The sequence below is a fragment of the Melanerpes formicivorus genome, unplaced genomic scaffold (genome assembly GCF_026170545.1).
Source record: "Melanerpes formicivorus ecotype bairdi unplaced genomic scaffold, bMelFor1.0.p_v2 SCAF_226, whole genome shotgun sequence".
Taxonomy (NCBI): domain Eukaryota; kingdom Metazoa; phylum Chordata; class Aves; order Piciformes; family Picidae; genus Melanerpes; species Melanerpes formicivorus.
In genome coordinates, this window is record NW_027142578.1 from 205203 (window position 1) to 337164 (window position 131962).

Below are 131962 nucleotides of genomic sequence, written 5' to 3' on the forward strand. Positions count from 1 at the left end.
TATAATGGGGTCAGCTGAATTTTGCCAGACCAACACAGTTAGAAGCAAACAAAGCTGTACTTACAAGCAAAATGGATGGAATGCAGTATACAGTATTTACAATAATATACAGATATTTACAATTATCAAACAACATGAAAATGTCCCTGGTCAAGAGACCTGGGAAGCCATTCCACTGCCCCCCCAACCCCTGTCCCAAGAGAGAAAGGAGTGGAGAGAGAAGCAGTGGGTTAGACTTAGCCAAAACCAGACAACAAGCAGGTTATCTCTCCCAAGTGAAGCAAAACAGCCAAGACCAGAAAAGAGAAAAAGGGAAGAATTGTTATGGTATAGCTCCTCTTATTCCAGGTATTTACCCAATTAATTTATTTAGAATAACCTTTTGTTTTCCTTTTTACACCCAATAGTAATTTATTTATATTTTTCTACTTTTCTGCTCAAAATCTGTAACTAAATTTTAAAGGCATAGCCTAAAACCATCACAAGAGGCCTGCCTAAATAACATGGGACCTAGCACTGCCTAGGAGGGCAAACTTGTTCTCTTTGGACCATGTATCCTTCTGAGGGAAATAACAAAGGAAATATTGCAAAAGCTTGTGAAGATTTGCTATGGAGCCATTTGGAGTGGGCTACTGGTTAGACTTGGGGAATATGAACTGGAACAAAAATCTCAGTGAAACAATACAAGAAGGGGAAAAACCAAACAAACAAAACCAACCAAACAAACAAAAAAAACCAACCCACAACCCAACCCTTATCCAAAGGCAATTTTACAGGGGTGATTGCTCTGACACAAGCAGCAAGCAGCAAGGGAGATACCAGCCTGGGGACAAATTTACATGAAGCCACCAGCAGGGCATGCATAGGAAGAGGAAGACAAAATCTAAAAATTTAAGTGAACTCTTCAGCAGAACTATAGACAATATTGCAGCTGATGGCAATAAGTGTTTATCACACAGAAAAGCAGCATGTGCTTCTTCAGGATGAACAGTGATCCATATACCAAGGCAGTACAGGAATCTAAATTATTCAGAATAACAGAAAAGCCAAAGGAAGAGGATACAAGTCTATTACAGGGTAAGAGTATGTTGATTCTACAGCTTCCTCAAGAAAACATTGTCACCAAAGAAGCAAAAGGCAAAAAATAGTTTAAGAAAAATATTAGGGTATTTTTTGGTAACATAGCAACAAATTGCTTTTTTCCCAGTTATTACATATACCTCCAGTAACAAAAGGCTCAGTGGTACATATTTATGGTTCTCCAGTTACCCTAAGATGAAAGTAATGGAAACACATATCTTGCATTTAGTACAAGGTGGCTTATAATAGGTCCTCCCAGCACCTGTTACCAGTATAAGGAGAAATTTATCTCAGATTTTGTTTAAAGGTACTAGAAAGAACAAAATTTCTGAAAAGGCTAGTTAGGCATGGATGAATCTGTGAGAAGGACTGAAAATGCCCTACACCACCTGAAAACAAAAAGTGACACTGAGGAAAATCTGAAACTCATCATATATGCCAAAATCAAACTAAATCAGCAAAAGCCCAGAAAGCAACAATTCCTGAAAAGCAAAACAGGTACCTATGTTGGCTGGGGGGGCAGAAATATATATATATGTGTGTGTGTGTGTGTGTGTGTATACATCTCTCTCTCTCTCTCTCTCTCTCTCTCTATATATATATATATATATATATATATATACATATATATAATGCTATTTTTCTTCTTCTCTGAGCTAATCTGATCTAATGTGAAGTGCTCCTGCCCATGGCAGGGGGATTAGAACTAGATGATCCTTGAGGTCCCTTCCAACTCTGGTAATTCTATGATTCCATAATTCTAACCCAAAAAGAAGATGTAACAGATGAGTGTATGTGTCAAAAGCACTAAGTCGGTTGTAAGGCAGCTGACACAACCATAACTGTCAGCAATATTATTTGGTTAAAGTAGTTTGGAGTTAAGTAGAGACTTAGATGTAATCTTGCCAATGGAACAGTTCCCACCCTAATACTTTGGTAGGAAATGGTACCAGGTTAATAAAGAGCTTATCAAAAAGCACCCAGAGTCAGAGCCTGATCCATATTTAGAACAACCGATTTCCAGAGCAGCACCAGTGATGCATGGTGCTGTCACCTGAGGACATTTTTTCCTACATAAAACTGAAATCATGACTAGCTACACTATTAAACACTGGGGACTTGCAGAAACAGAGGGTGAGTTAGCAAAGCAAAGTCCTCAGTTAAACTCAATGTTCTCAAGTCCATCTTCTCCCAGAATAAGAGTGGGAGCTGATCCTGAACTTCATGGGGATTTTGAGCTTCCCAGAAACTGCAGATATGTGGGGGGTTTACACTAATGACTATGTAAGTAATGCCTTCATTTTATTCCATATATCATACACAGGATGTTAGCGGTTGGAAGGGAGCTCTGGAGATCATTGAGTCCAACTCCCAAACCTCTCCAAGCCCACTGCAGACCATCAGCATTTGCTGGTTGTCATCCCTGATCTGATTTACTCTGTCAACTAGTATTACAGCACTGCTCTTTAAGACAATTATTTTCTTTTATATGACACAAATGGGGCCAGTGACACATTTAAGGCAAACCCACAGTGTATGCTGCTTCAGGGTCCTTGCAGGTATTGCATTGATGTGAATTTGGAATATGAAACTCACAAGGGACTCAAAATGATTGATTAAAATACAGCAGGTCTTGTGATTTTTTAAGTGGAATTTCAGAAGGCTTTTTTAATTGTCATATGAATAAACAGTTAATCGTAACGTTGAGCAAATAGTGTGATTTTGTCTAGATGTAGTTGGGTTTATTCTTCAAAATATCTAACTGTAAACATATATTTTTCAAACTATGCAAACACACAAACAGTTAAAGGAAAATTGTCTTGATATCAGAGGTCAAAGGCTTTCACAGCCTCTACCAGACAATATTGAAATTGTCAGCTGAACATAAAGAACTGCAGAGGACCATTTGATTGTCACATTCTCATGGGTCACCAAGCTGCTCACATCAAGGCTCCTCTTTGGTAAGAGCTGGGCATCGATGAGTGCCCTGAGTCATGCTAACTGCTTAAACGCCGACTGTTTCTAGGTTCAGGTGGTGTAAAACTGTACCCAGCAAGGGACAAGTTGATTTTCCCACTTGGCTCTGTTCACACACTGCACCAAGAGGCAATCTCCAAAGGCTTTTGAGTAAGTAGCCGTGTCCATCTAGGCTCCCCTTTGGTATGCATCCTCTTCTGCTCCCTTAAGCCTGAAGGTTGATGCTCCAGTAAGCCAGTGAGAAGGTAGCTATGAAATATGTTTGTACCCTCCTCTGCCCAGTACCGGACAGGAATCAATCAGAGCTGACGAGACTTGAGAAGAACACTGTATGATTTAGCAGGCAAATTTCAGGTTAAAATAAAACTAAACTTTCCATAGTGCGACTTTCCCTTGCTGCTGTATTCTTTATGTGGAGTAACAATTTGACTCAACTAATCTGTGTGATTCTACCACTGGCAAGACGCACCACGCTACAAGCGCTGAGCAAACCCTGGCCACGCACACGAGCGCTGCGCGTACCCGCAGCCTGCATTCGCTGACGCGGGTGCTGGTGGGTGGGTCACTCCTCTTACGTCGTAGGAGTCTCGAGGAGCGAGGGTGGGACAAAGGCGGCCGCCACGAGCCCGTCGCGCGCCGAGGCGCCGCTGGGTGTCGCTGTTGCTGGAAGGCGCCATGGGCACGAGAGTAGGGGGTGGGGGCGGCAGCCGCACAAAGGGCGAGGTGTTATAGTGTGCGGCCGCCGCCATCTTGTCTCGCCGGGCAGTCGGGGGAGGGAGGTGGGAGTTAAATCCTGCGGAGCTTTTACGCACGCAGAGTGGAGGGGACACCAGCGGTGCCTCTCCTCCGGTTGCGTTCTGTCAATTTCCTGTGGAGTCGGCAGCTCCCTCGCCGAGGGGCGGCCGGCCCTCTTCGCCGTCGATCCTTGTAGAAGGAGGAGGCAGGAGGCAGCGGCGGTGACAGGGGCTGGGCTGATGTGATAAGCAGCGTGTGTCACAAAGGAACGCAGCCTGCTGTCTGCGCTCGGGGGAGGCTTCGCGAGCAGCTGGGATAATTTGATGGAAAATTGAATTTGGGGGCAAAGAGAAAATCAAATCAGGGACAGAAAAGTGATAAGAATGCTGAACAAGGGCTTGTCCTGGAAATAGCAGATGACTGATTTTGCCGCTGTCGAAATGGCAGAGCATAATGAGCTGCCCGACACTCGGAAGAGGGAGGACGTGAGGAGGTGTGCCAGGTGTAAATGCTCAGCAGGTGCTTTTGGATTTATAAGTCTCTCAAACCGGGAATCAAAGGGGAGTGAAAGTTGAGGAAATTCCCAGTTCTGGTCCCAACAAGTGCTGGTATTCATTATGTAACAAAACCTTCGTCTACTTTATCCCTGAATTTGGGCCCTGAGGACGGTTTTAGGTAAATACTGCTCACATTTAATGGTACTCGATGATCCCGAGGGGAAGGCGGTTTCCCATCTCTGGTAGAGCCCTGATGACATTCACTCAGCAGTGACTTCACAGAAAGGGCAGCAAGGACAGTGCCAGCAGCAATTCGGGACAGGGCTGACACGGTACTGCGTGTCACGAGCGGCAGTCCGTCTTGAGAAACATTTCGGCATTCTCCTGAAAGGTGCCTTTCTGGCTGGGGCTGCGTTAGCAACAGGGCACGTTTAGATGGATCCCTATGGCAACAATTCACGTGTGCAGGGGTATTCTGAACACTTAAAGCTGAAGAAAAATGGAAATTGGGAGAGGAGAAGCTTACAGGAATGATTTGTCATGACAACTGCGCACAAAGGTGAAAGATGCGTAATGCCTCAGACAAGTAAAGGGCCCAGTGCTACTCTGATGTAAGTTGTTCGTTTAGACTCAATGCAAACCAGTACAGAATTTTAACTGTTACAGGAAAACGTTTTGCCTGCCAACCAGCAGTTGTGGCAACTGTTCTAGGTGCAGTTATTCTAAATAAAATCACAGATGTTGAATTCTCCCTCTGTTTTGCTTCTGGTAGCAGAATACAGCTTGCTACAGCTGATTTTCTGGTGCTTTCAAGCAGGTTTTGAGGGTCATATAAGTTGTTTGTTTAACCCAAAATAAGGACAGAAGAAGGAAGCCTTTTGCACAAATGGTGAAGATCCTCAATGTAATCCCTTTAATGTAGCAGAAAGGAGTAATAAAAGTCCCAGTTCTGCAGCTAAAAGATTCCTTTGATGTAGAGAATGTGGAACAAGCTGTGTAGAAATCTTCCCAACTCCATTGCCTAGTATGCATGCTGAGGAGCAGTGGTTCTAGATGGAGATGCTGTGGTGTCCAAGCAGCATCTTGCCCCAAGAATGACCCGTGGATGAGAGATGAGCTTGTGCAATGTAGGTAATTCTCTGCATGGCTGCAGTAACATAGCAAACTTACTGGAGGCTTCAGGGTAACTAGGGCTCTGTGCACCAGGGAATTTTTAAAGCCCCTTTATGCCTAACCTTACAATCTCGTTCCAATAATTTCATATACATTAAGGATGACAGAGATCTTGGAATCACTCATATTCCTGAAGCAATTGCAGTTCATTCTTTCAGTATCAGGAAACCTTCAAATGAGGTAGATTGCTTGTTTATTTTTCCACTTTACTGAATTTGTGTTCAGTGCAGCTATTCTGGGCTATTTATAATTGTTTTCTTTCCTGTTTCTCATCTACTAGTTCTGCACTTCAAGTGAATGGGAATGCATTCTATGTGTTGTTTTGAAAAAAAAAGATTTTTCCAGAATTTAGAGTCTGACACAGACTTTTCTAATTCCATAGGTGTAATCCAGCCTACAAGAATGCAGCTGCCCAGCCTCCCAGCCTCTCTTATCCTCGGAGCCACCTTACCCAAGTCTTCATTGAGCCAAGACCACATGGGCAAAGGGGAGATGATGAACTCATGGAGAGGTTCACAAGCGGCAGGTGGCAAGAGGTCCCAGATGTCCTACTGTGGGTTAGGGCTCAAACAGGCTGGGCCATTCCCTCCCTCACATTACTGGGGATTCAGATTATTCAGGAACTGACTAGTCCTGGTTATGTGACATTACCCCAACAAGAAAACAAAAGGATATGTGCAAAAGCATGTTTTCCACTCACACAAGGATCCCAGCTTCATACAGGATGTGCACTTTTTTTTTGTGTCTTCTCCAACAGTAGAATGTTCCACAGAAATAACTAGCTCCATGTGGGTTTCCATGGCACCATCTTCCTCTTGAGCACGAACGCTTGCCCTGAACTGGTTGGCTCTTGACTGTAAAAAGTGTATACAGGAGTCTGTGAGATAGGAAGGGTTCCTTTTATAAACAATAATATTTTAGAGATAGCTATTTTAATACCACAGATAATACTACATAAAGAATCATTTACATTCCTGCTGCACAATATTTGCCTTATTTCCAGAATCTGCAAGATGGCAGAATGCACAGAGCATCAAACCAATTTTTGTGATTTTACAAAATATGTTGGTTTGTGCTAGTGATAGGTGGGGCATGAAGAAAACATAGGTCCATCAGACTCTGCTTTCTGGTATATTTAGAAACAACCAAATGACAGAAAAATACAGTATGTAGTTAAGGTCCCTTATTAACACATTGTCTGAGTGCAGAATAAGGAAATAGGCCAGATTCTGCAATGAATAAATGAATATTTAACAAATCTGAATGAAGATAAATTGAGGGAATTCCATTATAAAGACAAACAAATACATCTTTATTCTTCATAACACGGGCAGTAGCTCCACACTGCACATGACAAGGTATGCTTTATGTAGTAGGGTGGATACATATTGCTACCTATGTGGAATACAGTTGAATTAAGAAAATACATTCTTAAATGGAGAAAGACAGCATGTCTGAGGTTACTCACATTTTAGATTATTATTACTGAAGACATTTTTTACATCATTAGTTTTTAATATAGATGCCATTTGCTTCCGCTTTACAATTTATTCTGGCTTGGAGACTGAAGATACCACACATGGAATACAAGTTTTGTTAGAACTAAGTAGGTATTTTATGGAATTTTACACATATGTCTCCTAGAAAAACAGATTTCTACATTTCTTTATTAAACAGCCCATATGTTCCAGTCTTTTTCCATGTAAAAAAGAGAAATATAAGGAAGTCAATAGACTAATATTTTTTAAATACATTTATTTGAGCAAATAAGTTTTCTGTCTACACTGACAGTTATCAAGAGAAGATAAAGATTATTGAAGGTTTGTAACAGCGCTGTAATTGATTTAATTTCTTCTCATTTCTTTTTCCAAGGGGGAGGTGTGCACTGCTTCAGAGGAGGCATTACATAAAACTGCCATATAGCGTTTGTCCACTAGGTGGTCCTTAAAGACATAGGTAAGAGCTTTGGTTCATGTTTTAAGTCTTCATCTTGAAGTACACACAAATGCAAATAACTGGTTTAGTATCATAATTAGCCACTGTGGTTAAAGTGATTGTAAACATTTTCCTCGCTCCGCTCATTTTCATTATGTATTCCTCAAAGATAAATAATCTGGATAATATTTAATAAAAGATTCTACTATGTGTGTAAGCACCCAGACTTCTTAATAAGCAAGTCATTCAAGTGCTTGAGCAGGCTCACAGAAGCCAATCTTATATATGTGATGAAAACACCATTTGCAACTCATGCACTCCATTTATAGAATCATAAAATCAGTTTGGTTGGAAAAGACCTTTAAGATTATCAAGTCCAACTGTTACCTAACTCGGCCAAGTGCTAAACTATGTCCCTTAGCACTGCATCTACAAATCAGGGATGGTATTCAACCACCTGGGCAGCCTGTTCCAGTGTTTGAGAACCCTTTCAGTGAAGAAGTTTCTTCTGATAGGCAACCCAAACCTCCCCCAGCAGAACCTGAGGCTATTTCATCTTGTTCTATTACTTGTTACTAGGGAGGACAGACCAACACCCCCTTCCCTATGACCTCCATCACATAGTTGCAGAGAGTGATAAGGTCTCTCTTCAGCTTCTTTTCTCCCGGAACGCTAAACACTTGGAAGTAATGCATTTCGTTGCCACTGTAATGATGTTGTCAAAAGTAAAATCATTTTTTTTTAATGTAAAATTTATAAAAAAACATAGTAAAAAATATCGTTGGCATAGATGTAAACAACAAAACCTAGCACTGACTGGAAAATATTTGGATTCCAAGTGCAAGACTCATTTTACTCTGTGACAGTTTTGAGATTAAATCTGGAACTCTACCATATGCCTCATTCTGCCTGCGGATGGTGAAACACCATAAAAAACCCAGCTGGTGTGGAACCATTATGAAGTGTTTGCAGCAACTGACTTTTCTGGACAACTAGATCATGCAGAGCCACTTAGTCTTATGTTTGTCATTTCTGAACTTGAAGCTTCCTTGCTTGAAGCATCACCATTACAGATTGCATGTGCAGCTGAAGAAAAATCCTTTCCATGAATGTTTTGCAACAGAAGACATTCTAATAACATCCACTATCAAAAACCCAAAGATGTATCAATGTCAATAAATCTTTTACTCACACTTTTGAGCTTTAAGATTCAAAGAAAAACAAATATAGCATAGCAGTTTATACTCACTGAACAGCCAATGATTCTGAGAACCAGGTAAAACTACTGGTTTGCTCTCACATGTGCCAAATGATCGTGGCATTAAATCTTTCTCATTATGCAGCAGAAACATTTTGCAATAATTTAGAAACTAAATGTAGGAAATTAAACTTTTCAAACATTTTTTAAAGTTATATTCTATGATGAGAGGAAATTATGAGTCCATGAAATAGACCTGCAGCCATTATGGGTCTTTTTTTATGTTGCTTTAGCTTTATAGTGTGGTAATGGTAAATTTCTAAATACATTGTGCTAATTTCCATATTCATTTTTGACCCAATTTTCATTTCAAGTGTGTAAAGTATGATTCTATTAGTCTCCATTGAGTCATAGAAAATGTAGCATGAATTGAGTCTTTTTATTAATGCAAGGAAAAATAAGAATGAAGTTATAGAATGTAATGAGGTTTAGAAATTAGTTTCCTTCACTTTACAGCAGTTCTGCTGCAAATTATGACAAGATTGGCAATTCTAAGATGTGTATTGCTTGTAATACAAACCATGCCAAATGTAATCAAAACCTGCAGAAAGACAAGAGACTCAAATTCCTCTTTCATTATGAGCAGGGCTTCTCTCTATAAACTAGTGAATTTACTTAGGTATTAGGTGAAAGAAATTGGCACTATAATAGAGAAATTAATATATTAATCACAGAGTAAGAGGAGGGGGAGAATAGGTTATTTATTCATGTTGCTTCTTCTCATATCAGATGAGCTAAAAATTTCAGTCTTCTTACAATATTTTCCCAAAATGCTTCACATACTGAGAAAGTTAAATCACTGATTGCTCCAGTGACATTTTGATAGTCCAAAGCAGCTATTTGATAGGCCATAGACATTTAATACAAGTATTTTGGAAACCAAGTGTGCTTTGTGATCTTTACCTATGAGTAAAGTCATGGTTGGAAGAATTACTTACATTGGTGCAGAGTTGAGACTGAAATTTTCATTGGAGTTAGAGAAGACACTAATTTTTCCATCCAATTCATGACAAATGACTGTTTAAAATGAGTATGTAACAACTGAGCTGGAGCTTGGAAAGATAAATCCAACAAAACCCGTCTCAATTTTTTGGTATTCTGGTAAAACATATTCAAAGCAAAACTGTCAAAGTAAAGACAAACCAAAAAAAGACACCAGCCCCAGGAGAAAATATTAACATGCTTTACATTTTCTATCCTACAACAGTGGCAATACCTATTTGTTCAAATCTTTATGTAGTACAAACAAACACAGCTTTTAATACAACAGTCTTTTCACATTAAGCTTCTGGACAGAGAATTATCCTCCTACTCTGGCTTCCAATTTCCTCTTCCTGTCCCATATATAAAACAGCTGGGTGCAGTTGTCTGATGAGACCAGCTGCCTTGGTCTCCCCAGCTATTTTACCCCTTCCTGCCTGTTGCATGATCTCTGCTCAATTTAGGGAAAATGGAGGGAGAGAGTGATTTTTAGTCTCTTTTTTTTCCTGGCTATTTTTATCTCAATGTTTGTAAGCCTCTCAAGAAGTCAAATGAGCATTGTATTTGCTGTGACAGAAAAAACTGAAAAGAAAATGCATTAAGGAAGGTACAGCAACTCAAGAGATGCTTAGAGGAAAGCCCCAGAAAAGCTAGGAGAAGGATCTTTGTAACTTGCTTTCATTTAGTGTAAGGCAAAGCTACTTTGGTTAACATGAAGAAAGAAGGAATTCTAGCCAAACTGTTAAAGGATGAGAGCTATGGGGAGTTTCAGCTTTGAAAATTAGATGTGGTTTGAATGTGAAGGCTGGAGAGGTCAAGGCAAAGAGAATCTTCTCAGATCTATAACACAAAGAGGCTAGTAATCATGGAGGGTGGCTCACTGTGATTGAAGTCAAGAGCTGAGGGGAAGTCTTTAAAAAGGAGGAAGAGCATACTAAAATTGCGCTGTGCTTTAGCTTGTGGCCACAGACTTGTCAGGTTTCAGTCATGCTAATAAAGATTCCTGCCATGAACGTGGAGAGTCAACAAACAGAACTTTAACCTTGAAAAGAAGTGGAAGTATCATAGAATCACAGAATGGTTTGGGTTTGAAGGAATCTTAAAGATCATCCAGTTTCAACCTCCCTGCCATGGGCAAGGTTATCTTCTACTATACCAAGTTGCTTGAGACCCTGTTCAGCCTGGCTTTGAACACTTCCAGGGTAGGAACCTCCCCAGCTTCTCTGGGCAACTTGTTTCAGTGTCTCACCACTCTCATAGAGAAGAATTTCTTCCTAATGTCCAATCCAAATCTAGTCTCTTCTGGCTTCAGGCCATCGCTCCTTGCCTTTGTTAAAAGTTCCTCTCCATCTGTTCTGAAGGTTACCTTCAAATACTGGAAAGCTGCTATAAGGTCTCCCTCCCTGGAGCCTTCTCCAGGCTAAGCAACCCCAACTTTTTTAGCCTGTCTAGTTAGGAGATGTGTTCCATCCCTCTGATCATTGTTGTGGCTCTCCTGTGGAGCTGCTCTAACATTTCCATGTCCTTTTTGTGTTGGACACTCCAGAGCTGGATGCAGTACTCCGAATGAGGCCTCACAAGAGCAGAGTAGAAGGGCAGAATCTTGACCTGCTGGACACACTTCTTTTGATGCAGCCCAGGATTTGGTTGGCTTTCTGGGCTGCAAGCACAACACATACGCTGGTTCATGCTGAGCTTCTCATCAACCAGCACCCCCAAGTCCTTCTCATCAGGATGGCTCTCTATCCATTCCCCACCCAAGCTGTATTTGTGCTTGGAATTGCCCCAACTCATACAGGGCCTTGTACTTGGCTTTGTTGAACTTCACAAGGTTAGCACTGGCCCACCTCTAAGCTTGTCAAGGCATCTATTGGTGGCGTCCCTTCCCTCCAGCATGTGTAGTGCACCACACAGTTTGGTGTCACTGGCAAACTTGTTCAGGATGCACTTTATCATACTGTCCATCGTCATCAACAAGATGTTAAACAGCACCAGTCCTAGTATTGACTTCTGAGGTACAGCACTCATCACTTGTCTCCACTTACATTAAGGGGTAACATAATTCAGATGTGGTACAGAACAGAAGTCCCACAGAAAATTGGGGGAAAGAATGGGAGAGTCCTTCTAAAGGATCAGTTGAAGCAATAAAGGCAATCAAGATAGGATGATGTCATTTGAAATTAGGGGCATGAGGAAGTTTGAACATACGTACATGAGAGTGTTGAAAATAATGATACATGTGGAATGAAAATGGAGTAAGTGTCTGTGAGATTTGTCTAGGAAACAATCACTTGAAATTTTAATGACAGCATCTTTATTGAAATGTGAGGAGGAAAGCCAGTTGGAGAGGATCTTAGCTGGAAGTAATACTTGTGGGGGGGGGAAGGTAATGAAAACATAGAGTGAGCTTAGTGATGGGAGAAGTCAGTGTTGTGCTTCTTTGTGGCTATTCAGTGTTTCAGTTTTTGGTGTTTTGGTTGGGGGGTGGGTTGGTTGGTTTGTTTGTGTGCTTTAGGACAAATATTGTTCTGTATTTCCATTTTAAGAGAAAAAAATCAAAGAAGAGTGCAGCAGGAGCCTGAGAGGGGAGTTCAAGAGGTATTCATAGGCTGGATGGAGGAAAACATGAGAAACTTGAGCATCTGCAGGGGAGACTATATGGAAGAGCCTTTGGGGTAAGTACTGAAGGAAAAAGTAAACTAGTAAGAAGTCATCTTCTGTCGAACTTCTTTTGAGAGATTTTCACAGTCTAGAGCAGTGAAAAGAGAAGTAGAGAAAGGCAAAGATGGTCTGACTTGACATCACTAGAGATTTCAGTCCAGAGACTTACTTGTGCTGGGAGAGGTATTGTACTGGGGAGCAACCAAAGGAGGTAAGAATAGGTTTCTGGTGGGGAAAGTTATTCTGATCACAGGCTTTTGCCAGAAACATTCTTGAACACAAGAGCAAGGGTGGAGGAAGAAGATGTTTGAGGGACTTGGCGAAGTGGACAAAAATGATGAGGCACCAAAGAGTTAGGAGAGAGGGAAGTGGAGAGCAGCATGCAGTGAGAATCAGCAGCAGTGGAAGGGTGCAGATCAGAAATGTGAATTAATAAATAAGAAAAATACATCCAAATATAACAAAGCAACCAAGCACCATCTGTCTGGAAAAACAATCAGAAGGGTAGTTTTGTGACTGACAGTGCAACCCATTGCATTAGGGTGTGTGGGGAGAGTACGTATCTGGAGAACACTGTTTATACAACTGTTCTTCACCTTTTTGTCCCTGTGTTTTACAGTATTACAGTATTTCTTAACAGCATATTTCCTAGCAAACATGGATTCCCATTTTATGAACCCTCCCTCATTTTAGTAAGAGAAACATGATTTGGAAGGCGTTTTTAGCAGAAAAGCTAGTTCCGTCAAACACATCTGTAAGCATTCAGCTCTGCTTTACACAGGGGTGTTTCATCTGTGAATGCTGCATCTAGGAGTCAAATGCAGAAACGAGGGAGGATATTCTCAGCACCTATTTATAGAAGAATGTATAAAATACTATAAACTCTGCCACATGCAGCCACATGAGCCCATGAGAACAGCAGAAGCAAAACAAACAGCTTAAAACACAGCATACGTAATTGAACATGAAAGCCCCATCAGGAAACATGACATTGAGTCCTGTGTCATTTCACATTTCATGCGACACAAACGTGACACCTTATCCCTTAGGTTGCTAGGCATTAATCAAACATACCGCCACACTCCGAAAGATAATGCTGTCAAAGGAGAGAAGCCTTTTGTATATGCACTTTGTATTCTTTAAGAACTCCAGACCAAAGTAATGAATGGCATGTTAGACCATTTTTCACATGAGGAGCCAGTGTGTCATACAAGATTTCTTATTCCATAGCACACTGTCTTTCCATGTTACGCTGCTTGTTTCTCAGTACCTGAATATCTGATATTATGTGGTTTTCTTTTGAAGGTTACTTTGGGGCACAAGAATGGCTTTGCTGAGCTGCACTGACGCTAGCATTTTGTACTACAGAAACAGCTCCAACAGCTGTATAAGCATTATAGGTCTCATTTCCTTTCCATTCCTTCTGACTTTACCCCACACTTTCCCTAGAACTTTGACAATTCCTGACAGCTCGTAGTGGAGCTGAGGAAAATCCTGGGTTTCCTGCGTCAGAACACTCCAAGGGATTCAACCAAGTGTCAAATTCAGATTGAAAAGTGGCTATTCTGTTGACCTATTCTGGTGGCTGTGATGTGTAAAGAGCATAGATAGGTCAAAGGCAAGACATTTTGTTATGATTTTAGTTCTCAAATACTTAAGATATGATGAAGCATGTTTCTGCAAACACCTTTTCCTTCCTTACCACCCCTCTCCTTCCTCAGTCCCCACCCTCCTTTTTTTTAAGGCAACCAGATTTAAGGCTGGAAACTTACCGATGTCTATGTGATGACATCTCTGCTATCAAAGTTTTATATAAAGCACATTGTGGTCCACAATCTCGGTTTCGCGTATCCACATTAAGATCAATCATGCAAAGCTATTGCAAAACAATATAGAATAGTTGATGAGGATGTGGCCCAGAGCCTTGCCTGACCTTTTGTATTGCAAACACAGAGAACTGCTGAAGTTTTTTGCTTGCTTTAGCATGGTGAGCTTAAGTACAGGTTTGTCCAATCAGTTTGTATGCAAACAGCATGGGTTCAGACTATAAATACAGCTGAAGCTGGAATGCCTCTGGATCCTCCCTACTTAGATGTTTTTCATATGATATGGTTTCTTCAGAGGGGAACTCCCCAAAAAGAGATATATGGCCTGACACTTAGCAGAGTGGCAGGCAAGCCTGCGGAGTCTGCTAAAACATTTGTGGGAATCTGGAAGCACTTTAGAGGCTGATAGATAAGAAGTTAGAAACATCTGAAGTATTGAGGAGGAAAACAAGATTTATGGTGACTACGAAGAGCAGGAAATCAAAACTGTTAAGAAATCAGCTTCAGGTCATCATGAAGTTCTGATCCCTAGTTTCATGTTAAGGAACAGAATACTACTAGAAAATCCTGCCTGTGGTAATAAATCAAATTAATAATTAGCCACTGTATACTGCTTTTCATCTATAGATCATAGTGATAAGAAGAACACAGTGATTTATTGCAACTAAATAGTTGACTGTTATACATTTCTTTTTGTGGGACTGTAAATTCTACCTGTTGACATAAGCTCAATCTAAGCTGCTTTCTGGACTGGATTGCTTTATCCTTTAGAATTAACTCCTTGCAGACATTTTCAAGATTTGGGGTTTTTTTGCAAGTTTATAATGGAAAGGAGAAATCCCAGAGGAGAGAAGGAAAGAAACCAGCAAAGGACTTTGGCACTAATTGTAACTATGGCTACATTTATTGTTATACAAATTAATTAGGGCCATATTTTGTGAGTCTTAATTGAGGAAAACTTCCAAAACTTCCAACTTTTTTTTAGTACACTGTGAAAATGTAAGATTGTGTTGCAAGGGGTACCTACTGTACATCTTTTTAACAGAAGTAATAAAATTCTGAAGTGCAGAAACAAAATGCTAATAAGAATTTTTGTATTACATAAAGGCTTTGTAATTTGCCCTATATTTAACCAAAGATTTTGGCCTTGACTCTGAAAATTTATTAATAATTTGGTAATCTTTTGTTTGCATGAGATTCATGAGGAGCAAATTTGAAAATTAAATTTTTTACAGTTGTTCAAAACTGGTTGCCCAAATTACTGGCCAATGTTGCAAAACAGTTTATAAATATATATATATCTCTCAAAACCTAATGCATGCATCCAAGTTACTACAAAGAATTACTACAAGCACAAAGAAGACATTTAAGATTAGAACAATGTCTTTATTGTATTTTAAAAGAAATCCAAAGGGTATCCTCTGGGATAAGCTAATTTTGTTGGAACATTAGTAGGAATGCATGTCCCTAAATGTGACTGGAAGCCACACTTGGAAGCAGGCCAGAACTTGCCTGCTTAGACTTGCCTGATGGCTTGTTGTGATCACTTAAAATATAGTGGTGACCCAGAGCTGTTGAATCTTTTTGGAGAATCGTGGAAAAAGGAAGCAGATGGAAGTATGAATTCAAATCTTTGACTTTTTCTAAGTCATTGGTATCTTTGCCAGACCTTTTTCAAGTCTAATGAGAGTTACATGAAGAAGCGTATGTGCTTTTTAAGTTACATATGACATGGATACTCACAGGGGACAATGCTTGTGTTTATTGAAGAAAAGCCAACTAGATTTAATTTTTTTTGCCTGAAGTTTTGATTCGTATGTAAACTTCAAAGCCCTGACTCATCTTTAGTGTGATAAAGTTGTATTAATATACTTTACAGTTATTATTCAAATGCACTTTTCCTTTTTAAGGAAGAGTAAGCTGGAAGAGATGAGGATGGCAGGGATCAGCAGTGCAGGAGGAGGTACTGTTTTGCTGGGTTTTTTTGGTTTGTTTGATGGGTTTTTTTACAGAGAGGGTGAAGGGGAACTTCTAAAAATAGTAAAATATGATTGCCCAGCACTGGCTTTTGTTACCATCACCCACTTGAGTTCTGCTTTCAAGATTTATTATATCACTCTTAAATCTCTTGGAGTCATTACAGTCTTGCCTTTCATCTAGTCTGTATATAAATAATTGATCATCATAAGGATTGAAAACTGTGGAAATGAAGACAGCTTAACACAGATATTCTTTATGACATCAATTACAGGGGGAATCATTTAATGAGAGCAGAGAATATTTCAAATGGTACAATAATGCTAGCTCCTAAAATTACTTTGTATTTCAAATGAAATGTGTACACTGATGGGTTCTTTTGCTAGTTTATGGAGAAAGTATATTATGGTTCGATAAAAAAGATGGTTAATTATCTGCACAAGGGCTTGCTTCACCCCTCCCCTACTTTTCCACTAGTGTAACTCTGTTGAAGTCAGCTATGTACAAATGGTGTAACATGGCAGTGAATCAGGCTCATGTTTTGTAATTTATTGCCAGCATTTGCAGGCCTGAGCGTTCAGACATGTTCTCTGCTGAGATTTAAACTCCCTGAGCGCACGTTCTGTTGGCAGCGGACACGTGCACTGGGCCAGGGGTGTTGTAGGGTTAAACGCTGAGTAATACTACAGTAGCTGAGCACATTTATTTTATTAAAACCTGGTAACATGCTAAAATACTGTAAAGAGCATCATTAAGCGTGTTGAAAGGAAGTCGAAGTTCAAATGAAGGTTTTTTAATGGTTTTGGGGTGGGGTTATGATACTTAATGTAGTGCTGACTGGTGAATTTATATATTTGGCATGACTGGAGAGGACACTTCCTCTCCCTTTTGTTAGCTGTCATACTGATATTTTGCATTGTTGAAATGCTCATCTGTGTGCAGGCAGTAGGTGGTTTGGACCAATATTCAATCTAAAGGGAAATGTAGTAGCATTCATGCCATTCTAGGAAGTGTGCCATAGTGTCTGGAGGCCATGTCTTCTCTGTGCCTCTAGCTACTACGGGCACACCAGAACCGTAATGCCATTCCTTCTAGATCTGTCCATGGGAAGAATGTTGTGTCAAAAAAAATCAAGTACACTTCAATCTGCGTGAGCAAGTGATAGCAACTTTATTGTAATGAGTACTGAAAATAATTAAGTGTAATGTGTTAAGAGTTTGGGTTTATATGAGCCACTGATAGAACCAGACAACATCAAACAGAAGTACTTCATGTAATTGTTTTATGGTGGACATTCCCAGGAAATTATAGGAACTGAGTTGCAAAAGGAGAGTTAAATTATGAGCTTCAGTTCCTGTGCATTTTCAGTTGCTGAAGAAGGTCCCAATTAGCGTGACCGAGAAAGGCATTATTAGCTCTGGGTGTGTTTCATGTATTTTTCAGAAGTTCTAGTTTGAATTGAGATATGTAGCTGTTCCATTGCTATCTAATGTAAACTCTTTAGCAACAGGGTAGGTGTTAGGATGGTTTGTAACTGCAGTGTGTGAAGAACAGGAATGAGAGGGATTGCAAAAAAACCTGCTCCTGGTAATAGCTAAACATTAGCATTTACCATGCTGAGGATGCAGTTGAGCAAAATACTGAAGTCTGTGCTTTGAAATCAGAAGGTCTTCAAACTGAAGTATTTCAGTACTCATTTTCCACAGACATTGTGTGAATGATTCATGTATAGATTGTGATGGCTGCTCTTTCTGTCCTTTGACTCTTGACCAAATTATCACAATAGTTTCTTTAATTTTATTTATTCCTTATAGGGCAGACCTGTGCAGTACAGCCTAGGTGATACTGCTTGGGCAGGAGGGGTTCAACTTGATGGTCTCTAGAGGTGTCTTCCAACCCCTAACAGTCTGTGATTCTGTGATTACTTATGCCATCCTCTTAGTAGTATTAGTAAATACAAAAGAGTTGGTTTGCATGCAGAGCTGTGCAGGCATATGCAAACAATGCTTGGATGCCTTTGGATGTGTCCATCTGTGTTATGTAAGGAGTTTGAAGGAGGTGCTTGATTTTAGTGTGAAGTATTTTGTCTTGATAAAATAATTTTATGCTATTCTCTTAGTCAGACAAAGTATTTATCTTCTCCCTCACAAGTAAGCTGACACCAGAGAAAGAATTTCATCAAAACTCTGCTTCCAGATAGGGATTTTAAAGGCCATGAAAGATCACTGCCTTTCCCAATTTAAAATGATGAATGTATTGACATCACCAAGAGGAAGCAAAAATGACCAACTACAAAGTAGGTTCAGAATAGAAGATTACAGTGCTTACTATGTACTTAATTCTTTTACAAAATATTGTTTATTCTGGGTTGGGTTTTAGATTTCTTCTCCCTCAACTTCTTTCTTTCGTATCTTAGTGGTGATGACATCTAGCAACAGATGGAAGAATATATGCATTGCATATGAACCCTGATAGTTATGCTTGTGTGAAATCTTACATCTTGAAGAACATCATTAGACTGTTTTTTGCAAAAGCTCTTTGTGACCTTGTTACAGATAGTGAATCATTGTAGGTGAACAGAAAAAAACCCAACAGAAATAACAGTGAAACCTACGTACATCCAGGCATAGCAAATGAGCTGACATATATTTTCAAAATACTAAGTTAGAAGTGAGGCTGGGCATCTAGGGCTTCAACAAAAAAGAGAGGATAGTTAAGCTTAGAAGTTCAGAGACACACTGGACAGCAAAATAGGTTGCTTGAACTGACTGTGAAGAAAATTATGCAGCTATTTTGAATTTCATCTACTTGCACATTTTCCAGGCTAGGCTTGCACAAATCACAGTCTGAATAAATTTCCAAATTTTGGCACCAGTTAGTTGCATTTTTGTGGTTCTTAATTGCAATTTTACATAAAGAAGCTTAAATGCATGTGATTAATGATAGGGTTTCATTTCCAAGAGTTTGTGATTGCTTTAAGTTATTGGGGAACAACAAAGTGTAACATAATATCTTGTTGATTAAGACAGTAGTGTATTTTCAGTTTTTCTTCATTTGAAAGACATTCAGGTATGAAGAACAGATGTGCATATGTTAGCCTGGTGTGTAGTGTGCCCAGAGGGAGAAGTGTAGGTCAGGGATGATTTTTAAAACCTTCTTTTTAAGGTGTGGGATGTAGTACCTTTAGGGGTTATCTTTCTGAAATGTCTAGATGACATTTCTAAATTGCTGCTGAGAAAACAAGCCCTTCTGTCTCCATAATAGCAAAAGGAAGATGTGCCTAAGAAGTAACTGTAAGATCAGATCCCACTGCTGACAGATGTAGTATTTCAGTATATTCAGGGGTGAGACCAGCAGCCCAGCTGAAGTACATGTACACTAATGCACGAAGCATGGGTAACAAACAAGAGGAGCTGGAAGCCTTCTTACAGCAGGAAAGTTATGATGTAGTTGCCATTACAGAAACGTGGTGGGATGACTCACATGACTGGAGCACTGTAATTGACGGCTACAGGCTCTTCAGGAGAAACAGGCAAGGAAGAAGGGGTGGAGAAGTGGCCCTGTACACCAAGGAGGCTCTAGACACCATGGAACTAGAGATCAAGGATGATCAGGTTGGGTGCCTGTGGGTGAAAATTAGAGAGAAGACCAACAAGGCAGACATCCTGGTTGGAGTCTGTTATAGACCACTCAACCAGGATGAAGAGGTTGATGAATTATTCTATAGACAGCTAGAGGCTGTCTCAAGATGGCCAGACCGTGTTCTTACATGCAATTTTAACCTGCCTGGTATCTGCTGGGAACTTGACACAGCAGAGAGGAGGCAGTCTAGAAGGTTCTTAGAGTATATGGAGGACAGCTTCTTATCCCAGTTGCTGCGTGAGCCTACCAGGGATAAGGCTTTGCTTGACCTCCTTTTTACCAATAGAGAAGGGCTGGTGGGAGATGTGGTGGTTGGAGGCTGTCTGGGGTCCAGTGACCATATGATAATTGAGTTTTCAATATGCAGTCAAGCTAAGAGGGGCAGCAACAAAACCTCCACTCTGGACTTCTGGAGGGCAGACTTCAGGTTACTCAAGGAACTAACTCAGAAGGTACCTTGGGAAACAGCCCTTAAAAACAAAGGGGTCCAGGAGAGCTGGACCTACTTCAAGAAAGAAATCTTGAAGGTGCAGGAGCAGTCTGTGCCAATATGCTGGAAGATGAGCCGCCGGGGCAGATGGCCGGCCTGGCTGGGCACTGAACTTCTGAGTGAATTAAGGGAAAAAAAGAGGTTGTATCATCTTTGGAAGGAAGGTGAGGTAACCCATGGAATGTTTAAGAATGTTGCTAGGTCATGTAGGAAAAAAATTAAAGGCAAAAGCCAATTTAGAGCTTAGACTGGCCACTGCTGTGAAGGACAAGAAAAAAATACTTCTATAAATATATTAATAGCAAGAGGAGGGGCAAGGACAACCTCCACTCCTTGGTGGACACAGAGGGGAACATAGTAACAAAAGATGAGGAAAACGCAGAGGTACTTAACACCTTCTTTGCCTCAAATGTTAATAGGTTGTCTTTTGGACAGGGTTCAGGAAGGGCAGGTCCTGCCTGACCAACCTGATTTCCTTCTATATCCAGGTGGCCACCTGGTGGATGTGGGGAAGGCTGTGGATGTAATCTATCTGGCCCAGCTGTCAGCTTGTGGCTTGGACAGGAGCACCCTGCACTGAGTTAGGAACTGGCTGGAGGGCTGTGCCCAGGGAGTGGTGGTGAATGGTGCCACATCCAGCTGGCAGCCAGTCACTAGTGGTGTGCCCCAGGGATCAGTGCTGGGCCCCATGCTCTTTAATATCTTTATCGATGATCTGGATGAGAGGATTGAGTCCATCATCAGTAAGTTTGCAGATGACACCAAGCTGGGGACAGGTGTTGATCTATTAGAGGGTTGGGGAGCTCTGCAGAGGGACCTTGACAGGCTGGACAGATGGGCAGAGTCCAACGGCATGAGATTTAACACATCCAAGTGCCGGGTTCTACACATTGGCCACAACAACCCCATGCAGTGCTGCAGGCTGGGGTCAGAGTGGCTGGAGAGTGGCCAGAGAGAAAGGGACCTAGGGGTACTGGTTGATAGTAGGCTGAACATGAACCAGCAGTGTGCCCAGGTGGCCAAGAAGGCCAATGGCATCCTGGCCTGTATCAGGAGCAGTGTGGCCAGCAGGAGCAGGGAAGTCATTGTGCCCCTGTACTCAGTGCTGGCTAGGCCACACCTTGAGTCCAGTGTCCAGTTCTGGGCTCCTCAGTTTAGGAAAGATGTTGACTTGCTGGAACGAGTCCAGAGAAGGGCAACAAAGCTGGTGAGGGGTTTGGAGCACAAGCCCTATGAGGAGAAGAGGCTGAGGGAGCTGGGGTTGCTTATCCTGGAGAAGAGGAGACTCGGGGTGACATTATTGCTGTCTACAACTCCCTGAAGGGAGGTTGTAGCCAGGTGGGGGTTGGTCTCTTCTCCCAGGCAACCATCACCAGAACAAGAGGACACAGTCTCAAACTGTGCCAGGGGACGTTTAGGCTGGATGTGAGGAATATGTTCTTCACAGAAAGAGAGACTGCCCATTGGAATGGGCTGCCCAGGGAGGTGGTGGAGTCATCATCACTGGAAGTGTTTAAGAAGGGGCTTTATGGGATGCTTGGTGCCGTGATTTAGTTGATTAGATAGTGTTGGATGATAGGTTGGACTCAATGATCTCGAAGGTCTCTTCCAACCTGGTTAATTCTATTCTATTCTATTCTATTCTATTCTATTCTATTCTATTCTATTCTATTCTATTCGTTTGCTGTTTTGGAAAATGTTCGGATTTGGTTTTCCATTGCAAATCATTAACAGTGTCCTCTGGGAAAACAAGTATAACACAGTTACTGGCTTCTGTAATTAGAGATATAAAGGTGAGGAAGCTGTAGCACGCTCAGCTGATTATGAATAGTGGTGGACATTCATGTTCTAAGGACACATACAAGAAGAAATTTGAAGGGAGGAAGCAGAATTTGTTTATGCAAATTCAAGGAGACGTTACATCTGGCAACACTAAGTACTGAACTTTTTCAGACATTCACATAAGGAGCTATATCTAATTGTAATGCAGCCTTTTAATGTTTATTTCTAGCCCTAGTTCTGTATGCACTTCATAAAACATAGCATCATTTTATCAATTGCTGTGGTGTATGTGAGCCCAAATCACAGACTGGGACACCGGTTTGGTGTCCACTGCATTATGTTCATGCATTCAAAATTTGCCCCATCTTAAAATAAGTGTTAGCTGACACTCCCAAGGTGGGTTTCATGTCGTCAGCTCCAGCTGCTTGCAGTTTATTGCCCTGGAACACATGCCTTGATCTTTCCATTAATGCTAAAGGGAGATTGGACAGCCAGCTTAGATGGGACTCCTCTGCTAGACAGCTGAAATTAGATGAACTTCACCTTTCTCAGGTATAAGAAGGCCAAACTCTCGTTGTTAGTTCATGCTCAGCCTTTTTTCTGAGTGTCTAGTTTGTTTTAGACCCTCCCTACCTTCAAGAACTGATCATTTTCCTCTCCCCACTCAAAACTTTAATGATTATTTGATTGGCTTACTGTACATATTCCTGCCTCCTAGAACCCATGGGTTTTCAGGCAGGAAGGTATCTTCTAACAAAAATCTGCACTGGTCAATGTTTTCCTCACCAGCAATTCCTCAACTTCTCCTTTTCTCTGAAGGAGGATGGCTTGAAGCCACAAATTTCAATGTGATGTGATTGTATTTGCTCAATAGGTTCTTCTTTGCTACAGCCTCAAAATTTTACCTCACTCATCTGTATCTAACAAAACAAAACAAAACAAAACAAAACAAAACAAAACAAAAGGCAAGAGAGTATTCTGGGTGTAGCCCACTTCACAGGAATGTTTTAGGCTAAATCTATTAATGTTTGTAAGGCACATGGAATGCCTGTGCAAAGTATAAACTTTGGCACTATTGTAATGTTTATTTAGAGCTTCAGAAGTTGAGCAGTGTAATTCTATCAACAGCTTTTGCATTTAGAAGATAGGATCCATCACTGAATTCCAGTATGAAGTTAATTCAGCACAATATTTTAAAGTTTGATTGAACTCCTAAGCCTATGGAGCTAAGAACTTTCCCTTCAGCCATCTCTTGCAGCCCAGATTGTCTAGATAGCTACATAAAAATGTAACTAATAGTCCTGTAAAGAGGAAAGCTTGAAGTACCTCCATGGCAGAACTTTCAGAATTGCTATGTTTATTGTGTTCCTTTCCCATTAAAATCATAGAAAAAAAACTGTTCTTGACTTTAAGGGGAGCAAGGTTAAGCTACATACAATGTTTTTAAAACTCCAAACTAGTAATTTAATCTTTGGATTTAACCATAATGGCCTTTGCAGTCTTTTTTCCACAACTGCACTCAAAATAAACGATGTGTTAGTCCTTTATAAATGGCCCTTAGTAAAAGCACGTATTATGCTTCCTTTGAGAAGTCATATATTTCTTGTGGTGGGTTTCTGATTCAGCTGTCTCCCCAGCACGCTGTTTGAACAGTTTCTCCCTTCTAGGAGTTTGCATAAACCCTGCAACTTGCTGTGTTTCAGTACAGCAGCATACGCTCATCTGTGCATAACGAAATGAGAGGATAACCTCAGACTTATTAGCATGGTTGTCTTCAGATTGAAGAATACATCCTGTAGGTTCATTTCTTAGAAACAGCTTCCTGATTTCTCGTTATTAAATCATGTAGTGTTTTTTTAAATAAAAGACTCCCAGGCTGTCAGTCACAACTCTAAAGTCTTTCACAGAACATAAATTCACATTCCAATAGTTATAAATAGAAAACACTATTGCAGTGGTTGTAAAACTCTCCCTCTGATGATTGTATGCTGTACTGCACCAACAAATCAGAAAAAGAGACAATTGGGATAGTGCTGTCAACATCTTTTTGCTTAGAATTTTCATCAAGCCAGTAAGTGAGCTTGGGCTGATGATTTGTAGTATCTGTTATCACCTTTCATCAAACTCTGAGGAGAAAGGAAATACAGGATATTCCAGATGGGAGTCTGGTACATGTGTACTGAGGAATCTGTGTTTCCTCTGATTGTTAGTGAAGGACAGTGGGGGTGCTGCTGCTAGTTGCCTTTTTTGTGTGTGTGCACTAATGACCATAACCAAGTGATTTCTATTTGATGTGCTATAATTTACTGTTCTTTTGGGATAGAGTATTCATCCTTTTAGTAATACTTGCCACTGTTGTATGTTATGCAACGCTATAAAAGCTGCAGAAGTTTCTCTCCAGAAGAGTAAATTTCCTGCCTTTGACTGTGATCCAATGTTCCCCAGCTTTTTTCTTTATGTTTTTACATGCTATTAGAAGTCTCACTAGGACACTAACTTCTGCAAACTCCTGGTTAATCAATACTAATATAATTTTCTAGATGTGTTTCCCAATTAAATTTCTTCCCTCTTTATTAAAAATCAAAAGTATTTGATACCAAGAATTAAATCTGGGACATGCCAAGGTTTTGGGGTTTTTTTATAATTGTTGTTGTGGAATGGTCTATATCACTTTTGTGTTTGGATATCCATTCATGAATCATTCAAACTTTTCTCATGCACCAGCCACTGAAGAACATCAAAGCCTGAGTTGCAAGAGCAGTGGCAGTCTGTTGGAAACAGTAAGAATGGCACAGCCTGTTGTGGGATGAACTGTTTACCTTAGAAATTAAAAAGGCAATGCAACACAAGCTGGAGGCAGAAGCTGCCCAAAAGTTCACTTTAAAATGCTTGACTCCAGGAGACCAATGATTAGTACAGCCCGTTTCTGTCTGCAGCAGAGTCAGCAGGAGGGGTTGTTTAGAGATAGCATGCAGACTGGGCCATTTCCATGGTCTGTTATCTATCATACTCTCTCGGCATCACAGCTGGTGTATTAGGGATGTTAGAGGCAGTATACCTGAATAGTCTTTAGTGTTCATGGACTCATTTCCCATGAATTTGGCTCATTCACACTTGAAACTATTGATACTGTCTGCCTCAGCAGCCTCCTTTGGCAGAGTTCGAGGTTCAGTACTCACAGTGGAATTAGTCTGAATTAAATCATTCTCTTACTTGTTTCATAGAGCTAATTTTAGTTTTAGTTTACTAATTTTAGCAAAATTTAGTTTACTGAGCATCTGTAGTGACAATATTACCATCCTTTTTATGCCTTTGTCATGAACTGGTCCCACTAATCAGAAGATAGCTTCGTGCTTTTGATGTGTTTAAAGAATGTTTTACTGTGCTTGAACATGATTTGTAAGTCACTTTTCAAATTCTTTTTTAGCCCCCTTTATTTTCTCTTACATTTTAGCTGCTTTACTTTATAGGATTTTTCTTTCCTCACTTCAGAAACCTTTCTGTTTGTCTTTTTTTTAAAATGCTGATCTGCTTTGAAAGTTTTCTTCGCTCTCCTATTGAGCCATCCATACAGAGTGGGTTTGGACTGCTTTGTTTTCTTCTGTGTTGCACGCGTTACCTAAGCTTCTAGTATAATGTATGTCATGGTTATCAGGCTTTCTGTAGACTTCTTGGCTTTTGAACCTTTCTTTTTTTTTTTTTTTTTTTTTTGAGGGAAGAAAGGTTGTTTTTTACTTTCTTTATATTTGCTGATAAACATATTTTTTCCATGAAAGGGAGTAGCCACAAACTAGATTTGTTTTCCCTTCTCTCTTTTTTCTAAACTGTAGTGCAATATGATCATTAATGCAAAACACTTCTCCCATTAATAGTTGTTGTCCTGTGCACCAGTTGAGACCAACTCCAGCATGGTTTTTTTAAATAGCAAGCATTTGCATGGGGGGGAGGGGGAAGAGAGAGAGATATTTCTGTATCTTAATAAAGCATTAACTTAGTCTGGTGAGGTTAATTGTAGTCTCATTGAATTTGTACCTGACCTAAATTTGCAACTCCTCTAATTTCATGATGATTTTCCTGAGCCAGTGATTCTGGCATGGCCTAATAAGAGGGTTGGTGGCACAGCTATACTGTTATTATTAATGTCCATGCTTTTCACCTGTAAGGATTCTGTTGTGCTTCTTTCCCCCCATAATATTTTTATGCTGTGCCATTGTGTAATGTCCTTCACACATAGCACCTCTGTGTGTCACCTGTGTGTCTTATTCCATCATTCCTATCAAGTAGGTAATACCACATTTCATCAGTTTTCCTCCTTCCCTCACACTCCCAAGAAGTGTATTGTATCAGGGTTGTCATTTGGTGCAAGCATTTTAGCTCCCTCTCTAATTTCTTAGCTTTCTAGCGTTAATGTAGAAGTACTTCTAAGTATTTGCTTTCCACCACTACTTACTGTTGTTACTTGTGAAATTCATCTAGCATGGTAGGCAGTCTAATTTATCCTTCCTTCTTCACTGAAAATGTGCTGCTTGCTTTCCTTCTGACTCTTTCAGAAATGTATTGTGCTTTAGTTATGACCACCTCATAGCCTGCCTTAGTCTGAACTGAGTGCTTCTGCCCCTATTTGCCTGTCCCTGGCTTCTAGGTTTAATGCTTCCCAATTGCTATTTTAGTTTCCTATGGTAATGTGCTGGGTTTTATGATGAAGAGGCAGCCCATCCATCCTGTACATATTTCTCCAGTTGCAAATGACTGCCTGGTTCCTAGCATCATCTGCTCATGCCCTGACACTCTGGATCTTTTCCAGGCCTTGTGCATACCATTTTAGAGGATATTACTGTGGAAGCCCTACCCAGCTCCTTTGCAGCAGACTGATTTTAACCTTCACAACAATTATTTTATGTCACAGTACCTAAGTGGACAGTGACTGTAGGCTTTTCCCCCACAACCTGGGTATTTTGTAACAATTCCTACCTTTTCAGCTGGCAGATACCAGCATGAGGTCTTCTTGGAGATCAGACCCCCCAAATCTGTGCATTCGAAAAATAATCTTCTATTTACTTCTATCTATGTTTTCCTATCTTTGACAATTCCCTTCTAGTGAAGAAGCATCCTGAGCATGAGAGGACACAGTGACAGCGACTTAGGCTATGCATTAAGAAGACAATATTAAATCTTTGTAATAGTTTCATAACTAAAATTAAGGTTAATTTTGCAATCATTAATTTTGTAAACATCCTGTATAAGCTTCTCAGTTCAGATAATACTGCAACACTACCAGGTAAAAATAGTTTATGTTTGCACTTAGAAGAAAGGCTTGTGCTGAGACTATCAGATGCTAGCCTTGGGCAATGCATTCCGATTAGCCCAGACTCCTGGCTGACAGTGTTTTGCAAGGCAGTCATTGACTTGGGGCCATTAAGTTAGTTACTAGCCAGCCTGGCTAGGGCAACCAGCAGCAGCAACAGCAGATTTGAAGGAAAGACATACTCAAGGGATCTCTCCAGGAAAGCAGAGACTCACCACTGTCAATGGATACGAAGGAGGAACATGTTTTTTTAAAAGATGTTTCAAAGAGCAAATAAAAAGGAAATTGTCCTTAGTTTCAATATGGAAGGAGCGATTTGGGGAAAATCTTGGCAAGTATGTTCAAGGCAGATGAAGGGGAAAAAAAGTCAGATTAAAAAGACATTCCACTTTGAGAGGGGGAAAAAAAGTGAGACAAGCTCACTTGGGAAGAAAAGGTCTTCTCATTGACTACCACAGGAATTTTTTTTTTAACTTTGAAAACTTATGTCATTAACCATGCTGGAAACAGAAAACTCAAAATCTCTGAAGAGGTTTGAAAACAATGGAAATGTTTTACATTTTCATTAAAGAGGAGAGTCTCCACAGACAAAAGGGATCACAGAACATAAACACCTTTGGTGCTTCAATAAACCAACCTGAGTTTTGCCTGACAGCTGAAAGATACTCCCTGTGGGTCCTTTATGTTCCTGTCTGCAGAGCTGATTGAGTAAATATGCAGCAATGGGGAACATTCTTATACCCTGTGTCTAGCACTTGCTGCCTGATATTTTTAACTTCAGGCAGATAGAGTTTGATAATGTTGCTTGCAGAGCTCGGCAGTATTCATCAAATACGGAAATTACTTTGATAAATTCACCTTGCTGCATCTTCAGTTTTTAGCACCAGTTGTGTTACATTTTAAGTTTGAAGAACTCATGTAGACTTCTGGGAGGGTGTTAAATCACCACTGGGGCTCTGGGTAAGAAGTTTGATAATCTGTTCCTGGAGACAGAGTTAAAACACTTTAACTATAGAACTGAACTATAGGCTATGAGAATTAGATAAGGCAGCAGAAGATTATAATTCAGAAACTTTTCTGCTTTGAAAAAGGAAACACTTTTTCAATCTGAATAGACACTATTTTTATGGGTACTAGATCTATTTCAAGCCATGTGAGGAATTTTCCTGACAGGGCCAGCAGACTGGTGGACAGCTTGGTGGGTGGCAGGGGCAGAGAAGTGGTCTCTGAGCTCTAGGGACAGTCTGAACAGGACCTTTCCTTTCTTCCCCCTGCAGGTTGTTTTGAGTGTGAGATTATAAAGATTTCTCTATGATAGAAGTGGGTCTGTAAATTGTCCCCTGCTTTCTCTAACTCAGCACTGAAGACCATTTTCAACATTAACAATGTTATTAGATCCATGAACATCATGATTAATTTTTATTTTTTTTAAGTAAAAATTCAATCTCGCCAATCTGTGCAATAGCAGTTTTCACACAGCTGAAGTTGTGTTTGCCACAGGGATGTTTTGGGATTATGTTTGAGTGAAGAAATGGACAATGATGCCCGAAACCAAGGGAAAACTGATTGTAGTATCACATGCTATAAAGACTTGAAGTTTTGAACTCTGTAGTAATGCTTTACACATTTCCTGTGTGGGTTGATGCTTATGCTAACACCTTTCACTTTTTGTGAATATTTTCATGGATTTACAGCAATTACTCAGCTATTTACGAGGAACAAAATGTGACCCCCATCAATCATAACTAATCAAATTTTGCACGTTCAGTCATAAAATTTTCAATCACTGTTTTCACTACTTTCTTCTTTATACATATTTTCTGAGTTAGTCATGATTCATAAATTAGTATTTACAGCTACCACGTGAGAGCTTTTTCTTTTTTTTTAATAAGACATTTAGTTTAACTTCTACGTAGCCTGAAGAGATGACCCACTCTAAAGTAGAGCTGCTGTCTTTCTGGGAAATTAATGTTCATGCAAATTACAGGATTTGCAGCTCCTGGAGATGATTGTCCCTTATCTACAGGAGAGGAAAAAGTAGGAAGGCAGAGGGTGCTTGCACTGTGGTTCGTTGGCTCTGCTTTGCATGGCTGAAGGAAATGCAGAGCCTTCAGCATACTCAAACTTAGTCATCTTAAATTGCTGTCATGTAGCAGTGTGGTGCAGTTTTTTAACTTTTTTAAGTCTTTTGGTAGAGGACAACAGAATACTTGCTTCTGATGCTTTTCTCTGTAGCAAATGTTAAGATGGAGTAGAAATTTCATGCAAGTAGTGAATTAGTCGCTACTGGATGATAGCTGGCTCCACTGGTAGTTTGAGACCTGCACGGCACTGAACAAAAGAGACATGCTGTGCTCTGATGTATGCTTGAAGAAAGGCCATTAAGAGCTGCAATGTCAACAGTGACCCCATGCACCTGCAATAAACGTAATCTTTGTAATTAGTAGCAAGCTGTCTCAAGGGGGTAAAGATATACTAAGATTAATTTTCACTATGGTGTGCCCAAAGATTTTGTGTAACATAAGGCAACCAGTTAACATTATCAGGAGAGACTATCAAGTTAAGGCATGTCTGGCTTGATAACAGAACCTGAGATCCTAGTGGCAGAAAATGTCTTTCCATACATTTATCTGAAGCTTGCCACAACCTGTGAGTGCACAAGAATATACCAGTAGAAATACACTTCCATTGTATGCATCTCTTTGCTTCTCTGCTTCATTATGCATCAGACTTAGTGTTGTAAAGAATATTGACAGGGTAAAGTAATGTCAAATTACATGTGTGTGTGTACATGTATATATATTTTACTCATAAGTACTTCAGTGCCAGAAAGGTAGTCAGTGAACACAAGCCTATAAAAAATGTTCGTGCATTGAAGAACTCTTCTGCCTGTCTGTTTCAAGCCTTGCTTCTGCCAGTGAAAGGCAGGTGGCTCTGAGTTCAGATAAAGAAGTCTCAGCTGAGGTTAACTGACATTGGAGCACACTTTAGGCAAAAAGACATTTCAAAAGGTATCATAAAGCACGTCTAGACTGGAATTCATAGTTGAAAGGAAAAACTATTATCCTTTGGGTTGAAAAGTTACCCATGGCTTTAGGCATTAGTGATTTTTGATAAATGACCTGGTCTTGCCTCTCCCCAGTGTGGGAAGCAATTGGTTTCCACTGTAAACCCAGACTGTAGACAATTTGCTTTATTGTATTTGTAGCAAAGGTAGCGTAGCCCTAATTGCAACAAAGAGGAAGGTTTTTTAAAGTGTCTTCTTTGCATTTATTTGTAGAAATAATCTGAAATAGTAGAATAATAGACTTGAAACTTTAAATGCATTTATTAACATATAGGATCTTTTTTCTCCTATTTAATGATGTAGTTGTGTTTCCATGGAATACACATTAACGTGATTTTTGGCATGTTATAAATGTGATACTGCTATCGTGTATTAACTGTTTTGGTCAAGAGCCACCTTAACTGCCCCATCAATTACACTTCTAAATGCCTGTCAAATTAAAAAAAATGCAGCTCTGGGCCCCTTAGGGTTTTCCCTTCTTTTAGGCAAAGATCTTTTTGTTTTCACTCACTACTTTTGATCTCGTTATCATTCTGGAAATTTTCTTGCTTGTATTTGGGGTTTTTGAGACTTGAGGTTTTGTTTTTTTAATGAGAGGAGTATCTTTGGGAAGCAGAAGGAGCATTGTGAAATCCAAAAGTCCCTTGAATACTGAAAAAGTTGGAACATTTAGAATTTCTTATGAATGGGTTACTATTGTGAAGGCAACATTTAATGTGTTAGGTAGAGTAGCAAAGTTGCAAAAGTAATTGCTATTATATCTTACTCCATATGTTAAAAAAATGCTTGCCATACTGTGCAGTCCGTCTGCTAGCAAATGTTGCCATTTCAGCCATGGCTAGGTGTACAGTTGCATATAATTTCCCCTTAGTATATTTTTTGTGCAGAGCTTTTTCTGAGTGGTTAAGACAAAATATCTATGCCACTTCAGAACACACAGGTATTTAATTCTATATGTTCAGTAGACCAAACATTATTGAAATGAATGCAGTGGAACACAGCTGGAGTTAAATGAGCTATTGTTCTCACAGGGTAGGCTAGATTAAAAAAAACACAAAAAGAAAAAAAAATCCTGTTTTTTAATGGCTTCAACTACAAGCCCATCTCAAGACAAGCAGCTGGCAAACATATGACATTTCTCCCACCCCACAGATCTTATGAAAATGAAGTTCACATTCATCCAGCCATGTCTTTCTAAGGGTGCCTGCTGGCACATCATTCCTAAAGGAAGCAGTCCATCTGGGAAGGTTGTTAGGAGGGTGGCAAGCCACCAGTCCTAGTGCAGGCAGTGTGCAGTGACTGGGAGCAAGGCACTCCCAGGAGAAGCTGAAAGCATGTCCCGAGCTTCCAGTGGACATGTACACAAACAGGAACCTGAAGATTCTCTGCAGCATTGCTAAATGTCCTCTCAGATAATCTAGAAGTAGAATGGAAGAGCTCAATGCTTCCTTTTCTACTTGTACTGCAGTACTTTGATACTGTATGAGAACTGTATGAGGACTGTATGAGAACCTTATGTAGCCCTGAAAGCCTCTGAGTGACATTATTTGGCTTACACATATTTTACTATGTTTGACTATTGGTGAGAGTCAGATGAAAATTAATTCCAGATTACCATAAAGGAACTTCAAACATAATAAGTGTTGTTAGATCATTGACCATATTAACATAAAAATTTAAAAGGCTATATATACATTAGTGTTCAGAGGAAACTTTAAAAAAGGGGAAAAAAAAGTGTAGCATTATTTGTCTAAATATACTGCTGAACCTTGGGAAAGGATTTGTGCCACATTTCTTGCGACGCTAACATCACGGAGGATATAAACCAGTCATTGGCACTCTCTCAAGAAACACATCCCTGTAATTCATTATAACAATACCACTGTGATATTTGTTCATAATATTTATGAAAGCTACACTATGAAAACAGTATGCACTGACTGCCAGTGGTGATGTATCATTCTTTGAAAGAGAATATACATGACAACATGTTTTAAATGAACTCTAAAAATATACTGGCAAGTTAAAACAGTTCGGCTGGTCTTGCACTTTCATGCCAGGGGGGTCTTCCCAGGATATGCTTCTGGATGACCTTTTTGAGGGCATATGCCAAATAATAATGCATTTATTATGGGCCCAGCCAGTCATCAATAGCAATGATGAATGTTGTGTAGTGTACATAGTCACGACAGCTCAATGTAATACCCTGCTCCATATCCAGTTTCTGTCTTTTCTATGAAAAACAGAGATGCCTGTGTCGTGTCAACCCAATAAACCAAACTTTTATCCACAAAGTGTTCCCGGTGGCATAAAGCTTTATCTGACCTGACAAGCGGGTACAGAAACCAGGAGCCCTGGTTGGAGGCTTCTGCTCTGCTTCCCCAATTTTATCTGTGCCCAACAGAGTCCAGGGGAGCAGTCTGGCTGTTGTATGTCTAGGAAGTTTTATAAGCCCTCACGGCTTCCAGTAGCGTGCTGGGATTCACTACAGTTCTGACGTCAGTGTAAATCTGGCTTTCTGGGCACTGAATAAAGAAGCACACTTCTTTTATGGCTGAATGGTCCTGGTGACATGCAGTTTTTCCATCTTTCCCATTAACACTGTGGGGAACATAACTAGCATGAATGTTCTGACATTTGTTGCGACTAGGCATGATCTCAGTCTAGTTCCTGGTGAGAGAGGGAAGTCACCAGTTCTGGATAAGCTCAAACACAAGAGTATGCTGCATCCTGAGACTGCTGAATTTGGGCTGAGGCTGAGCACTGGTGGCAGGCAGAGCACCAGTTAGTTTCCCACTTCACTAGGAGGTGAGAGATTTCACAGTGGGTTTGGAAAGTAGTTTACTAGGAAGGCATGTAGAACCCCCCAGCCTCTGTCTTTACCCTGTTTCTCCAGGAAGCCCTCCCTCTCTGTCTGCACTAGTTCATTTCTCCCCAGTTGCTTGATTACTTGCTGTGCCAGGAGTGAGGAGGAAGAGATGAAAAGAAAAAGGGAAGGCAATTGCCTCCTACCACCATGCACAAATGCTCCAAACAAAAGTCAAGCTTGTCTGGCAAAAAAGTGGACAAACCTAAAATGACTTTTCAAGCCCAGTTTCCTGGATTCACTATCATTTGCATGAATGCTTAGATTTAGGAACAATAAATACCATCACTGCAGGAAGCCCCAGATCTGAATTGTGTGTACTCAAAGCTATTTATGAATCATCCATTTTTACTTAGGCACTTCCATCTAAGGTAGTTGGTTCAGTTTAATAATGAAATAGCATTTCCAGAAGTCCTCTGCCAGATCAGCTTATTTTTCTGGGGGAAGAGAAAAAAAAAAAGGGGGTGTGGGGGTAGATTTTGCCAGTTTTCTGAAATACTTTTTTAACTGAAATGATTTGAAGGAGATAACATAGATGCCACATTACATTTAATATGCTGTAGTCAAGGGCTACAGGGGAGTGAAAAAGGAAGAGCAACTAAGAGGCTGTGGATAACAGGAAGGAGAGGCTTAAAACTGTAGCAGAGATGCATATGTAGTGCTTTGTGCAAAAGAATATATTCTACCTTGTACCTTCAGCTTCTTCTCTATCACACTCCTGCTCTCCAGCTCTCTTTTTTTTTTTAGTGCCTATAATTGTATATTATTTACATGTCATCCATTTAATCTCATAGGCTTTGGGGATCTGAAAGTGTAATAATCTTCCACTTTTATTACAGTTTAATTAAATCTCATGTTCATACATTTAAATTGGCATTGTTCATTGATGTGAACATTTCCTGTTCTCTTTCAGTACTGAGTGCTTTATTTATTTGGAAACAATACCAGGTGTTAAGAATCAATGTTGAGATATATGCATTTTAATTATATTAAGGGTGACTGACTCATGCTGGGATTGTTCCAAAGGTTACATCAGTGATGCTACCTGATAATTTAGACAAGTAATCGAGAGCACAAATAACTGTCACAGATTCACAGATTGCATTGGGTTGGAAGGGGCCCTTAAAGGTCATGTTGACCAAACCCCCTGCAGTCAGCAGGGACACCTCCAGCTAGATCAGGCTGCCCTGATCTAGTTGGCTGCACTGAGTCTGATCTTGAATGTCTCTAGGAACTGGGCCTCAACTACATCCCTGGGCAACCTGTTCCAGTATTTTACCACTCACGTTGTAAAGAACTTCTTCCTACGTCCAACTTAAATCTACCCTGCTCCACTTGGAAACCATTGCCCCTCGTCCTATCACTATAAGCCCTTCTAAACAGTCCTTCCCCAGCCTTCCTGTAGGCCCCATTCAGATACTGAAATGTAGCTATAAGGTCTCACCGGAGCCTTCTCTTCCCCAGGCTGAATAGCCCTAATTCTTCACCGTGTCTTCATAGGAATAGAATAGAATAGAATTAACCAGGTTGGAAAAGACCTTCGAGATCATTGAGTCCAACCTATCATCCAACACTATCTAATCAACTAAATCACGGCACCAAGCATCCCATCAAGTCTCTTCTTAAACACTTCCAGTGATGGTGACTCCACCACCTCCCTGGGCAGCCCATTCCAATGGCCAGTCTCTCTTTCTGTGAAGAACATATTCCTCACATCCAGCCTAAACGTCCCCTGGCACAGTTTGAGACTGTGTCCTGTTGTTCTGGTGATGGTTGCCTGGGAGAAGAGACCAACCCCCACCTGGCTACAACCTCCCTTCAAGTAGTTGTAGACAGCAATAACGTCACCCTTGAGTCTCCTCTTCTCCAGGATAAGCAACCCCAGCTCCCTCAGCCTCTCCTCATAGGGCTTGTGCTCCAAACCCCTCACCAGCTTTGTTGCCCTTCTCTGGACACATTCCAGCAAGTCAACATCTTTCCTCAACTGGGGAGCCCAGAACTGGACACAGGACTCAAGGTGTGGCCTAACCAGTGCTGAGTACAGGGGCACAATGACTTCCCTGCTCCTGCTGGCCACACTGTTCCTGATACAGGCCAGGATGCCATTGGCCTTCTTGGCTACCTGGGCACACTGCTGGCTCATGTTCAGCCTACTATCAACCAGTACCCCTAGGTCCCTTTCTGCCTGGCCACTCTCCAGCCACTCTGACCCCAGCCTGTAGCTCTACATGGGGTTGTTGTGGCCAATGTGTAGAACCCGGCACTTGGATGTGTTAAATCTCATGTCGTTGGACTCTGCCCATCCAGTCAGCCTGTCAAGGTCCCTCTGCAGAGCTCCCCAACCCTCTAATAGATCAACACCTGCCCCCATCTTGGTGTCATCTGCAAATTTACTAGTGATGGACTCAATCCCCTTGTCCACATCATCAATAAAGTTTTCAAATAAGGTGGGGCCCAACACTGATCACTGGGGTGAGGTGCTCCAGCCCTCTGATCATCTTTGTGGCTGTCCTCTGGACCCACGCCAGCAGGTCCTTGCCCCTCTTGCATTGGCGGTCCCAGAGCTGGATGCAGTACTCCAGGTGAGCTCTCACCAGAGCAGAGTGGCAGAATCACCTCTCTCAATCTGGCCATGCTTCTTTTGATGCATCCCAGGATGCAGTTTGCCTTCTCTCCACATATATAATGAAGTTTCACCTGCAACACTAGAATCAAGGCCAAGGTGAAGTTGGCCAGGAGCCAAGGCACCTATTTTATTAAATTATATCACTTCAAATGAGGGAAGTAAGACACTCAAGACTCATATTAGCAGTAAGGAATTGTTGGTCAATCTTTCTGGTTGAAATTGTTAACATCCTTGGAAGACAAATTAAAAATGGAAACCAGTGCACATTTGGTAGCAATTTGGTTCCCATTTGAGCTTTAATCAAGAAGACATAGTAATCAGTATATCAACATCAGTGATGACGCAAATCAGGATAATTAATAGAAAATATGGTGTTTAGATTTAAGTGTTAAAAATCAAAGAAGGATTTCAAAGAAGAGTATAGTTTAAAAAGAAAAGGCTGAATATCTTCATCTGGCCTAACTAGGGGTTTGTTAATATTTGCCTAAAAGTCAGGTTAAAATTCACATGCTGGATGATTTGTATTTAGAAAACATGTAAAGTAGCAAACCAGGTGCGTAAAACTGTGAAAATATTTGTCAAGCACACTATAAACACCCTCCAGGTGATCTCATGAGATAATCCATATACTTATGAACAAAAATTCAAAAGAACAGCCAACAAAATTTCAGCGTCATCCAGTCTGAAATCTAATTCCAGTCCCGGCTCTAAGCTCTAGACCAATCCTCATCTGTTCCTGGGCATTGTTTTCCCAATCCAGTTCTAATATTGCTCTCAGTGATACAAACATTTTACTTCTTGCAAAGCAGAGGAACAAGGATATTTTTAATGCAAATTTTGTATAAGTAGCTGAGGCTGAGGAAAGTGCCTTCATGTTAGCTGTCTTCAGTAAAAGAAAACTACCGATGTTGCCGTTTATCCTGAGTATCAGTAAATATTTAGAGTAATACTTGTGGGTGTTCGTTTTTTTAAGGTGGGGGAGGGGGAGTTGTCCTCATGCAGGATGGTACTGTCAAGAGCAGCCATACTTCTGATCCACTGCAACATCTAGCCATGTGGAGTAACAAGTTTCCTAGGGAATCTGTTATGAGCCGTATTATTCTAGATAGGTTTTTGACCTGTGGGAATTGATCACTTCACTTTTCATTTCTGTGTCAGAAGGAAATGTACTCTGTGAATGGGGAGAGTTGTGTCATTTCTGAGCTTCACATTTTCCAATGACTTTGACCAGTCACAAACTGTGTAGATGAATAAAAAGCAAGTTATGTGTGGTTTTTCATCTCCATCCATGATTTTATGAAGGTTCTTTCTTTTCTAATCCCTACAATAATTTTTAATATTTCTTCTTTAAACATTCTCCATTCTTAAATGACAATTTCTATTTCCATGACCTCTTCTGTATTAAGTGCAAAGAGGAAGAAGTGATTTCCAGCCAAATGAGAATGCTTTGTCTCAAGCTGAATTCTAACAAATGCCTACAGTTTATAATTGATACTTCCAAGATGGTCTCAAGGAATTTAAAACAATCTAGAATTTAATAGCGATCAACAGAAACGAGACAAAGTGAAACTATTACGCAGAACATATTGAAAAGCAGGGTTTAAATTGGTGCTGCATATTATTCATTTTGACAGCTGCAAATTCACATTAAAGATAGCAGAGACCAAAAGACAGCAACTAGTAGAGGAAATGCTAATTTATTACTTACAGAGAAACTACTCCAAAGCTGGGCTGTTCAGTTAAAATTATTAAATACTCTGCATTTCCAAAGTACCTTTGATCCACAGGAGCCCCAAAGCACTTTCTGAATTATAAGTACAGTCTTAATTTCCTGTCATACCAGGTGATAGACAAGTGTCTCTGGAGTGGAAGTGTTACGGACATCATTCAATAGCAACCTCACGCAGAGACAAAATGAACAATTTTTCAAAGTAAAATGGCATGGAAAGGTTGCATTACTGAAGTATATGTCCTCATCAGGCTATGCTATTTGTATTACAAGTATGGGAAATGAAGACATACAAAATCTATTCCTAATTGCACTCCTGCTTTATGTATGATTTGAGACAAGTCATTTCATTTCTTATGCTTCTCTATAGAAAGGGAATAATGCTGTCTTATTTCAGTGGTAGCAAAAGAACAACGTAGCTAATTCCTTCTTACAGGAATTGTATCTCAGCATTTGGGAAGGCTGAAGTAATACACCTCTGAGTAAAATTGTTTTAAATCATTCCAGTAAAAATACATGTAATCTATGTAAATACAAATTACTATATAATTTAGGAACTTACAAGGTTGGGGTTTAGATGTGCAATAATTTTGGTTTCCAATACAAGAACAGAGTTATTCCCAGCAATTGCCAGTTTAGGGAGGTTCATGTGCATGGGAAGACTAAACAGAGGTATTATTAATTGATCAAAGTAGCAAGTATTTCTAAACCATTATTGCTGGTGATATCTTTCTTTAATGAAAAACTATTGGATACAAGCAGAGTGCCCCGTAACAACTAAAGAAAGGATTATCAATTTTCTAAAACTCTTCAACAAGTCATAGCTGAAAGGCTTGGTGAGGCAGAAAAGGATCACTCGATACTATGCTTCTAATATTGTGTTTCATGAGTATGTCATTTGATTCCTCAGGTACAATGAGCATGAAAAGTTTTAAGGCTTTCTCTTTGTAGTGCACTGAACAATCTCTTAAGAGACATCTTACATGGCTAATATTGTTGCTGCAGATTCAGCCTGATGACTGTTTCACATAGAAGGTGTCAAAATGTTGTCTAGAGATCAGTGAAAGGGGAGTGTCTTGGAAACCTATGGGGTTCATCATTTCCCCCAGGAATACTTATGGATACCATTACTGTCACTGATGCCCATCTTTGCTAATGCTCAATATTGGGGATTTTGAATTGGTACCTTCAGTTAATGACAATGTTACAGGTGTAGTGAATGTAAGTATTCAAATATTATGCTCTGCTGAGCAAGTCATAGGGCATCCTTAAAACATGCACAGTCAGACGTCAGGGCAGTTTACAGGGATAGTCCTGCATGGCTATAAAGCTGAAACAAAATTCCTCAGGATCAAGAGATATGACTGCCGGAGTTGGCTCAAGTATATTGCTAAGAATAGGCCAAACCACTTCAAAATTAATGAGCTCCATGAGTTTAAGACTACTAAGATTTATAGACTAATGGATAACCATCACAAGGAGAAAATACAGTATGAAAACAAACACTAAGGAAATTTAGAGCCCTTGTGTCTCTCCTGGCTTACGGTGATGTAAATCAGAGTTAGTTGCACTGAAGTCATTTGACTTACAATAATATAAGTAGGGAGAGAATGGGTAATTTATGCTCACTTTGCAGTACCGCACAGATAGAATTAAGTGTTCTTTTTGCAAATGAGAAATGGCCCTTATCTGAGCCATTTTGCAAGAAATTGAAGATGGCAACCAGATGCTTCATTCAATGCAGGAGGGGAAAAAACAAACTTTGGGAGACTTCTACAGTATTTCTCAAGAGCGTGTGCTGCGTATTTTCCAGCTCCGTGTCTGTGAAATGTATATATACACTGTGGACTATATTAATTTTCAAATAAATGTAAAATATACACAAAAAATTCTGATAGCTTCCTATAAACACTCTAAAATAGAATGTTTTCTATAGTCATCTGAGAATGCAATAAATCTACAGCACAGCCATTCACTAACTGTATTTTAGAAACTTCTGCTGAGTGAATCTCAAAAGGAGGCCAACTATTCACACTGGGTGAAGCTGCCATGTCTGAAGTCTTATTCTGGGAACTTGGAGAAAGAGATGCATCAGTGCAGAGAGGGGACTTTGTTTTTTCTATATATCAAAAATTCCAAAACTGGATTTTTCTTTTCTCTGCCAATGATGAGCACACTAAAAATACTCTCTCCCTTGAAATGCCTATGCACAGTCAATCCTCAGGATATATGTGAAACCAAGGAATTCATCTTAGAAAGAAGTATTATCTTACAGCTTGAAAAGGTGTGTTCTGTTGCATGATCAATGCCCATTATTCAGGTAACTGAGACTCTACTGCTGAGCATGCTTTATTCTTTGTCCTTAAGACATCTGAGTGTTTTGTAAACCCAACATCCATCTGAGTTCAGGAACATGATGAAGGTGATTGTCAGGGCCCCTCAATTCCTACCTCTCAGTATTGGAGATTTAGGTCATAGATGCATGATGAACTTAGTACCTTGGGTATCTATCTGTTGTGCTTTTGTTGGCCTGAGTCACATATTGTCTCCTTGTTAGCACAGCTCTTCTGGGTAGGCCTGTAACAACTTGCACTTTCACCTTTCAGGTGAGAACATCCAAGCATGACTCAGCCAGTAGTTTGGATTAGTTGCAGTTTCCGTCAGAAAAATTCTTTGTGATCCATTCTCACAGCTACCACCACTGAAATTATGCAAACACATAGCTAGGCAAAGGCAGCCCAGGGTACAGGAAGGTTTTATAGTGTATGTGTGCAGAGAAAAATTAAAGAGCTGGCAAAGACCGGACAACAGGAGACAGCATAATGCCTGCTTTACATTAGGTTTTGCTGTGTCTGTGTCTACTCAGTGAAAGTGGAGAAGGCAGGAAGAGGTCTCATTAAGCAAAGGTGTAGTTCTGCACTGGTACTTACCATCATCTTTCAGCAGTTGGGAGCTAAACCTTTTTCTTCATTCCATCCAGGGACCCTTCTCTTCCCCTTGCCCCACAGTCCTGGCAAACCTATCTCCACCATGACCATAGCTGCTATGGTGAAAGACTTCTCTGAGCTTTTCTGCTATGGAGGAGTGAAAGAGCTGCAGACAAAGCACATCATGAGCAGGCTGCCTTTTACTGCTTCATATCTCAGAGATGAAGACATATATAGCTTTCCTGAGTAGGGAGGAAGGAAATGACCTCTGATAAAGTTGCTGGAGGACTGGAGGTGGGGTCGTTTAGAGAGCAGCTCTCTCCCACCAGTCCTGAGATAGCACACTGCTTGCTCTGGGTAGGGCCTCCACCGCAAACACACACGCCTTCACTGCTGCATCACATGGTGAAGAGGATTCAATGGTACCAGGAAAAGATAAGTAAGAGCAAGGTATTATGCCCCTTTTTCTCTGTTTAGAGCAAAGTGATTTTGGGAGTAGAATGGAGGTGTCTAACCTGAAATTCAGTGGTTCTCAAAAGGAATTATGTCTTGGTATTCAAGCCTGTAGTTACCAAATTGTAGAATCATGGAATGCTAGGGGTTGGAAATGACCTCAAGAGATCACAGTATCACCAAGGTTGGAAGAGACCTCAAAGATTATCGAGACCAACCTGTCACCACAGACCTCATGACTAGACCATGGCACCAAGTGCCATGTCCAATCCCCTCTTGAACACCTCCAGGGACGGTGACTCCACCACCTCCCTGGGCAGCCCATTCCAATGACAAATGACTCGCTCAGTGAAGAACTTTCTCCTCACCTCGAGCCTAAACTTCCCCTGGCGCAGCTTGAGACTGTGTCCTCTTGTTCTGGTCCCAGTTGCTAGAGAGAAGAGACCAAGCCCTTCTTGGCTACAACCACTTTTCAGGTAGTTGTAAGAGGGCAATGAGGTCACCCCTGAGCCTCCTCTTCTCCAGGCTAAACAATCCCATCTCCCTCAGCCTCTCTTCATAGGGCTTGTGCTCAAGGCCTCTCAGCAGCCTTGTTGCCCTTCTCTGGACATGTTCAAGTGTCTTCTTAAACTGAGGGGCCCAGAACTGGACACAGTACTCAAGGTGCTCATCTAGTCCAAATCCCCCTGGCAGAGCAGTATTAGTTAAGTATTAGTTAATACTCAAGTATGAAACTAAGTAAAGTCTATCTAAAAAGTATGCATATTAAAAAAAAAATTAAAAAAAATTAAAAAGTGTTCAGGATATAAATACACTTCAAACAATGTTAAGAAGCTGACTTAAAATCAGGAAATCATAAGATAAATTGAATTTGTATCATTCTTCTTTTATCTGTTTGGGATCTTTTATAGATTTGGGACCAAAAGAAGCAACTTTAACCCAAACTTTTCTTGTTAGATGTTCTAAAATGCCGGAATATTGATATTTCTTTAAGTTACTGTTAAGTATGTGACAAACTATTAATCCACTAGTGAAGATCCTGATATTCTCAAAGATGTTCCCTAATGTCCTTCAGATACTGATTTATTATTATTGTAACATGGCCAAATACTATATTACTCTTTATCTAAATTAACATTGGGGGGGGGGGGGGGCATATATTTAGGAAGGAAATGTGTGTTTATTGATTGTATGAATGAAATTACTTTAATTAAGGAAATAGGCCTATTGCCAAAAAAGGCATACATGACTATTAGCACAGGCTGCCTCCTACAACAGCCCAGAAAGGCATCATCAAAAGCAGATGCCTGAATTAGTTACTATGTACATCCTGGCCAGACAGATGCTTCAGACACTTGGCCTTTTGTAGGATAGTTTCTCTTTCCTTTGAAAGCCGGCCGGGGCACGGTAACACTTTAAAGTTCTCAACCAACCATCATTTACGAGTTTTCAGCTTTAAATCAAAAAATACTTCAGTGGAGCTTGCTGCTCTTGTCAGGAGTTTCCTATGTCAGCTTTCAACACTCTCATTTAGGTTAGTGCTCAGAGCAGAGAATATGAGACACTTAAGAAATGTTAGATGTTTCATCTTTTTGCCTGAAAACACAGGCAAGGGGGAAAAAATAAAAGAAAAGTGATGATCATCATAACTACTGAAAAGGAAACATCAGGCTGTCATGCTCTGTTTTATTTCACAGCAGCATTCTAGTATTCTAACTTGCTTTTACCCTCAGAATGAGTTAGAAGTCCAATGTGGATTTCTAGAGCTGTTCCTACCTTTATAGTGAAGAGGAAATCCCCCACAATAGGTTGCAATCTACAATTGAGTAACTTTGTGTAAGAATGCAAGTTCATGTATTTTCTGAATCCTAGCTTAGTAGTTAATGAAGTGCTATACTCACTGAATCTTCATCTGGTACATGAGAACAAAAATTCCTCCAAATGCAGGCAGTATGGAATGTCTTTGCTCTATTCAAACTGAACATGCTTTAAAAAAACAGCCTCTGAACATGACCCTTTGAGCTGAGAGTCTTTAAAACCTGGAGGTGGGACTTAAAAAGAAGAATCCCACTACAGCAAGTAGTATTACAAAATGAGCCATGGAAGCACTGGTTATTGATCAAGGGATGTCCTGGCAGCAGGAATTGTCAGGAAGATCTGTCTGGTATTGCCTGATGTGACAGTTAAGTTCCAGAAAGTCTTGTGATGTTGCTGGGGCTATGGCAGGATCAAAACAGTAATTCCCTGCATCTCAAGAACCAGAACCAAGCTTAGCTGTGATGACAGTGATATGGGCTGTAGCGTGCTCATCCCTACCTTTTTTGTTTGGTTGGTTTTTGTTTGGTTGGTTGGTTGGTTTATGGTTTTGTTTTCTTGGTGGTGTTGGGTTGTGGGTTTGGGGGCTTCTGTTGTTGTTGTTGCTATACTGGGAGCTTTTTGTCTTGGGAAGATGTTGGCAGTTGACTCATGAGGGAAGGAGCCTATTCAGACAAGCCAGCATTCTGACAGCCCTTGAAAGTGCATCTGCCTGTGTAACAGGGAATAAGTATAAAGGTATATGCAAACAATATATGTATCAGGAAACAAGTGAAAGACTTCAGCTCTGCCCTTCAGTGATGATGAGTGGCGGGCATACTTCATCTCATGCTGCCTCGTAGCTCCCAGCTGAGCCTAACCCTGTGATGGTAAGAACCACCCTGCAGAGGAGCCTGGCTAACCTAGGCATCTGAGATGTCTGAGGTGACTGCAACAGCCATATTTAATTCAGCCTTCCTGGTTAAGGTTACTTCTTAACTTTCAGTGTGAGGAAGTACAACTACAGATTTACCCACCTTGTGTTGCCTGTACAGTACAGACATCTCCATACCTGCAGAAGAAATTTCAGGGTAAAGGGCCTAGCTGCATGCCATAGGAAATGGAAGAACATGTCATCTAGTGTTCCACATGGAAAGCAGAAGAGTATTTCTTCTGACCTTTTTAAAAAACAGAAATAGTGTAGTCCTGATTCTGTCAAGGGAGAGTGTGGCTAGCCAAAGAAAATACTGAGATTTCAGAACCTAAAACTTTGTGCCACTTATTTGTAGAAATATTTTAAGTCATACTCTGGAAGTATTGGCTGTAACAGCTGTCTCCTAAGCCCTGCACTGTGGGGTTCTTTGTGTAATGGTGTGAAAAGGCACTGCTGAAGTGTTGATCTCCTCTGCACTTGCAAGCACCCTATGTCTGAAGCCATGAGGTTTTGGTAAGCTCTGTACATACTGGCATAATGGTTTCAGCAGTACTTTGGAATTACCTCCATAATTGTCACTGTCTTACTTTTGTAGTCTCACTATGTAAATGCCAGTAAAACCTTCCAGCTATCTTATCCAATCATATATACATATTACAGCTGTAAATATTGCGATTGGCATCCTAGCACATAATGTCTGTTCACACACTGAGACACATGCACAGATATGGCCTTCCTGTTGAAAAATACCCAAATACTGTAAGAACCCTGGCAAATCCAGTAACCAGTAGCCAGTATTTATTGAGGATTTGGCATATGTTTGCTAAACATATGCATAAGCCTTGAAGAAAGACTGCGTGAGGGGTTCTCAAATGAAGACATACAACCAGCAGCTGGTTTGGGTTAAATCATTTTAGAGGTTTAAAACCGTACTGGGGATTTGGAGGCTGTAGTACACCAAGCCACCAGTAGGGGGAACCCTTTTTGCAGTAAACCTTCAAGCTTTTACTGCTTTGATGGAAAGCGTGGTCATAAAGCTAATGTGATGTTTTGGTTCCAAAAATATTGTGTTTAATCAGAAGGCGAACAGAGATAAGCAGTTTAAAATGAAATCTGAAATACAATTTCAAATCTACATTTTATTATTATTTCTCAATGAGGTTGAAAAGGAAATGTGAATGAACCTGCATAATGTTGGCATTAATTCTTACAGCAATGGTGAAGGAAAGGAGGAAAGTTGATTTTGACAACTGACTTTAAGATAATGTGAATCAAACCACCTCAGAACAGTGCTACCACTAGGCATTGTTTTAACAGGAACAGCAAATGGTTGATACATTGCTCAAAATGATGTCATCATAAGTAAAATGTCATCTGTGCCTGAGTTGTCTTGCTCCAAAAATGTAATTTTGAAACTTAGGCACTAGCATTCTAAATATTCTCAAAAGTTATAGCTTCCAATAAGCATAAAGATTAATCTCAATACTGTAAATGCTGTAGAAAAACTCCTGAAACTACTTTAATTAATCTGTATTGCCATACAATAGATAGGAGAAAATTGGTATGTATGTGGATCTCTGTTCACACAATATCTAAGACCACATGTAATCTTCAACAGTCATATTAGGTGCTTTTTATATTGCCTAGGCAGAGACACACGTGTTTTTGGGGTGAGTAGAAATTCAATATTTACTTGGCTAAATAACCTAACCAGAGATTTTTCTTACATCAAATAAGCAATTCTGGAACTGATGTGATGGATTGGTTTGAGGGAAATCCTCTCCCTGTCCAGTGCATGCATTTCCATTACATTTAATCTGTAAAAATTATAATATCCAATCAGATTGACTTTTTTCACTGCTGTGTACCTAGTAACTAACTTTGTGAAACCACTGAATACCCAGATTCAATGCTACTCAATAAAATAAATACCACTGGTAAATTTAAGCCAAAGTTTCTGCCATGTTTTGTCAAGTGACCTTCCCTCTAGACTCCTAATTAGCCTAGTGCAATATTAATTAATAATCTATCACACAGTTGGAAATTTCCTCTACCTACAATCACAGCTCCAGTTCCTTCTAAACCTTCATTTCTTTAACAAACAAGAGGAGGAACACCATTCTACTACTTTCACCCTGTGTTGTTTAGTCTCTCCTTTGGTTTGTCTGCAAATATTTGGAAAAGTCTCTCTTGGATACTTCTGAAAATTCACATGTTTTATATGGTAATGTGGTTCCATTACAGAGAAGTGTGCTGCTGCTCCTAATTGGAGCTAGTGTAGCAAGCTTCATGTTTTATTTATATGCACAATGCATATGTGAAGTGCCTCGAAGTATCTGTACTCTGTTAGGAGCTGGAACTGTAACTTTCAGATAGGGCCCCCATGGGCAATCCCACTCTAATCCACAGATCAGCTGGTTATGCTGCATGGGACTAGCTCTGCAGCCCTGCCCAAGTGGCCAGGAGCTCATCAGAGGCACAGTCCTCCCAAAAGGCAAATTGCTCAGAATGTAGTTAGTGCCCAGATTCACACAGACATTTCTGAAGGAACCTGTGATTTTTATCACAATAAGAAATAGTGTTGTTTACTCTGTTCTAATAGAGCAACAGGTACTCCCTAGGTCAGATAAAGTAGCCTAAATGCTTTAATTGAATTTTTACTCTGATCATGAATGACTTCCTAAAAACATCTTTCTTTCATGGGAATCTCTTTGTAACACCAAATGACCACTTCTGTATAAAAAGGATTCCTCTAAAACTTAGATTCAGGCCAATACCTGCTTTGTAATTATGAGGTCTCAACACAAGTGAAAAGACAGACCTCTACAGGACCCTACAGGTGATTTATATGAGAGAGAAGAGATTAAAATAAGATTAAAAAAAAATACATTCCTGCTGCATTTGGATGTAGTGTGTAGTGCCTGCCATTCAACTAATCTTATCTGTGTAGCCCCCTTTTGTGGGAAAGAGCTGAGGTTTTGTAATTTGTTCTTGTTGCAATTCATTCCTGTTGCCATTCATACCACTCAAAACTCATACAATCATTCTGTTTTCTAGGTGAGACGTTGCCAGTGTTGTCTAATGTTGTGATGTTGCCAGTGTTATCCCCAAAAGAAATTACATTTGCCTGAGACAATATGAATCTGTAGGGTTTTGGTGACATGCTTGCATTGATTTTGTTTATGCCACTTCTCTGTTTCCTGAATGAGAAACCAGTATATAGTACAAAGCACCAAGCAAACCTTCCTTAGGGTATGCTTTCCAATTCTTAATTATTTAAATACGAGGGATGAAAGTGCACACTTTAAACAGTGTACAAAATCTTCACATATAAATTTAATTTGCCTTAATATTTTCTCTTCAAGGACAATCTTTTCAAAGTAAAAGAGCAGACATTCTGATTTGCAGTAAGTCTGACCAACCTGGTAAGATGACTGATTGTGTGAATATGGGGAGAGTACTGGATATTGTTTACCTTGACTTTAGTAAGGCCTATCTCAAAGTCTCCATAGTATCCTTGTAGATAAACCTGTAGATTTGCCCTAGATAAGTGTATGTTAATGCAAGAGAAAAAAATGGATGGCCCAACAGGCTCAAAGGATTGTGTTCAGAGGTGCAAAACCCAGCTAGCACATGGTTCCTTATGGCATCACTCAGAGATTGACACTGAGGCCAGAACATTCAACATCTTTATCAATGGATGGAGAGCATCATCTGCAGGTTTATGCACAATGCAGTCAGTATGCTAGAGGGCAGGGATGCTAATCTGAAGCAATGGGCTGACAGGGTGAGATCAGCTCATGGTTTTTAGGGAAAGCAAGTGCAGTGTCTTGCAAAATAATCCCATGTAACCATACAGAGGGGACAGTAGAAGCAGCACTGCAGAAAAAAAATATGAAGGTATCGGGAGGCAAAAAGCTGAAAAGGAGACAGCAGTATATTTCTTTGACAAGTAAGGCCAATGGTACACTGAGCTGTAATAGCAAGATTTGAGCCATGCAGACAAGGGTAATAATTATTCCCACTACATCTGAGGTATTGTCCCCTGGCACAAAATGCATGTTGGTGTACTGGAAAAAGCTCAGCAGAGGCTACCAAGATGGCCTAACATACAAGAGGAGGCTGAGGGAAGTGGATTTATTCAAGTATTGGGAAAAGAAGGTGCAGAGGTTTTATTGCTGCCTAGGATGATCAGAGGCTGTAGAGAAGACAGGCTCTTCTCAGAGGTGCACAGTGATGTGACAAAAGAGAGCAAATGTAAGTTGTGACATGGGGTCACAACCACCATGAGGGTGGTTAAACACTGGAGCAGAGGCCCAGAGACATAAAAGTGTCCATCTTCGGAAAGAGTCAAAACTTAACCATATAGGGCCCTGAGCAGCTCCATCTCATTGGACTTATTTTGAACAGAAGCCTAGGTCAGATGATGTTCCAGAGGTCCCCTCCAGCCTAACTGTTCTATTATTCTGTGATATTGCAACAAATTCCTTACTAAGTATTGACAGAACCAGTCAATATTACTCTGTTAGAGCCATTTACAAGGTGTTTTGTCAAAGATCTATCTGTCTCCATGCTACAGATTAATGATGTTTTCATTACTAGACTATGTCTTATAAAGGAAGTAGCTATCTCTTAAATACAGTGCTTTTTTTAAAATGAGGATGGAGAAAAATAGAGGCCAGGAGCAGGCTTTAGCTGTTATATTAATTTTGCTAGAGACAGTGAGGATGAATTTGGCTTAAAATGCTTTTCCAGACAAAGCAGAACAGGCTTCCACAGTGAGAACAATCCCATCAACATTGCAAACATAATCAAAATTCAAGTCTTGATCTTAAAATATCTATTTGATGAAGTCTGAGTGCTGTACTTTGACATGATATTTTGTATGAGCTTTACATTGTGTCAGAGAGCTCTTCCTTTGGGCATTTGTACTTTATCCCTGTAATTATGGTGTTGATACATTAGAACACTTGCACATTTACATGTGGCAAAAGATTCTGTTTACTAGTGGCTACCTATTTTGTGACATTAATTTCCAATTAATGCAGTGCTGCATTTTCGTCTGCAGAAGGTGATTTACTTCCCAAGACTGTAGGTTTCAACCAGGAAAGAGAAAGGTATCTATTACAAATGTAAGTTAGTCATTCATTCCCCTCTGTGTCTTGGGGTAACATGCTGCTTTTGGAGCAAAGAAGGAGTATAATTTTACTACTATGATGCTGAGGAAACTCTGTTGTCTCTTTCACTGAGCTGAAGACAGATGACCATGTGTATCAGACTGCTGAGCAGGAAATTCCCACTAGTATTTATGGAACATAATAGGAACATAATAGGATTTGATAAAAAGTCTGTTGCAGAAAGGATATTTACAGTTTCATGCTCCTCTTTATGCTCTTAACATTAATGTAAACTTTGCAGTCTTCACAGGCAATAAAATCAAGATATCTTGGTGCAAAAATAAATGTAACATTTCTGTAATATGGCTGTCCAAGATAATTGGCCTTAAAAGTTACCATATTCTCTGCTAAAAAATAAATAGGGCATTGTTTTTTTCACAAAGGGGAAGCATACACCTTCACAATTCATCTAGGCTTTTATACTGTGTTAGAAACAGCTGTTTAGAGCACAACATCTCTGCAAGATTTTCCATGCAAAAATTGAGGCTTTTTGTTTCATGCAAATGTAGGAAAGTCATACAAGAGACTTGGGCTAGGCAAAAATACCTGCTTATACTGGCAGTAGCTATATTGGAGAGAATGCAAGACCTGTGCTAGATCCCCCTGGTTCTCATAGACTTGCCAGGTAGGAGAGAGTGTTTTCCATTTAGAAATATATGGAAATACCTAAAGGCACATGCGCTTGTTCCATTCTATACTGGTCCAGAAGCACCACAACAGGTTGCTCATTCCAGGGCTCAATTCTCATGTGAAATAGGACTTCTCTTGGCCATAATGGTTACATGCTGATCTCCAGAAAGCCTTGCCAAGAAACCTCTTTAGGTTATTCACTGGGATTGGCCTAATAACAGATTCTGATGGTGTTGCTGTTTAGATTTCCTGCAGACTACAGGAGGACAGAGAATTCCACAGAGAATAATACATAAACTGAATACATATCATAATTCATTGTATGGAAATTTCCAAGCACCTCCTATTCAGAATTGTCATGGAGTATACTGTGTGACTTCTGCAACAGCAAGAGCTACAGACTAATCTGGTACTGGCCTGAAGGCATTTCCCCTGCTCTTTATTAAGGCTGCTGTGTTGAGTTTTGTGTACATCTAGTAGAATGGAGATCTAAATGAAAGCATTTTGTTACCTCCTTTGATTCATTTTCTTTTTCAGGATCATTTTCCTGATGTGTCGCTGCTATAAGGGTTCAGTAGGCTGGTTACTTGAATGGGGTAATAGGAAGACTGTGTGTGGTTGTGAATGACAATTCAGTATCATACTGAATGGGGTTGAAACAATGTAGAGGCTGGTGTAGATGAGTGTATGAACTGCCAACAGACTGTGGGATGTATGGAGTGTATGGCCCTTGAGCTACAGTACAGGGGTTTCATGCCAGTGAAACATCCAACCAGAATTCTCCATGGTGGGATACAAGACATTGATTCTCAGGAATGTGCTGCATACCAAGTCTGTTCACCATAATGTAACCTCTTTAAAAAAAGGAAAGAAGTTTCAGAAATATAGCCATGCCAGTGATCCCCAGCACCAGAGTGAAAACATCCTACTAGAAGAGCACTATAATACAGAAGGGTAACCACAAGCTCCACTGTCACTGTCGACACTGTCCCGCACCACATCCTGGTCTCCAAACTGGTGACACATGGGTTTGATTGGTGGACCACTAGATGGATAAGGAACTGGCTTGATGGCCGCACCCAAAGAGTGGCTGTCAATGGCTCCATGTCCCAGTGGAGGCCAGTGACAAGTGGAGTCCCTCAGGGATCAGTCCTGGGACCTATCTTATTCAACATCTTTGTGGGGGACATGGACAGTGGCATTGAGTGCACCCTCAGCAAGTTTGCTGATGACACCAAGCTGTGTGGTGCAGCAGACACGCTGGAGGGAAGGGAGGCCATCCAGAGGGACCTTGACAGGCTGGAGAGGTGGGCACAGGCCAACCTCATGAAGTTCAATAAGAGCAAGTGCAGGGTCCTGCATCTGGGTCGAGGCAATCCCAGGCACAAATACAGGCTAGGCAGTGACTGGCTGGAGGATAGCCCTGAGGAGAGAGACTTGGGGGTGCTGGTGGACAAAAAGCTCAACATGAGCTCTCAGTGTGCACTTGCAGCCCGCAAAGCCAATCAGATCCTGGGCTGCATCAGGAGAAGTGTGGCTAGCAGGTCGAGGGAGGTGATCCTCCCCCTCTACTCAGCCCTGGTGAGACCCCACCTGGAGTACTGTGTCCAGTTCTGGAGCCCCTATTACAAGAGGGATGTGGAGGTGCTGGAACGTGTCCAGAGAAGGGCCACAAGGATGATCAGAGGGCTGGAGCACCTCTCCTATGAGGACAGACTGAAGGAGTTGGGGCTGTACAGTCTGCAGAAGAGAAGGCTCCGAGGTGACCTAATTGTCGCCTTCCAGTATCTGAAGGGGGCCTACAGGAAGGCAGGGGAAGGACTTCTCAGGATATCAGGTAGTGATAGGACTAGGGGGAATGGAATGAAGCTGGAGGTGGGGAGATTCAGGCTGGATGTGAGGAGGAGGTTCTTCACCATGAGAGTGGTGAAACCCTGGAATGGGTTGTCCAGGGAGGTGGTCGAGGCCCCGTCCCTGGGGGTGTTTAAGAGCAGGCTGGATGAGGCTCTGTCCAGCCTGATCTAGTGTGGGGTGTCCCTGCCCATGGCAGGGGGGTTGGAACTAGATGATCCTTGTGGTCCCTTCCAACCCTGAATGAAACTATGAAACTATAAGTTAAAAGCACTCCCTTCTCTGTTTTCTTTGGATTATTGGGTCAGTAATATGCAAAGGTTATGTCAAACTTCTAGTAAGTAATGCCCACAGGGAAGTCATGGGAGGTTTTATGGTTTCCCTAGTGCCAAATGCTAATTACAAGACTGTAGATGTAGTGTTTCTTTCATCTTCATGATATGCCTACATTTGCCTACTGTGTTCATGGACAAAGGAATTGGCCACTAGGCAATCACCAGATCTGAAAGCAGTTTGCATTTTGTGGAGCTGAAATGTTGATCAGGCCTTGAAGTTCCTTCCAGGAGTCCTCTCCAGAGGAAGTCATAGAATGGTTTAGGTTGGAAGGGACCTTAGAGATCATCTAGTTCCAACTCCTTTGCCATGGGCTGGAACACCTCCGACTAGACAAGGTTGCTCAAGCCCCATCCAGCCTGGCTTTGAACACATCCAGGGTTGACACCTCCCCAACTTCTCTGGGCAACCTGTTCCAGTGTCTCACTACCCTCATGGTGAAGAATTTCTTCCTAATATCTAGTCTAAAGCTAGCTTTGTTCAATTTTAAGCCATTAGCCCTCCTCCTACCACTATGTGCCTTTGTAAAAAGCCTCTCTCCAGCTTTTCTGTAGGCCCTCTTCAAATACTTAAAGACCTACTATAAAGCCTTCTCTTCTGCAGAGTAAGCAACCCCAACTCTTTTAGCCTGTCTAGATAGAAGAGGTGCTCCCAGTCCTCTGATCATCCTTGTGGCCCTCCTCTGGACCTGCTCTAACAGTTCCATGTCCTTCTTGTGTTGGGGGCTCCAGACCTGGATGCAGTACTCCAAATAGGGCCTCACAAGAGCAGAGTAAAAGGGCAGAATCACCTCTCTTGATCTGCGGGCCACACTTCTTTTGATGCAGCCCAGGATTTGGTTGGCTCTCTGGGCTGCAAGCACAATACATATGCTGGTTCATGCTGAGCTTCTCATCAACCAGTACCCCCAAGTCCTTCTCAGAACTTCTCTGTCTCCATTCTTCACCCAGCCTGTTTTTGTGATTGAGACTGCCTGACACAGGTGCAGGACCTAAAATGTTTTTCCAGACAAATCATGAATTCGTTCCCTGCTCTCAACAAGAATCAGGGAGACCTGCCTGTAGAGCCTCAGCAGCACACAGACATTTCAACCACACCTGTCACCCTGCAGCACTCCCTGCCTTTGGCACACAGCCCTTCTCAGGGTGAAGACTCAGCACAGTAACTGACAGATGGAGCTGCACATCTGCCTTCCTGTTGCTCGCTATGCATCCATGCATCATCACTCTGCCTGCTTCCTCACTGCACCCTTTGTCCTGTTTTCCTGCTCCCTACACTTTGGTGGCTGTCCCACCTCTCCCCTGCTCTGGAGCTCTGAAATACCAGCAAGGGGCAGGGACACTAGTTGGTTTTATTTCTGCTGCTGGACTGACAGGGAAACAAAATGGAGAGGTGTAATGTAACAGGGAGAGCACAGAAGGTGTAGGGGGAGGACTAATATCAAGAGTGGAGGGATGAGTTAAAATCAGCAGAAGAAAGGGAAGGAAGAAGCTGTGAGAGGTGAGACCAGAACAGTAGTAGTGGGAAGAAATCAGAACATGAATATAAACTCCTTTGCTAATTGCAAGGGAGGTAGAGGGTGAAATCCAACAGGAAATGGTGTAAGTGGTTTTGTGTGATTTCTTGTGAAATAGGAAGAGGAGAACTGACCTGCTCAAAACAAAGCAGGGAAAAATTACAGGTATGGCAGTTTCAGAGAGTTCAATTTGCCTTATAGATCTGTTGGCAATGACTATTTCATATCTAGCAACATCAGCACTATAAAGTCTGAGAGTTCAAAAATCACAAGTCTAGCCCTCCCTAGACAATGCAATTTCCTTTAAAGTAATATCTTTAGGACTATCTTCATATATTTCAGTGCTTTACATACTTGAATCCTGCTTAATGTAAAAAAAAAAAATCTGTGTTCTTCAAGAAATCACCACAGTTTGGGAATGAAAGCTTTAGAAATTCACCACAAATGGTAACAAAACCATATGCGTTTGTATTTCGTTAGACTGTGACTAACACTGACCATATTAGATGAGATGTTAACTCCTGTGGTCTAGGAGCATTTTATCATCTGCATATTTGATGGGACACTGGAGTGGGTCTATTTACTATTTAATCTGATGCTGTACATTGCTACAAGGGTAACTGACAGTGCCAGAGGACTTGGCAGCCCCTCTTCCTGAGAAGTGGCAGTGAGTGTAATGAAAATGTATGTTTTTATATATTTAATAGTTAATATTTCCTGACAGTGGTATCTTCAAACACCACCATAACTTGTTTACAAAATGTATTCACAGGTTCAGTTATTCGGTTGTGGGTTTTACACTGCATATATAAAGATAGTTAAATGATTTAAGCACAGATCTAACCTTTCCAATACAGCAATTCAAATTGGAAATACAGGTGCTGTGATCTGTGGTTTTCCCACAGATGGGATTCCATGGCAAATTAGCCGGGGTACTCACAACTTGCTCCTCTGTCTGGTGTTTTCCCAGATGCTGTGGCTGTAATTCAAGGAGTCCTTGGCTCAGAGAGGGCTGGGGGCCTCTCTCTGGTCATGCCCAGTCACTGGGCTGTAGCCTCTTCTGGGATTCAGTTCCCTTGGAGCTTTTCCCCTTTCAGCCTTGGTCTATGTGCAAGGCCTGGGTGAAATTGTTGGTCTGCTAGGGCAGGTTCTTCAGCTGCTACTCGGGCAGCATTTGGCTCTTCTTGCTGTCTGGGTGAGAACAAGACAAGTTTCCTGACTTCTTGGCTGGTTTAAATACTGTCCCAAAACAATTAATGCCCTTTGTTAACACAAAACCTTGACAACTGGACCTATGGGATGGGGCATATCCAAACATGGCCAGGGGCACACACAGCTCACAGCTGTGTTGCAAAGTTAATTACATGTGGTACATGTTTATCTGGACCCCAGGAAGTGTCCAAGTTTGCACATTCAGGAGTGCTTACAATGTTGATCGCATGTGCTATACATTTACCTTGACCATCTGGACCCCAGGAAGTGTCCAGCTTAGCACATTTGCTGGAGCTTAGCCCATTGTCTGGGCTAGAGAATGTCTGGGGGTTTGACCCTTCAGGACAGTGAGCCAAAACTGAGGAGGAGTGCTTTAGAAGTAAGACTATAAGTAAGGGGAAGTGATACAATCACAGGATAATCATATTCTAAATGGATAGCAATCTGAGTGTTATGGGAGCAGTACCTATACAGTGTTTTGATGTTAACATGGTCACACTGCCAAGACATTAATCTGCAATTACATTTTTATTTCATGACATCTCTTAATAACAGTGACTGTTCAGCTCTCCAAAGTTAAGTACCCTTGCATTACAATATTCCATTATCATCAGTATTAGGATCTCCTTATCCTGGAGATGTTCCTAGAATATCAAGCTGAACAAGTGAAATAACACGTAAACCATAAAGTTAAGGATGGCCTTTGATAGCAATCACCAGCTTTTACTTACTGGCAAAACTTCAGCTGAACATGGTTTTATTGGGAGCTGTGTATGTAGAGAGTGATGGTTCTAGATAGAAATGTTACTGCATATTTGGGAGACCATACAAAAAATCCTTAGTTCAGAATGGCCTTTCTACTATAGATGCAAAAAAACTTCATTAGCATAAAATGCTCTACTGAAAGAGCTCTTGTTTTTAACACTTGGACTAGATCATTTGTCATGATAAATCTCTTTTCTGAACATGATGGAGACTGACTGGAGACACAAACATAAATAATGGCTGGAGGGAAAGACATTTAGAAACTTCTCTGCAGCCTCTGCTCCATGTGAGAGTATAATTTTTCTGCAATACACACCTAGCAGTGTGGACACAGCGGAAACCCTACCCAAACAATACCCTACATGCACACTTCCTCAAGAGAGGAGCATGAAGCAAAGATGATGGATGTTAGTCTTGTCAGTTAATGTGCTACTCAGTGGAGTTTAGATGCTATGGGAATGAAGGCAGCTCTAGAGCTTCTAAAGACTCTGAAAGAGCAATTCTATCACTGCCAAAGCATGTAACACCTGCTCACACAGGGGTTCTGACATCAGAAAGAAATTTTCAGCAAGAACATAAAAAAAGTTTCACGTTAGGGGAGTTCAGATATGATGATTAAAAGATCATTATAAAAGCACATTAAAAAGAAAATCACAATAAAAATTGACATCATGATAAAAGTTAGATACAAAATAGCCCCATTAATCTTCCTCAAATGAAGAAAGAAACAACCCAGCTGACATCAAACACATTATTAGAATAATGAGGTGTTTAAGAGCAGGCTGGATGAGGCTCTGTCCAGCCTGATCTAGTGTAGGGTGTCCCTGCCCATGGCAGGGGGGTTGGAACTAGATGATCCGTGTGGTCTCTTCCAACCCTGAATGAAACTATGAAACTATAAGCCATGTTTAATTAGTTAATGGAGGCCAACTTACAGTGAGTTTGTTGGTCCATCCCTTATTTGCTGGTATTTATGGACTTGAGCCTGCAAGCTGATTTTTTATGAGTAATGCCTGGTAGCAGAACATATGATGGAAAAGTAAGACCAGTCAGTCCCATTTACTGTAGTATCCAGTGAGGATACCTCGGCATTGTTAGGATGGAGTCCTTCTCTAATGCTCCTTGTAGAGTCTCTGTTGCAAACAGAGATAGATTTTGAATCAGTCAGGCAAGAAAGAGGTAGAGAGAACTGAATGTAAAATTTTCACATGCCAGAAAAAATATCTGACCTATGAACTGTGAGGTTTGTGGGGGGTGCTGAAAACAAAAGGACACATACAAGAGAAATACCTAGGTGTCTTTTTAAAAAAGACATCATGAGCCTGCTATCCTTAGTGTTTTCAAGTGTTCTGAGGTAGATGGCTGATGCTGCCAATCCCATCTGGAGGTGGCTGATTCTCGTTTCCTCTTCCAGACATCCAAGTCTTACATATGTGTTCAAGGTACCAAGTCAGAGTCCATGAAAGCCCCTCACTCCTCAGTGTTGTGTACTCTTTTGCTTCTAGCCCTAGTCCTCTGGGAGTTTAAATATCCTCATTGTCAGTGCAAAACTCCTATGTCCATTTCAAATATGTAGGAAGATGACCATTTCATTTAATGCTTCTGAGATTTATAGAGAGCCTTAAATGCACTTTGTGGCTGATACTGGACTCTTACACTGTTATTATTTCTCTGGTGAAAGATCACACTTCCAGCTCTCCATCAATGCAACCGGTGTGTGTTTTCAGATATTAGTCAGATCAACCTCCTGCAAGAACCATACTAGTGAGAATCTGCCTGTAACAATCAGCAAAGTTATGACTGTATCAAGAAGATGTGTCCAAGTCTTACTGGTAGTCAGGGCTAACCGCTTACTTTCACAGTTTGACAAATTGTGCGAGTCTTTTTAGTGTACCTCTGTCCATTCATGCAATTGTCATCATCAACCATCATACAGGTAGCCTATATCACACGTTTTAGAAAATTGTGTAGCAACAAACACCATTAATAAAACCTACAAAATAAGCAAAAATGCATTTTTGTCCCAGAAGAGTATGTATGGTGTGGCACTGAATCCCTTCTGGTAAAGGGATGAGACCGTAACTCTGCAGAAGATGAACTCCATGTTTAACAAGATCTGTTTTCTTTTGTTTTTTCAAAGCAGCCACACAATCATTTGTATTTTCTGTTGTTCTAATTCTTTTCTTATTAGATGTTCAACTCTAAGAGTTCATTGTGATGAAAACCTAGTGTGTATGAAGTACCAGAGAGAGGATGCTCTGGAGTTGAACTAAAATTCTTAGATATCCACATCATCTCAATTTATGTATCTGGAGTAGTTTGAAAAAATGTCCACTCTAAAGACTGCTTGTGTTCGCTAAGTAATGCTCTCACTCTACCTTAATGTGGACTGCTCCAACAAAAGCAGCACCTTTCTGTGCTGCCTTCTCTTTGGTTCCCTGTCCCAGCTGGTGCGGCACACTTTGTGCTGAGTTGTGAATAATATTTCCTTCTCCTCTCTACACATATTCTTACTGAGGTAAAGAAGTCCCTTTGAGTAAATAATAAGTCATGACAAAATCTGTCTTTATGTGGAGGTGGCAGTAGTTTCCCCTTTCAGTGAACTTTTTTTAAGGTAACTGAACAAACCTCTCCAGGCCCATCCACTCCACTAGCCACCTCACATTCTTCATCCCCATTTTCATCTTTGTTTCTTCAGATAAACCCTCTAATCTTACATGATTCCCCGGGGCAAACTTTGAAGGTCAACTAATTTAGCAGAGTGAAGTTTAATTTACTGAAGGAGGGGATTATTAATTTGTTCGGTTCCTCTTGTTGATTTTCCAGGTTTCCTATATGCAAGTCACAGATGCATGTGTGAAGGGACAGGGAATATTAGTTTCAAATATCTGAAACATAGTTTTTGAAATGCAGATGTTGAAATGTAACACTCATTTTGACACTGAGTGGTTTTTTTTCTTTTTTACATTCTGTGTGTTTCTGCTAGTGTCAGTTTGCTGATCCCAGACACCATTGCTGGCTCAAGCAGATCACAGTCATTAGCAATGACATTTATTCATGATAAATCAGACAGTGGTTTAAAAAGGGAGGAATTTATACCAAATTAACTCCACAAAGCATTATCTTTTCTGGAAAATATTTTTGTGGATTTAGTGCGGTGAATTTAAATCCTGATAATAATTGAGAAGCAGCCAGTAAAGACCAGCTATTCCTTATGAAGTTGTATCTGATATAATCATTGTACTTCTGAATGTGTGATACTTATCAAAGCTATAGACAAAAGAGCGTTCCTAAAGAGCAGCCTCAGCTTTGCCCCGCATATGCCTAAGGGCTCATTATGGCAAAGCTCGTTGCTGGGACAGGGCCTTTGGTGCATTGCAGTTAATTTGGGTTAGAAAGAGGAGCTGATGTGTGGAGATAAGTGTTCTCTAAGTTTTGTGTATTGTTTGATCTCCAGAACTATGAGATCATTTTTTCCCAGTGCATTCTTCAACATAGAGACACAGTCTTTGCAGATACTCACTTAGGGCTTCATATGGTGTGGCCCCCATGCTACCAGTCTGTATTTCAAAGCAGGCAGCTCTTACCAGCAGCTGCAGCAATAAGTCACTGTTCAGCATGCAGATGCTGTGGAAGTCAGGTGTCGTTTTAAAAGTTCCTAGTAGTGATGCTGCTGATTTAATACACATATTGATGCCCACTCAGTAGCATATACACACTCAGCACACAAGCTTGGTATCACAGAATGTTAGGGATTGGAAGGGACCTCAAGAGATCTTTAAGTCCAACCCCCCTGCCAAAGCAGGATCACTTTGGGCAGGCCTCACAGGAATGCATCCAAGCAGGTTTTGGATGTCTCCAGAGAAGGAGACTCCACAACATCTCTGGGCAGCCTGTTCCAGTGCTCCATCACCCTCACTGTAAAGAAGTTTCTCTCATGTTGTGGTGAAACCTTCTAAGTTCAAGTTTGTATCCATTGATCCTTATCTTATTACTGCACACCACTGAAAAGAGATTTGCCCCCTCCACTTGACACCCACACCTCAGATATTTATAGACATAGATCAGATCCTTTCTGAGTCTTCACAAGAATGAACAACTGCAGGTCTCTCAGTCTCTCTTCATAGGAGAGGTGCTCAAGTCCTCTAATCATCCTCATGGCTCTCCACTGAGTTCTCTCCAGCAGGTCCCTGTCTCTCTTGAATTGGGGAGCCCAAAACTGGACACAGTATTCCAGGTGTGGTCTCACCAGAGAAGAGTAGAGGGGGAGAAGAACCTCCCCAGACCTGAAGAATTTCATACTGAAGAATTCAAAATAGAAAAGTTTACGTCAGGGAAGAAGTGGAATGCAATATAGCTGGTCCTGATTTCAGCTCAGAAATCCCATAGGAAGAAGACAACAAATGTTCTGCTGCAAGAGGAATATTTGAGGCTTACCACAAATACTAATGACGTCAGTGCTTTCAGTCTTGTGTTGACAGAAGTGTCAGTTGCTCTGAGCTGCATTTGCATGCTCATCTTTACACAAATGTTTTCAATGTTTTGCACATAAAAATATGGACTTTTTTTTTTTAGAATCACAGACTTACAGTAAAACAGAAATGGTTTTCAAGTGCAAAGTAAATATGGCTAAAAATTTTTCACTTAATACTCTGCCTGACTATTTGAGTCACTATTTGAGTCACATGCTTTAATTTTGACACAGCAAAAGAGGTCAAAAATTTTTCTGGGCTGAGGTTTACAGTCTGCAGTTTTAAAAGTAGCACTAAAACAGCTAACTGTAGCAATTCACTGTTTTAAGACCCTTTTCTGCCATCATGCTTCCTATGAAATAGTGTGAAATCACCACACTTTATGATGATTTAGGCAACTTTTATCTCTGATGGTTTCATAAAGTTGTCCACATCAGCTTGTAAGCATTGATTTAGAGGAAGTTCATTTGTTTGGTGGTGGGTTTTTTTCCCTTGATTTCTCCACTATTCCATATAAATTTTTGTACTGTCCTTACCATACTGTCTGAGAACCACCCCAAGTGCACCAAAAACCATGACTAACATTTCACACATGGCTTATTCTTTCTTCAATCCTCTCCTTAGGAAGAAAATTGCATGCATAATGGAACATTTTGCTTTGGCAGAGTGTTATGGTTTAATTGTTGTTTTTTATTTAAAGTCTATGGCATGTGTTTATTTGAAAATTGAAGAATTATGTCTTGTACTTAGAAAAGAAGTTGGTGATATTTGCTGAAATTTGCTACTGCAAAAGCTCATTCTTGGCTAACTCTTGAAGTTTTGGGTTCTTCAAAGCCAAACATTGGCCTAGTGTCCAAAACGTAGTTATCTATCCTCTAGGAATCAGGATAGGCAATAGAGAATTTGTTTTATGTGCTTACAATAGCACAATCTTGGTTTACTACAAATGTTTCCATTAAGTCCTTTCTGATAAATATGAAAGTATTGTGGGATCTTCCTTTGGTTCTTAACACTGTGTCTGCTTGCTATGTCAGGCTTCTATTCCATATTCCACAACCACCTTGTGAGCTTCTTTTGAAGCAATATATTGATTTTAAAATTGATGTCTTGACTTCTTCATCATTGCCCATTTTTATTTAATTGATTTTCTTTCTACATAAGCTTATGAAGGCTCTGTGAAATAAAAGGGGGGGGGAAAGGCAAGCAACATCCAACAGCTGGTTTCTTACTTCTGACTAAAGATACCATGGCATTTCTCAAGGATGAGTTGACAGTGCTAATTTTCTAATATTTTTTTTCAATCCCCTATATTTAAACTATAAATCTATGTCTTCAGTACCCTCTTTTGTTGCATCTTTATGGCTTATTGTATGATGCTGCTGTGTGTTGCTAAAACATTTTATTGCTGTCCTCTTAGGGATTGTTTATGCCAGGCAGAGTGGCTAACATGCACATGTTTGTGTATACAGCACCCACACACATTGTCACTTACACATACTCAGCAGTCAGTAATAAAAGCACTTTGGTGCTAAATAAATTGAAAATGGTATTAACGCAATAAATGTCGAAGCAGGATTGATTCTGTGTATTTTATAGCATCTGCTATTGCTCTCTGTTTTCAAGCTACAAATATGTTAAAGTCTGCATAATATTGCTGTTTCCAGATACAATACTGGAATTTGAGAGTGCCAATATCAGCTTGTTTTATTTAGTATTAAGTTTAGGCAGGGATTAACCACTCAGCATGTGAATGGTGTCTTGTAGTCTGTATTTCTGATGCACGTGTTCATTCTTATCAGTTGCTTATAAACTCAACATTGAAGATCAAATGTCGGTGTTAGAAGGACAGTAATGACTTTAAAATTATGAAAAGCTACCTAACTAACTCAGTAGCAAGAGGAACACCTTCTTGTCCCCCTCTTTGATTTCTGTTACATAGAGGAGCTAATATGCCATTATTCTGTATTTACTCTTTCTATCTAGTTCATTTACAAACATAAGGCACAAGAAAGCAGTGATTAGTGTATGTAGGTACAGAAAGATGTTTTACCAGTTAATGTAATGAAGCAGTATAATTCATTCTTTGCTGTCTACATTATGTAGAGGGAAGCAAATGTGCATTAATCATGCAGAAAGCAGGAAATTGAGATGTATGGAAGGGAAGAGTGATATGATACATGAACCCATCCCCCAGCCTCACAGAGCTGGCAACAGGTCCATTTTTTAATAATGTGTGTTTTGACAGACATATCATTTGACAGGCAGGGCTGACCAGAAGAGATGTAAGGAAACAGCTACTTATTAGCAAGAAAAGGGAGGGAACAAAGCATTATCACATCTAATACAAAGTAATACTGACCTAGTTAGCATCCCCTATTGCAGAGGTGCTAGCTAACTGACAGGTTTCAGGGAGCAGCCACCCATGGGGAGTTGTCACTGAACACCAACATTTCTGGTTAGTGGTACAACATGTAGGGGTTGCTGCCAAGGCTAACAGTGTTCAGCATAGTTCAGTCCAAGCTTCCCAGCAGCCTTGCTTCCTGCCCAGAGAGAAAGGGGCAGAGTGAGTGGGACCTTGGCCTTTAGAGAAGTGTGAGTCCCAGGTTTGTAGCCTGTTTGCTGTCTCAGGAGAAGTTGCCTGAAGTTTGTCCTGGGGCAGAAACAAACTCAGCCTTCAAGGTGCTACCTGATCTTAGGCTCAACAGCCAGCTGGGGCAAGGGCAGCCAAGGGCCAACACTCATGCTGAGAGTAGAGAAGCACAGAGAGCTTCTATCTCCTCCACTCATTATGCATGATGTGTAGCCATACTGTGCGTGTCCTCATGGCTCACAGAGGGAGATGAAATAATTCGAAATCTGCTGTGCCAAGTGGAGCAGCACTTGCATGTTTCTCCCTAAAATGAGCCTGGTTCCTGGGGTGGAGGGCTAGCTTGGCACTCACTGTGCCAAGGCAAGCAAGACTAAAACTTAGAGTCTGCTCAGCTGGTTCCTGTCTGAACTGTATCTTGGCATTCCTCTTCTGTCACTCTTTTCCCAAGACACAGCATCATGGCAAGGCCAGAGGGGCAGTGGGGCACCACTTCCCTGCTGCACTCCAGGCTTCTCCAAGAGGGGATGGCACCCCACAGAGAATATCAGTGCTGCTTTGATAGGCCTGAACTCTCAGTTTCTGAGATCTTTGGCTGGGCTGTTGTCCCTTCACCACACACTTCTTTGCACAGGAAAAACAGGAACCAAGTGCGAGCTGGTTCCCAGCCTGGTATAGCTTCATTTTAACCCCTCTTCTGTTGCCAGTCATGCAGGTTAGTGGAGGCAGGACATGGAAGTGAAAATCATGACCTTTGCAGTCATAACACTGATTCATGGCCTCTGTTATTTTGTACTGACCAAGGCAGATGTTGCTGAAGGGCACTACCATATGCTTCTGTGTGATTAAATTTCAATTCACAAAATGCTGCATATAACATTTTTATATACATTTATATGCTTATATACATTTATACCTACTTTGAGTTGAATAAGGTCATAAAAATTATGAAGATTAAACATAAGAGGAAAATCACAGCAAAGGGAGCTCCACTTGATGTTCACCAGCCTAGCATGCTTAGTGCTACTTTATTTATCTGCTTCCTATTTTTTCACTAGCTGTCACTTAAGGAAAGTTAAAATATTTTTTCTTGATTATGAGTGTCATAAAAAATGATCACTGTTTATTTCATTGCTGTTTTATTTCCTTTTCTCCTCTCAGCTCTGATTTTTATACCTGTCTTGATTTTAGGTTTAGTTCATGGGAATTTATTTTGCTTTTCTATTTCCCCAAATTCCAAAGTGCTTTATACTTAAAAGAAATCAGATAGATTGTTCCAAGGTAAAAGATATTTATCTTGCCTAGTCTCATACTCAGGAAAATAATATGTAATAAAAGTAAACCTTTACAGAGAAAAATGATGCTTATGAAATCCCAGGCATAAGCATTGGGTAACTCCAAATCCTTGTGCTGGCTCTAAGTAACAGATTTTTACATTTACTTTATTCTTAATTATTTGGGGACCATTAATTTAGAACTGTGGTTCCATTTAATGACACAGAGGACTAGGCCTTGTTACTTTCCTTGATTTTGATCATTCTACTCTCCTTTCTCTTTTCCCATTCTCCCCATAGTTTCCCTCACACTAGGACAAAATCTGCAGGTCTGTACTGGTTTGCTATGAAAAAAATCTTTTCCAAGAGCCCCTGGATGATCTTTCCGGTCACTTTTTTGCCATGTCATTTTGTCTCCAGCTGCCAGAAGAAATTTTAACTGCATCATAGTCACGACTCAAACTAATAACATATGAGAGCTCCAGAAGAAATTGTTTATAAAATTTCTGACACAGTATGTCTTGTAATACTGCTCTGTGTCATGTTCCATAGTTTTATGTCCTAATCTGACATTATGAGATTACATAATGCATTCGATCTTTAAACAAGTATTCCTTTGAAATGTTTGACAGAGTTACGGCACTTCAGGTATTATTTCTTATTATGGGCAGATAGGTCAAATCTGCAAACAATTTAATGGCCATACATCGCTACCCTTGTCAAATCAATCCTCCTAGTAAATGTGCTATCAGCGGTAGGAGCATTTAGAAGTCTAATCCTTCAAGGTGCTAAACAAACCAGTCCTCTTAACTCCAAGTGGAGCTGAAGGCTCTCAGCACCTCGCTGGAGAAGGGCTCCAATTAGCCTACTTTTAATAGTAATCCTGAATGCATGGACTTCCTGCTCATATATTAGAATTCAGACTGCCCTTTAGATTTACTTCATTGAAATTTGAGAAGAAGCTATGCAACTGTGGACTAAAGTGGCTCCATATGCTTTTTGGCTCCACTATATGCTGAGGATTTGTATTTTTCTTTCTCTCAGCTGAGAATGTTGCTTTCAGTTCTGCTGAGCTCCAGAGAAATGTGGTGTTCTCATTAACACTTTAACCCTGATCCCAAATAAATTACCTCATGCCACCATTTAGCTTAGAAGCAGCAGGCAAATTGAAAGGATTTGAGGTGTCAAAAGGGGGACCAAACTTGACCTCTGAATCCTAGGAAAGAAGTGTTTCCGTCTTTAAAGAGTTGGAGAAGAGAACAGTGCCTGCAGTGCACGCAGCCTCGTGGAGCAAACAAGATATGATTAATCCTCAAACAGATTGTCGAAAGAAGGCTTGACAGACCGCCTGGTTTCCTTTGTTGGACCACTGACCTTGTGTGTGTGTACATTAGCTGAAGTGCTGTCTGTAGTGGGAAACCATCGATCTCTTATTTTACCTGGCTTGCCAGATTGCTCAAGGGGACTTCCTCTCTGACTCATCCAAACAGACAAAAGTCCTAATGACAGAAAGAAAGTGCACTAAGAGCCAGATACTGAACCTGTGAGATTTCCAGGGCATTTCTATGTTTTATGAAGGTATCGTGCAAAGAGCAACTTTCATTTCAGGGAACCACAACAGCTTCTCCCCAGCGCTACCACTTTCATACCTCCTCCCTGACAACGTATCACAAGATCTATCTTCTGATATGCTGGGAAAGTCTTAAGGCACTTTCACCCCAACACTATATAATGCCCAGGTCAGGAAATTGCACCAAGGAAATAGCCTATACAAATGGCAGCAGATCTGACTAGAGCCAGTACACATCTTGACCTCCTGTCCCTACTGCATAACCAGCACTCTTTAGACATGTTTCTCTGTGAAACATTTCAGATATGCAACAGAGGACTGAGGGAGAAGGAGGCAGGGTCATGACCAACAAGTCTGAAAGGGAATGCATGCGCCTGGGAGGCAAGGGGTGATGCAGTATGTTCCCTCAAGCCTCATGCAGGTGCACTGAATAAATCAGCCTTAGATTGCTTTAAAGTATGCACAAAAATTTTTGTAGCCTGGAAAGCACATAGGAAGGGTGTCTGGGAAAGAGAAGAGGGCCAGCACTGCTCTGCCTTGCTATGAAAATTAACAGGTTAAATCAGGGAGTATATGGTCATTGTAAGGAGTCTCAGATGGCTTGGAGCCCCAGCTGAAAGAGGAAAAATGCGGCTCTGGAATTGGACCTTGTTCTTAGGCCAGAATTAATAGGAATAAGACCTCTGAATACCCTGACTGCAAATGATGACTTGTTTCTGACTCTGCAGAGCCCAGCTGTGAAGAGCCCTGGAGCCATGACATATTAAAAAAGCTAAAAAAGACTTTTAAATTGGCATAGAGAAAATTAATTCCATGTCCTAATGCTGACAGTTTAAATATGTAATTTTTTTCCCAGAAGCCACTAAAATAAATAATGTAAATATTTCTTCATTGTAGCATGGTGTTCCTGCTTGCAAGGAAGGCATTTGTGTTCATGGAAGAGCCAAATAAATATGCATTTATTCCAGCATAAAAGTTCACTTTATAATAACAGATTATTGGTGAAGTATCATTTAGCTATCATGCCACACTGGTGTTGAGTAGTGATGTCGAAGCTAATTTTACTATTTAATGAGAATGAATCATCACTAAGTGAATAATGAGAAAATACCTTTTGTAACACAGTATGTAATTCCTCCCTATTTACCACTTTCTTCTGAAGAATAAGTGGTTTCTTCTTGCTCTTTCAGTTTATTACAGCAGTATAAACTCCTCATGTATTGACTGGGTCTGTGTACAGGGGTGCATATACACACATACTCTTCTTAAGCTAATTTGAATAGCTGTGGCTCACAAATGTATCTCAGGAGTACTCAGTAAGTCTCAATAAACTCATTATATAAACCCAGAGGAATTTATTTACTAAATATTCCTAATTTGTTAAATAATACTGGATTTTCTTGGGAAGTTCCTAACAAGGGACATTATAGTAAGGAGTGTAGGGAAATGAAACATTCTGATACTGTTTCTAGTACACAGAAAGGCATATCATCTTATTTCTTTTCATATAGGAGCTGGCATGGTTAAAATCTCCTTGCATTTATAATTATGACAACAGCTTCAATTCTTCTAAATCTTAATCAGAAAAACTGACATTTGCTGTGGCTCAAAATTATTTTCTTAATCAAATTATAATATTTAACCATTTCTCATAACAAGTTGAGTGAAAAATAGGTTGGTTGTTCCTATCAAGGAAAAAAAAAAAATAGGTGTTGACGAACTTTTCCATGAATTGTCAAGGGGAGGTTGTCAGGATACTTCTGTTTTGATTATCTGCCTGTTCCTATTCTTGTGTCAAAAAATCTACCACACCCAGGCTTTCAACAAAAGCAGGGCCAAAAAAAGACCTCCACAGTAAATCAGTAAAGACATTCAGTTTGTATGAGCTTAGAGATTCAGCAGTATTTAATAATGCAAACTCTGCAGGTGCTGCTCCACTGGTCACTCACAGTGCCTGTGTCTCACCAAAACCATCATCTCCAGGACACAAGCAAATGTCTCCTACACAGAGGACATGGGGCTCCAAAACTTGTGGTGCAGCTGCATTTTATACAACCTACCAATTATTTAGAAAAGTATATGTTTTAATATATACATTTATTCGTTGCACTAATCTTTCTGTTCTCAAAACCAAGGAACACATTGCTTATGGTTTAATATTACTCAAAATTGTGTATCATCTTCAACTAGCCCAGCACTGTAAAGTGTGCTTCATTTTAAGCATGTAATTGCCATAGAAATTAAAGGGAATCTTTAAAAGTGTACCTTTAATGTTCTGCCAAATATAACCAGATTTCCAAGGAGTAGTTCAGTCAAATTTACTTGCATTCCCTTAAATATAACAAAGCAATTCCTTTAAAGTTTATACACAAGTACCGTTTCTGCAATTGCAATGATACGTAACAACACTACAGTAGTACAGTAACAGTACAGTATCACCAAGGTTGGAAGACACCTCAAAGATCATCAAGTCCAACCCGACAATGTCTGTCCCATGGGCCTGGGAAAATACTTGGCAGTTCTCTGTATGCTGCATGGTCAGACAGTGATTTGTTTGCCCAAAATGTTAGATAATCTGAGTCCTAAGCCTACAGGGACTATAAGTGAGAAAATATACAGTAAGTAAATGCCTTTCCACTCACGAACAACCAGAAATACCACTTCACAGATACTGTCAGTAGAACTAAGCCACGTGATTAAAAGTTATCTTTCCTTTTTCTTTGTATGATCTACTGGTATAAATATTTAAATGACTGTTAACAGTTTAATATAGGTTATCTTGATCACACGGAAATATGATATGATTAAGTTCCTCAGTGTACTTGTCTGTATCAGCTTTCACATACCCATTTACAAAGGCTATTGTCTGAATTCCTGAAAACAGTGTTGGCTCAGTAGCCACGTTTCTTCCTGGGGAAATGTAGATGTATATGTATACCCTAGGGAGAATTTTTTTTAAGATTCATGACCAAGAAGTTTGCCTTCTAAATTTCCAGATAGCTGATGCAAAGAAGGAGCAACAGAGAGTCACAGCCTCTGTGCTGCTGGCAGGAGTTGACTACTGAGATCTCTTGCTCAGATCGGGTCTATTGCCATCTCCAGGTCAGGCCAGCCATGGCTTCATATGTCTTAAGACCTCCATGGATGAAGATTTTACAATCTCCATGGATGACCTACTCCATTGCTGTACCACCTCCACAGGCAATGTAGCCGTGCTGGTATTCAGCAGTGTGCTCAGGTAGAGCTGAAGGCCCACGGAGGTCACTGCCAGGTGGCATAATGGAGATTTGTAATTTACTAGTATGCAAATTGTCTACTGGCCCCCAAAGTGAAGTAGTAAATCAGAAACCAGGACCAGGCTGGCTTGTCATTATTGTTGCCTTAGTATTGTCTTTTCCGAGGCCTTCACTTAATGGTGGAGATCTCCCAAAGGCAAAAAAATTTGCCACAGGAGGAAATGTAGACACAGCTCTTGGAGTGGGGTGAGACTGGTAAGTCTCATTTGCATTAGAGGGTCACTCTGAAGTACCATGCTTGATCTGGCATGACCTGGCAAGAGGTGGTGTGAGCCACATAGAGAAGATTCTAGTCTGGAGTTAATTCCATTTAACCAGAAGTGTGTTGCGCTCCTGAAAAGCTTAGAAATGTAAGCATCACATTCAAATGTGAGTTGGAAGCAGGTTGTTGCTTGCAAGTTTTTCCCAGCCTGAAAGCCTGCTGCAGCTTGTGAATTTAATTTTAGCCCTGGAACTTGCTCCAATTTTGTATGGTTAGTGAAATCCAGAGAGAAACCACATTTCTACATACACCAAGAATAGCACAACAGCATTCTCTTGACAATTAAGCCCTCTCCAAAGAAGTGCCTCCCAATACCAAGGGCTTGAACCAGGCTTTCCCACCTGTCAAACACATGCTGGGCCATTGCTATTTCATAGCAATTGCTCCCCACCCTTTCCTCCAGCAGCTCCAGCTTAGCTACACGGATTTCATTAGTGAGTTTTTCCCAGCCCCAGAAAACAGGAGACACAAAGAAGACCAGGAGCCAAAGCTGCTCGGTGCTGTGGTTTATACTGTGCTTTGCTTTGTCTCTGCCACCCATGTTGTCAATAAAATAACAACAACAAAAAAATCTTTTAAAAGTTAGAGAAGCATTGGTTTGACTAACAGCCTGCTCCCTGCAATGTGTTTGTATTTGAGCTTATTGAATGTTCATTATGTATCAGACACTCAGCCTTGTAAAATTGATCCAGGAAAAGCTCAGCCACACCAGCCAGGTTCCGGCCTTGCTGGTTATCTGTTGAGGAACGCATTACTTTTGCTTCCATGCACAACAGCACAGCAAAAGCTCTCTGAAGCAACCTACCAGTGAGGGCACAATAATAGCTGTTTTCCTGACCATTAATTCACACATCATGCAATCAGTCAAATGAATCTGTCCTCCTTTGCAGCTCTTGTGGAGATTGCTGTCCTCTCGGCTCCAATGAAAGGGACCCCGACTTGGTAGCCTGTGTCTCTCTTTAATTAGAGCTAGTGATAACCCACAGACAGGCTCATTTTGCCAAGAGCCATATATCACACAGCCATCACTGCCTGCCACCAACAGATTGCTGTCCATATACAGAGTACTTCTGATATGAAGATAGCAAGCATGGGAACACCCTATGAGACCACAAATAGAGTTCTTGTAACCCTCCTCTCTGAGGCTGTTCCACTCAGCATGGCTGGGTTTTCATGTGATTCCCTGGCTTTAATTCTGTTCCCAAGTCAGAGCTGAAAGTGGCACGTCGGCCTTGAAAGGGTGCTTTGAAAATGCCTGCATAAGCAGTCCCAGCTCAGCACCAAGCTTAACTGCTCCAGAGCAATGTGCATTTTAAGAAGAAACAGCTTTGGCAGTCCATCAGCTTTCATCTTGTTGCTGCTTCATACTTTATGTCACCACCATATTACAAAATGAATACTCCATATTACAAAATGAACACTGAAAATATTTTCTCTGCATTCTATAGACTTTATTTGTTGTGCTTTGTTTTCACACAGTTGTCTTACTTTCATGTCTAGAAGATTAGTAGTATTATTATTAAGGGAAAACAAGTCTGGAATTAATCTGATTTAATGTTTAATTATCAATTACCATGTTTTTTAGATTACATTGCAGAATGCCTTTTTACAGGCTAGAACAGAGATGCAGAGTAAGCTGGGACATGGGGACACTAAGACCTCTTCAGTGAGGCTTTTCAGCAGTAGCATCAGCCATTGTGTGTTGTGAGGTTTAGTTCAAATTACTGTGGCTCTAATCAAGAGAGCAGGCACAACAATTGGACAGGAAGCTGAAAAAATAATAAACATTTTAAAGCTGAGCTGAGAGCACCCACCTGGATAATTTAGTCCTGAGCATAGCTCAGTTTCGCCAGCCTTCTTTGTCAGCAGCTGTTGTCTGGAAGGTTATACAGAGTGCTATAAAAAGGAATAAAAAAGGAGCTGAAAAAAAGATTGCTGCACGTGTGTTTAGTATCATTGATGTAAAGGCAACAGAGTATTTCTGTGGCTTCTTTTGAAAGCTGATAGGGTTGTGCATACCTGGCTGCCTTGCCTGCAGAAATCCTTAACAATACAGATAAAATTCTGGTCTCTGAAGTTCACAGATATAATGCAATTGGCATCAGTGAGAGGGAAGGGTGAGACTGATTTTCCCTGAGTCTATGCCTTCTGCCTGCCCCGGAAGTACGGGCATGGATCTGGCTATGTCAAAAATCCCTTTTCAGGAGGCACTCACATGAGCTGCGCAGCTGCAGCCCTGCCACCTACCTTGCTCTGAATTTAGGAAAGGGATGTGCTGAGGAACCCTGTCTCAGACAGAGCCAGCGTGATACATGGCAGCACTGAGGTCTGCTTTGAACACTGAGAATGATCTGTAGATATTCAGTGCAGGCCTGTGAACAAGCCCTTCCTAGGAGGATAGTGGTAGCATACATGTGAAACAGACCTGTCTTCATTGTATAGGGTTCTGCATTAGGGCAGTGGACACATGATAAGCTTTTGAGATCATTTCCAGGCTTCTTAATTTGCACATGCAGTATAACTGATAGCACTGTGTAGGCAGCAAAATGAAGAGCAGGGAAGCATCATTGGCTGAGAAACCTGGGGCTTTTTAGTCTGGAGAAGAAAAAAATGAGAGTGGATTTAATAAATGCTTATAAATGCCTAAGGGTTGGGTGCCAAGAGGGAGGGGACAGGCTCTTCTCAGTTGCACCCTGTGATAGAACAAGGGATAATGGATATAAACTACAGCACAGGAGGTTCCATCTCGACATGAGGAACTTCTTCACTGAGGGTCGCAGAGCACTGGAACAGGCTCCCCAGAGAGGTTGTGGAATGTCCTTCTCTCCAATCTGGATGTGTTCCTGTGTAACCTGTGCTAGATTCTGTGGTCCTGGTCTGGCAGGGGGAGTTGGACTTGATGATCTTCGGGGATCCCTTCCAACCCCTAATATCCTGTGATCGTCCTGCTAAACATGGGCCTGTAGATAGTGCTGCCCTCAGACAGGTTTTCTGCATTATTCCAGAGTAGGGAGAAAGCTGGAGCTGTGTCCTTAGGTTTAGCAGGACTGGAAATACTCAATTTCTACTCTCTTTACTTGGAAGAAAAAAAAATAATCTTTTTTTTTCATGGCAGAGTGATGGTAATGGTGGAGTAAGATGACTAAATATTGAATGCAAACTGTTTAATTTAACATAGGACTTACATCCTCCTGGCAACTGTCAGACAAATTGTTCCTAAAAACTCCTTATTAAACGTTGCTTAGACCATTGTCCACATTTGAAATTTAGTTTACATAAAGATTTAGAGGTAGTGCTAAATAATTCCATGGCAGCATGATCTGTTCTGCTTAGTATGGAGTAGTTCAGGAACAGCTATTCTGCAGCAGCTATTTTGGATCAACTCAATGCATAGTCTATTAGAGGTATTGCTTCTGCTGCAGAGTAATGAATCATATTAGCAGTCAGGAAGTCACTTGTGTAATTGTCACTAAATATAACGAATACAGGGCTATTTAAAGGATTTGGGGATTGTCTGATGTTCTGGAAGATGCTATTTCTCTGTGGGAGGAAGGATAGAAGCCCCTTATTCCAGCTGCTCTCAATGGTTTAGTACAGAAGAAAGGGAGCTACCAGGATTTGTGCAACAGGATATTGTCAAGCTTTTGCCATTCCTGTAGAAAATGAAAAGGGGGCTTCTTAATTTGGAAATTTGGCTTGTAAGGTAGGTATAAAAGTATAGCAGAATTCCTCTTCCTATTAAAGCCTAGCTTATCAATTTGAAAACCTTTCTCTTTGGTTATTTCATCTGAGTCCTGTGTTAACACAGGGCTAAAGCCTGTGTTGCAAATCACAGCAGAGACTCTGAAAATACTCTGATTGTTGCAGATGAATTCCCTGGTGCTTCATTTGACAAAAAGATGGATTGGGACAAACTCCAGAGTGTTATTATTATCACCTACATGAAAGATTGTTTCTTTTATTTGTATTAATTACTGATTAGTGATTTCTGTATCTTCAGCTCTTTCAGGTGTTTTGAATGAGATGTATTGCTTTCTACATTTTCTTATCTAAAAGGAACGCTGGCAGAAAACTGGTATCTCAGCCACCATGCACAAGGGAATCATTGATGTGCTCAGACGCTGTACTTCAGGGAAAACCCTGGGTGAGATTTTAGGAGAGGTAAAAATAAGTTCACAGATAATACTACAGAGAGCTAATTTTCCACCCAACAATAACATCATGAGTAAATACACTAATTTAATTTAAATTGGGGTGCAGAAGGAAAAAGGATCTGAGTGTGTGGAGCTCCTTGGGAGTGTGGTGGTTGAGGAACAGCCCAGAGATTGCAGCACTTCCAGCTGTGAGAGGAAAGGGGAAGGCAGCTCTTCGTTGGCCAGCTGAATAGCCCAGCAGGCTGCCCGAACAGCTCCTCCAAGCAAACTGTCAAGGCAGACATTTTCTACCTGTGGTAATGCTTGGAGTTTTTCATTTATTTGGAAAGAAACACAACAGAGTGGCTCCTTACACCTTCATGCTATCTAGGACAGATAGGGTATGGGACATGTCCTTACAGCCCAGTCAAACCTTATTGCTGAGGCAACAACCCTTGGGCTTGCAGTTGTTAATGTGGCTCTCAGTAGTTACAGCCTAGTCATGGCAACAGTCGCAGCTGGGAAGGCTTTCTCATAGAAAGCCTCATGGTCTCCCCATTAAGGGTGAGAAAAGGCATTAAAAGGAGCAGTTACATATGAAGCAGGTTGTGATTAAGAACATTAAATTGTTACTGAGCACTCATTTAGTTTGTGGAGATTTCAAAATGGAAAAATCCAAAGCAGATTGCCAAGAATTAGGGTTGCACTTCAGCATTCTGCCTGAGAATATTTTTCAAAAGTCTTCCTGATGTTCAGGGATATGGCTTTCATGCCTTTTGTGCATAAAAATGAGCATAACATCTTGGATGTGTGGAAGTGAGGCAGTTAGTTAAGGTACCAATTACCATGACACCAAGATTTTTTCAGGTGACTGCATGAAATCCAGTAGTGAGCTTTGCATGACCAGGGTTTTGTTAAAAAGAGCAGTTTTAAAATAGCCTGTTGTACAACATCAGTTGATCTGTCATCTTCCATAATTCATGAGCACTGGGGCAAGATTAGACAATAGAGTCTTGGGTGAGAATTCATTAATTTCCTCCATGTTTTTAGAAATGTCAGAGGTGTAAAGCTGACAATAATAAAAGTCAAACTCCTTAGATATATCTACTGCTAAGAAGAATATTACTCTGAGCATCTCTGATAGTATACAGTGTCTTAGTGTGCATGTGTCTTTAATTGGTATGCAAGAAGTTTATCTGCTTTACTGCCTGCACTTATCAGAAAAGATATAAAATGGGATGGTGATAATGGCTGCCTTCAAAGAAGAAGATATGTTCTTTCAAGGGTGTAAGTGCAATAAATCTTTCTAGTTTAAGGGCTCACTGGAAGCAAAGAGATTCTGTTCTGCTGACAACTGAATGTGGGGAACTTGCCCAGGGGAAAACAAGTCATGTTTCTCTATTCAAAATACAGTAAAAAGTCACAAAAATGTGATATTCCTGAATGTATATTACAGCATTTCTTATTGAATCCTTCACCAGTGAAGACACACTTACATGCTAATACATTTCTCAGGTCATTAATATAAGGTATCTGACACTAAATGTACTTAGAATACACTTGTGAGTGCATGTCAAACTTTAGTAAAAAAAAAAAAAGAGAGTGAATTTTAGGTCTTTTTAAAGGTCTCTTTAAATTGGTCTGCCTGGTTTGCCTGTAATAAAAGAGACAATGCTGAGTTCATCGCTATTCCAGAACCATTCTGCATGTCTAGGGAAAGCAGAGTTAGTAGTACAGGCACCTACCAGGTCTTGAAGGGATCTTTTGTGAGTTGAAAAGAAATCAGTATATTTACTTTAGAAAAACTCACATTATTCATAAGAGTCAAATGTTGTGCCTGTTACAGAGAAACGAACCAGACAAGGGTGTTTTAAATTGATCTGTCAGTATGGTGCTTTCCAGTGCTCACTTTGTTCACACAGCCAGCAACTGATGCTGGCATGAATTTAAATAATTCCCCTTGCCTTGAATAATGACAATGAAAGTTGAGTAATGGCATCTAGGAAATATCCTAACTTTTGTGGAGCTGCCTCTTATCTAGGACTGTTTGTTTGCTCCTCGTCACCCCCACACACACCTCTGCCCCTAATTGCAGGGAAGTGCTCCACACAGCACATGACTAAACAATAATACAATTTGATTTGTGTCACAGAGTTCTGCAAAGAACAAATCTGTAAAATTACACCATGCGAAAGCTTAACACAATGATATAAAATGGCAGTGGCACAGTTCATATCTTAAACTGACAGACTGATGGTGATTATTGCAAGGACAATGCCCTGCATATGTCAAACGATTTGCAAATAAATTATGTCACCTTATCCTCCATTATTTTTTTTGCAGAGGACATAAACCATGTCACTAATATTAAACTGTCTGCAAAAAAGCCTACCTCAGCTTTTTCCTAGCTGAGAATGCAAAGACATCTGCACAGAGACAAACATGCATATGGCCATCATTTGTCCAACATCTTACACATTGTGAAGGTTTTTTACTTGAAATGCCAACCTATGTGGCAGATGATGTATGTGTTTCTTCAGTCCTGTGATTACCAGCACAGAGCTGCTCTGCAGTGCTCTTCACCTCATCAGTTCCACAAGCTGCACTCCAAGGTGTGTGAAACATTTGCAGGAAGATGGCATCTGACATGCAGCAAGGCAAAAGCATTCTGGTGTGAATATTTTACTCCAGATTTTGTTCAAATCAGGGTCAGATTCTGACCTGGAGAAATTAGTGTGGGTAGAGATTTAGCACCACAAACTAGCAATTTGAAAATTGGAATGAAATGTATTTTAAAGATGGGGAAGCAGAGGAAAGTGGTGCTGTCTCCTGAGTGACTCCCAAGGGGCTGTAAAGGAGCAGGAAAGGGGGAAGGCTTTATAAATGACCTGTGCTTTATTCTTTTGGAAATAAGCAGAGGACAAGGCAATCTTCATCATTTCTATTTGTTAAGTTTCATCATCTCAGCTGCTGGGTCCTTTGTTCAGGTTTTGATGGTTCATTTGTTACTACCAAGAAGTGCCTTTGAAGGGCGATTTTCAGAGGCTGTTATGGTTAAAAAAGCAGCAAAGTATGCAGTGTGGTGGTTGGAGTAAGGAGCTGGGAAACCGGCCTCCTGCTCTAGATCTTGCCTTGCTCACATTTGGGATAGATTACTTGCAATCGCTGTTGATTGACTTACTATTCTTTGAGGCAGGTTTTTCTGACTCATCCAGTTGGCTGTTTGCCAAGTATTTCATAATCTTTGGCTAGAAACTACTCATTTGATTGCAGATCAGTCACATTTAAAATGGGATGCATCAAAAAATTTCTTTTGACTTCAGTGCAAGAGATAGAGAGCAATATACTTAGAAACTCAGAGCTGATGTAAGGATTGGAAGGTAATTCCTTTTCTTATTACCACCAGTTTTTCTTCTTTTGGAAGTGTCATTTAAGTGTTTTGCATTTTTAACACTTTCATGAGTGAGGAATCTGCTTCTTGCCCTTCCAAGCTTTTCTCAGCCTGCTTCTCAGTAAAGCACAGTTTATATTGATAATTTGTTATTACTATAATACAAAAGTGCCAACAAAATTTGGGAGTAGTGCCTTATCCAAATGAGTTTTAATATTACTCTCCTTTTTTCCAGTGTTGATTTTTTTTCAAACTTATAAGAAAAAAAAAATAACAATAATTACTTTATTGTCAGAATTGTTTGTGGCAAGTTAGAAAAGCAGATTTTAGGCACCATAGTTTATGGAAACGCAATGTGTTTCCTGTGGCAGTAGCATTTGGACTCAGTATAGCTACGTGGAGCAGAAGGTGGTCAGCCTGCAGGATGCTCCTCTCTGCCTAAACAAACCCCAGAAAGCATGCTGGTTTCTCTGTTCATACTAAAGTGATTTTACTGGCACAAGGAATCTCTTTCAAAGCAGAGGGAGAAATGCAGTCCACAAACCTTTCCTAAGAGTAAGCGCCTGCCTTTTCTAGTGCAGGAAGATCCTGAAGCAGCAGCAAAGACAGAGGGATTATGAAAGGATGTCAGGGAGAAGAGGCAGCAGGACAGGCCCCAGGAAGATGCACTGAACCAAATGGAAGTGCCTCCATAGAAACAAGTCTGCAGGAGCTGTCATCTGTGTGTCAAAAGCATTTCCATCAGATGACAGGCAGCACTTTCCCCAGCAGTATTTTTAGGCTTTGCTACAAGTGTGCTTTGGCATAACAGCAAGACCTTTCCACTCATGCCTGCATGTAAACACACAAGTCACAGTGGGTCTCTGATCTTTATGCGCACACACAGAAACCTACCAGCCTTTTCCAAAATGTTATAACCTACAATAAAATATGCTGGAGAGAACTTTATTTAAGTAGTACTCTTCCCATAATGCCCCCAAACTACTGATCTTCATCAACTGGTTCTTTAAACATGCCACGACACAGACTAAAAGCTGCAAATGAAAGAGATCACGGAGATAGGCAGTAATCTCAGCTATATACTTCTTGGCTAGGAGGCATCGTAGATCAAGATGCCATGCACTTCTGAGGGAGGGAGCTGACAAAAACTGCAAAGGAATTTCAGAGAGGAATTTACAGGAACTGGGTTTAAAAAAGCAGTGGATTTAGAGAGAAATTTTTACTGCCTTGACAAGAAGAGAAAGTGGACAGCTCTTAATCTAAGCAGTCCTAATGGTAACATCTGAGAGATGAAGGGTAATTTTCACAAGATACTCTCAGGCATAGCCCTATGCACCAGTGACAAAAATGTTATTGCAGCAGTGAGAGAATGGTGTGACCAGCAACAAATAGCTTCAAAGTCAAGAAAATCTGGCCAAAAATTGTACTCCATAGCTCAAAGTAGAGAGGGAAAAACTGCTGCCAGCCAGGAGAGGATGACAGAGACAACCTAAGATGTACAACTAAGGAGGTGGACTAGTTGCTTACAAATCTTTGCTAGGAAGAAGGTGTAAATTCATGCTGAGAGAAGACGAACTTGGAAGATGCTCTGGGAACTGAGTCATGTAATAATTTGACCAGACTAGCTGGGTGATAACTGGCCTCCTTTCTAGCTCTGGAGTATTTATGATGGCTAAACTGCACTGGTTCATCCCCACAGCACCTACGACAAGGTTCATTCAGATACCCTCTGCCTACTTAGGTTAGGAAAATGGTCTTTTGTTTGCAACAAGCCCTCTGCAGCTGCTTTTGTTTTCTATGAATGATCATATTTTTCATTCTTGTTTGTAACTGAACAGAGGTCACAAACCCTGAAAGACCAATGATTTGAGCAGTGCTTGTAGGCAAGGTGATCATCATGCCCTACATTCTTAAGACCCCTAATTTTCTTCTTAAATCATGATAAACTTCTAGGGGAGGGGGGAAATCTAGAAGAGAGAATTTATGTGACATAAACCTTGCTTACAAAACGTTCTTTATTGACAAACTATGTTACTGTCAAGATTAAGCCAAATAGGAGAGGCATGAGGTCATGCTGACCTCTCATGTCAGCTCACTATTTCAAGTCAGCATGGCTTAGTAGACAGGAGTCACTTTGGCTGCCACAGATGTCAGCAGGGGCAGTCTGTCTGTGTCAACAGTAGGAAGCTCTTCACCTCACTTAGTACCATACCTGAACACTGCTGTAATATATTGGAATGGTTGATGCTCTCTATGGAAAAAGCCTGTGCCTTCTTTCCCACAAATGAATTCATTGGAAGCAAGAAACATCTCTAAAATTCTATTTTTCTTTTTTTTTTCTTGTAAGCCTCATTAACCAAAGCTGGACCCAACGTTTCTGTGTGCTTTCAGTGATGACAATTCTCTCCCAGCCTGAGTTCTTCAACCACATTGAAGGCTAACAGTTAGTTGTTACATGTCACTTATGAACCCAGAATCTCCACTTCTGTTGGCCTTGCTACGCAGTCAGCTCCTCACCTCCCCACAGCGGTGTTGCAGGAAGATGATGTGCTATGTCACAGTGACTTGGTGGCTTAGGGTTGCGACAGCACATGCAGACTTTGTTTCAACATAACCACTTCTGTGTAGGCCAGCCTTCTTTTGTCTTTGCATGTGAAATGATTCTGATCAGGTGGCTGATATTCAGAGGCTCTTTTAATTACATAGGTGACTAATGGCCCCAGTATGCATACAGTTATCTGGGTGCAAGCTTTAATTTATTGACATTGCTGATTTTGTTTCCTGCACCCCTATTATTGCTTTCACACAATGGTGTTTTGCCAGGCTGGTAACTGTTCCTATGGGCAAAACCTTCCAGCCCAGACAAGCCTTAGAAGGTTAAAGTCATGTGAGTGTTTCTTCTGAGGTGATTACACAATGGGCCTTGAGCTCCCAGCCAAGTGCTACTTTTTTACAAAGCTGGAGTTGAGATTGCCAGCCAAGTATTGCAAATCTCTGACACAGATGAATGCATGTTAGCAGTGAGTGAATGACAAGAGCGATCAACCAAGCAAGTTTCAAACCACATCTGTGTATAGTCTGACTTTGCTAACGTTTTCTACTTCCAACTCCTACTTTTATCCTAAGATCAGATAAGGAGTAGCGCTTTTTCTTTGTAACAATTCATTAATCAGAGAAATGATCCTTGCTAGTGTTTAGATGTTTTACTTAATTTGGTACTTCTGGCCTGCTGCCCCAGTAGTGCCAAAATTATTATTTCTCACCCAGCAGGTGATAAATAACAACTTCAGTCATGATTAATACCATGAATTTCTCAACCTGACTAATGCAAAAAACTTCAAACCTGAAGAACAAGTGGGTGCTAATTGTTGTGAGAGCCATTGGAGCTGCACTCTGCTTGTGGAGAAAGAAAGCCACAGGAAATGAAGCATTTTCTAGCAGCACAGCTGATCCTAAGAGGCATCATTAAGTGCAGCTCAGCAGCATTCTCCATGTGCAGGTCTGCGCTAGGCTCTTTTTTCCCACAACACTGAGCTTTAAGTACATTTGAGAAGCAGGAGAATGCCAGGTTATTTTCCTTTCTTCAGGGAGAAGGGGATATAAAAGGCAGAGAAAATAGCAGATCAGTATCTCATTAACACTACTCGGAATTATACTTTTTATTAACTGATATGTGAAGAGTGATGTATACTGGTAAAAGTTGTTACCAATAAAGTTCTTTTGCATAACATCTGTCCTGAAATATCATCACAACATCATAAAATGTAGCATCACAACCTCCCCAGAGGGACACAAAAGCCAGAGGGTCCCAAGAGCTGGACACATTTCTATACAGTAACCATGGCTGCAATCCGGGCCACCTTCAAATCACAAGCTGTTTTGCTGCAATCTGTGGTGGAGCAGGATGGCTGCTCCATCTTCTATGCTGCACATGCAGTGGCAAGAGTACCTGACATCCATAGCTTAGCCATACATAACAATGATGTGCTCGTCAGGCAAACTAGACCTCCACAACATCTGGAGTGGGTGACACCACATAGGAGCAGACAACAAAATTCATCACAGGCACAACTAGGTAACTGTGCTGAGCAAAATTAGTAGCTTCCACAATGCCAACAGAAGCATCTTGGGAATAGGAGAGCAGTCATGTTTTCACCCGGACTGTGTCCCATTGTTTTAGGTCTACCAGGCAAGGAATGCATCTGCTGCTTTCCAGCTAGCATTAAGGTCAGCTTGAGCACCTCCACTTGAAGCTATTCATTTGTGGAACAAAACAACTGCAAGAAGCAAACCACCATGGGCAAGTACATTGTTCAGACTCGCTAATGTCTATTTGCTTGTCGTTGTGAGTGCGTTTATGACTTAATATATAGGTTTGGTTGAGTGACTCCTGCAGTACCTGGTGGGACATATTCAGAGGACATAGCTTCAGCCATGGTGCAGCTGCTCCTGACACTCTTCGTTAGAAATCTAATGTTTGTCTTAACTTCAGGAAACTCCACCCAAACTTCCACCCGAATTAACCTCTGGGATCTTGGGATTTTTGAGCTTCAAAGCTAGGAAAAAATAAAAATCATCATCCACACTGTTCTGCTATACATGAAACAGGCCATGGGCCTCCCTGGCCTGATTCCTGTATCTAGTGCAGCTGTTGTACTTCAGTCATGGGAGATCTTCTAGGAAAAAAACACAACCCAGGAGTAAAACTCCCACAAACTGCACTTACACAGCCTTGTCTACTAGAGGGCCACTCAGACCAATAGACAGTCACAGTATCACAGTATTGCTAAGGTTGGAAGAGCCCTCGAGGATCATCAAGTCCAACCTGTCACCACAGACCTCATGACTAGACCATGTCACCAAGTGCCATATCCAATCTCCTCTTGAACACCTCCAGGGATGGTGACTCCACCACCTCCCTGGGCAGCACATTCCAATGACAAGTGACTCTCTCTGTGAAGAACTTTCTCCTCACCTCGAGCCTAAACTTCCCCTGGCGCAGCTTGAGACTGTGTCCTCTTGTTCTGGTGCTGGTTGCCTGGGAGAAGAGACCAGCCCCTTCCTGGCTACAACCACCCTTCAGGTAGTTGTAGAGGGCAATGAGGTCACCCCTGAGCCTCCTCTTCTTCTTCTCCTTCTTCTCTTCCTCATAGGGCTTGTGCTCAAGGCCTCTCACCAGCCTTGTTGCCCTTCTCTGGACACATTCAAGTGTCTCGATGTCCTTCCTAAACTGAGGGGCCCAGAACTGGACACAGTACTCAAGGTGCAACCTAACCAGTGCAGAGTACAGGGGCACAATGACTTCCCTGCTCCTGCTGGCCACACTATTCCTAATGCAGGCCAGGATGCCACTGGCCTTCTTGGCCACCTGGCCCCTTTACTTGGCCTTGAATAAGTGCAAATTAAGAAAAAAACCACAATGAATTCTTTTCCATTTTCTCCAGAAGTCTATGAATGCAGAAAAGCAAGTTTGAAAGAAGTATCTGGGTTCTCAGCTACCAACCACTTCAATAGCAGAAACTGTCACCGCGCAGTCAAGAGCTGATGGGTTTTAGAGAAGATATTCAATATACATATGTGAAACTTCAAGACTGAAATGAAGGACAAGAGTGATTTTCTTCTCCTGGCAAGGGTAATTTGATAAAAGGCCAAGACCAATGTGTAAGGGGATTTGACTCCAGTATGACTCCTGTATCAAAAAGCAGGCAGTAGGAACTGAGCTCAGTCGTCCCAGCCAAGCTGACAACAGAAATGAGTAAGCAATGGTTCATAAGCCACATAGCTGAGGAAGACTCAGCCAGTCCAAGGCACACAGCTGTTTTCTGTTAAGAGAGAAGGGAATGGCAGACAAAAATCTTAGGACTGTAACCAGTCCAAGCCATTAAGTATTTTGACACTGAGTATAGTCAAAAGAATGTATTTCAGACTTAGAAAACACAATGGTTCTAACAAGCCAAGCAGCCTGAGCTGGTTCCCAGTTGTGTCCAGGACGTCCCGAGTGCACATAGACTGTTTGTGCCATGACCACATTCCTGGAGTGGTTGGTGCTTTTGGAAAAGTGCCAAGTACAACTGATGCAGCAGAACAGTGATGGCATTTAATGTGTTTGAAGAAAGACCAAGTCCTTGCCTACAGACCAGAACTCACCCTTAACAAGTTCCACAGTGCCAGAGTTTTGGAGCACCACAGTTATATTTCTTCATTTACTGTGGGATTATTGTGCCTGAATTAATTTTGGCTGAAACAGGAAAACTTAAGCTCTCTAATGAGTCCTTTCATTCCCATCTCAATAATTCTAACTAGTTTACCATGCAACTGTCTTCCAGGTGTCCTGCCAACAGGATCCTACTCATTAACTACACAGACATTAATTAGATAAATATAAAACTTAGTAAGAAAGGCATTTAGAATCATAGAATTATTTGAGTTAGAAAGGACCTTTAGGATCATGAAGTCCAACCATTATCTAACTCCACCATGCTAAAACATGTCCCTTAGCACCACATCTGTGTGGCTTTTAAACATTTCTGGGGATGGTGATTCAACCACCTCCCTGGGAAGCCCGTTCCTGTTTGAAAATCCTCTCAGTGGTTTCTTCTAATATCCCATATAAACCTTCCCTGGTACACTTTGAGGCCATTTCCTCTTGTCCTATCACTTGTTACTATGGAGATGGACACCCACCTCACTACAACCGCCTTTCAGGTAGTTGTAGAGAGCCATGAGGTCTTCCTTCTGCCTCTTTTTCTCCAAACTAAACGACCCCAGTTCCCTCAGCTGCTTCTCATAAGACTTGTGCTCTAGACCCTTCACCAGCTTTACTGCCCTTCTATGGACTCTCTCCAGGACCTCAAGGTCTTTCTTGTAGTGAAGGGCCTAAAACTTCACACAGTAGTCAAGGTGTCCCCTCATCAGTGCCAAGTGCAGGGACACAATCATTTCCCTACTCCTGCTAGCCACACTATTCCTGATGCAGGCCAGGACACTATTGGCCTTCCTAGCCACCTGGGCCCACTGCTGGTTCATGTTCAGATGGCTGTCAACCAGCACTCCCCAGTCTTTCCCTACTAGGCAGTTTTTCAGCCACTCTTCCCCAAGCTTATAGAATTGCATGAGGTTGTTGTGACCCAAGGGTAGCACCTGGTACTTGCCCTTATTAAACCTCATACAGCTGGCCTCGACCCATCCACCCAGCCTGTCCATGTCCCTCTGTAGAGCCTTCCTACCCTCAGGCAGATCAACACTCCCTCCCAGCTTAGAGTCATCTGCAACCTTACTGAGGGAGCATTCAATCCCCTCATCCAGATCATTGATAAAGATATTAAAGAGAACTGGCCCCAGTACTGAACACTGGGCAACACCACTTGTGACGAGAATGATTGGAGAAACTTCTACAGTTTTTGTTTTTTTCTTTTAATACAGATACAATATTTATCCAAGGTCACTTTACAGTAAGCAGCACACAGGCTACTAAAATGGAAGTGCCCATACAGTCATCTGAGATTAAATGTGCACTCTATATTCTACAACACAAGAACTGCATTTAGAATTTCTTCTTGCTGAAAATGAGAATGATCTGGCAGCTTCAAAAAGCTAACACACATTTCAGTTCTCCAAATCGGTTCATTGAACAACAAAATCCAAAACTGAAATGCAATCCACAGCAACCACCAAACACCACCCTTATCTCAGTAAGGACCTCTTAGCAGATCGGGCTGCAACAGTTGTAGAGCTGTCTTTATCATTACCCTCAAAGTACTGCTGCTCTATTCGACGACAAAAGGCTGTGAGATTACTGTAGTTCTTCACTTTTTCAGAGAGTTCATCAGTGATCAGTTGAGTAGTAAGGATTGTGAACAGATGTCCAAATACCAGAGCATCTAATTCAGTTGGTCTGCAAAAACGGGGGAAAAAAAGAGCAGATATTTTGAAAGGCAAGTCCTCATCAAGGAAAAAAATAAAAGCTACCTAACATTTGGAGAGCCAGGCAATCTAAGAGTTGGGAAGAAATCAAGCAACACTGAATTTAACAAATGCATGAAAACTCTCTATACAATATGTAAGCATACTGCTAGTTCTCAGTACGGCATCCTCCTTTGCTTTCAGTGGCTTGCAAATGTAGAATTACTTCTTAGAAGCAGGGGAATTACTCATCCAATATCAAACTATTAGTTCTGTAACAAAGGCAAATGCTTACCAGGTCCTTCTGTGATTCTTCTTTTCTCTGTGGATGTATATTTAAAATACAGCTATTATATCATAAATTGGGGGTGGGGGGGAGGCAGGGGGACATGAAGCATAACAGCCTTTACAGTGCTTGGCGTGTGCTTCGTGAGAGTCAGGAACTATTCAACCAGTAAGAAAAGGAGCTCCAGGATGGGAGCAGCAGGACACATCTCTTTTTTAAAAGGCAACTACACAGAAGAAAACAAGTGTTTCGGGAAACAGTGGGCTACTGAACTTTTTCCTTATTTTAGCTACCAGCCTTCTGAATTGTCATCTTCGACCTCCGCAGATGAATAGCCAAAGTGGACATAAAGCTAATTTTTTTCCAAATACATTAATAACTTTTAAATCCTTCTTTACCAGTATTCAATGTAAGCAGCATGAGGGTTTTATAACTGATCAACTTTTTGCCTTTCTATTTGTGGATCACTAAGAACTCTCCAGTGGAGATGTGGACCCTTGTATAACTCATAGTTGTCAACAACAAGCTGGTTTTCTTATTTACCTCCTACAGACTCACAGAAGTCACAGGTTGACAAACACTGGACTATGAACACATACTTTATTAGCAGTATTTCAGACAGCTGAAAAGCTTAAAGGATGAAAAAAAAGCTTAAAAGGAGGAAAGAAAAAAAAGGTGACAAGAAGGTGTTTTGCAGCTGGAAGAAACTGGTGAAAGCAAGAGGATATCCCATGAAGGTCAGGTTGTTCCTTTTTTCTCCCCTAGCAACGTGAATCTTAGTTTTCACTTTGCAACTCATCCTTTGTTAAAACAAAGCTAGCTTCTCACCCAGCTCTCAACTCACAGGCACCCTCATGCTAGTTCAGAACTGCCCCTGGTGTTGAAGTTAAGATGAGCTGTCCTGGTGAGGACAGTGTGATATGCATTCACTTCCCTGTACCTACTAGAGAATGTTACCCAAGAAATACAAGTAAAGCTTTAAGTATATCATTTTTAAGAAGGAACTAACTGCATAAAGTTGTACATTTGTAGCCTGCTTAAGTTGTGGTAGACTGTGTAGAAAAGGCAAGCAGGAATAAAACTAAATCATAAGCAGAAAAAAATACATAAACTTACAGACATACTACTTTTAAAACCTTTAATTATTTATTTCTGAAATGTCCTGTTTCTCTTCCAGTCACTCATTTGTTATTTCCACAACTAATCATGCAGCATGAAACCAGAACTTTTCCATACATCTCTCTCACATTCCTGGATGTAGCATTTCAGTAAGGAGTAACTTACTGCTTATTGAAGAAATATGGTTGTGTTCCTAATCTCTGGGAGAGAGCATTACAACACTGGTCAACATCTTCAAGCACCTATCAAAAACACACAAGAGACAGAAGATCCATAATGTCAGGAAATACCAACACTGAAAAAAACAACTTTCTTATTCTAGTTGTGCTGATGGTGGGAACAAGGAGCAGACGATGTTGGAAGCTGTTAAAAGTCAGTCAAACCTACTCAGTAGGCAGGTTGCTAAGTCTTACTTCATCAAACATTTTATAGAAGGCTATTCTCATAAAGTGCTTCCCATAACATTTATAACTTAGTTTCACGAGAGGTACTAACTTATACCTCAAAACTCCATTGCTTTTTTTTTAGGACCTCTGACGAGGGAAGCTGCAATCCTGCAAAGCCTAACAACCTATTTTCAGGACTACAGCCTACATCACTAGAGCTATACAAGGTAAAACATCCTTCCTCCCACCCCATGAGGCTGCACTTAATTTTCATAGATTCATAGGATGGTTTGGGTTAGAAGAGACCTTAAAAGATCATCTGGTTTCAAACCTGCCTTCCACAGAGAGAGGCACCTGCCCCTAGACCAGGTTGCTCAAGGCCTCATCCTCTGTGGTTTTGAACATCTCCAAGGAAGAGGCATCAATGACTTCCCTGGGCAACCTGTTCCAGTGTCTCACCACCTTTACTGTAAAGAATTTATTCCTAATACTTAGTCTAAATCTACCTTCCTAAAGCTTCAATCCATTCCCTCTTGTCTTATCACTACAATCCTTTGTAAAACATCCATTCATGGTTTTCTTGTAGGCCCTTTTCAGGTACTGGAAAGTTGCTATAAAGTCTCCTCAGAACCTTCTTTTCTCCAGGCCAAACAGCCCCAAGTCACACAGCCTGTCTGTGTAAATGGCCCTCCTCTGGACCTGCCCCAGCAGTTTGATGCCCTTCTGCCAGGGGCACCAGAACTGGACACAGTACTACAGGTGGAGTCTCACAAGAGCAGAGTAGAGGGGCAGAATCACCTCCCTCATCCTGCCGGTCACACTTCTTTTGATGCAGCCCAGGACAAGGTTGGCCTTCTGGGCTACAAGTGAAGATTGCCAGCTCATGTTCAGTTTTTCATCAACTGACATCCCCAAGTGACTCCAGATAATGTTTTAAGTACAGAATATACAATTTTTCCAAAATCTGTTTCAAGAAAGTGTTATTCTCCAGAGCCTTTAAAAATAAATAAATAAAATAAACCAGGGTAACTAAATAAGCTTCACTATTCATACTGACCTGTTCAAGTGTCTTTCCAGCCCATCCAATGGCTTTCATCTTTCGCCTTACCTCCCACTGCTTCTGATAGGACAAAATGCGGTTCAGAGGCCAGGGGTAAGGGGAGCCATACCTCGGGTGAGTAATCTTTGTTTACACACAGAAAGACACTGTGTTACCACATAGGAAAATACAGATACCTCTGCACACAAGTAGCTAATGTGCAAGTATTTCTATCAGTATTTCAGTTTGTGCAGTGTGCATGATTTGCAGCACAGCCACTGAAAACTGCCACTTCAGAGGCACCAAACCCATACCCCTTCTGCAGTCAGCCACCACCAGTAATGATGCAGCTTCCTAAAACGTACAGGCAAGTGAAATTACAGTGAAAAGACTGCATCATTAATGGTATAAAACCCAATGTTTCATTTATGAGTAGGGACTTGCAATTGCAAGCAGAAGTGTTTTCTCATTAAATTTTAATTAAAATAAATGCTGCAGAACCACTCACCTCCTCTACTGTAACATCATCACACCACTGGAGATAGAGCTGGGAACAGAAAGAACACTTACTAAAACTTCCTAATAAAGGAGAATACAGAGACAATTATTTCTCCCTAGTAGACGTTTCTATATTCCTTCTGTTAAGGCTTCTGAATGTAGAAAAGAAATTAGAACTGTAAGGCAAAAGCCCAGGTGCTGGTCCTTACTTCCACCAGTACCAGGACCAAGCCAAGACCAAAGGCCTGCTCCCACTGCCCATGCTGCACACAACTCAGGGCACAGGTTACCAACCCTCAGCTCCTCGGCACCTGCACCTTGCCAGCGTTTCCATCATGGTTCTCATGCTGAGCTGTGTCATGTTAACCAGCCACCAACACAAACTTCAGGGATCCCAGCCTCCCACCAGGCATGTAAGCACATACACTGTAGGTGAAAACAGGGTGCCTGGCCAGCCATGGGTTGAGCTAAGATTCCAGGAACCACTGGCATTTTACATTCCATTATTTCTACAGCAACATGACACACTTCAGTTAAGTGAGGGGAATCATACATAGGCTTTTGCCTACAGGACTATTTCAGCAAGCAGTCCGTAGGGTACAGAAAATTTATTCCTGCCTCCTTTCACCTGAAATTTCACAATCTAATCTAAGAACAAGCAGTATGTCCAATACAGGGAAAAATCGTAAAGCTTTCTTGCCTATAGTCACTTATGTAAACATGTGGAGTTACTGTGACTTGCTGTACCTCTGCTGTCAAGAGCATATTATTGACTAATTCCATGTAGGCTTTCATCTCAGCTTTTTGGACTTCATCCAACCCATCACTGAGAGAATGGCCCTAATGGGAAAAAAAAGACACACATGTAAGAAAGAATATTGGAATACTCAGCAATTCCTGACCCAAGGACCTCTAAGTCAATGAGGTTTGGCTCAGATCCTGATCTCTTACATCATTCTGTAACAAATTACATAAGCAATTTTTACATACAGTACCCTTTAGAATTAAATCATGGTAATGTAACATAGCTGATCTACAAGAAATGTAGACTATTATCAGTTGTAGATGAACATAGTTTCAGCACACAGCCTCTTGGTTAGTGTATCTCTACAACAAAAGAGAGACACAAATTACATCTGTCATACAGCTTTTTCACTAGGCAGTTGATAAGTGTTTTTTAAATATAAGGGGGTGTAGCAAAGGCAAATTTGAACAGTATGTGATGCTTCAGGGTTTAAACCAGTCAGTTATTTAAGAGCTCTGAGGCCCACAGACAGGGCACACAGGAAAGTAGTCCCAAAAACTGGAAGTGGTATGCAGCTATCCTACATAGAATGTACTCCCAGAATTTGAGTCAGTGACAAAGAAAAACATCTCCGCTTCAACAAACTCCCATTCCAGGATATCTTCCACTTAAAACGGCACTAGATTTCTACACGGTTCTAACAAATTAAGTGACATTCCAGAGGAGCACACCAAATCAGCACAATGTTAAAGAAGATTAACATGCTGTTCACTAACTGATGAAAGCAATGTACTATTACCTTAGCTTTTACAAACTGGACTATGGGACCAAGTTCAGATACTACTTGATTTCCCACGTGAATAAAGGGCACTTTGCCTGTAAAACAAGCAGCATACTTTAGTAAGGCAGTTTTATACCTGTAAAACATCATTTACAATTTCAAAGCAATTCAATATTGCAGGTACAGCTGAACATCAGTGGATTTGGTTTTTTTCAAATGAGAGCAGATAAAGCTCTAGCATACATAGTTCACCCAGCAAATGTTTGTAATAATAAACATCTTCCTCCTGATCTTCCACCTCCAGAACCTCTTCCACATGCAGCACTTGCAGCTGTGTATTTCAACACTATTGAGGGAGATCTATAGACTTGTATTTTATTAATGGATTTTGCTTTTCTGGAAAGACTTCAGTGTTTCTCTGAAGTACAGCTGGGAAATCCCAGGAAAGCAGACACAGCCCTTGGCTAGTTTTACAACACAACACGTTCCCACCCTTACTTCTAACCCACTGGCAGGGAAAAGGCTGCTGAAACAACAATGGGAGATGTGGCACTGTGCCCAGGAAAGCACACAGAGGGAAGTGCAAATGCACACTCAGCAAGGCAGGATTTCAACTCTCCCTCCTCTGGTCCTTCAGATTTCCAACAAATGGGCCAGCCAGTTCCTGCTGGCTGCCCTCGTCTTCACTCTCCAGCTCCGAGCTGGCATTTTCAAGCCTGTGTGGCCCTGGGGTCAAGGAAGAAGTCCTCATTATGAGATGCACAGCTTCACAATCTCTAGGTATTGGGAGGAAGAAGGAGCTTCTTCATCATGAAAGCAAAATGGGGTTAAAACTTAATATTAGAAAGGCTCAACACTCAATCTATGAGGCTGAGCCCGGAGGGTCTGGCATGGAGCAGGGCTATAAACAGCTAGTTCTCAAAAGAAGACCGGGAAATAATTGTGTCACTGGTAGAACTTGTCAGGGTACAATGAGCTCTACTCTACCACATTCCCTGCTTGGTAACTTTTCTTACACACAGAACCAAGACAAATCTTTAAGGCAGGCAGAGATAAAAAAGGAAGTACTGTTACAGTAAGCCATGAAGCATGAGAGAAGTTGTTTTATGTCTATCCCTTTTCTCAGTTCTCAGCATGTGAAGCTGAGAGCTCCTTCTCCAGATTTCTCATCCTGCAAATCTCCATCCAGGTGCAACTGATAAACATTAACCTTGTATTTAAGACAAAATCTTTCAGGATTATTCACATGGCTGAAATAATTCATAAAATGCAGGTAAAATGCTAGATGAGGTCTCTTCCAATCAGACATATTCTGTAATTCTGTGAATTAATGAAAACATCCTCAAGCCTAAAGGCAGTAAATAAGTCTACCCAGTGCAGTGGGGCACAACACCCTTTTACCTTCCTGCTTCTTACTGTGGGCAATTTCTGCTCTCAACAGACAGCCCAAAGACAAAGACCAGTACCTGCCTGACTCCAAATATGTTATTAGCAACACATTCACTCTTCTCACTGAAACACTAAAAACCCACTGTTGGCCTGGCTCAAATACTGCTCATAATAACAGCAGATTCAGTCATGGCTTTTATCATGACTCACTTCTCACTGGCTCAATCAGCCTTAGGGTAATAAATGAAGTGCATCACACCAACAAAGGCATCATCTGCATCCACACACAGCATGTTGTGGAAGAAAGCACAAATTGCTCAGTGCTGCAGAATTCAGTGGTTTCAGTCATACTTCACAGACCAAGACAATAATTTGGTAACATGTTTTGACTTCCTCAGAAGGGGTTTCATCATTACAACTAGGAGGTAAATAACCTTCCCCCCAGAACGCTGTAAGACAGAGGGTGGTGGGGAGGGAAAAGAAAAAAATAAAACCTTGTCTGAATTATCATTAAAGAACAAATATAAAGACAGGAAATGGGGCAAGTGAATAAAAATAATGACTTCAAGAATAAGGGCAAAATTTTACAGCTGCAGCAGTGTCATTTTCCCTCTTGTGCTCCTTGTTTTCAACAGAAGGAAATGTTCAGACAAAAATTACAACCTCAGATGCCATTAGGCATGGACACAGGGTGTGAGTAGCAGAGAAGTGAGAGCATGCAGCTATCCCTAGTCCTACTCCTGCACATGCAAAATTCTCCTCCATGCAGGGAACATGCTCCTCTGTGCATAGATTCCACATTTCAAAACTACCTTTATTTACTAATAAATAATTCACATGCTTCCAAATTTTGTCATCTTTTCTCTGCTGCCAAGCAAATGTGTTTTGTTTTTTTTAAAACAGTGTAATTGCACTGCTTTAACCAAAATATTCATAGGAGCAGCAGACCCCATACAGCTGGCAGACATGTACTGACAGGCACTTCCATGTGGCAGTCATCAGTCAGAGCCAGGTACTCAGTAAGTAAGTACCTCCTCATACAACAAAAATGTGGGAGAGTGTGAGGACTGCCAGACTGAGTGCCATCCACTCAGCAATTCTCTGATTTTTAGGCAACCTTCTGAAGCTGTCCTCTGGACATTTTTAGATAGTCTCATGGATCAAAGGAAGATTTTAAATCACCAGTCACCCTGCACAGTGACAATGCACTCTTTGGTCTTCTATATCATCATCCTGGCAATCATCTCCCAGACAAGCTAAGAAAATAATCTCTCTCCAGTGTTGCCACACTCCAGCAATGGAAAAAACCATAACAACATTCACTGGAATATTCCCTGGATGCAGAATAAAGCAAGTCAGCTTCAAGACACAACCACTGAGAGGCCTTTGTGAGAGGGCTACCCATCAGGCCCCTGAAGTGTCAGAGTGCTTTCCATAGGTACTGCGTTCACAGGCACGGTTATGCACTGTGCCGATGTTATTTTGCATTTGACCATTTTAATTGTTTGCAGAGGAGAGACTAGGTTGGAGAGGAGGAGGGAAGGCAACCCACACACAGCAGCACTGACCGACTTATCAGCAAGACAAGGCATAGTTGCCATGGTATCAAAATGGAGGTATAACGTAGTAATCTAAATGAAGGCCACACTTACCAGATGGGGACATGTACTCGGCATTGGCCCTGCAAACCACCCGGATTGGCAGATTGCACATTTGCAAAAAGGCCTGGAAACAAAGAGTTGCATTTAAAATGCATTAATACACCAGTGACAAACAAACGTGTTTTTCTCAGCACATCTGACTATGCTCTAGCTAGCTCCCAGCACACATTTATGAAGTACAGCTCCTTATATACTGCTTTCAGGAATAAAGAAGACTGGGTAAAAGAAACAAAGAAGAGTTTGTTCAATTTCCTTACATAGCTGTTTATTATCCAGTCATTGACTGGAATTCTTTTAATTAAGTTTCATCTATTTTTACTCCTTTTCTCCAAGACAGGCAAAGATGCAGTATCTGGCAAACCAATTAGTGCTGCAGCTGTACAAAATTAAGTGACATTTTGTCCCTCTTGAAAAACATAGTACTTACTTCTGGCCAAAGCTAGCTAACCACATTGTGTAACATGACAAACACATATAGCACCTCCCCACATCATTTACCATAGCTGCCAGAAGTTTTACGCTATGATACTGTCAGAGCACAAGTCTGCTTTGGGAGGAAGTATGCATTGTCTTTAATTTATGTGAATCATGGAGAGCATAAGTGATTGATTTAATGTTTCTTTTTATCTGTAACCTCAGACTCAAAGCATTCTCAGTAGGATACTGATTTTTGTCAGCACCTGCCATCACTACATTGAAATACCTAAACATCAGGAAAAACAGTTGCCATTTGGACAGAATTAAGCAAATAAGGAACCTCTTAATCTCTAGAGTCTCTCACAACTCAGATAAGTCCTATCATTTATTTTGGTTTTGCAATTAGGTCACAATTCTGGATTCCATAATTATACCTATTTTACCACAGCGGCTTGAGGCAAAAAAGCCTACACCACAAAGGCTACCACCATGAGGGAAAAAGCTGTTGAAAACAGCACTTTTACATAAGCCTCCTCCTAGCTCTTCAGATTGCAGGATCTAGCAGTAAACTGCACTCTCACAGCTTTAGATGCTCAGATCCTAATCACAGACAACAAAGTAACCTAAACATTAACCTTGAGATTGCTCCACTGAACATAATGAGACCATAAGGTATGAACTAATACTGGCATAGGCCCTGTTCCTAACTTTGTGGCTTTCCAACCAAATTTGCAATCTGCACAGTACATTATAACATCTGGCTCCTGCAAGTTTAGATGACCTAACTCAAATCCAATTTAAAGCAAGGAACTATGGTCACAAGCTGCCACGCAAAGCATTGATTACAGCTGACAAAAGCCTACCTCAGAGCTTTGGGGGCTCTGCAAAATCCATGAGTTTCTACATCTTTTGGTTTCCTTGGTCTAACTCTGACTTAAAAGCACTGCTTGGAAGCCAACTACTGTAAGCAGACATGCAGACAGAGACATAAATAAAGAAATGGTACTAGTCATGGTCAGCATAAGCCAAATACTGCAGATCCTGCACTATTTAGCAACAGTGTTCTATAGAGAGGCTCATCTCCACTAGAAATTCTATTACTGATGAAGAGGTGCAAAGAAAACACAAGACACTGGCCCCATTTGACATCACCCCATTTTCTAAGTCTATGCATCCATCAGAGTTCACCAAAAATCAAGGGGTTTGCTGTTTGCTGCAATCCCTCAACCCTATGCAAACAGTAAGAATACCCAAAGAATTAATTCTTAAACAGGAATTTAAAGAATTGGTCTGTCTTGGTGTTAGATCTCTTCCTTCATCTGCTGGCTCTGCAGGATCTAGCAGTGACCAGGCTGATCCAGCTACTGCTATACGTATCATGTCTTCTGCCTAATCTGGGGCGAGAATGTAGAGACTGGGGTTTAGATTACATACACGTTGCTATGCCATTGCTGGTCACTATCTAAACCACCAAAAACACATACTCTACATCATCTCAACAGTTTTCTGCTGCAGTGGAACCTGATTGCATGAGACAACAGCTCTGAAGATTTTCACCTTTGGATGGCAGAAGTGCAAGGGAGCTTCTACCATTCCACTTAATCCTTAGCTGTTGGATTCAGTCTCAAGAGTATGTGAAGTTTCATTTGCGCCAGGCTAACCAAATGATTTTATTTTTTTACTTCAGTAAGGCACTAAATTAACTCTGCAATTCTACATTAACCTAGAGATTATTTTTTTTAACTGCCATGTACTATTCTCATTCTAAGTTCAGAAGAAGTCTGAACTGCACTGGTGTTAAGGCAACACCTGAATAACTGGAAAGCCTGTGAGTACAGAGACATTTAAGCAAAAGGAGGTGAATCACTCAACTGGTTTTACTTTTTCAGATCAGCGTGTCAAAAATGAGACACTTGGGCACAGAACACTTAGGTTACATGAGCTGCTTCAGCAAATTGCCTACTGTACATCATACTGTACATTGGCTCCTACACCATATGTTTCTACCAAAATCAGAGTTTGTGGCTACGAAAAACAGTCTTCAGTATAGAGGCTAAACTATAAACAAAATCTTTTCATTGTAAAGAGTTCAGCTATGTTTCCATCACAAATCTATTTCTGACCTTTCTCCACTATATCCACAGACCAAGGAATATCAACCTTAATTATATTTGGCAGGGAAATTCTACCTCAGACTTTGTCCTGGTGCAAAGGGGATTGAGAATACATTGCCATTTGGGCATCTCAGAAATGCTGACATGCTGAGTCCCTCTGCCTTTTTTGCACTTTGTAGAGAAAAGAGGCGCCTGTTCTAGAATTGAGCTCAAATGTGGGAACAGTTATTAACTAAATAATATTTGCTGCTCTGGGGTCAGAGTGGCTGGAGAGCAGCCAGGCAGAGAGGGACCTGGGGGTGCTGGTTGATGGTAGGATGAACATGAGCCTGCAGTGTGCCCAGGTGGCCAGGAGGGCCAATGGCATCCTGGCCTGCATTAAGAACAGTGTGGCCAGCAGGAGCAGGGAGGTCATTCTGTCCCTGTACACTGCACTGGTTAGGCCACACCTCGAGTACTGTGTCCAGTTCTGGGCCCCTCAGTTTAGGAAGGATGTTGACTTGCTGGAACGAGTCCAGAGAAGGGCAACGAAGTTGGTGAGGGGCTTGGAGCACAAGCCCTATGAGGAGAGACTGAGGGAGCTGGGGCTGCTTAGCCTGGAGAGGAGGAGACTCAGGGGTGACCTTATTGCTCTCTACAACTACTTGAAGGGGGGTTGTAAACAGGCAGAGGTTGGTCTCTTCTCCCAGGCAGCCAGCACCAGAACAAGAGGACACAGTCTCAGGCTGTGCCAGGGGAAGTTCAGGCTGGAGGTCAGGAGGAAGTTTTACACAGAGAGAGTGATTGCCCATTGGAATGGAGTGCCCGGGGAGGTGGTGGAGTCGCCGTCACTGGAGGTGTTCAGGAGGAGACTTGACAGGGTGCTTGGTTACATGGGTTAGTTGATTAGGTGGTGTTGGATGATAGGTTGGACGCGATGATCTTGAAGGTCTCTTCCAACCTGGTTTATTCTATGTAATTCTATGTAAAGCACAGACTCTAGTAAGCTTAGAAATAAATCAGTCTACTCTCAGTGAGGTTAAAAAAATTAACTAACAAAACCAAAAATAAACCTAAAGTAATCACCAAGTCGTAAACTTGAGAAAACTTCCCTGAAATAGTCATTTTAAGTTCTGGTGAACTTTTCATAGACTGGAGACTGGGACTGAGCTCAACAAATAGAAGAGTGATTCAAGATTAAAACAGGGCAAATCAATCTGGTTCAAAGTGTTCCTGCAAGGTTCAGAAACACTGACCACTGGAGGTGCCTCTCAAGCAACCTTATGAGGCCTGTCCCAGAAACCTCCTTAGGTATCAAGTGCCAACACCTACTCCACTTCAACCTTTCTCTATATTTAGGACTGGGTTTAAGATGAATGAGAAATATTAATAAAATACCAAAAAAAAAAAAAGAGAGAGAGAGAAAGAGAACAGATCAGTGAAAAGTTTGAAGACAAAAATCATTTCATGCCATACAATAAATCTAAAATAAAATTAAAAAATAATGGAAGAAAGAAAAACCCACATTTTTTTAAAAGACAGCAGCACTGGGAACTGAGAGACCAGTGTGTTGTGCCACAATTTGTACCCAAAGCATGACCTACTCAACCTTAAGTGCTCCTTAAATATTGTTCTGCAGGAAAGATGAAGGAAAGCTCCACGATGTCAGAGAAGTTTAATCTTTACTGGATCTACACTGCTGAACTAATCATTACCTAGAAATCATTTTTTGATTCAGCCTAACTAATGACCCACTGGATAGCTTTCAAGATGACTGAAAAACCACATATCAGCTGATTAACAGAGACAGTATTATCCCAAACTACGAGGGCTGAGCCTAAGAAACAAGCTTTACAATTTGCATTGCTATAAGAGTACTTACATTCTTTCACTGACAGGCTTTGGAAATCATTAGCATTAACAACACAGGTGGTTTTGACTTCACCAGCATAGTGAATAGATTCCCTGTTTAGGGAAATTATGGTTTCTTTTAGGAAAAGATATGAACAAGGATCATGACCATTGCATTCTTATCAATATCCACTGTCAGAAAACATCTTTTATTTTCCTGATGCATTCAAACATATAAATTACATTTCAGACAATAACTGATGTCAGAGAGTACGTGGCATGAACTATTACCAAAAAAGTTGATCAAGATCAAAACAGGTACAGATCAAAGTAACCCTGGAGAGAGAATAAAGGGTAAAGTCTTTAACACTTTAACACTTGAGTCCAGTGATCAAGGGAGGATTCATTCCCTTTTTTGACCACTCATGCAGAATGTCAAGAACCAGCACATTTGGTGTGCAGATGGTATCAGAACACCACAGCTTCCAACTCTGTTTATTCCAGCTCAAAGCATCTCATTTCCCTTTGGATACATCACATATACAAGCAAAGCTTTGCTTTTCTTGCAAGAGAAACCATCAACAAATGGGAGTAAGCTCAGCTCTACTGAGTGCTTTTGGAGTGAAGGACAACAGACTGAAGGCTGAAACCACCCCAGTGTACTTCTGCTGAGATCTATTAAGACATCAACATCCCTTCAAAAGACACCGGCATCAAAAGCTGAGTAATCTGAAAGATCAAGGGCCCAGGCTTATTCTAGTACATCAGAGATTATTGTGAACATCATAAATTTGGCTGATCAACCTAAAAAAAGACTGAAAGGGGCCAACTGAATGTCAAGTGACACATAAGGTTAATCAAGCTCTTGTGAAAATTCACCTAAAAATGGTAAGCAAGATAGTGACAGCAAAACTAGAAACAAGCCACTTAAGAGAGCACAGCCTGTCGTACCTCACCAATATGCTTGTAATTCCAAAGAACAGCATTAAGTTTCCTGCTTTTTCCTCCTCCAGAGGAAAAAAAAAAATTGAAAAAATAGTAATTGCTAGTACAAGTTGGATCTCCTCCAGCACCCAGAAGTCTCATGCAGTAATACTACAGCAGCTGCAGTTCTTTAGTTAAGAAAATGATCATTAGCTCTGATGTCTGTTGGTATATGTTATTTCATCTACAGTCTTCCAGCCCAAAGTAATTGTGAAGATGTTCACAACTCACTGAAACAAACTCTAACCAGGGAAGGGAGAACTGAATTCCTGCTGCAAGAATAAACTTATTCTTTTATGCTTAACACCTCTCCAAAGAGTTAAGTATTTGGATCAATTCGTACAAAGAAGGGATTGACATGCTTATTTCCCCTTGTTACAGAAGATCAACAGATAACTGCCCAATATACTTTACACAAATAAAGGAAACTCCATTCAAGCACAAACATATAAAATTCACTATAACTGAAGAACATCAAACCGAAACTCTCACGCTTTTAAAAGGAATGAGCAATTTCATGGCTCATACAGGTTAATGCAGCATAAAACAAGGGTAATGAAATCTCAGATTGGGAAGAACCATGCTTATTCCCCTGGCATCAGCAGGAGTGCCTCCTTCATCCCACTGTCTCACTGACTATTTGCATTTCTGTCATTTCAAAAGCAAGGGCCTGATTTCTTGTGCAGTACCAGTATTGGTCAATGACTAAAGCAGATGCCTGGAAAACTGTCCCATTTAGCAACCAACTATAATGTCTGCTAAAACATTTCTCTGTTATTTCTGGAACAAAGTGTGTCCTTTCTTTGCATAAGGTTATGTGAGGAACAGATAAAGACATTCTTTAAAAACTGGCTTAGTAGGGCCTGTCAGCTTCTTTCCCACACATGCTTGCTGCCTCTCTTCCCTGCAGGCAAAGTGTCCCCTCACCCTCTTACAGCCCTTCTGCCTGTACCAGCACCTGCAGGGAAAGAGAGAAATGTGAACAGTATCTTTTTAACAACACTACCTCTCTTCTTCCAGACTGAGAACACCAAGTCTACTGCCTCTGTGCACCTTGCTTTTACTGGGAGACCGTGCTGTAGACAGGGAACTGGTGAGTTGCTCCAAGTCCAGAAGGATAAACAGAGGAAGGAAAAAAGGTGCCCATGGATGAATTGTGTCCACCCTTCTCTGCCCTGCCAATATCCACTGTTATAGACTAGGGAAGAAAGAGCATGGGAATGAGGACAACAAATTGAGGGAAAAGCATGGAGAAACCTCTTGGAGCCTTTCCTGCACTACTACATAGTTCTGTGATCCACACAGGATTATAGTTTGCATTGAACTACCTTCTCCCAGAGAGCAGCATAGAATCATAGAATAGAATCATAGAATCAATAAGGTTGGAAAAGACCTCAAAGATCATCAAGTCCAATCTGTCACCCAAGACCTCATGACTACTAAACCATGGCATCCAGGGATGGTGACTCCACCACCTCCTCAGGCAGCACGTTCCAACAGCTAACAACTCTCTCTGTGAGGAACTTTCTCCTAACCTCAAGCCTACACTTCCCCTGGCACAGCTTGAGACTGTATCTTCTTGTTCTTGTGCTGATTGCCTGGGAGAAGAGACTAACCCTCTCCTGGCTACAACCTCCCTTTAGGTACTTGTAAACAGCAATAAGGTCTCCCTTGAGCCTCCTCTTCTCCAGGCTAAACAACTCCAGCTCCCTCAGCCTCTCCTCACAGGGCTTGTGCTCAAGGCCTCTCACCAGCCTCATTGCCCTTCTCTGGACACATTCAAATGTTTCAATGTCCTTCTTAAAGTGAGGGGCCCAGAACTGGACACAGGACTCAAGATGTGGTGTAGCCAGTGCTGAGTACAGGGGCACAATGACTTCCCTGCTCCTGATGGCCACACTATTCTTGATGCAGGCCAGGATGCCATTGGCCTTCTTGGCCACCTGGGCACACTGCTGGCTCACATTCAGCCAGCTGTCAGCCAGTACCCCCAGTTCCCTTTCTGTTTGGCTCCTCTTCAGCCACTCCAAGCCCAGCCTGTAGTACTGCATGGGGTGGTTGTGACCAAAGTGCAGAACCTGGCACTTGGTACTTGTTAAATGCCATCCTGTTGGACTCTGCCCATCTGTCCAGCCTATCAAGGTCCCTCTGGAGAGCCCTTCTACCCTCTAACAGATCAACACCTGCATGAGCCGCTCTGTTTTCAAAGTCAGCACAGAACAAGCCAGTTCGTATCTTTGCTGCAAGACAAGTATCAGCAGCTATGTTAAAAGGGCTGGTAGGAAGCTTTGAGGTGACACTTGTTACAAAATTAATCAACACTCTTAAGCCTATCATTCATTCCAATCATAGCAGGTGACACCTCCTGCCAGAATTACGGAGTACATTTACAACAGCATCACTTAAAGGGCACATCTTAAGGCTTGTTGTTTTTCCTTATAGTCTGCCCAACTTCAAATTTAAAATGTAGATAGTGTGCTGGGTTTCAATTATATAAAAAGAATAATCACAGCAATCACCTTTGTGCTGTTTTAGCACAGCTCAAAAGCCCAGAAACCACAGCCAGCCGTGGAATAACTCACTCCACCCTCCCCTTCCTTCTCTTCTCACATGGCTGACATCCTCATCTCCATTGCTGCTGCTGCCCTTGAAACAATGCAAGAAAAAGACTCTGTTGTGTCCTCCTATGATGATGAAGATAGAAAATGACTGCATGAAATACAATGGGAAGGAATAAGACAAGGGAGGGAGTAGTTTTACAATTATTCCTACAGCTAAGTGTTTTAGATGCCACTGCTACTGCTCTCCTTTGCTGTTTGCCCTCCCCAGCTAAAGAAGGGCTGGTTGGACACAGTCAGCTGGAAACAACACACATCAGAGTATCACGTTGTCAGAGCTCTATTATCATGCTCTGCAGTCTCCCTCTTTTTCTACAATCTCCTCTCAGAATAGTACATATGAGTAAACATATACTCATTAAAAATGAGTTACAACTCGATGTAAATCATATCCAGATCGGAGTTTCTAAGATCAGAGGCAAGAACAAAATTACTTAGGCCAAGACTCAAATAGTTCACAACTTAAGTCGCCACATGAGGAACACTACTTTCAGATGGCACACTGCAGGATTCATTTGAAGAAGACAGATTCATGATTAGTTTTTAATGAAGAACAAGCCATTCCAAACCATCTTGTTCACCAGTACTTCTAAAAGCACTCACACAATAATGTTGCAGAGAAAGAGTGAAAGGCATTTTCTGTTTTCATTTTTACATTATTTCATGAGCATACAAAGGACAATCTGTGATGACAGCTAAAGAGTTATTCTCTACTTTATTGCAAGAACACATTTTAAAATTAAAACCCAGGAACAGATCTACAGAATAATTCCATTTTCATATCAAACAGCTGCAGATCCTGTAACTGAAATAGTGTGTGTAAGGTTATAAATGAAAACTGTTCAGTATCATTCTTTGAGTGACAGATTAAATTCCTAATTCCGTTATGGTAATGGCCACATTTGTAGTTTAACATAAATTAAGAGCTTAATTATATTTGTGACTATTTTAAACAAAATTACAAATTCCTTTGTACCTGAGAACCTAATTTATAGCAAAGCCACGTTCATTCTTCAAAACAATCTATTTTACACTGCAGCACAACACTGCTCTAATGGTATAATGCAATTCTTGTTGTAGAAAACAGAGAGAGTAGATTCACTGGTAGCACAGAGGTTTTGAAGATAAATGAAGGTGTTATTCATTCAGGGGTAATTTCATCATAGAACTATATGAAAGACGTTTCATTCACAAACAGTACCTGTATAGCTTGGGATTTAAGCATGTCTTTAGCTGCAATGCAACACTGCTAGATTGATCGTGTCGATACTGCATTTCTCATCATGAGGAATTCCAGCTTTTATTCTCTTTAAAAAAAAGAGCCTGTCAGATTTTCATTTCAGTACTAAGCCTTTGTTCAAGCCTCAGCAACAAGTCTGAATTTCTGCTAATGTTTTATCTAGAGAAAAACCAAACCCCAATCCATACACACACACAAAAAAAGAAAACCCAACACTATAAATCTGTCAAGGGCAATTAATCATGCATGATTTACACATTTATTTGATTACTTGTTGAAGTAAATAAGCAGTTGGTCTGTGTAACACAATTTTCAATTGCCCAAACATCCTTCTGTCATTCAGGACTAAGAACAGACGATTCTAAATGCACTTTCCTGGAATATATTAAGACCATTTACAAGGACATCAATTGCACAAGCAATTAATACATATCTTAACATAATGAGCTGTAGGCTCTGTAACCTCAGGATGGATAAGACAATTTCTAAAATCCTCAACAATTTAGACAGCCGTTTAAGCAAGATTCTGAGACTACCTACATAAAGATTTCAGAAGGACCTGTAACAACAGAAGCAGTCTCAACATCCACATTCCTCCTCCCAACAAGTTGGAACAGTAGCTACCATTAGAGGCAGGAGGAGCACAGCTGTATTAACCCCCTCCCTCCTAGTCAGCCACGCTACACCCAGGCACCAAACAAAGAGGCTTTACCTCCACTGGGCATCAAGATGCTCCGTGCTTCAGACTAAAACATACTCGTCCATGGTAATTCAGGTTTAATCCATTTAAAACTTCATTTTCCCCTCCATAAAGTTGTGGAGTTGTTTTGTTATTGAAATACAGTGGTGTATTCCCTTCTGAGCTTTGGTGGCTTTTTTTACTATGATAAGGCTGATAAGCAGGAATGCTATATAATATAAGCTGTACGATAAATAAACCAATAATGGTTCTAACCATGAGTCATGTTACCAGGAGGTGCATGAGTCTGCATTAACTTCAATGGAAAGAGGGCTGAACATCTCACAAGAACAGAGCCTTCATTGTATGCACAACTTTTTTTTTTAAATAATCATTACTGATTAGTATTTTCTCTTGATTTTAATTCATTTGCAATGAAAATAATACTTCATTCAACATCAAGATTTTGCAGCCTCAGCTCAGACGGGCTTCACTTTCAACAGGGCGGTATAATGCACTACTTCAAGTTAACAAACAAGGGGCAGAAGGACTCACGTACCAGAAAAAATGCCCTAGCATTGAAGTTATGTTGCACTTTCAACAAAGAATCTGAACCCAGTGAAAGACAAAGGAATTGCCAATTGAGTCTGTTTCCAAGAAAAATTAGTAAAGAAGGAACAACAAAAAAGAACTCTAGAGTCAGCAGAGACATTCCACAAGGTGAGGGATTTTTTTTTAATTAGGTCTGTTGAGTTTTTACTATTGAAGGTACCATCACAGTTACTTAACAATTCCCAGAACACTCTGTCCTCCCCCTCTCTTACCTGACATGTAGTCAGGAATCCAGATTTCACTGCACGAGAAGTCGTAAGTCCACTCATTATGAGGGCAAGGCTCAACCAACTTCCCATGTTGAGTCTGCCGCCCTCGATACTCATTAAATCAAACAGAAGGCCTGCAACATACTGTTACACCTACACTTAGAATAGCTTGCTCTGCTGTCTGCTTGATCTGCTCTTTTGACAAGTTATATGAAATGCCATCTACATTACAGGATCATCAATTTCCAGTCAGTTTTTATTCTAATTACTGACTATGGCATTGGATAGTATTATTTTATATGTAGCTATCTGTATATATGTCCTCCAAGAGCTATCCTAGAGCAGCAGTATGAAAAGATGCTGCAACATTTTATGAAAGATCTGAAGGACCAGGCACACTCAGAGTTTCTGGTATACAATGTTCCTTAAAGCTTTGATAGCAGTTGACTGCACATGCTCAGAAGGACTCAAAATTCTGATGTGCTGTTCAACAAGACATGAACGAGCTATGCATCTGTTCTGGTAATATTCATGTGTCCCAAAGCAGTTAACAGGGGTAAAAGGAATGAGAATAGTGTGGGAATAAGTCAGGTACAAGCTCCTATTTCTCACAGAATCACAGAATGTTAAGGGTTGGAAGAGACCTCTAGACATTATCGAGTCTAACCCCCCTGCCACCAAGGGCAAGCCACACAGGAACGCATCCAGGTGGGTTTTCAAAGTCTCTAGAGGAGGAGACTCAACAACCTCTCTGGGCAGCCTATTCCAGGTATTTCTTCTACTATCCCCCATTCCCATTTCTTCATCAGGAAAAGAACACATATATACCCTCCTCCCCCCCCAAAAAAAACCACCAAACAAAACAAAACAAAACAAAAAACCCAAACCACTACACCAACAAACCACACACATACCACCCAGCAAAAATATACTCAGTAAAAAGATAAACAGACTCTCATCAGAACATAAATTCAAAACAAAAGATCTCAGCAATTTGTTAATGCAAAACACATCAATATATTTTAAGCTTTCTTTATTACTAAGCTAATAATACATAACTACAGATCCTAATATCATTTCAAAATGGATCAAAAACACCAAGGATAGCTATTCTTTTGCAGTGGCAACCATGTTACACAGATTCTTCAAAATAGATATAACTCCCCAATATAAAATTGTTCTATAAAGTTTAAGATCAGATATCTACCAGAACCATATTTATAGTCATGGCTACTATCAGCTGTCCAGCTACAGAATATTGAAGAAAAACAAGCATTTTTAATATATTATAGTTAATCTATCATCTAAGTGACATGCATAGGATAACAATGGAATGGAAACAGTAAAACAAAATGATGCATTAGAAAAGGAAATTTTAGGGTTATGCTCTCTCTTTAATGTTTTAAATACAACTCACACCTACAGGTATTGTTAGATGGTAAGAAAATTCACGAGAACTGCCAAAAAAACCACAGCTGCTGGAGTAAAAAGGAACACTGAGATCAAGTGGGCAACAAAAACACTTATTTGTATTACTGTGAGGCACGATACAAAACATCAAACAAACAAACACTGCCCCATTTGTTTGGCGTATCAAACATGACTCCTCTTTCCAGCAAAGAATAAAGGAATCTTCTTCCTGTAGCAAAATTTACTCTTAGAGGTATTTCCAATATTGCCAGACAGAGAGAGAAAAAAGTTAAAAGATCCTGGAAGTAACTACCATGATCCTAACCTTTTTACCAGTAACGTCAGTTACAGACTCCAAGAGTTCCACGTTGGCTAAAGGAGGTGTGACCCATTTGGATAGGCCCCAAAGACTGCTTGCCCTAGCTGCTCAGAGCTAGACCACATACCAAAAGCAAGAAGCGGGGGAACAGTCCAAGTCCGTACTACGCAAAGCAGCAGCAAAGTTGCTTTGATGAACAGGAACCACATAGACACCCCACTCACCACCACCCCTGACAGCAAGGCCTTCTCTGCTAATGGGGAAAACATCCCCCTCAGATTCAGGATTATGAACCTAACAGGTTCAGAGTATAATCAAACTTTAAAGTCACATACTGCTTTTAAGTCGGTTAGAGATGCAAGTCCATCAATTATGGACTATTTCTAAAAACCACACTGGATCTCAGCTCTGTAGGTATGACAAAGTTAAGAAAGCCTATCAGATATGTAGAGATTTGATTCCCACAGCACCAAGCAAATACACCTCAAGTTTGGGGCAGTATTAGTGTTGAGAATTCAATAACCAGCAAACATCATGCAAGATAGGATACAAAGAAGCATACCAAGTGACAAAAGATGGGAACCATGCACAGTCCCCAGAGTAGATTGACAAACAGATACAGTACCAACATAGACCAATATAAATATGAGCACAAGCAGAGGCACTTTACACAGAAGTCTGAAAATCCTCCTGTCCTTTAGGCTCCGGCACTTCAATACAAATGTAAAGCACATCAGATGCACGAAATAAGGCATTGATTTTGACAGAAATAATTCTTAAATTAGTCATTTAGGTAAACACTTCAGCTAGATTAAAAAAAAAAATAAACAAAACTAAATCAACATCTTTAGCTTAGAAAAGATGACATTTTACCTGAACAGCAAGGGAAGATGCATTATCAGAAAGCAAAATTTGTTCCTCTGTTGAAAGAATAAAACAAAAAAAAACACAATTACAAAAAACTGCCCATTTAGCTACTGACCTGTAACTGTAAGCCACTCTGGGTTGCATTTCTTATGCATAAAACAAAGGAATCCATACATAATTTTTATATCTGGACCAGAAAACCTGTGATACAAATATTTAAAAAAGAAAAAAAAAAAAAGAGAATACCAGGTTGTCCTCCAAATGTAATTGCATTTATCATACATTACTACCAACGTGTAATAAAATAAACACTCAAAACCAAATGCTCCAGTTTTATGCCAATTACTCCTCTTCTAATCAAAGTTAAATAAAACCACATCTTCATAACTCCTCTAGCTAAAAAGTAAAAGCATTCAGAAACCTATAAAAGCAGCTTGCAGTTAATATTGCACACTGTGTCTAGGTCTGTCACACAAAAGAAAGATGACAAGTTCACTGCAATAAAAATTCCATGCTTAGAAGACTAGGGCTGCTACCTATTAGTCTTCATTACTTTGCAGTCTTCTGACAACTGTAGCAGGCTGCTGAGCCCCAAATGGGGGCCATAATGTGATCTGATGATATATGAAGAGCTGCTAAAGGGAGCCTGAACCATCCTAGCCTATACATTTTAACAGTTCCTTTTTACTGAGAGCCCACTTTACCACAAGTCTTCAAAAATCTGCTGCCTCAGCTATTGGTGCAGTAAATCTGCCAACTGTGCCTGCAACCACATAATTTTACACTGCCTGCAGCAGCCAATATAATGAGTCAATAATAAACCAAGGACCTTATAGGCCATGAATAGCTGGTTTATATTGGCAGATGCGAGTGTAGCTAAAACCTCTGACCAGACAAACACAAAAAGGACTCTTGACAATTTCTATGCTCCCTTGCAGTTAATTATTTTAGTGCATTTTTAACATGTCTTCTAAAAATAATTATTTATTGCAGACAACAGTGTACTCACCCTTCAGTTGCTGATACAATGCAGCATTTTCAGGCCAAGGCTCTGCAGCTGTGGAAAGAAGCAGAATTAGTTAAGCAAGCCAAACAACAATGGGCTTGCAGATGCTAACTGAACACAAATATTACCCAGAGCAAGAACTCTAACTGCAAAAAGGTTGATGCCCTAAAAATGTCCCACCACCACTCTCTTCTCCTGTTTACAGAGGGACAACACAGAACAGAAAATGAAGCCCCAAAACGTAATGTTGCAAGCAAAGCTAAAATTCAAGCTATGTAACAGAATGGCCTTGTCCTCAATGGTCCTATATTAATATCCACAAAGCCAGGTGCTCAGACACACCAGAAACCCACCCACCAGGATGACTGGGATTGCCTGTTGCTTTAAATGATGTATTGGTCATATCCTAAAATGGGAATGTCAATATGCATTAAAAAACCTCTGCATGATTATTTGTTTGAAACAGATGAACAGTTGTTTTTTAAAGTAAAATAAAAAGCAAGAAAATAAAAGACAATCATATGTTCTGTTTGAGAACTGTTGCATTTAATCAATCACACACCACTTGAATTTATGGGAAGGCAAAAATAATAATCAGTACTGATTTACTGCTCATGGGCTCATTGAGATAAGCAGGTCATCACATTCTTTTGTATCTGTTACATTCCTTGTTGATGTCTGATTAAAAATCTGATTTTAAATAACTATGTGTGGTTCAAACAGACATATGCCACTGGCTTCAGTAAGGTTATTCTTTGCATCTTTATCCTTAAAACTCAAAGGGGAAAAAAAAAAAAATACAATTTTCTGACTATCACTCTTCTTGGATACTTGGATTAACTGTTATGGAAGTCACACAGAACCATAAAGCTTCTAACAGTGTACAGAGTTGTGCAGAGATCACTGCCTCTAACATTGAGGCACAGAGCCTATCAAAGCAATACTAGTATGGGCATGAGAAAGCAACTAATCTCATTTAAGTGTCATGAAAAAATGTTTTACATTTTATTGCAGCAGTTATTTGGTTTTACACCCCTCCATTAAAGTTTTGCCCTGGAGTAAAAATTCTTGATGTTCAGGTACATTTACTTCTTTAAATAAAAAGAGACTAAGATACTACAGTACTCCAGCCTTAACTGTTTAAAATAATTTATACAACATACGTTCCTTCAGGTCCACTGAAGTCTTGCAAGAGCAAATGGCATGAGGAAATTTAGCAAATTCAGTGTTGGACTGTGAGGTACTTACAGAAGTAACTAGGTCATGAAAGTACATTGTTCTTGTAAATACTCCAGCCAACCAATGAAAACATTATTTTTACATGCCCAAAATGGTAGAGAACTTCAAATTGCATAGGTCCATTTCTACTAAAATTTTTTACCTGACCATCTTCAGGCTGCAATGCTGTATTTGTGCCTAATTCCTGGATTCCATCCCAAACTGGAAATTGCCTGTTTTTACAATATTTCAGTCCCACAAAAATTAAGTGAAGTTTTCATTTTCCAACCAAAAATCCAAGTATATTTCAAGAAATTCAAATATTAATTCCAGCCAAATCTTGACATTAAGCTATATACAGCCATGGAGATATAGATATATATGTAATTTTTGCATGTATTTGTGTATCAGCTTCTTGGCACACACTATCCAAAACTACACCCCTGCTAAGGCATGCCATATCCACACTATGAAATGAGGACAAACAGCCACATGAAACTCTCAGCCTTCACTATTAGGGCACCTTAAACCCCAAATTTCAGCACTTGCAAGAAAATGAATGAGTATTACGCCTTGTACTTGGGACCTGGCAGTTTTCAGAGGGAGGTCACAATCCCACCCATGTTTGGACAAGGTGGACATATGCTTATGAGCCTCGAACCAAAGCCTTCAGTTCTTTTTCAAGAGGCCAGATAAAAGATCATGGCTTTTGTTATCAGTGTACAGTCACGATTTTAAAACAATCAACTTCCCATTAAGATCCATGTAATTATCCTAGAAAATAAATATTCTGCAGCACGCATTCAGAATTGCATACTGCAGGTCATGTTCAACAGTATCAGTATCCAGTATCCAACCCTACGACAGAGGTGCATACACAAAGCCTGTGCAATCTTTTGGAAATTAAATATCCACTCACGATCTGTCCCACATCTTCCAATTTCTACTCTCTTTCTTCTGAAATGTTTAGAGTATGAAACCATTGTTCTGACGGAGCAAGAAGTTTAAATACCCCTGCTACATAAGAGGTCCAAGTTTGTAAGGTGCAAACTAAATTCAAGTACCACCTCCCAAGCCACCCTCAATAAGCAGTCAGGTGAAAACGTGCAGCTAAGGGAGACTAGACCCCCACTGGGGTAAGATAGGAGGAGGAATCACTGAAGGAATATCACATGCCTCCTCGAGAGGAGAAAGCATGTAACATCTCTAATGTACGGCAATGACTCCTGCCTTATGAATGTAGGTGAAGACATAATTTGTAGAATAATAGGCACTAATATTACACACTGCTTCAGTTCTGTCATATTTCCAATCCATCGAGTTGATTAATGCTATAATAACTCCTCACAAACTTATCATTTGTGCACTAATGAAGTCAAATCCAGTTTATCCTTTGGCAAACTATAATCTTCTGGTCTGTAGACATTCATTTCCCTGCTAACCAGGGCTACTGTGACACTAGGTATACAAAGAGAAAATTAACAAATGCGACTTCAATTCAGTTTCAGCAGCTTTCAACACAGAATCACATTCATGCATTAGATCCTACGCAACAGACATTTTAATCATTAGCTGCTGCTCACAGGATGAAATAGCTGCCTGGAAGTATGCCTTACAGGAATAGCTTCTCTACATATCTTAAGAATAAGGAACTATTTGGTTCTTCCTTCTGCCTCCATAATCAGAGGAATTACTCTTGTGTGGTTTTCAATGGGTCTGGTCTCTCAGGCTTGCGGTCTTTAGTAAACATTGCTTTCCCACCCTACTGAAGCTTTTCCCATGCTTAACAAATTCAGATTATTTGGTCTTTCATGTGGATTGTCTCCTGTTTGTTCAGGACAAGTAAACCTCATAACAAGTAAACCTACTTCTTCTCTTCCAGTTTTAATACTAGTTGTAGTAAAGAAGCATCTGCCTGATCAGTTCTCCCTGCTAAGTTTGTCTGAAATGAGCTTGAGTTCCAAAATTATTGAAAAGTGAGTATTAAAGCGAGATGGACACAGAAAGCATGACTGTGTAAACCTTACTATCCTAGGAGCTGAGAATTAGGCAGATGCAGCTTCACAATTGAAGAAGTCAAACAGCAAACAGACCAACCTACATAAAATCATTGGTTTTGTGGATGACTAAAAATGCATTAAAATTTCACTAAGCTTAACATGTTTGTTAGTCAAAGTATCTTTGTTATTAACAGTTTAGCATAGAAAATACATGGGTTTAAGGTGTTAATATGGTTCTGAGGTGTCAAATCAGCATTACAGAAGAAAATTCTGTGAACTGGTATGCTGCATGTTCCCAGCGGAGTTTTAATTACTCAGGGTTGTAACTATCTATTAAAACAGATTCCTAGACTCTTCACTTGTGATGTCAAAGAATACCTTAGGAAATATATCATTTCTGCTCTTACAAGAAAATTTCCAAAACAGAAAACGAGTCCTGACAGTCATGTCAAATCCTTCCCCACTAAAAATGTACTGCATTAGGTGTAATTTCCAGATCTTGTGGTAAAAGGTTTTACTTGAGCAATATTAAAGCCAAAGACAGACTAAAATGGCATTTTGATTTCAATGGTTCCAGATGTTTCAGACTATTTTAATAAGACAACTTTATCCACCCAAATACTTTTGGGACAGCAAAGGAGACTGTATGTATGTTCTAAGAGATACTCAGGAGCACTGGACCCCACTATCAGCAGGGGATCAGCAGCATACCTGAGGCTTCTGCACATCTCGGATCCAACTAACACTCTCAAACCAGGACATACTATACTTGCACAGAGTATAAGAGAGGTGAATTTTAATTCAAAGAATGAGAGGCTGCAATAATGTTCTCCCAGTTAAGTCAGTGCAAGAGGAAACACCATATTCCCAAGATGTTCTACAGTGCCTCAATCCACCAGTTGTCCAAGCTGTTCAGTATCTTTATGAATGTCCAAAACTCAGTTTCAACTCCTACACTCCAAATTACTGGGAAACTATTCATCCTGTGTTGGTGCAGCCTGGATGGATGGGGGAAAGAGACACCTTCACCCACCTTCCCCAAGCAGCTTCTCAATGATGAAAGAGGTGTGATGAAAAAAAATGGGTTTACAGTTATGCCTTTAATCCTGTTATTGAAAAAAATAAGACTCTGTGAAAATGAGAAGGCATGAAATACTTTGCATGTGAAATTGTGGCATATGCTAATCAACAATTTCATGATTTCAGCAGTCTAGTATGAATAGCCAGTTTCAAGCAGTAGAGTACGTGGTGTGATGTGGTTTGCCCTGTTAGTTTCTCACTCATTCAGCACAATTCTGTCGATGCAGCCTTCTTGAATACCACAGACAAATGCAAGAGACCTCTAAATCAGGCATGAAGATGTTCTCCCCTGCATGGGAAATGAAGCTATCAATGGGTTAAAAGTGGTGGTTGGTTAGTTGTTTTTTTAAGGAGAACACTCAACCTGAAATTGGGCTGTTGCCTGCTCTTAGCAATACCATAATGTCTGGGGAGGCAAGAACGTTTTTGAAAGGCAATGCAGCCAAGGAATAATTTGCTGTTATGAAACTAGCCTAATCAGAATCACGGCTAAAGAATGAACACCAAAGTTACGATCCTGCTGACTGTTTCTCAAGTACTGAAACTATACAGTGAGAAGTAAATCAAGACAATTTCTGCCTCAATCACCTATAAACTAAAATGTACTGAATTCTCGGTAAGCCACCAATTTATCCTTTGGTATCTTCTTTCTGCTTCTGCAGATGGAAGTACTCAACTGACTAACAATCTCTTCCATGCAACTGACTGTGTGCTGTTATGTAGGGGAGGCTAAGACCTGGCCAGGAAGTGTATGACCTTCTCAAACAGTGCAATTTCCTGAAATGTTAATTAAGAAGTTTACAGTTTGTAAGTCTATTGCCTTTCTCAAGTCACCAAATTTGCATGGATCAGTTTCCTTACTGTTACATTCTTCTTAAACACTTTGATATTAAACTTGCATAAAAAGTAGGAAAGCCAAAACATGTGTATTTACCAGTTTGGTTCACATGGCATTAGAGACCTGCTAAAAGAGCCAAGAGGCAAGATATCCTCTACTAAAAAAAAAAGTTGGCATTAATTTGAATCACTGTACTGCAGTATTACAGCTGAAGAGATTAACTTACACATTATTTCCACACAGTTTCCTTCAGCCTCTCCCTAGATACAAATTTGATTAAATTATGAGATACCTCCAAACTGTTTTCTCACAAGAGTAAACTCTAAAAAGAAATCTAGTCTCACATCTGAGCAACATCCACATTAATTACAAGTCTCCAAATATTATGCCCCAAACATAACCATCAGGAGGAAAAATTACCCTTTTTGGCTTCCCAAGACCAATGCTATGGGAGGACTTGCTGCTCACTATATTCTAAATGTAGCAACCCTAAGAAAACCACAGGGAAATCTATCCCACAGACTCCAGAAGGAAAGAGGATTATTGGTCACGTGATGCTAAACTGACTCAAACAGATGCAGATTATCACTTTGTTCTCCTTTCATGATACGAACTGGTTAGATTTTCAAGCAGCAATGCATTGTTTAAAAAGAAAATGCCATGAAATATGTGTTTCTACATTCTTGTTATATAAAGTAAGTGGAAGGGTATCCTTTAATGAATACAGTGAAGCTGCAGCTGGAACCAAAGCAGTTAAAAATACATATCTTGCACATTAGCAGTAATCAATTATGGAAGTACCAGAAAGTTGTGAATTAGCTACTTTAAGACCCAACAGTTCAACCCACCTACACTGAGTACAGATCCATTTCATGTAATTGGCCTGATTCTGTAAACTAACAAGGGCCAAGATAAAAATGAAAGCATCAGCAGCTCCCTGGCCCGGCTGACAAAGGACCATAGTGCCTTGCCAAATGAAAGCCAACTTTCACACAAGTTAAACAGTATGCATTAAATCTTGTATCAAATAATTACATCATTTGCTTAAATCCTTCCCAGGTTGCCTTTGTAAAGATCATAGAATCAATAAGGTTGGAAAAGACCTCTTAGATCATCCATTCCAACCTATCACCCAAACACCTCATGACTACCAAAACCATGGCTTCAAGTGCCACATCCAATTCTCTTTTGAACACCTCCAGAGACAGTGACTCCACCACCTCCCTGGGCAGCACATTCCAATGGGCAATAACTCTTTCTGTGAAGAACTTTCTCCTCACCGCAAGCCTAAACTTCCCCTGGCACAGCTTGAGACTGTGTCCTCTTGTTCTGGCACTGGTTGCCTGGGAGAAGAGACCAACTCCCTCCTGGCTACCACCTCCTTTCAGGTAGTTGTAGACAACAATAAGGTCTCCCTTGAGCCTCCTCTTCTCCAGGCTAAATAACTCCAGCTCACTCAGCCTCTCCTCACAGGGCTTGTGCTCAAGATGTCTCCCTAGCCTTGCCGCCCTTCTCTGGACACATTCAAGTGTCTCAATGTCCTTCTTAAACTGAGAGGCCCAGAACTGGACACTGGACTCAAGGTGTGGCCTAGCCAGCACTGAGTACAGGGGCACAATGACTTCCCTGCTCCTGATGGCCACACTATTTCTGATACAGGCCAGGATGCCATTGGCCGCCTTGGCCACCTGGGCACACTGCAGGCTCATGTTCAGCCTACTGTCAACCAGTACCCCCAGGTCCCTTTCTGCCTGGCTGCTCTCCAGCCACTCTGCCTCCAGCCTGTAGCACTGCCTGGGGTTGTTGTGGCCAATGTGCAGAACCCGGCACTTACATGTGTTAAGTCTCATGCCGCTGGACTCTGCCCATCTGTCCAGCCCATCAAGGTCCCTCTGCAGAGCTCCCCAACCCTCTAACAGATCAACACCTGCTAGCAACTGGGTGTTGTCTGTAAACTTAATAATGGTGGACTCAATCCCCTCATCTAGATCATCAATAAAGATATTGAACAGGATTTGGCCCAGCACTGATCCCTGGGGGACACCACTAGTGACTGGCTGCCAGCTGGATGTGGCACCATTCACCACCACTCTCTGGGCTTGGCCCTCCAGCCAGTTCCTAACCCAGTGCAGAGTGCCCCTGTTCAAGCCACAGGCTGACAGCTTGGCTGGGAGTTTGCTGTGGGGCACAGTGTCAAAGGCCTTGCTAAAGTTCAGGTAGACTACATCCACAGCCTTCCCCACATCCACCAGATGGTCACTTGATCATAGAAGGAGCTCAAGTTGGTGAGGCAGGGCCTGCCTTTCCTAAATCCATGTTGGCTGGGCCTGATCCCTTGGCCCTCCTGCAGGTGCACTGTGATTGCCCCCAAGATGATCTGCTCCATACTCTTTCCTGGCTCTGAGGTCAGGCTGACAGGCCTGTAGTTTGCAGGTTCCTCCATCCGGCCCTTCTTGTGGATGGGCATCACATTGGCCAGCTTCCAGTCCTCTGGGACCTCTCCAATGAGCCAGGACTGGTGGAAAATGGTGGAAAACAGCTTGGCCAGCTCATCTGCCAGCTCTCTCAGTACCCTAGGATGGATCCCATTTGGTCCCATGAACTTGTGAGAATCCAAGCGGCTCAGCAAGTCCCTAACTACTTCCTCAAGGATTTCCGGGGAATTATACTGCTCCCTGACTCCATCTACCAGTTCAGTAGGCCAGTTATCCTGCAGTCCTCCTGCCTTACTGTTGAAAATTGAGGCAAAGAAGGTATTGAGTACCTCAGCCCTTTCCTCGTCTTTAAGGTACAATGTTCCCCTCCAGGTCCAATAAAGAGTGGAGGTTCTTCTTGCCCCTCTTTTTAGCATGAATATATTTATAAAAATGCTTTTTACTGTCTTTCACAGAAGTGGCCAGCTTAAGTTCTAACTGGGCTTTTGCCTCTCTTTCTCCTATGTGATCTAACAATATACTTAAACATATCATGAGTTGCTCCCCCTTTTTTCCCCTTAATTCCTTCAAGAGGCCGCTCGCCTTCCCCAGCGGCTCATCTTTCGGCACATGGGCACAGCCTGTTCCTGTGCCCTGAGATTCAGATAAATCATGACTGTTCAGTAATTATTGATCAAGCAGACTGTAAACGTAAGCCTCAATCACAGCAGCAATTCTCAAACTTGAGCTTCCTGTGGCTGCAGCACTAAGAAAGTCAGCATGTGACGTTACTGCAGCAGCCATTTAGCATGACACAATCTGCTGCTTCATACTCCAAGAAAGCTGTTAATTGCATGGTTTTAAACCCCAGTCTAATTCTATTACTGTCTTTGAGTTGACTTTCCAGAGCATACACATCTGCTGTTTACTCCTTCAGGATGCTCACTGCTCTCACTGCTGGGGCTGCCCACACGAGGGAGAGATTGCTCAGCATCTCCCCAGTTGCAGAATCATGCTTACCAGCAGGAAAGGAGGGCAAAAATCTCAACAAAATCAAACCCATAAATAAAAGTTGTTCCTAAATCAACATCTGTATTTCTTCAGAAAGATCAGAGTATGCCAGCTAAATTATCTCAACAGATTTATTTATAAAGTCTTGACAAGCTAGAGCGATTTTACTTATTCCTGATATTCAGCATATATGCACCATCTCAAAGAAGCTCTGTAATTCTTAATTATAACTTTGTATAGACCTCCAAATCAATTCCTTCCCATTGTGCTACTTAAGTCCTTTGGCCTTGACTCAAGAGGTGAAACTTCAAACATAGAAGCTTTGAAAAGTAGAACAGGGAAGGTATGATACTCATGCATGCCTTAAGTGCCTTAATGGACTAAGAAATTTCTTAGCCATGTTATCTACATTTGTATACTTTAAATCTGTTCTTTGAAAGCTTGCTTCTTCCCTGTGGTAGTCCAAACTCCCTCCTTTGACGTCTGGCAGTGTGAACACCAATTTGCCAAAGGGCCCCACAGAACTCCATTTTCTCATCCACAGCACCCCTACCTCTGATCCACAACAGAGATCCTACACACCTGAACCACCAGACAGGACCTCAGTATTCTGTACTTGCTCCAAAACCTGCTCCCCCCACAGACACAATTTCTGCTCACCCAACCCTGGCTCCTCTGTCTTTTCATTAAGACTCTCCTTTATTCTCTCTTGCCCACAACCCTCAGCACAGCACTATCAGGAGATACAAAGCGATGACAATACAGACTCTGTGCCACGGTCTTCCAAAGGAGCAAGAAGAGCTGAGATTTCTAGGCAGGAAAGCTCTGCAGGACAGAAATGCAAACAGCACTGGTGCAGTCAGCCAGCCAAGCATGGTCACTTGCTAGCAAGTGGGCAGATGTTGCCTTAGGGCTCACAGTCCTTTAAGTCAGCCCAAAGCAGACAATGGTAACTGCAACAGCATCTCCTGTGCACTTCCTCACCTCTGGGAAACACTGCAGACTCCCTGTTTCAACATCTGAAAACATTTATCCTGATCTCTTAATCATATCATCACAGTCTTGCTCATTTCTTTTCCAAGGCTTTCAGTGAACAAATTCCAGTGTATCCAGACTATTTCCATTATGGCATTCAAATGCTTAAAAAAAACCCAACACACGCAGTTGGACTTTGAAAGTTCTTGCCAGGCATGCAAGCATTACATTAGCTTCAATTTCATTGTACAACAGCTAGAAGGCAGAGCTGTTAAAAATTCCCATCTCTCAGTATTTTTACCTTCCAATTCAGCATGCACTTTCCAGTTTTTCCCTTGGGCTTTTTCCCAAAAAATTAGATTGGTAACAATTTTTCCTGCATTAGTTGCAGCACCACTGTAATTTTTTTCTTTAATGTTTCTAATTCTTCCTACACATTGTGTAGGTTTTACTACTACATGTAACTTCTTCCAGTCTGTATTAAAATATCCATGTTCACATGACATCTCTGTCATCTTAACTAAGGACCAGAATTTTAAAACAATAATAGTTTCAGGACCTGCTGTGGACTTTCTCTCTGTCCTCCCCATGGCTTGCAGGCACCTGCAGTTTCTCACTCACTCAAAAGAGACAGGCGAAAATGCCCAGCAGCACAGCAACATGTGACACCTGTTCAACTAGAGCAAAGAGCAACAAACTCTTTTGTTAGTTCTTGTTTTGAAAACAAAGTAGCCCATAGGGTCCAAACCTACATGAAGAGTCCAGGTTAGTGTTTGGGCAGTCAGAGAACAGAGTATCCAAGGAGAAAGAGAAGAAAAATCCAGTGCCTCTCCAAAGTTGCTCTTCTATGACCACTTGTGAGTTGAACACAAGGAGGAACCTAGGCTTCTAAACAGCGTTCAGATTTGAACCCCGTACAACTGATGGGAGCTCAACTGCAAAGCAAACGGGACACAGTCACATTATGTGTTGCTTTCTGTTTACTGATTTTTGTTACCATTACTTCTAGAGCAACATCGTATCTGGCATGAGAAAAGAAGACACTACTTAAGCAGAAAACATGTAACAATAAAATGCTGATTAGAGAAAGGCTGCTTAATCTTAATGAAGTCAGAATCAGCTACAGCAGTACATTCTACTATCAAATGTAGTTGTACTGCTTCTTAGAAACAACAATATCTCAAAACTAAAAAATGTACTCTACTGTAATAATTGTGAATATTTTTTTTCTCTGACCAGAAAATAAAATTGGATAGACAATCCAATCAAAGGATTGCTTCAAATCAAGTCATAAAAACCTGTGTCTGAGCACAAATTATCAAGAGTATTGTAAGAGACTCATTGAAACTAAACATGAGTTAAAAGGATTCCTTTTAGTTTAATTACCAAAGTAAGTAAAAGATCACTCTAAGATAAAAATCAGACAGCATGACAAATTTGAATTTTGAGGCCATCTCTTTTTGACCACAAGCACCTCTGCAACAGGCTTAAACAATCTGTGCTGCAGGCAATCTATTACTAAGCAAGAATAACCTTTTTTTTTTCTCCACCTTACCTATGCAGGAAATGTTACCATTTACCTGTGAACACTCTGATGCACAAAATGTGTACTCAGTTTCAATTTTAAGTTTGTACGTGCAGGAACAATTTAGGTGGTCAGGTTTTATTCCCTGTGTATTCACTCTCAGCTGAATAGCAGCTTGTCTCAATACATAAAACATGCATGTCAGATTTATTTTTGCTCTGGCAATGCCACATTGGAGGTAGCCTCACAAAGAATGCAAAATACATACAGACAGAAGGGCATCTGGTTTTCAAACTCCATTCACTCATTTCCCTTACTATTAAAATTAGTCTTAAGACTCTTGGACATAACTCAACAGCAATAAACAGAAGTAATTTTCCAGAGATCAAAGGATAAACAAAAATATTACTTTCTCTCTCAATCACTTATCTAAAATTAATGTTTGGGAAAAGAAAGGAAAAAAAAAAAAAAAAAAGAAAAAAGAAAACAGTCAAGCATATTGAGTAATTTAGTGATCAATTAAACATCTTTTTCCACAATTTTTTATAGATGATTTGAGCAGTCAGGCTCTCAAAACTACTACAGTTAGAAAGATTAATATTCTGGACCACTTGAAATCTGGCACTCTAATTCTTCTTGCAGTATAAACACTCATTTCCTATCCCGTTAATATGTGATTGATGCTGAGCTAGCTACTCTAAATAAATTTTCTACCATATTGTCCAATTAATATTTTCCACAGTTGAGAAATAGATGACTTAAAACATGATATAAAATGCTTGCAATTCAGGAAACTATGGAAATATTTAGGGTTTGTTCTCTTCGACAAAGTTTCAAGCCCTCTGTATTTCTGAATAAGCAAACAACTGAATGGCACTAAAGCAAGTGTTTTACTCCACATAAACGATTTAGTCATCATTTTGTATCTACTCATGAATGAACTACAGCAGCAGGCTACCCTCAGCATGTTCAGGTAAATGCACATTGCACAGAGAGGCTGCTGAATTACTGCAGCAGTGCAAGCTGGCAACCAATGATCACAGGACAACTGAGGTTGGAAGGCACTTCTGGAGATACAAGGTCAGCTGCATCAGGTTGCCTCGGGCCATTTCCAGTTTGGTACTAAGCATCTCCAAGGATGGAGACTCCACAATTGCTCTAAGATCCCCACAGTAGGGAGAAGTTCCTTCCATATGAACAAATTGAGTGATTTTGTAATTATTTAGCTTCAGACAAGCTAGGAGGGATATGACCCACTGACAGAGGTATTTTCTATTTTCAAGGAAAAAGCTTTTGACACTGCATTTGGGAAAGCAGAACATAATTCTGGTTTAGAAAATGATTCAGTGGACAGGTCTGCAGCAGATTTGCACTGTTCCTTAAGTCACAGTAAGTAGCTGCATACCCAGCAGAAGTACAAGATTAATACAATAAGTACCATTTCTGATCTTTAAAAACAAATTAGTATTGCCAGTACTTTTCTATTCAGTGCCTACATATTACTCCACCTATAAAAAGGAAATGAGCGTCACTTAACCTGTGACTGAAAAGTAAAAGATGAGGCGCTACTGGCTTAAGCTTCTTAAATTGTAAGAGAGTCCAGAAGTGCTTGAGCAGCTCTGATACTGTGAAAGCATCACCTCGACAGTACATCTGTTAATACAAGAATCTGAGACTAGTATAAGGAGTGTGTAACTACTCTGAGGGGGAGGCAAGTATCTCCTCAGGAACAGAGGAAGAACACTTCAGTAAAGAGTGAAAGTCACGTCTTCTTGTTTCCAGTTTTTCAAACACACATTTTCCTTATACTAAACTTGGATCTGTCACTGCTGTATTCTAGAACAATTTGCTAACAAGCCAGAATTTCTTGCAATAATCAAGAGCACTTGCAATAAGAAAGCAAGGAGCTGCCTACATGCAGTATAGTTTTGAGCCTGTATTTGTAATCCCAGGAAAAAGAAGTAAGTATCAGTAAACTGGCACTCTAAAATATTCACAAAGGTCACAGAGCAAAGGAAAGCAGCACAATCAATACCAACTCACATATGTCATTATCACTGGTATTTCATAATATAAATATACAGAAGAGATAATAAAGGCTAGTAAGTGACAGGAAGCAATGCTGACTGTGACCATATTCTCTACATCCTGAGGAACCAGGGCTCTGGCCCTTAGAATGCTAAGCATGGCTTGTGCTAACGTCTATGAATTAATGAATGCCAACCCAAAAACCCAGTGCAACTTTCAAGCCTGTCAATATGCTCCTCCACACACCCAGATGCAAGATCCATCACTTTCACTTCACCTACCAGTTAGAAGCAAATCTGCTCTGTAAACTGTATACTCATAGTACAGAATCCTGCTCAGACTCTTACACTGCAGCCTCTACTGAGTGGCAGAAGATTCAACTCTCAGAACTCCCTATCTCCCACACCAGCTTCCTCCTCAACAAGTCATTAGCAACTAAAATATGGTGTCCTTGCAGTATTTATTGATTGTGAGCTTATGCAGCAGCAAGAAATCAGGAACAGAGAATAACAAGTAAGGAGACACTGGCCAATGCACTGAGTTTCAGTGTGCAACACATTAAATACATTTTGAACTTCAGCCTGAGGTACAAGCTAGGTTTGTTGGTTTGGGGTTTTTTTAACCCCTTCAGAGTAGGTTAGTATCATTTTTTTTTTTTTTTGCTAAGTAACTCCAGAGTGATAAACAGTTATGGTTTAGGACAAGGCTCACATCCAGTCTACCTGGCCTAGCTGCAGAAGATCACAAGAACACCAACAAGTGGCAAAGGCACAGTTACATTTCTCAACTTCACAAGAAATACGGCACGCATCCCTAGGAAGGGAGAGGACGGCACGGCAATGAGATCTCCCACACTGCAGGACTCAAGTCCAGCTGCTGAAATTATAACTACGATGGATTTTTTTGGGTCACTGAAGAAAATTAAGCCATTTTGAAGTCAGTCCCTAAACGAAAGTAACCATGCATTGCTGGAGAGTAGGGACCACATAAAGGAGAGGACCCAGCAAGCCTGCACAGCTGTGCCCCACGGGAGCTGTGCCCCATGGGAGCTGTGCAGGGTGACCTGTCTTTGCCTCAGAGCGCCAGGCGGACGACGCGGGAGAAAACGCGCGAGGCCGAGGCCGAGCCCTGCGCACCGCGATAACACCGCTCACCCCGCGGCCGCCGGCAACCTTCCGCGGCTGCCGTCAGCCTTCCTCGCCCGCCCTCCCCGAGGCCGGCGTCCCCGGCTCGTTCCCGCAGTGCCCGAGGCCCGTCCTGAGGGGTCACCCAGGGGATCGAGACCGCGAGTGTTTGGCTCGTGCCCCAACGGGGCGGCTCCTGCCTCGCCACCACCCCCAGGCCGTAGTCCGCAGGGTAGCTCCTGACATGAGGCGGGACCGGGACTCGGCCCGGCCCGCGACGTCCCGCCCGCCGTTCCCTGCGCCGTCACCCGCCCGCCCTCACCGGCCAGCTGAGTCACGAAGGCCTCCGCCACCAGCGACATGTCGCGGAGGACGAGGGGCGACAGGCCGAGGACACGCACAGGAACTGGGCGCCGCGCCGCCGGGGCAGCAACTGCATCCGGGGCCCGCCCCGCCCCCGCCGCCCGGGGCGGGGCGGGGCCCCGCGGTCGCGCGGTGTGAGTCCGTCTGTGCTGCTCGTAGAGGAGAGCGGGGTGGTACCCCTCGGGCAGCGTGCAGTGGCTGCGGGAGTGAGGGTGTTGAACGCATGTAAGAATGAGTTGGTGCTAGAGAGATGCTCTCGGTCTCTTCAGTCATTCTGGCTTGAGGAACAGCACCCCTGAGTTGACATCCCGTGCCAGTGTTACTGAGGGGTAAACCACGCTTTCAGCCAGGATGCTGTAATTCGCTTAACTTGGAAATATAATCACAAAGGGAGTGAAAACAAAACTCCAGCCTGGTAAACAGTAGAAAGAAACACAGCCAATATTCTAATGGAGGGCAGTGATCAGAGTCCTGTCGCTGCAATGGGTTCTTGGGGTGCACGTCAGCCACGGCTCCACCTCAATGAGCTGTAGGGAAGCCTGGGCTCAGGAGCTGTGGCGCACTTTACTGAACTCAACAGATGCAAAACCCTTCAGCAGTATAAATACGGCTGGCTTCTGACATTTTGCAGACACTTCACCCTTATTCTAGTAGCAGAATTAAGTATGTACAGAAGAATAATTGCAGACATTTTTGCAGCTCTTTGTAGGTGTTAACATGCTTTTCAACATAGGCAGTGGTACTAAAAGACAAGAGTTCAGGGGCAAGGCTTCACTGGATCACTATAGCAACATTAAAAAAAAAAAAAAAAAAAAAAAAAAAAAAAAAAAAAAACCCACCACCAACACTGTTATTCAGACGAATTTTCCAGACACAGAGAATATCTGCTTTTGATGTAAAGTTTGTTTACTATGTTCCATATGACACTTAAAAGCAATATCTTGAGGAGCTGAGAGATGCCAGTTTAGACTATTTTACATTTCCTTTTTGTGACGCAATGCTAACAAGGATTTTTATGAGTTGCTTGTTCTTTTTGTGGGTTTGTTGGTTTTGTGTTGGTGTTTGGTTTTGTTTGGTTGGTTGGTTTGGTTTGGTTTGGTTTTCTTTTGTTTTAATTCAGTGTAGAAATAATTATTTGGAATGCTGTAACCAGCTCTAAAGTTTCCCAAGAAAGGTGACTCAGGATATCTTCAGTTCCTCTGCCACTCCATGTGGAGCTCTGACAAACGTGAACTAATCTCATTTGTTCTTCAAAAGTAACAGAAATTGCTAGATATGGTTTAGAGCCTGAAGCAGTAAAAAGGCCAACCTGTAACTGCCTGAAAGTGCCTCACTTACTACAAGTGAGATTTCTTTTCTGATATAATCAGGAGCAAAAGTGTTAGTTCCAGCTATACAACTTTGGAATATATTGCTTTCCTGGGTGGTTTCAGGATAACATATGAGTTGGACCATTATCTTTCTGAACTTTAAAACACAAATTATGGAGGAGGAGGAGAGGACTTTGGCATAAAATTATTTTAATCTAACAGGAGACTGTTTTGAGAATTACAGGTGCTTTCTTTATTGACCTTACTGAATATCTTCTTTTCAACATCCTCGTACAGGAATGCTTCATGAAGTGTCTTGGGGACTTTGTTAAGAATCCAGAAGACAAGCACTGCATTTTGAGATGTATACCTCATCTTTAAACAACCGTTATTTTCTTAGTCTTGGTTCTGTAATATAAAGACTATCCAAAGTTTGGAAAATGACATCAAATTAAATTATGCATCCAATATTTAGATTGCAGGGATTTCTCCTATGAAGAATGGCTGAGAGACTTGTGGCTGTTTAGTCTTGAGAAGAGAAGGCAGAAAGGGAATCTTATCAAAGTCTATAAATATTTGAGGGGTGTGTGTCAAGACAAAGGTTGCTAGTCTCTTTTCAGTGGTGCCCAGTGATATGATAAGGAACAATGGGTACAAGCTAGAACACAGCAGGTTCCATCTCAACATGAGGACACACTTCTTTACAGTGAGTGTGACAGAGGGAGGTTGTGGAGTCTCCTCTGGAAACTCAAAACCCTTCTGGATGCATTCCTGTGTGACCTGCCCTAGGTGACCTTACTTTGGCAGCGGGATTGGACTCAATCTCTAGAGGTCCTCTCCAATCCCTAACATTCTGTGATTCTGTGATAGAGGATATGTGAAAAACTTGTTCTACCATTCTATAGGACTCCTCAATCCTCATTTCTTTAGGCGCACTTTAAGTAGGAATTTAGAATATCTGATTTTATCAAATGTCCTTATTCTACTGTGAAGGACAGGTAACACAATGATATTTCAGTCTTGTAAGATGTTAAATCTTGCAAATACTGGAAGGTGTTGAACAAATATAGAAATGTATTAATGTCTGCAAAGTATGTGAATCCTACTATTGAATCATTCACCATAATTGCTAAGATATTCTTCACCTGGGAGCAGAAGCATTCTACTAGAGCAGTAGCAAAAGTAGACATCATAACATTAGAACAATGGACTGAGGACTGAAAACAGTGATGTGGAAGAGGACTGATTCTTTAAATTGCTGATGAAGTCTGCATTTCTAGTTACAGCTGCAAGTTGAACAGAACAATATTTACATAATCTCTGAGCAGTCTTGAGAAGTTGAGTGGCTTTGTATTAGGAGATTACAACAGTGTAAAATGGCTTGTCCCATCTGAGTCCTCTCATCACCAACAGTACTGAGAAGGATAAAACCACAAGACATGGTGCAAAATTTGCCCTAATAAGGTAGAGTACAAGCTATGTATGAGCTAGGCCAAATCCACATTAGCACCCAATTAAAGAGGAAGGTTTCTCTAGAGATAGGCTCTAAGATGCAAACTAAGTCAGGGAACAGAAATCAGGAAGCAATCCAGCAAAATATCAACAAAAATCTATTGACAAATCCAAACAACTAGCCAAAACAGGAGGAAAACTGAGTAGACCTCAGCTTATATCTCTGACGTGGCAGAACACAGATGCTCATGCTCCCCTCTGTGGGACAGGAGATCAAGGTGGTATGTTTTGTTTCCGCATTCCCAGTCCTCCTCCCTGCTCCCACTGAAAGGACTGTTTTGGCAGAGTATTTCATAGGAAATTCTGCAGGGAGATCTCCAGTGATGATAGGTAGTAGCAGTAAAACTGCGTCACCACCTTCACCTTTATTCAATATCCCTGTTTTCTCCCCCAGTTTTTTGAGGAAAGGCATCACACTTGTGAGCCTGGCTTCCTGCAGGGCCTGTATGCAAATTGTTTCTTCAGCTGGCCACATCGTTAACAAATTTCTTTTCTGGTAATTCTTGATCCACACTATGGAAAGCTCCCCAGCTTTCACAGATTTTAAACACATAGCAGCAGACAGCGAGGTGCTGTCCCTCTGATTTCAGTGCAGGAGGATACACTTTCAAATAGAATTTCAAGAGAAACCAAAAGGCAGAATTACGGTGTCCCATCAGATTTGCATTTCCAAAAGTCAACTAGAGTAGATCTAACAGAACCCTTAATAAGGGTCTCACTTTACACAGGCATGCCCAAAAGATGGAGTATAGTTGTCTCCAAGCCTGTCTCTTCACACTGGCTACTTTTACCGGGTAAGTTATTAATTGCTAGGATCAAACTGTCTGCTGGGGAAACATTTTAAATCGAATGGAATTTCAATAGGATTAATCTGCCACCTAGACAGAAAAAAAAACCCACACAGTTCCTATTAGTTCCCTTAATATTCTTTAGACAGCTTTTAGCATGTGTGTTTAATTTGTATTTCTCTTTTGTTCCATATTAGTATTCAGTGAAATGTATGGCTGTCACGAGTGCATACCTACACCAGTAATATAAATCCTTCGCAGATAGAATTGCTATGAATATTATCACAAGAGAACTGGGAGATAGCAATGAAAGGCTTTCAGTCTCCTGCAGTTTTTTAAGCTATTTGCTTTTTAACACATTCACTATTGCTGGCCATTCAGATTACAGTCTAGATGGCTAAGTGTATGACAGGACACAAGATTAAACAAATCACCAGAAGGCAGAGACATTGGAATTAGTTTCTTCAAATTTGAGTTCTGCTAGGTGTCACCTGCAGTTCTCAGATTCATGAAGCACATTGTAGGCTAAGTTCAAGTTAAGGTGGATAAAATAGTATTGTCTGCCAAATATTGATAGCAAACATTCCTCTTCAGGGCACTGTTAATGTGATTTAGGACACTGCAGAGTTGTTCTGTAGAAGTAGAAACTTCCTTTATCCCAAGCAGCTGGCTGGGGATGCATGCTGCTCAGCAGACTTCATCAGAGCACTTTCTCAGCACGCAGCTGGGGACCTCTGCCCAAACTGCTGCTCTCCATTTCCATGGAGCAGGTCTCCAAAAAGTCAGGCCTTTCCAAAACACAGGAAGAGTACCAACATTCATAGATTCAATTAGGAATGGTTCTTTTTGAAAGAGAACTATGCAGAATTTTCACTGATGGGTGAAACCTCTGAATACTGTGTGGTATGGCTGGTGTTTAAGAAAAACAGTAGCAAGACAGCAAACAAATCAGCAATGCAATGCCACCTTCTTGCCTGGCCCACAGCCAGGTTGCCCCTTTGGATATCCTGGGGGCTGCTCTGCACTATGCTGCTTGTCAGTGCCTTTAAAAAGCTGTTATGGATGCTGGGATTCTCTGCAATGAAGGAAGACTTAAGTGTCCTTCTCTGCCAATACATCCAGTGCCAGGCAGCAGCAGGAGGGTGCTTTTAGCATGACTTCATGCCAGAGGTTCTCTGTACACTAAACAGTCTGGCAAAGTACACAGAGCAAACTTAAAGTGATAGATCTGAACTAGTGTGATCAAGTGGATCTCAAGGCATTTGGTAAATCTTTAATGCAAATCAGCCTAACAGCCTTTTAATGCAATCCATTGTTCTTCAGTCTGAGGAATGGTGCCAAAATTGCCCAAGCGTGAGCCAAGTTACACAGACATTCCTATGAGTTTACTAAGGAGGTATTAATGAGAACTTGATCCCAAAACTGAGGCCAGACTTCAACAACTGCAGCTCCTGTGCACTTAACTGGGAAGCTGGCATGTGTGCCTTGTAGATAGAATCCATGATGGAGTAAGAAATTAAGTTGTGTTTATGTCAGTTTAGGTGTATCTTAGAATAGATTTTTGCACTATGTTAAAATGAATTACATGTTGCTGACAATATTTCCTTATTTTCATAACCAGGCAGGTACAAATTACAGTCTAATAGTTGTGTAAACAAGATAAAGTCTAATTTCTAGAAACATACTTCTATAAAAATGCAATAGACAGAGTGCTAACATTAACCACTTTGCACTTATGGAAGATATTGCATACTTAATTGATGAATAAATTAATGCTGATGCATTTCCAACAACCCACATGAGGATAGAAAGATTTTTCATAGAATTTTAAGAGGCATGAAAATAGTACTTCTGAAAAGAAACATGGGATTTCAACCTGTGTATTAAAGATGAATCATTTTCTCCCTTTCTCACCTCCTTCCTTGCCTTCCTTTATTCAGCAGGGCCAGATTTTCAGGGGTGCCAAGTTTATTTTAGCACATCTGTCATCTTTGCACTGAGTAGGCATCAAAGCAATTGTGCAGAAATCCCAAATTCACTGTTTCACTGAACTGGAGGTGTTACCAGCCCCCAGGCTATTGCATATCCCTGTCATTCACAGCAGCTGCTGTGGAAGCTTTCCCCATGCCCTGAAACAGCTAAGGACTTGAAGTCAGACATTGATCCTCCTAGCTTTACCTAAACTTTCATTGTCAGGGCAGGGCAGGACAGGACCAGGCCTCTACAGCCACTGCTCTCAGCTCAGAGTGTCAGACAACTCCATGGGGATAGAAATAGCTTTAAAGAGATTCCCTAGGCTGATGGGCAGGGTGTGGTAGGGTCTCAGGTAGGACTAGTCAGGTCCATCAGCGTCCCCAGTGCCCTGGCCATGTCTCAGTTGCACATGGAGTATGTTTTTCCAAGCGGGTGGTGGATTCAGAGTAATGGGTTTCACATAAATTATGCTGTTTGGGAGCAGGATTTGACTTATAAACAAAATTTCAGATCAGAGGGCGCTGCAAGCCTGAGCTATCACAAGGAAGACAATAGCTTCAGTGTGACTTTGCCCTGATTTCCCTGCCCTTACTACTGCACAGGTCAATACTGCCTTCCTCTACCCACTTTCCCAAACTAACTCTGCCTTTGGCTCCCTGGGATCCAACCTGTTTTAACAGAGTCCTTCCACACTTGTTTATCTTTTTTTAATCTCTAATTTGCCAGACACCAACAAATCTTTTTTTGAAGGATGAATTAGGGGCACATTGTCAAAATAATATGAATGTCAAAGAGGCAATCATGACTCAAACTTGCAGTAATGATGTCTGTAAAGGTTCATCCCAACATTTGTACAGCTCATACTGCAGAAAAATCTTGGTCTTGCTAATAAAAGTGGGAATACTTGTTCACAGTTTGACTCTAGTCACTGGTTAGGCAAGCCTTCTCAAACGCTAAAGATGTTATCTGGAAAATTAAGGAGCTGCAGTTGAACTCAGTTTCTGGACAACTCTGGTAAATATTGAGGAGGTTTATTAATTCATCAAAGCTCCTTGTGAGAGGATCTAAATACTTCTCTGGAGGCAAGCATAGAAAGAATTAACTTTTTCCCTCTTCCTGTAGGAATGATCACAATTGCCTACCCTGCACAGAGGGAAGAGACAGCTGTAATAAATTATTTATCTGTAGCATGCTGTAAAAAGGATGTGCTTTGATTGATTGTAGAGCTGGTCAGGAAATGGTTTACTTGCCCAAAATATTTTTTAGATTAAAGTATGTTGCTATTCCACACTGGGGTAAAATCAAAACCTCCTTAAAAGGTCTTAGAAATAGCGAGCAAGAGCCATCTACAAACAAAACAACACAAAAAACCCAAACACCTCACCACTTGTTTGTGTAGGACTCTTTTGCAACATGAAATCCCAACAGAAAATTTTAACACCTAAGAAGAAAGTTTGATAGAGGATTTATGGGATATAAACCACTTCATTCAACCTCCATGTCCTTCAGGATTGTTCTAGGAAGGAAACCAACATGCTGGAGCAGGGACATGAAGCTTGCTGATCTCGTGTGAATGCTGTTTCTGCTGAGCCACAATGAGGCTTAGCTCCTGGCTTTTTGCACTGTCCATCTCTCTTCAGCAGAGAAGTCATAACTAGTTCTATCTGATTACTTGGTCCTCAGAGAAGACTATTCTGTTTTTACAGCTAAATGCTGCAGAGCTGAATGAGGTTTTATAAACATTTTGCCTCCAGATGGGAAATATTTTTTAAGAAGCTTGCATAGAAATGCCTTTATTTTCTAATTCATTTCTCCCCACATGTCTCATAAATAAGAAGCTTTTTTCTAGGTTGTGTTTGTCAACACTTCCAGTTTAAACACTTAGCCTGACTATACAGGAGTGCCTTGCTATATTTTTAAGAGTCTGAGAACTGACTCACTAGATGTGACATAGCAGAAACTTCAGAGTTTGAATCTACTCCCTCAATATCATTGTCTTCTTCCATAAAAGAAAGAAGAAAAGCCTTGCCATATCTTCATTACAGCTATAGATGTTCATACTTGACATAGTTTCTCCCCAGGGTACAGCTGTGGTAAAGAAAAAAGATTATGCTGACTAAAATAACTTGAATGTATATAGATTAAAAGCATATGGTCTTTTTAGCAGTGGCTATGAGTTGGTTAGGCTGGGTACCTCCTGGGATTTGTGAGATTTGGCAGATCAGATTGATTCTTTTCTTGGCACCAGCAGAAGGATATGAGAATACTAGGTGTCTCCTTTAGCCTGTTTTAAGACCCAGCATCCAGAAATAAAAAGTAGTGCAACAATGATTTCAGAATATTTTGCAAAGAATATGCACTTTGGAGCTTTTTGAACACTGGGACATGGAAAAGAAATGCCTGGTTGAGAAATATTTGTAATCACATAAGCCAGATTCAGTTTCCCTGAGTGTGCAGAGAGCACAGGCTAGCTAACTTCCATCCTAGTCCAGCTATCAGCCATGTGTAAGTGTGACATCCCTGATCCATTTTACCTTTCTCAGTTCCCTGAAGGCTGGCAAAAGTTATAAGTGCAATGTTGTTAGGATCTGAAGCCTTCTTAATCAGATGTTTAGAATTAAATGTGTTTAGTAAAATTAATGCCTGGGCTTGCCAATAAATCTTAGCTCTGGTACAGAGGACTTACACTGATGAATCAGATGGCTGGTCAGTCTGAAGTGTCAGCACAATAGAATGCAAACAGGACCAGTATGGAACAAGCCCTGAGACTGAAAAACCCAACAAATATGAGCAATTGGCAGCACTGTTTGTACTTCTTGTAGCCACCAGTGAGGCTCAGGATAAGCTGAAACTATGAAGGCTTAAGGAAACAAACATTGCAGGGTGGCAGTGACTGCAGGTCTCAGTAACCCTGTCTGATTGTGACCACTGCTGACAACATCCATGCATGCCATCTCCTTCTTATTAAATAAAACGGATTTTAAATTTAGGAGGAATCTTCAGAAGAACAAGACAAAGCCATGCTCTTCCAGTTCTCCCAAGCACCACCATCTGTCTCTGGAGTGAGAGAGCTCTGTTGCAGGCCTTAGATCACAGGTGACAGATATAACAGCATCATAGATGACAGTGACAACATGCAGGCAGGATGGGTTTTTTTTTTTTATTTATTTTTTTCTTTCATATTTATTATTAGCCCCCAAGTTGTGATGTTGTAACAGTCCTTTTCTTGCATGGCTCATGCTGTAACAGTTCACACCTGTGAAATCCCAAATTAGATTATCCAGTCTATTTGATTTGGTACTACATTTGAAAAGCAACCAGAAGCACCAGTTGGTCCATTTTTAAGGTGAGACGTGACATTAAGAATGTTCAACAGTCCAGTCCCCCCTTTTTTTTATTTAACTATCTGCCTGGTTACATTAAAATGAAAGTCACGGTGTTCATCACAATTTGACCTATTATAAGACACCACCTTGTTGCATGCACTGTGCTTTGGGGTCTAGTCTCTCTAACATGCAAAAACATGTTTGATAACCATCAGTGTCATGTACCTACCACAATTTTACTTGACAGAATTTCTAAAGGGAAGGATCAGTTTTATTGATAGGCTTTTAACAATGTTTGGTAATTATCCTAGGATTTGATACAATCAGATGTTGAAGAAAATGTCACCCCGCACAAAAGATAAAATGTATAAACCTATACATTTGTGGAGTTTAAAAATAATCATTCCAATACCCATGCTTAACATACAGATCTGATACTAGAGATTAATGGGACTAGAAGCTGTTTCCATTATCTGAACAGTAACTGGACAAAATCTGATTTGAATAGTCATTAAAAAATTTAGTGGGATTTTTATCTGTTTTCAAATACCACTCTAAATTTCATCATGTTTAATCTAGCTTACTTGTTAAAAGAACATAAAAGAACATAAAAGAACATAAACATTGGGAATGTAAATTTAGTGTATCACAACCATTAAGATGAAAAGTAATGGCTGGGAAGCCTTAATGCACAGGTTGTACTAATGTCATCAAAAGCATGTTACTGTGAAGCAGGGTTTTTTCACAGGCTGTATGGGCAAAAGGAGCCATTCTTCCTGCCAAGCAAAAGCAAGTCTCCTTAGCCGCTGAATTCACACATGGGTGTAATTTTATGCACACTCACATCAGCACGGATTGATGCATTGCAAAGGTCTTTGTTCTCTGTTTAAGGGCACAAGCAGCCAGTTTAAGTATGTCCCCCATGATGGTGAGCGTAGGGGTCTCAGTCTAAGGCCAGGGCTGTGGGCCAGACTGCTTGAGTTAGATCTGTTAAACATTTTCATAAAACATGATATGACTCCTGGTAAAAAATCCTTGGTTTCCAGAACAAAGTTAAATTTCTTGTGGTTTATTATTTGTAACACTATGCTTTCTGATGAAGTGTTGTAACAAAAGATCTGTTTTCTAGGTGGTGGAAAGTCTGATAGGCTGGTAGAGAAGGAACTGACTGTATTTATTCCTGTACTGTTTTGTTTACTTAAACTCATGGTTTTCAATCTGCTAATCACCAAGGCCTATTGACTTTTGAGAAAACAAAAACACAATGTAAACAAAACTGTTTATGAAAAGCTCTTTTGTGGACCAGTGGTCTAAATTTTCTCAGTATAAAGGAAGCCTTGTCTCGCTTACAAATAGTTCTCAAGACATTATCTCTGCCTGAGATTTTAGCACTCTACGCAGGCTTAAGCTTAAGCCATGTTGCACAGCTGAGGATTACTTTGTTCACTTGGCTGGCACTCAAGGACAGCAAATTATTTCTGGATAAAACTAAAATAAATACAACACTGGCTCTGGGAATTATCTTTTCCTATATATTGCCAACAATTATTTTGGGGGTATTTTAGAGATACAGTGGGGGAGGGGGGTGAATGACAGTCATTGTTTTGATAGCAGAATTATTTGTCATTTGGTTCCCTATTTTTCTTTCTTTCAACAGGGTATCTTTTCCTGCCCAAAGGCTCCTAAGGATCACTGACATTAGGAAAAGTCATACAACTTTTCTCAATGATGGTTGAGATCTAGACATCTAGCTCTATATAACTATTTATCTCCAAACCAATGAATGCATTTCCTCTACACTTCAGTCACCTCTTACACTTGTAACAACTATGTTTTGTTTGGGGTTTCTCTCCATAACTCTTTCTCCTTGGTCATCAAGGATTTGCAAATGTTCTCAGCATTTCCTTGGAATTTAGGCTAACATAGTGGTGCAGGACAAATCATGAGTGTGATTTATTAGCTGTTAGCGACAAGTGCTTGAAACTACAAGGAGGTCTTTCCATTTTGTAATTTTGCTTGCAAAAGTTTTTCTTAAGAAGTAGTAGTCTCCTCTGGTAGCTGTCTGTTCTTCTCTAGTAAGAAGGTTTACTGTTTTATGCATAAGCCACCATTCCAGGTTTTACCAATAAATAGAGGAAACAGCACACTTCTACAAGGAGATTGTAATGTGGTCATTGGGTT

At 40.9% G+C, this 131962-nt stretch overlaps 1 protein-coding gene and 1 long non-coding RNA gene across 5 annotated transcripts; one reads left to right on the forward strand and one right to left on the reverse strand.

The window, feature by feature from the left end:
- The first annotated feature begins 5855 nt into the window (after positions 1–5855).
- LOC137458152 (uncharacterized) lies at positions 5856–87451 on the forward strand. 3 transcript variants are annotated; one of them, XR_010991582.1, is made up of 7 exons: positions 5860–6019; positions 7335–7418; positions 12183–12311; positions 80365–80484; positions 84925–85109; positions 86020–86104; positions 86464–87451. It is a non-coding gene; the product is annotated as an uncharacterized lncRNA (long non-coding RNA). The 3 variants fall into 3 exon arrangements; XR_010991580.1 differs by having other exon boundaries at positions 5856–6019; positions 84925–86104; XR_010991581.1 differs by having other exon boundaries at positions 5856–6015; positions 84925–86104.
- Positions 83582–120937, reverse strand: MTX2 (metaxin 2). 2 transcript variants are annotated; one of them, XM_068169837.1, is made up of 10 exons: positions 120831–120937; positions 106299–106346; positions 105296–105342; positions 91982–92054; positions 88959–89035; positions 88162–88254; positions 87425–87463; positions 86935–87060; positions 85657–85733; positions 83582–84078 (listed from the first exon to the last, which is right to left on the reverse strand). In XM_068169837.1, the coding sequence occupies exons 1-10, from the start codon at positions 120868–120870 to the stop codon at positions 83868–83870; spliced, it is 831 nt and encodes a 276-aa protein (XP_068025938.1). In that variant the 5' UTR covers positions 120871–120937; the 3' UTR covers positions 83582–83867. The 2 variants fall into 2 exon arrangements, with proteins under 2 accessions (XP_068025938.1, XP_068025939.1); XM_068169838.1 differs by lacking the exons at positions 105296–105342; positions 106299–106346; positions 120831–120937 and adding an exon at positions 105405–105480.
- Between the last annotated feature and the right edge of the window lie 11025 nt (positions 120938–131962).

Excerpts from the sequence above, each read along its gene's own strand:
- MTX2 (XM_068169837.1), bottom strand. The coding sequence starts at position 120,870 with ATGTCGCTGGTGGCGGAGGCCTTCGTGACTCAGCTGGCCG. Across the intron at positions 105,343-106,298 it reads ATTGTATCAGCAACTGAAGG|AGGAACAAATTTTGCTTTCT; the intron begins GTGAGTACACTG and ends TTCTTTCAACAG. Across the intron at positions 89,036-91,981 it reads CGAGTACATGTCCCCATCTG|GCAAAGTGCCCTTTATTCAC; the intron begins GTAAGTGTGGCC and ends CTTGTTTTACAG.